The 144,179-nt window shown below is 34.4% G+C and overlaps 7 protein-coding genes, 1 long non-coding RNA gene and 1 other non-coding gene across 21 annotated transcripts; 3 read left to right on the top strand and 6 right to left on the bottom strand.

Moving 5' to 3' along the window:
• Nucleotides 1-19,822: 19,822 nt before the first annotated feature.
• Nucleotides 19,823-19,926, bottom strand: LOC112804617 (small nucleolar RNA R71). Its single transcript, XR_003203232.1, has one exon. It is a non-coding gene; the product is annotated as a small nucleolar RNA R71 (small nucleolar RNA).
• Nucleotides 19,927-48,582: 28,656 nt separating this feature from the next.
• Nucleotides 48,583-50,439, bottom strand: LOC112801193 (upstream activation factor subunit UAF30). Its single transcript, XM_025843788.3, has 2 exons — nt 49,895-50,439; nt 48,583-48,983 (listed from the first exon to the last, which is right to left on the bottom strand). The coding sequence occupies exons 1-2, from the start codon at nt 50,198-50,200 to the stop codon at nt 48,864-48,866; spliced, it is 426 nt and encodes a 141-aa protein (XP_025699573.1). The 5' UTR covers nt 50,201-50,439; the 3' UTR covers nt 48,583-48,863.
• Nucleotides 50,440-68,310: 17,871 nt separating this feature from the next.
• On the top strand, nt 68,311-78,796 carry LOC112801191 (pathogenesis-related homeodomain protein). 2 transcript variants are annotated; one of them, XM_025843786.3, is made up of 6 exons: nt 68,311-68,850; nt 69,037-69,893; nt 77,390-77,555; nt 77,650-77,773; nt 77,887-77,999; nt 78,100-78,796. In XM_025843786.3, exons 2-6 carry the CDS (start codon nt 69,046-69,048, stop codon nt 78,463-78,465), a joined length of 1,617 nt encoding a protein of 538 aa, XP_025699571.1. In that variant the 5' UTR covers nt 68,311-68,850; nt 69,037-69,045; the 3' UTR covers nt 78,466-78,796. The 2 variants fall into 2 exon arrangements, with proteins under 2 accessions (XP_025699571.1, XP_025699570.1); XM_025843785.3 differs by having other exon boundaries at nt 68,314-68,850; nt 69,019-69,893.
• LOC112801192 (uncharacterized) lies at nt 78,098-79,656 on the bottom strand. The gene has a single exon (XM_025843787.3). The coding sequence runs from the start codon at nt 79,654-79,656 to the stop codon at nt 78,961-78,963; it is 696 nt and encodes a 231-aa protein (XP_025699572.1). The 3' UTR covers nt 78,098-78,960.
• A 4,006-nt stretch (nt 79,657-83,662) lies between these two features.
• On the top strand, nt 83,663-85,189 carry LOC112799649 (uncharacterized). The gene is made up of 2 exons (XM_025841717.3): nt 83,663-84,716; nt 84,926-85,189. Exons 1-2 carry the CDS (start codon nt 83,924-83,926, stop codon nt 85,075-85,077), a joined length of 945 nt encoding a protein of 314 aa, XP_025697502.1. The 5' UTR covers nt 83,663-83,923; the 3' UTR covers nt 85,078-85,189.
• A 333-nt stretch (nt 85,190-85,522) lies between these two features.
• Nucleotides 85,523-88,299, bottom strand: LOC112803437 (uncharacterized). Its single transcript, XM_025846931.1, has 3 exons — nt 87,711-88,299; nt 86,430-87,473; nt 85,523-86,343 (listed from the first exon to the last, which is right to left on the bottom strand). The coding sequence occupies exons 1-3, from the start codon at nt 88,297-88,299 to the stop codon at nt 85,523-85,525; spliced, it is 2,454 nt and encodes an 817-aa protein (XP_025702716.1).
• Nucleotides 88,300-99,463: 11,164 nt separating this feature from the next.
• Nucleotides 99,464-102,636, bottom strand: LOC112801190 (uncharacterized). The gene is made up of 3 exons (XR_003201786.3): nt 102,165-102,636; nt 99,853-99,939; nt 99,464-99,767 (listed from the first exon to the last, which is right to left on the bottom strand). It is a non-coding gene; the product is annotated as an uncharacterized lncRNA (long non-coding RNA).
• A 6,070-nt stretch (nt 102,637-108,706) lies between these two features.
• On the bottom strand, nt 108,707-121,275 carry LOC112801189 (DNA repair protein REV1). Of its 12 annotated transcripts, none has more exons than XM_025843778.2 (23): nt 120,944-121,275; nt 120,722-120,851; nt 120,359-120,474; nt 120,115-120,191; nt 119,474-119,988; nt 118,846-118,983; nt 118,481-118,613; nt 118,302-118,390; nt 118,116-118,166; nt 117,830-118,033; nt 116,811-116,930; nt 116,277-116,369; nt 113,379-113,438; nt 113,191-113,277; nt 112,930-113,013; nt 112,754-112,826; nt 111,790-111,858; nt 111,473-111,547; nt 111,012-111,308; nt 110,848-110,921; nt 109,638-110,209; nt 109,218-109,278; nt 108,707-109,080 (listed from the first exon to the last, which is right to left on the bottom strand). In XM_025843778.2, the coding sequence occupies exons 1-23, from the start codon at nt 121,120-121,122 to the stop codon at nt 109,036-109,038; spliced, it is 3,342 nt and encodes a 1,113-aa protein (XP_025699563.1). In that variant the 5' UTR covers nt 121,123-121,275; the 3' UTR covers nt 108,707-109,035. The 12 variants fall into 12 exon arrangements, with proteins under 12 accessions (XP_025699563.1, XP_025699564.1, XP_025699566.1 ...); XM_025843779.2 differs by having other exon boundaries at nt 110,848-110,918; XM_025843781.2 differs by having other exon boundaries at nt 111,473-111,541.
• A 1,667-nt stretch (nt 121,276-122,942) lies between these two features.
• Nucleotides 122,943-125,744, top strand: LOC140184883 (protein FAR1-RELATED SEQUENCE 5-like). The gene is made up of 7 exons (XM_072238078.1): nt 122,943-123,012; nt 123,781-123,994; nt 124,113-124,450; nt 124,657-124,791; nt 124,891-125,403; nt 125,480-125,586; nt 125,697-125,744. The coding sequence occupies exons 1-7, from the start codon at nt 122,943-122,945 to the stop codon at nt 125,742-125,744; spliced, it is 1,425 nt and encodes a 474-aa protein (XP_072094179.1).
• The last annotated feature ends 18,435 nt before the right edge of the window (nt 125,745-144,179 follow it).

The following is a 144,179-nucleotide window of genomic DNA, read 5'->3' as shown; positions in this document are numbered from 1 at the left end:
ATTAACCGATATTATTTAAAATTTAATAATTATCATTTTTCTTTTTGCAGGTTATGAGAAATTTGTTGTCTAGAAAACTGGATCCGCCAGATACCTTTAACGAGGTAGCTGCAGCGACACTGGCATTGATTGGGTTTCAACACGTTTCACGAGTAGGCGAAATGAGATGTTATTCTGCACTACTGAGTACTTTGGTGGAACGCTGGAGGCCGAGACTCACACATTTCATCTTCTGATCGGTGAAGTGACGGTGACATTAGAAGATGTGAGCTATATTCTTAGTCTCCCGATTAATGGGAAGGCCGTTACGGGTAGATCAGATAGCAGTCACCAGTTTTTGGTGGAGAACTGCATTGCGTGTTTTGGTCGGGAGTCCGATCCAGACGATCACGTGTTCAAGAAGCTTAATATTGCTTGGGTCCGGTGGTGCAGAGACACCGAGCCGTGTGATATTCAGGAGTCTCTTGAGCGGTATGTCCGGACTCTAGAGATAGTGTAACTTTTGATTGTAGATATCACTGACTCTCTCGAACCAAATTTCATTCCAACACTAAACTCGTCATCTTCCGCCGCAACGTTGCCTTCACTTACGACATGCGCACCACCGTCAGTCAGACAAGGCAAATAAAATAAACACTATAGGAAATTTGAGTTAATAATCATAACATACCCGTATTCGCATACTCAGGAAATTTCGGGTCATGCATGGCTTCGAGATCTAGAGTCCTCATAAAAGACGGAACACTAAACGGGTGCTGACTTACAATCGCATTCGCTTCATTTTGCACCTCCAGATTGCCTGCCAAGTCTCCGTCATCGTTTTCGTCATCGACTTCATAGTTAGCTTCGAACTCCTCTTCACTGTCATTATTATCTTCTTCTCAATCTATATCCCTGAGCTCATCAACATTGACCTCCTCGGCGACCGCGCCCGACCCTGACTGCTGTTCAAACTCAACGTACAGCTCTATCATCGGCACGTGAAATCGGGTTTGTTGATAAATACAGAACATCTGCTGCATACTGGCATTGTCAGTAATGGGCATTAATTGAAACTGTATTAGCCCACCAAATACTTGCACAGGAGTTCTGTATAAAAGGTTGCTCACCCTTTTCAAAATGTGGCTTTGAATGTTATTACAAAACCCATTTTGCAACTCGACAAAGCTCATGGTACATGGAATAGCAAATGACAACGGACATTCACAAACAAAAGTCACTCCTTCATGTGTGTTTGGTATAACTTCACCGTTATAATATACTCGCAAATTTGTAATATTTTCTATAACTTCAACCTCACCTACTCCGATTTTTTTGACACACCTAACTGCCAAAAAAACTAAGAACTACAACATATGTATACGAAAGAAGAGTATGATGAGTAAAATGGGAGTGAGGCCGTTTGGGCGAGGAGTCTTCGTATTTATAGGCAGGCCTCTTCATTAAAATATTTTTTTCACAAAACGCAACCTGCGTTTTTTATTTTTCAAAAAAATAATCTGACAACGCAAAAAATGCAGCCTGCGTTTTGCGTTTCCCAAAAAAAAGCTGACATTCAACACAAAATGCAAGCTGCGTTTTGTTATTACGAAAAAAAATTTAACCCATCACAAAACGCAGGCCGCGTTTGGGTTAAAACAAATAAAAAAATTTTTGAAAGGCCTGCAGAAAGCAAAACGCAGCCCACGTTTGTTCCCTTTCTTGAAAAAAAAAAAACAAAAGTAGGCCAAAAGTAAAACGTATCTTACGTTTTACACCTGACACCATAGCAGGAAAAAATTTATCCATGCGTCTATTACATTAAACAACATCAAGCTTTATTCCATAACAAAAAATATGAGCCTAATTTCAATACCAAATACTAAAGAAAATCACAATCATTCATAATACAAAGCACATTTAAAAGGCTAGTGAGGACAGATATTGACCAAAAAGCAGCACAGAATACATCGAAGCATCCGAAATAGAACAAAAAAATATGAGAAAACAAAATCACATGCAAAGAAACAACAACTAATAACATCACACCTATAAGCACAAATTTAATGACAAAGCAGATAAGCAATGTTTTTTCTAAGTAAAAATGTCTAATAAAAGATATACAAATTGAGATAATATCTTAAATGGTCTTTAAAATTTTTAATTCATTTTAATGAATTTTTTTACTTTTTAAAATGATCAAATGTATTTTTTATTCTTAAAAACGTGAATCTCTATTAGTTCAAATATCATTAGTTGTTTTAATGTTACTGAAGTTTGTAGTTAAGTGTCAATTTGACAGTTTGCTACAAGCTGACATGGACAAACAATGAATTTAACTTAAATTAGTATCCTAAATTTGTTTAAAATATTCAAATTGGTCATATATAATTATAAAGCTTTGACTTTTAAAATTTCATCTTCAGCATTTGTTCTTTCTCCCCTATTCTATGTTGTCCTTATCCTCATCTTCATCATTCGTCTTTTCTCCCACTCACTCACTCTCTCATTCTGATCATTTTCTTTCTTCCCCTTCTGCCTCCCTCCGCTTCTCCCCAACCCCTACCGAACCCATTTTCAAGTCTATTTTCAGGACCTCCGTTAGCACCAACAACTCTACTTCCAAAATCGTTCCTTGATTTGACGCTGGTGTCGTAGCTAATTTTCCTCCCAAGAACAGTATCGTAAATGGATTCGAAGCGAGTCATTGTTTAGCGCACTCCCGCTTTAGACAATCTCCTAGTGACAATGGTGAGCCTTTTGGAAGGGCTATCTTCCTCTTCGATCCAATCGAGAACGGAAGGGGGAGGACCTGCCGCTGCGCCAATGTTCCTTTCTTGGCGCCGCTGGATGGGTTGTACGTGAAGAAGAAGTGGAAGAAGGGGATCCTCAGGCTTAGGAAGTCATTCCACTGGAGAAGGCTCTCGAAGATGAAGTGGCCTCGGAAGATGCCCATGCTTAACTTCGTCGGGAGGGAGGAAGGAATATCTGTCGGAGACTAAAGAAGGGAGCAGGGCTACATCGACGGAGCTGGGGAAGGGTGAGAGGAATGTGCAATGGGCGCTGGGGAAGGCAGGAGAGGATCGTGTGCACGTGGTGGTGTTGGAGGAGCGAGGTTGGTTGTTCGTGAGGATCTACGACGGCTTCAACAGCCCCAACGCATCGGAGTTCTTGATGGGTTACCTCTACCGTTGCTGTTCACAATGAGCTTCAGGGGTTGTTTTAAAAAGTCAAATTTCTTGCCTTAAATTTTGTTTTTGATTATGTACACAAGAGTGTTGCCTTTCAGAGTGATGATAGAACAACTATACAAATCAGCAACCATTTCAATATTGTTGAAATCAGCTCTTTGCTACTAACTTCTACATGCAACCCTTCTTTTGAACAAGGTTAATTCATTCCTTCTTGTTTCTTACTTCATCAAACGAAATTGAAGTAAAGTGAATGAATGTTCCTTCTTAGTTGATTATATGTGATCATGAATTTGTATTATATATTGTTTATTATTCTCTATCAGATTACTTATTTAGTTTGAACTATGTAATGTCATTGGAAGAAGAGAAGTCTCTGGAATTAGTCCACAACTATGGACCATGTTTCTCAAAGAATCATGAAAAAGTGAATGCACCATCTATGCTTGAAATCCTTGAAAGAGACAAAAAAAAAACAAGTTTGATGGCATTGAGACAATGCTATGGCAAGAACAAGGTTCAATTCAGATGATGAAGATGAGGAGAAGAACAGCATAAAACAAAGAAGGAAGAACAAATGATAAAAATGAAGATTTGAGAGTTAGGGCTTTATAATTGTATATGGACCAATTTGAGTATTTTAAACAAATTTGAGACACTAATTTGAGTTAAATTCATTATTTGTCTATGTTAACTTGCAGCAAACTGTCAAGTTGGCACTTAATTGAACCCATCAACAACGTCAAAATGACTAATGATATTTAGACTAATGGAGACTCACATTTTTTAGAGCGAGAGATACATTTGGTCATTTGAAAAAGTAAAGGATTTAACTGAAGCGGGTTGAAAATTTCATAGACCATTTAGAGCATTACCTCTATACAAATTAAAGAATAGGTACTACTTACTATGTAAAACAGTATAAGCAACCTATGTATAAATTCAAATTAAATGCCATATGTGATTGAAATATCAATAGTAGTTAAGGATGCAATAGATATCCGTGGAGGTGGATATCCTTCTTTTGTCCCTAATTTCCATTCAAAAAAATGCTCCCATTTTCGTTCCAATTATATTTAAGAAAAGAGTAAAGGACAAATAGGTCCTTGACCCTTTTTTTTTTCACGGACATTTTCATCTCCAAAAATTGGAAAATACATTCATGTCCCTGACCCTTCCGTTGAAGTGACTCCGTTGGACTCAACGGAAAACGCTGACGTGGCTCCCGTGGCGCTGACCTAGCCGTTACGGCAGCACACGTGGTATGTAACATTTTAAAACAGGACATATTAGTCCTCCCACCCCAAAACGACGTCATTTCACCCAAATCCCCAATCTTTCACATTTATGAGCCCTACACTGTCCTCAACCACCTCCAACCCCAACCACCTCGTGCCCTCTAACTCCCTCTTCCACCACCACCTACGATGCCTCTCCTCTCCTTGCCCCATCCCCCTCCCTCTCCACTCCCTCGCTTACCCTAACACACTCTACTCCCCTCCCTCTCCACTCCCTTGCTTACCCCAAGAACGAAGAAAACGGTGGTGTAGAATCTCTGCTATAGGGGTTTTGAGTTTTAATGGCGTAAAAATGATTACTTGATTGCACCGCCATTATGTATCTCTAATTACTGTTCGGTTCCGATGCCAGTGATTGAAGAATCTCACATTTCTCCATTCCCTCTTTGCCGCCAATGGCTGACGTCGGAATTTTTGCTAGTAAAGAATTTGTAAAAATATAGTCGCATTGTGAGTATAGATTCTAGACCAATAGAAAATCCCTTCATACAAACGTTTTGTTGTCACACGTAACAAACCCCTAAATAAATTGATAACCGAAGTATTTAAACCTCGGGTCGTCTTCTCAAGGAATTGCAGGGAGGTATGTTCTTATTATTGGTTATGAAGATTGTAAATCGGGGTTTTAAATATGAGGAACAAGTAATTTAATTGGCACGTAAAATAAATAAATGAATGTAAAATAAACTTTTGGCAAGGTATGAGAAATTGGAAGTCCTATCCTAGTTATCCTTATCAATGATGATGAAAATTGAATCTTAATTCCACTTAGTTAACCTTTGGTAGTGCAAGGGAAGGTCAAGTGACTAATTAGTTTGATCTTCAAATCCTAGTTAATTCCTGAAAAAAGATTGGGATTATAGAAGTTCAAGCTAATTGGCAAAGATAGCGATTATCGATCACGTTGAGTCTAATAACTCCTGAGTTACTGATTTCTTAACCAAGACCAAAAGGAGAAAAAACTAAATTATTTATATAAATAAAAGACAGCAGTCATAAATCTGAAATACCTCAACTGCATTAATAAAAGTAGTCAAATCTAACATAGAAAAGTTCATAAGCCAAATAGGCAACATAAGTGATACAAGCATCAAAATATCTGAAAGTAAAAGAGAAATAAAAAGTAAAAGGAATATTGAACCTGTTGAAGAGTTGAAATCCTAAATCCTTAAAGAGGAATCCTAATCCTAAATCCCTAAGAGAGAGGAGAGAACCTCTCTCTCTAAAACTACATCTAAACTAAAAATTATGAAATATGAAAAGCCTGTTGAGTCTCTACATGTTCCCTGACTTTAATTTATGTTTCTGGACCGAAAACTGGGTTGAAATGCGGCCCAGAATCTCTGCCAGCGACTTTTGTAATTCTGCAGATCGCGCACGTCACGCGTCTGCGTCGTTCACGCGATCACGTCACTTAGCTTTTTCGTATCACGCGTGCGCGTCATCCACACGATCGCGTCGTTCGTGCAGCTTCCAATCCGCGCGGTTGCGTCAGGTACGCGAATGTGTCACTCTGATTTCTTCCATTTCGCGCGGTCGCGTGAGCTATGCGACCGCGTGACTTCTCGCTAGTCATATCCTCAATTCCTTGTGTTCCTTCCATTTTTGCACGCTTCCTCTTTATTCTCTAAGCCATTCATGCCCTATGAAGCCTGAAACACTTAGCACAGAGATCAAGGCATCGAATGGTAATAGGAGAGGATTAAGATTAGCTATATTAAGATCAAAGAAGCATGTTTTCAATCATAGAACTAAACTAGGAAGGAATTGTAAAATCATGCAAATCATATGAATAAGTGGGTGAAAAGCTTGATAAAACCACTCAATTAAATACAATATAAACCATAAAATATTGGTTTATCAACCTCCCCACACTTAAACATTAGCATGTCCTCATGCTAAACTCAAGGAGACCAAATAAATGAGTAGGAAAAGGCAAGACTCATGCAATGGAACCTATGAATGTGAATGCAACTACATGCTAAAATGATTCTACCTACTTGATGAAAAAGTAAATAAATCTTTCAAGAATAAATATGAACTGGATTTCACTAATTCAAATCATAAAATACAATACAAATAACTTACAAGAAGAAGATAGCTCATGAAAGCAGGGAACATAGAATTAAGCGCTGAACCCTCACTGGTAGTGTATATCACTCTAGTCTCTCTAGTGTATAGGGTAATCACTCTACTCTTTCCTAGTCATGCTTTCTAAACTTTGTTCTTCATCTAACCAATCAACAAGTATTTAATGTACCAATGCAAACATCATGAGGTCTTTTCAAGGTTGTAATGGGACCAAGGCAAGGGTGAGGATATATGTATGGCTAAGTAAGCTATAAATTGAATCCTTGACTAACATAAGCTCTCACATAAACACACACACACTCTATATAACTTCTTAAATCACGCCTAGCTACCCATAATTTCCACTTTTGTATCACATACTCATATACCAAACTTTTGATATTTCTTTACTTTTATCACATGTGCATTGATCTTTCTATTAAAGCTTAACATTGGGGTAATTTTGTCCCCTTATTATTAAATTTTTTTTGAATCATAAAAAATAAACATAACATTGTCAATGCACATGGATTTTTTTTATTTTTCTATTTTGGTTTTTCATGAGTAGGTTCCCAAATTCCCAATATTAGAAACATGATACATTCCCTTATTAACCCATGTTCCCACAGTTTTCCCACACTTAGTTGATACACAATCTTTATCTTAAGCTAACCAAAGATTCAATTGGGATATTTAATTTATTTTTCTGCTTAAGGCTAGTGATGTGGTTATAGAACACAAGGGGATTAAAAAGTTCAAAGTGGCTAACAAAGGTAATTTAAAGGGTAGGCTTATTTGGAATAAGTGAGCTAAAACAAATAATGGCCTCAATCATATGCAAGCATGTAAATATACTAAATAATGGACATATAGAATGAAACAAAGTAAAGATTGCAATCATAGAGAAGAAAACACACAAGAATAAAATATTTATGGCTAAACAATGTAACCATGTAAATAAGCTCAAAGTTTCACAGGTCGTGTGCTCTAGCTTTTAACTATGTTCCAAATACAACTTCCAAACAAGTTTAACACAAATTTTTCAATTTAAATTAGTGAAATACTATAAAAATTTCTTGAAAAAGAAAATATTACTTCAACCAAGTAGTAACTAAATGCATAAAATCAAATAAACATGCAATCAAATATGCAAATGCAGCAATGAACAAACAAAGAAAATAGAATATTGGTGTTGAGAAGAGAATAACTAACCCGTCGAGATCGGTATCGACCTCCCCACACTTAAAGATTGCACCGTCCTCGGTGCATGCTAAGATATACAAGTGGACGGGGGTTGTTGTTCCTCAGCTGGTGCTCTCTTTGTTCCTTTCCTTGCAGGTGGTTTAGGAGTAGCTTTCTCTGTACCCTTCTTGGTGGCCATCCTGAAAAGGGAAAAAGAAAGTAAGAAGTAAAGCTAGGGGATCCAGCAAGGAAGAGAGTGGGAAAGGTGGTAATCAATGCACAGTAAAAAAGAATGACTTTAACACATGGTCATGACTACATGTGAGAAGTTCATCAATGGAAATATAGCAAGTGCATGTAATGACAGTTAAATGCAAGGTAGTTATTGGCATGCTGGCAAAGGCATGAGTATCATAGATCAAGCATTCAATGTCCAAGTTAGATTACCAAATTTTTTAAACTAAAAGTCTGTTTGTAATAAAAATTATATTAAATTAATAAAATATAAAATGGGTGTTGTGAAAAACAGGCATTAAAGTATGATAACATAAACGTAGTGCATAATGTCATATGGGTGTTTTCACAAATACATAGCATGCATGGTGAAAATATGATGAAAAGTAGTAACTTGAACATGCAAGCAATCCCATGAAAAAGTGATATAATTGTCCCAACAGATCCTCAATAATCCACAAACAAAAGATAGAGAATAATGACCCAAATAAATTTCCAACACCAATTAAAAGAAAAAGAAAGAAAAAAAAGATAAAGAAGGGAAAGAAAAGATTTAGATTTGGGGAAGAGAAGATAAGATATTTGGCTACTCTAGATAAGCTGTGCGCTGCTTGTGACGCGGACGCGTGAGTGACGCATTCGCACGGATAGCGCTTCTATGAAATGATGCGGACGCGTCATCCACGTGGTCGCGTGAAATGATTTGTGCCATTAGCGCGAGTGCAGCCTCGCGGCCGCGCAACTCTCTGTTTGAAACTCATAGTGCCAAATTTTAGGGTGACGCGGTCACGTGTGCTATGCAATCCGTGGATGGCCTATTTTGAAAAACGACGCGGATGCGTGGGGCACGCGTTCATGTGGGGCACGAGTTCGCGTGGTAGGGCTTGTACTTCTAGCACGAGCCCAGCCCAATTCCAACTCAACTTTTGGCCATACACCCTTTTTACGTCGATTTATAGGGCACGCGTTTGCGTGGGTGACGCGGACGCGTGGGAGGCATTTTTCCCACATGACGCGGACGCGTCAGTGACGCGGTCGCGTGGGTCAAATTTGTGCCAAAGGAACGCCTCCAGCCATGCTCTCGCGTGACTCTCTGTTCACTTTTCGTTTCTCCCTAAAGCACCTGTGACGCGGACGCGTCAGCGACGCTGTCGCGTCGCGTGCGAATTTTTTTTTTGATGCAGTATGCAGAATGCAAAATGATATGGATGTTATGAGTAATTCCAGGTTCAATGAAAATAATATAAAATAAAAATAAACAACACGAAATAAAATTGAGAAAGAAACGATCATACCATGGTGGGTTGTCTCCCAACTAGCACTTTTAGTTTAAGTCCTTAAGTTGGACATTCGGTGAGCTCCCTGTTATGGTGGCTTATTCTTGTACTAATCCAAGAATCCCCACCAATGTTTGTACTTCCAATAGCCTCCGGGGTCCCAAATCTTGTTTCTACACCCGTCTTCAAGTTGATCATCAGTAGTCCAACCGGGTGGCAGGCAATCTGAATTCTCACTAAAGCGGTCAAATAACCTTCTAGACCCATTCAGTTGAGCTTTACACCAACCTTTGCGTTTAAACTTAAAGCTTCCAACCATAATGAACCTTGCAGGACAATTCTTACCACTGACCATATTCCGCTTACTCTTAATGCCAAAAAGAGCTCTAAGCTGACCATCCGTCTCTAGTAGCCCATATTCAAGTGGAATTAGAAAGCTAAGGATATGAATTTTACCCACTTGAATATTGTGAAGGATGATGGCAACGTAGGGGGAGGGGTTTCTAATGAATTTGCAAGCTCCACTCCCTTGTGCTCTTCTCTGACAACTTCTACCTCTTTGTAAGCTTCTTCAATTTCAACCTCTTTCTCTTGGTGGCTTTCTTCCAATTCAATCTCTTCTTCATTGTTTACCAAGTACATGGGAGGTTGTGCTTCATCTTCTTTAAACTCCATATCAAGTCCAATGGAAGAGGATTCAAATGTAGATAAGAATTCATCAATGATTGAATCCATCTCTTGATCATCCCCTTCAAAGTCTTCAACCATGAGATGCCTTGGAGGTTGTACACCCTCCTCAACATCAGTTTCAAATGTCTTTGAAGGAGGCTCTATAACTTGACTTTCCCATGGAGGTTCAGCATCTCCTAAGTCTTCAACCACTTCTTCCTCTTCAATGGTGGGCGTAGCTTCTTCCAATTGTTCCAGTACAAAATCGTGCTGCTCACTGTCCACTGGAGTTTCTAACTTCTCCTTCATGCTACGTTCTTCATTAGATTGTCCATATGAAGCCATTGGGGTCCCTTGAGTGTCCGAATGTTGGGAAGCTAATTGATTTATCGCTTGGTTCAATTGATGAAGGGTTGCATGAAATTGATCCACTGATTCCTTGAAATGATCCCTTGATTCTTCTTGCGCTCGGCTATCATAAGTAGGATCATAGTGCTTTTAGATTGATGGATATGGAGATGGTGTATATTGAGGTGGTGGTTCTTGGGAGTAATTGGGGTGGTTCGATATATGGTTCATACGGTTCATAGGGTGGTTGGTATGGTGGATATGGGTTAGGGTCAGATGGAGGAGAATGGCGGAAAGGGGCTTGTGAGTATGGTGGTCCGAAGCTATGTTGAGGATATCTATTATTTTGGTATGCATTGTAGAGTGGTCTTCATCCATGATATCTTGGAAGGTGTTGTTGCCTAAAAGGTTGATCAAATCCTCTTGGCTCCGTCCACCTTTGATTGTTTTGACCTTGATGCATATTCCTGTTCTCATTATAGTGTCCATTCCGAACAACAACATTGGAATCAAACTTGAAGCCAGAAAGGTGAGAATTCATAGTAGTAGGAGAAAATAAAAAAACTAACAAAAAGAAAATATTTTGAAAAAGATAAGAAAAAGAGAAAGATAAGAAAAATATTTTGAAAAAGATATGATTTTTGAAATAAGATAAGATAGGATTTTGAAAAAGATATGATTTTTTTGAAAAAGATTTGAATTTTGAAATTTGATTTTAAAATAAGATAAGATAAGATAAAAATTTTAAAATAAAAATATGAATTTTTTTTTGAAAAATATTTACAATAACCAATAATAAGGCACATGTTTGCAATTCTCCGGCAACGGTGCCATTTTGACGTCGGGATTTTTGCTAGTAAAGAATTTGTAAAAATATAGTCGCGTTGTGAGTATAGATTATAAACCAACAGAAAATCCCTTCGTACAAACGTTTTGGTTGTCACAAGTAACAAACCCCTAAATAAATTGATAACCGAAGTATTTAAACCTCGGGTCGTCTTCTCAAGGAATTGCAGGGAGGTATGTTCTTATTATTGGTTATGAAGATTGTAAATCGGGGTTTTAAATATGAGGAACAAGTAATTTAATTGGCAAATAAATAAATGAATGTAAAATAAACTTTTGGCAAGGTACGAGAAATTGGAAGTCCTATCCTAGTTATCCTTATCAATGATGATAAAAATTGAATCTTAATTCCACGTAGTTAACCTTTGCTAGTGCAAGGGAAGGTCAAGTGACTAATTAGTTTGATCTTCAAATCCTAGTTAATTCCTGAAAAAAGATAGGGATTATAGAAGTTCAAGCTAATTAGCAAAGATAGCGATTATCGATCATATTGAGTCTAATAACTCCTGAGTTACTGATTTCTTAACCAAGACCAAAAGGAGAAAAATCTAAATTATTTATATAAATAAAAGACAGCAGTCATAAATCTGAAATACCTCAATTGCATTAATAAAAGCAGTCAAATCTAACATGAAAAAGTTCATAAGCCAAATAGGCAACATAAGTGATACAAGCATCAAAATATCTGAAAGTAAAAGAAAAATAAAAAGTAAAAGGAATATTAAACCTGTTGAAGAGTTGAAATCCTAAATCCTTTAAGAGGAATCCTAATCCTAAATCCCTAAGAGAGAGGAGAGAACCTCTCTCTCTAAAACTACATCTAAACTAAAAATTATGAAATATTAAAAGCCTGTTGAGTCTCTGCATGTTCTCTGACTTTAATCTGTGTTTATGGGCTGAAAAATGGGTTGAAATGCGGCCCAGAATCTCTGCCAGTGACTTTTGTAATTCTGCAGATCGCTCACGTCACGCGTCCGCGTCGTCCACGCGATCGTGTCACTTAGCTTTTTCGTATCACGCGTGCGCGTTGTCCACACGATCGCGTCGTTCGTGCAGCTTCCAATCCGCGCGGTCGCGTCAGGCACGCGAACGCGTCACTCTGATTTCTTCCATTTTGCGCGGTCGCATGAGCTATGCGACCGCGTGACTTCTCGCTGGTCATCTCCTCAATTCCTTGTGTTCCTTCCATTTTTGCACGCTTCCTCTTTATTCTCTAAGCCATTCCTGCCCTATGAAGCCTGAAACACTTAACACACAGTTCAAGGCATCGAATGGTAATAGGAGAGGATTAAGATTAGCTAAATTAAGACCAAAGAAGCATGTTTTCAATCATAGAACTAAACTAGGAAGGAATTGTAAAATCATGCAAATCATATGAATAAGTGGGTGAAAAGCTTGATAAAACCACTCAATTAAATACAAGATAAACCATAAAATATTGGTTTATCAATGGCTCTCTCTGCAGATCACCTATTCGAACCTGTTTCCGCCACTGCTTGCTCCCACTATGAAGCGGTAAAACCCTCTCTTTTTCTCTTTTTCGCTTTATTTATCATTCAAAGTCGAGTTCTTTATTTATTTACTTATTTTCCTTATCTGTGGCAGTGGAAGAAGAAGTGTTCGAAGCTTCAAGAATCACAAAATGCTCTTCGCCAAGTTGTGAAGCTTCTAGAAACCAAAATCAATGAAGTTCAGGCTCAAAATGTGAAGCTCAACCAAGGTTATTTATTTATTTATTTTCAATTTTTCATTTTTATGTCGTTTTCTTTGGGATGTGAGTAGTGAATCTGAATAAGAGTTTTATGCATATTAAGTAGAATTTCTGCGAGTGAATTTACTGAACAGATTGGATTAAGTTGTAATTAGTGAACATTGCAATGTTGTATTTTTTGCAAAATGTGAAGAAGAACAGGCGCGAGGCAAAGCAGACGCTGAGGAGAAGCTTAAAGAATGTAATGTTAGAGTATCGTTAGAGAATGAAGTATGTAGTTTGAGGTCTGAAATTGATGCGATTCGGCAGAAACCTGGTGGTGATGCTAAGAATGGAAATGAGAGCATAGAGGGTTTTCAAGCTTGTATAGCTGATAAGGAAAAGGAAATCAGTAGGTTGAAGGAGCTCCTGGACGCAGAGAAGAAAATGGCGGATAAGGAGAAGAAAAACTCGGAGAAGGAGAGAAAGAAAGCAGCTGAAGCTTTCAAGGCGGTAGAAGCAAAGAAGAGCAAAACTGTAGAAAAAGAGATGCAAATTGCCAAAGTTGAAGCAGAGAAGGCTGAGGAGTATAAGACTCGGCTTGTTCAATTGGAGAAAGAAGCAAAAGAGGCAAAAACAAAGTTGTCTCATAAATGTGAAAGATTGGGGCTTTGAGTGAAACGACGTCGTTTTGGGGTGAGAGGACTAGTATGTCCTGTTTTGAAAAGCTACACATTTTCGTGTGAAAGGACAATATATCCTGTTTTAAAAAGTTACATGCCACGTGAGCTCCCGCAACGGCCAGGTCAGCGCCACGGGAGCCACGTCAGCGTTTTCCGTTGAGTCCAACGGAGTCACTTTAACGGAGGGGTAAATTTGTCTGCGTTTTGGAAAAGTCAGGAACATGAATGTATTTTCCAATCTTTGAGGACAAAAATGTCTGTGAAAAAAAAGGTCAGGGACCTATTTGTCCTTTACTCTTAAGAAAATGCTCTACGTCTCTGTCCCATGTTTTCATCCCATTATGAGTCCCCATTTAGCTCTCTCTTAGTGAAAAAGTTGATATACGCAGAAAGAACATAATTTACCTCAATAAATATGAATATTTTGAAATTTTATCTTATGGGACAGGTAACTTTACCCTGGTTTCTATCTTCATTTATTTGCGAGACAAGTCATTTGTTTTTATAGAAATTTCACAGGCTCCATTTACCTTTTTGTCGCGGGTAATTTTTGTGGGTATTCTGTTTTTGTAAGATTTTTGTCATCTTTCATAGTAGTATGTATAAAGATAAAATATATTTTTTGTCTCTAACATTTTCGATTTTTTTAAAAAATATCCCTAACGTTTAATTTTATTCAGTTTTGTCCTTAACATTTTTAATTTATTTAATTTTATTTCCTAAAATTTTAGATGGAATTAATATCTAAAAATAATTTTGACACAAATTAAAAATATTAAAAATAAAAGTGAATGAGATTAAATATTAGAAATATTTAAAAAAAATTATAAACATTAAAGACAAAAAAACATAATTTACGTTATATATAATAATGTGAAATAAGCTAAATGTATTTGTAATGATAAAAAGAATTAAATACCATATAAGGATTAGTGATGATGTGTCATTACTCTTGTTGTAGCGAGCATACTTCCACCTTCCCTCTGAGCTAGTTGCAAACTTATTCCTGTTCGAGCAAACCAGCACCCCACCTGAAGGAATTCTCGCAGCGTCCATTAGACCATTTTTAGTAGAAAATTTATCTAAGTTTTTATTTATGATCTATTTGTCATAAAAAATAATTCTATATTAGCTTTTACGTCATAAACAATAAATAAGAATTCAAAATATCTCTCTTCTCTATTAAGAAGAACTAACTTTAGTTTCTATTGTGGTCCTACTTAATTAATTAATTAAAATACTTAAAATTAATGTAACTAATTTTTTTCAATTATATAAATTAAATTTAAAAATTTAAAAATAATTCACTATTAAAAGATATTAATATTAAATAAATTCATATATAACAATAATACACAATATATAATTCGGGATTATACTAATTTGTAAAATTACTTAATACAAAAAAAACCATAATTAAATTCTATAGTTGACGACAAGCATTGTGAAATTGTCATATGTGTTCAATCAAGTCCTCTTTCAATTGTTTATGCTGCTACCTATTTCGAAGTTTGGCATTTCTTTAGAAAAATTGATGGTATGGTGAAAAATCTTCTTCTCCCAGCTGAGGTTGTGATAAGCCATTTTCGACATCATCATACTCTAAGCCTTGAGCAAAATTTCCTGCATAAATGTCTCTTTCATCCTCAACAATCATATTATGCAATATAATACAAGCTATCATTATATTGGCAAGCTTCTTCTTTTCCCAAAAGCGAGCTGGACCACGTATAATTGCAAAGCGTGCTCGCAACACTCTGAATGCTCGCTCCACATCTTTTCTTTGCCATTCTTGGTATTGTGCAAATAACTTGCGTTTCTCCCCTTGTGGCTTTGAGATTGATTTGACAAATATGGCCCATTCAGGATAAATACCATATGTTAAATAGTATCCCATAGTATAATTATTACCATTAATAGTATAATTTACCTTCGGAGCACGGTCATTTAGAATATCATCGAACACTGGAGAACGATCTAACACGTTGATATCGTTATTTGAACCAGAAACTCCAAAGAACGCATGCCATATCCAAAGGTCTGAAGATGCTACAACCTCAAGTATTATAGTTGCAACCCCACGATAACCACTTATGTACATACCTTTCCACACCTTTGGACAATTTTTTCATTGCCAATGCATGAAGTTAATACTACCCAACATGCCAGGAAAGCCACGACCCTCCGCCATTTGTAGCAGGCGTCGTACGTCATTTGGATTTGGTTTTTGCAAGTATTCATCCTCGAACACCGAAATGACACCTTCAACAATTTTTTCCAAGCATTCAATTGTAGTGCTCTTGCCTATGCACACATAATCATCAACAGCATCAGCTGCTACGCCATATGCTAACATCCGTATCGCAGCGGTACATTTTTGGAGTGGTGACAAGCCTCTTCTTCCAGTGGCATCAACCCTCTATTGGAAATACGGATAGACGTTTGAGAGAGCATCTACTATCCGAAGGAACATGATGAGCGGATAATTTATACGCTTTTTGGCATTGTTTTCATATAGTTTTTAGTAAGTTTGAGCTACTTTTAGGGATGTTTTCATTAGTTTTTATGCTAAATTCACATTTCTGGACTTTACTATGAGTTTGTGTGTTTTTCTGTGATTTCAGGTAAATTCTGACTGAAATTGAGGGATTTGAGCAAAACTCTGAAGAAGGCTGACAAAAGGACTGCTGATGCTGTTGGATTCTGACCTCCCTGCACTCGAAATGGATTTTCTGGAGCTACAGAACTCCAATTGGCGCGCTCTCAACGGCGTTGGAAAGTAGACATCCAGAGCTTTCCAGCAATATATAATAGTTCATACTTTATTCGAAGAATGACGACGTAACTTGGCGTTGAACGCCAAGTACACGCTGCTGTCTGGAGTAAAACGCCAGAAAAACGTCATGATCCGGAGTTGAACACCCAAAACACGTCATAACTCAGAGTTCAACGCCAAGATATGCCTTAGCACGTGAATTCATCAAGCTCAGCCCAAGCACACACCAAGTGGGCCCCGGAAGTGGATTTATGCATCAATTACTTACTCATGTAAGCCCTAGTAGCTAGTCTAGTATATATAGGACATTTATCTATTGTGTTAGACATCTTTGATCTCAGTTTTGTTTTATTCTTCATCTTAGGGGATCATTGATCACGTTAGAGAGGGCTGGCCATTCGGCCATGCCTGAACTCTTTGCTTATGTATTTTCAACGGTGGAGTTTCTGCACACCATAGATTAAGGGTGTGGAGCTCTGCTGTACCTCAAGTATTAATGAAATTCTATCTTCTTTTATTCAAATCTCTCTTATTCTTATTCCAAGATATTCATTCGTACCCAAGAACATGATGAATGTGATGAGTCAGATTACCCTCATTATCATTCTCAATTATGAACGCGAGTGATTGACAACCATGTCCGTTCTACATGCAACAGAGCTTGAATGCGTATCTCTTAGATTCCCCAACAGAATCTTCGTGGTATAAGTTAGATAGTTGGCGGCATTCATCTGGATCCGGAAAGTCCAACCTTGTCTGTGGTGTTCCGAGTAGGATCCTGGGAGTCCGGAAAGTCCAACCTTGTCTGTGGTGTTCCGAGTAGGATTCCGATCATGAATGACCGTGACGTGCTTCAAACTTTAACCTGCTGGGCGTTGGTGACAGACGCAAAAGAGGGATTCTATTCCAGTAGGAGCGGGAACCAACCGGTGATTAGCCGTACTGTGACAGAGTGCGTTGCATAGTTTTCACTGCGAGGATGGGATGTAGCCATCAGCCATGGGTGATGCCTCCAGACTGGTTAGCTGTGCGAGTGACAGCCGCACAGGTTATTTCCCCGTGAGGAATGAAAGTAGCCACAGTTGATGGTGAACCCCTATACAAAGCTTGCCATGGAAAGGAGTAAGAAGGATTGAGTAGAAGGAGTAGGAGAGCAGGCGTCCAAGAGCTCTACAGCATCTTCATCCGCTTATCTGAAATTCCCACCAATGAATCTGCATAAGTGTTCTATCCCTTTATTATTTATTTCTTTTTATTATTCCTATCCTCAAACCCATAAATAATGTTTAATTTGCCTGACTGAGATTTGCAAGGTGACCATAGCTTGCTTCATACCAACAATCTCTGTGGATTCGACCCTTACTCACGTAAGGTTATTACTTGGACGACCCAGTACACTTGCTGGTTAGTTGAACGAGATTGTGAAGACAATAAACAATGCCTTCAGAGTATACATCCTTTATAAATACATAACAAGTGATCACAATTTCGTCCACCAAGTTTTTGGCGCCGTTGCCGGGGATTGTTCGAGTATGGACAACTGACGGTTCATCTTGTTGCTCAGATTAGGTAATTTTCTTTTCAAAAATCTTTTTCAAAAATCTTTCTTTTATTTTTCGTTTTTCCAAACATGTTTTTCGAAAAAATCAATAAAAATACAAAAAAAATTAGAAAATCATAAAAATCAAAAATATTTTGTGTTTCTTGTTTGAGTCTTGTGTTAATTTTTAAGTTTGGTGTCAATTGCATGCTTTTAAAATTTTTCTTGCATTTTTTCGAAAATCCCATGCATTCATAGTGTTCTTCATGATCTTCAAGTTGTTCTTGATAAGTCCTCTTGTTTGATCTTGATGATTTCTTGTTTTGTGTCTTTTGTTGTTTTTCATGTGCATTTTTGCATTCATAATTTTCATGCATTAAAGATTTCTAAGTTTGGTGTCTTGCATGTTTTCTTTGCATTAAAAATTTTTCAAAATTATGTTCTTGATGTTCATCATGATCTTCAAAGTGTTCTTGGTGTTCATCTTGACATTCATAACATTCTTGCATGCATTCATTGTTTTGATCTAAAAATTTCATGCATTGAGTATTTTTGTTGTTTTTCTCTTTCATAATTCAAAATTCAAAAATCAAAAAAAATATCTTTCCCTTATTTTCCTCCAAAATTTCGAAATTTTGGGTTGACTTGGTCAAAAATTTTTAAAATTAGTTGTTTCTTACAAGTCAAGTCAAAATTTCAATTTTTAAAAATCTTATCTTTTCAAAATCTTTTTCAAAAATCATATCTTTTTCATTTTTTTAATTTTCGAAAATTTCAAAAATATTTTTCAAAATATTTTCAAAATCTTTTTCTTATCTTTTTATCCAATTTTCGAAAAATTAGCTAACAATTAATGTGATTGGTTCAAAAATTTGAAGTTTGTTACTTTCTTGTTAAGAAAGGTTCAATCTTTAAATTCTAGAATCTTATCTTGTAGTTTCTTGTTAGTTAAGTAACTTTTAAAATTAAATCTTTTTTTTCAAATATCTTTTTCAAATATATCTTTTTATCTTTTATCTTATCTTTTTCAAAAATTTTATCTTTTTCAAAATTTGATTTCAAAATATCTTATCTAACCTCCTATCTTCTTATCTTTTTCAAAATTTGATTTCAAATCTTTTTCAATCAACTAACTAACTCCTTGTTTGTTTCTTATCTTTTTCAAAACCACCTAACTACTTTTCCCTCTCTAAATTTTCGAAAATTCTCCCCCTCTTTTTCAAAAATTCTTTTTAATTGTTTTAAATTCTAATTTTAATCTCATCTCATCTTTAATTTTCGAAAATCACTAACCATTTTTTCAAAATTATTTTCGAAAATTTCTCTTCTCTTTTCTTATTCTATTTAATTAATTAATTACTAACACTTCTCTTCACCTCTCTTCATCTACAAATCCATCCTTCTTCATTCTTCTACCCCCTTCTTCTTCTACTAACAGAAGGGAATCTCTATACTGTGACATAGAAGATTCCTTTTTCTTTTCTTGTTTTCTTCTCTTTCTTATGAGCAGGAACAAGGATAAAGGCACTCTTGTTGAAGCTGATCCAGAACCTGAAAGGACTCTGAAGAGAAAATTAAGAGAAGCTAAATTACAACAATCCAGAAATAACCTTTCAGAAATTTTCGAACAAGAGAAGGAGATGGCCGAAAATAATAATAATAATAATGCAAGGAGAATGCTTGGTGACTTCACAAAGCCAACATCCAAGTTTGATGGAAGAAGCATCTCCATTCCTGCCTTTGGAGCCAATAACTTTGAGCTTAAGCCTCAATTAGTTGCATTAATGCAACAAAACTGCAAGTTTTATGGACTTCCATCTGAAGATCCTTATCAGTTTTTAACTGAATTTTTGCAAGTCTGTGATACTGTAAAGACGAATGGAGTTAATCCTGAAGTCTACAGACTCATGCTTTTCCCTTTTGCTGTAAGAGACAGAGCTAGAATATGGTTGGATTCACAACCTAAGGATAGCCTGGACTCCTGGGATAAGCTGGTCACTGCCTTCTTAGATAAATTCTTTCCTCCTCAAAAGCTGAGCAAGCTGAGAGTGGATGTTCAAACTTTCAAACAAAAAGATGGTGAATCCCTCTATGAAGCTTGGGAAAGATACAAGCAGCTGACCAAGAGATGTCCATCTGACATGTTTTCAGAATGGACCCTATTAGATATATTCTATTATGGTCTCTCTGAATTTTCGAAAATGTCACTGGACCATTCTGCAGGTGGATCTATTCACCTGAAGAAAACGCCTGAAGAGGCTCAAGAACTCATTGACATGATTGCAAACAACCAGTTCATGTATACCTCTGAGAGGAATTCCGTGAATAATGGGGTCCCTCAGAAGAAGGGAGTTCTTGAAATTGATGCTCTGAATGCCATACTGGCTCAAAACAAAGTGTTGACTCAACAGGTCAACATGATCTCTCAAAATCTGAATGGATTGCAACATGCATCCAACAGTACTAGAGAGGTAGCTTCTGAAGAAGCTTATGATCCTGAGAACCCTGCCATGGCAGAGGTTAATTATCTGGGTGAACCATATGGAAATACCTATAACCCATCATGGAGAAATCATCCAAATTTCTCCTGGAGGATCAACAAAAACCTCAACAAGGTTTTAACAATGGTGGACGCAATAGGCTGAATAATAGTAAGCCATATCCATCATCTTCTCAGCAACAGACAGAGAATGCTGAACAAAATAATTCTAATTTAGCTAATATAGTCTCTGATCTGTCAAAGGCCACTTTCAGTTTCATGAATGAAACCAGATCCTCCATTAGAAATTTGGAGGCACAAGTAGGCCAGCTGAGTAAGAAAGTTATTGAAACTCCTCCCAGTATTCTCCCAAGTAATACAGAAGAGAATCCAAAGGGAGAATGCAAGGCCATTGACTTAGTCAACATGGCCGAATGTACTAGGGAGGAGGAGGACGAAAGTCCCAGTGAGGAAGACCTCCTGGGACGTCCTCCAAGCAAGAAGGAGCTTCCTATTAAGGATCCTGAGGAATCTGAGACCATAGAGATTCCATTAAATCTCCTTCTGCCATTCATGAGCTCTGACTATTATTCATCCTCTGAGGAGGATGAAGATGTGACTAGTGAGCAAGTTGCTCAATATCTAGGAGCTATCATGAAACTGAATGCCAAGCTGTTTGGTAATGAGACTTTGGAAAGTAAACCTCCCTTGCTCATTAATGAATTAGAAACTTGGATTCAGGAAACTCTACCTCAAAAGAAACAAGATCCTGGCAAGTTCTTAATACCTTGCACCATTGGCACCATGAGCTTTGAAAAAGCTCTGTGTGATCTTGGGTCAGGGATAAACCTTATGCCACTCTCTGTAGTGGAGAAGCTAAGAATCATTGAGGTACAACCTGCCTTGTTCTCATTACAATTGGCAGATAAATCCATAAGACAAGCTCATGGGATAGTAGAGGACGTGCTTATAAAAGTTGAAGACTTTTACATCCCTGCTGATTTCCTAATCCTAGATACTAGGAAGGAAAATGATGAATGCATCATCCTAGGAAGACCTTTCCTAGCCACAGCAGAAGCTGTGATAGATGTCAACAGAGGAGAGTTAGTCCTTCAATTGAATGGAGAATACCTTGTGTTTCAAGCACATGGCCATCCCTCTGTGACAAAAGAGAGTAAGCATGAAGAGCTTCTCTCAGTTCAAAGTCAAGAAGAGCCCACACAGTCAAACTCTAAGTTTGGTGTTGTGAGGCCACAACCAAACTCTAAGTTTGGTGTCCAAACCCCATATCCAAACTCTAAGTTTGGTGTTGGGACTAGACAACATTGACATGATTGCTCTGTGGCTCCATGAGAGCCACTGTCAAGCTATTGACATTAAAGAAGCGCTTGTTGGGAGGCAACCCAATTTTATTTATCTAATTTTATTTTATTTTGTTTCTTTGTTATTTTTATGTTTAATTAGGTACATGATCATGAGGAGTCACGAAAAAATAAAAAAAAATTAAAAACAGAGTCAAAAACAGAAGAAAAAAATTTTTCACCCTGGAGAACGCACGGGCCGGCGTTCAGCGCCCAAAAGATGCATCTGGCGGGCGTTCAACGCCAGAACAGAGCATCTTCCTGGCGCTGAACGCCCAAAACAAGCAACATCCTGGCGTTTAACGCCAGGATGCGCACGCAGAGGACAATCTGGCGCTGAACGCCAGAAACAAGCTTGAAACTGGCGTTCAACGCCAGAATCAAGCATCACATGGGCGTTTAACGCCCAGAACATGCACCAATGGGCGTTTGAACGCCAGAATGGTGCACGAAGGCAATTTACACGCCTATAGGGTGAAGGAATGGTATTTCTTTTCACCTCAGGACCTGTGGACCCCACAGGATCCCCACCTCAGGACCTGTGGACCCCACAGGATCCCCACCTACCTTTTCTTTTAATCCTATTCACACTCTCCTAATCCAAATCTCATTCTCAATGTCACCCTTCCCAAAAACCTTCACCAATCACATCAATTTCTCTTCCCAATTACCCCATGCACCATTCACATCAACCTCCTCTTCCCCATAAACCCCACCTACCCCCATTACATTCAAATTCAATTTCCCACCCATTCCCACCCAAAATGGCCGAAACCTAACCCTCCCCCCCTCCCTATAAATACCTCCCTTTTCTTCTTCATTTTCACACAACATAACCCCTTCTTCTCTACATAGCCGAACCCCCCTTCTCCCTCTCTACTCAAATTTTCTTCTTCTTCTTCTTCTACTCTTCTTTTCTTTTTGCTCGAGGACGAGCAAATTTTAAGTTTGGTGTGGTAAAAAGCCTAGCTTTTTATTTTTCATTCACCATCAATGGCACCCAAGACCGGAGTTTCCTCAAGAAAAGGAAAAGGGAAGGCAAAAGCTTCCACTTCCGAATCATGGGAAAAGGAGAGATTCATCTCCAAGAGCCACCAAGACCACTTCTATGATGTTGTGGCAAAGAAGAGGGTGATCCCTGAGGTCCCCTTCAAGCTCAAAAAGAATGAGTATCCGGAAATCCGACATGAGATCCAAAGAAGAGGGTGGGAAGTCATAACCAACCCCATGCAACAAGTCGGATTACTGATGGTTCAAGAGTTCTATGCTAATGCATGGATCACAAGGAACCATGATCAAAGTATGAACCCGAATCCAAAGAACTATCTCACAATGGTTCGGGGGAAATACTTAGATTTCAGTCCGGAAAATGTGAGGTTGGCGTTTCATCTACCCATGATGCAAGGTGATGAACGCCCCTACACAAGGAGGGTCAACTTCAATCAAAGGTTGGACCAAGTCCTAATGGACATTTGTGTGGAAGGCGCCCAATGGAGAGTAGACTCCAAAGGCAAACCAGTCCAACTAAGAAGACTGGACCTCAAGCCTGTAGCTAGAGGATGGCTGGAGTTCATCCAAAGATCCATCATCCCTACAAGCAACCGATCTGAAGTTACTGTGGATCGGGCAATCATGATTCATAGCATCATGATTGGAGAGGAAGTAGAGGTTCATGAAGTCATAGCCAATGAACTCTACAAAATAGCTGACAAGCCTTCATACATGGCACGGCTAGCCTTCCCCCACCTCATATGCCATCTATGTTATTCAGCCGGAGTTATCATAGATGGAGATGTCTCCATTGAAGAAGACAAGCCCATCACCAAGAAAAGGATGGAGCAAACAAGGGAAGTCCCTCACGGCCCCCAAGGAGAACATGAGGAAGTTCATCAACAAATACCTCATGGAATACACTTTCCTCCCAACAACTATTGGGAGCAACTCAGTACCTCCTTAGAAGACTTGAGCCAAAACGTGGAACAACTAAGGGTGGAACACCATGAACACACCCTCACTCTCCAAGAAATAAGAGAAGATCAAAGAGCTATGAGAGAGGAGCAACAAAGGCAAGGAAGGGACATAGAAGAGTTAAAGAACATCATTGGTCCTTCAAGAAGAAGACGCCACTAGAGGTGGATTCATTCCTTGTTCTTTATTTTCTTTCTGTTTTCGGTTTTTTTAAGTGTTATGTTTATCTATGTTTTTGTGTTTCTACTTCATGATCATTAGTGTGTAAACCATGCCTTAAAGCTATGAATAAAATCCATTAGTCTTTCACCTCTCTTAAAAGAAAAATGTTTTAATTCAAAAGAACAAGAAGTACATAATTTTCGAAATTATTAGTGAATTTAATTTAATTATATTGATGTGGTGGCAATAATTTTTGTTTTCTGAATGAATGAATGAACAGTGCATATTTTTGATCTTGTTGTTTATGAGTGTTAAAATTGTTGGCTCTTGAAAGAATGATGAACAAAGAGAAATGTTATTGATGAACTGAAAAATTCATGAATTGATTCTTGAAGCAAGAAAAAGCAGTGAAAAAAAAAAAAGTGGCGAAAAAAAATAAAATAGAAAGAAAAAGCAAGCAGAAAAAGCCAATAGCCCTTAAAACCAAAAGGCAAGGGTAGCAAGGATCCAAGGCTTTGAGCATCAATGGATAGGAGGGCCCAAGGAAATAAAATCCAGGCCTAAGCGGCTAAACCAAGCTGTCCCTAACCATGTGCTTGTGTCATGAAGGTCCAAGTGAAAAGCTTGAGACTGAATGGTTAAAGTCGTGATCCAAAGCTAAAGAGTGTGCTTAAGAGCTCTGGACACCACTAACTGGGGACTCTAGCAAAGCTGAGTCATAATCTGAAAAGGTTCACCCAGTTATGTGTCTGTGGCATTTGTGTATCCGGTGGTAATACTGGAAGACAAAGTGCTTAGGGCCACAGCCAAGACTCATAAAGTAGCTGTGTTCAAGAATCAACATGCCTAACTAGGAAAGTCAATAACACTATCTGAAATTCTAAGTTCCTAGAGAAGCCAATCACTCTAAACTTCAAAGGAAAAAGTGAGATGCCAAAACTGTTCAGAAGCAAAAAGCTACAAGTCCCGCTCATCTAATTAAATCAATATTCATTGATATTTTGGACTTTATAGTATATTCTCTTCTTTTTATCCTATTTGATTTTCAGTTGCTTGGGGACAAGCAACAATTTAAGTTTGGTGTTGTGATGAGCGGATAATTTATACGCTTTTTGGCATTGTTTTCATATAGTTTTTAGTAAGTTTGAGCTACTTTTAGGGATGTTTTCATTAGTTTTTATGCTAAATTCACATTTCTGGACTTTACTATGAGTTTGTGTGTTTTTCTGTGATTTCAGGTAAATTCTGACTGAAATTGAGGGATTTGAGCAAAACTCTGGAGAAGGCTGACAAAAGGACTGCTGATGCTGTTGGATTCTGACCTCCCTGCACTCGAAATGGATTTTCTGGAGCTACAGAACTCCAATTGGCGCGCTCTCAACGGCGTTGGAAAGTAGACATCCAGAGCTTTCCAGCAATATATAATAGTCCATACTTTATTCGAAGAATGACGACGTAACTTGGCGTTGAACGCCAAGTACACGCTGCTGTCTGGAGTAAAACGCCAGAAAAACGTCATGATCCGGAGTTGAACGCCCAAAACACGTCATAACTCAGAGTTCAACGCCAAGATATGCCTTAGCACGTGAATTCATCAAGCTCAGCCCAAGCACACACCAAGTGGGCCCCGGAAGTGGATTTATGCATCAATTACTTACTCATGTAAGCCCTAGTAGCTAGTCTAGTATATATAGGACATTTATCTATTGTGTTAGACATCTTTGATCTCAGTTTTGTTTTATTCTTCATCTTAGGGGATCATTGATCACGTTAGAGAGGGCTGGCCATTCGGCCATGCCTGAACTCTTTGCTTATGTATTTTCAACAGTGGAGTTTCTGCACACCATAGATTAAGGGTGTGGAGCTCTGCTGTACCTCAAGTATTAATGAAATTCTATCTTCTTTTATTCAAATCTCTCTTATTCTTATTCCAAGATATTCATTCGTACCCAAGAACATGATGAATGTGATGAGTCAGATTACCCTCATTATCATTCTCAATTATGAACGCGAGTGATTGACAACCATGTCCGTTCTACATGCAACAGAGCTTGAATGCGTATCTCTTAGATTCCCCAACAGAATCTTCGTGGTATAAGTTAGATAGTTGGCGGCATTCATCTGGATCCGGAAAGTCCAACCTTGTCTGTGGTGTTCCGAGTAGGATCCTGGGAGTCCGGAAAGTCCAACCTTGTCTGTGGTGTTCCGAGTAGGATTCCGATCATGAATGACCGTGACGTGCTTCAAACTTTAACCTGCTGGGCGTTGGTGACAGACGCAAAAGAGGGATTCTATTCCAGTAGGAGCGGGAACCAACCGGTGATTAGCCGTACTGTGACAGAGTGCGTTGCATAGTTTTCACTGCGAGGATGGGATGTAGCCATCAGCCATGGGTGATGCCTCCAGACTGGTTAGCTGTGCGAGTGACAGCCGCACAGGTTATTTCCCCGTGAGGAATGAAAGTAGCCACAGTTGATGGTGAACCCCTATACAAAGCTTGCCATGGAAAGGAGTAAGAAGGATTGAGTAGAAGGAGTAGGAGAGCAGGCGTCCAAGAGCTCTACAGCATCTTCATCCGCTTATCTGAAATTCCCACCAATGAATCTGCATAAGTGTTCTATCCCTTTATTATTTATTTCTTTTTATTATTCCTATCCTCAAACCCATAAATAATGTTTAATTTGCCTGACTGAGATTTGCAAGGTGACCATAGCTTGCTTCATACCAACAATCTCTGTGGATTCGACCCTTACTCACGTAAGGTTATTACTTGGACGACCCAGTACACTTGCTGGTTAGTTGAACGAGATTGTGAAGACAATAAACAATGCCTTCAGAGTATACATCCTTTATAAATACATAACAAGTGATCACAATTTCGTCCACCAGAACACATGTCTTCTCATTCGAAATCTCCGTAAAAAAATATCAGCATTATACACCGGTTCATCTGCAAAATAATTTTGGAAAAGGCGATCATGTCCTGCTTCTCGATATCTGTTGATCCATCTACGAGGAGTTGGGATAGAGCTTCTATCGATATCTTCTTTTGAATCTTCGAGTAAACACTCATCGATCCAATTATCTATGAGTGTGTTATCTTGTCGTCTTCTTTTGCCATACAAAGCCTCATTAAACATATCATCAGAATTTCTAGCCATATCTAGAAATGTAATTTTTAGTTCTCTTTCGAGGTGAGAAACAAGAGTTGAAGTGGAGTTGCAGAGTCATTGATAGTTGATATTTATAAGTGTGTCTGCAATAAGTACCTACTCCTCAACGGCTAGTTTAACAACGGCTACTTAACGGCTAGTTTTGCAACGGTCACTATCATGAATAATAACGGCACAATAATATTGACTAATTTAAAAAATTACATCAGAAATAAATAAAACAAACTACATCACATACCAGTAATACGCAATAAAAATAAGAACATACTACATAACTCTACAAATACAAGGAACCATTAAGTAAACCACTTGGCGATTATTTTCTCACATGCAATCTCATGAAGAGCTCGTCGTTTTATACTCATTGTAGACGTGTCAGCATTAAGTATTTGCATATCTATTTCCCTTTCCCTTTCCTTGGCCACCCTTTCCATTTCCCGTTCTTTTGCATTTATCTCTATTTGTTTAAAATACCTCTGAGTTTGTAATTCTTGTTCTTTCATTGCCGCTTGAGCTTATAATTCTTGTTCTTTCATTGCCGCTTGAATTTGTAACTCCTTTTTTTATTGCCATAATCTTTGCTCTATGTTCCCTCTCCTCTTCTCTTTCTTTTTTCCTATCCATTAGTTTCTTTTCTCTAACATTCTTAATATCTTCCATGAGGGATAATTTTTTAACAATCGATGATTTCTTTTCGCTAAAATCTTCAGACATTTGTACTTTTTCCTTACCTTTTTGCTTGCTCTTCTTTGATCCTTGTGGGCGAATGGGAGAGTTCACACCGAGTTCGTCAGCCAACGGTGTTTCTAGGTTTGATGAGAATGAGTATGCTCTAGTTGCATTAACCTTGGTTCTCTTTGAGCTGCCACTCTGTGTAGGTAGTTGACTTCTCCATTTTTTCTCTAACCGAGGCATGTTCCAATGCCTCTCAAAAGTAATTTTTTTTACCATAATTTTTGGAATAAAGTTTATAGGCTAACTCCTTTATATCATCAGCGTTCGAACCACTCCTAATGTTTTGACTAGTTTGATCGTAGCAACCAGCAAATTGTGCAACAGCCTTGTTTATCTTATACCATCGTTTCTTATGTGCAACTACTCCCCTTGTCATGTCAGAGCAAAATTCTACATAGTAGCTATGAATTCGACTCCAAAATGCACTGATCAGCATCTCATCCTCTTTCCAATTCCAGTGTTGAATACTATCTTGCCTTCGATCTTCAATATCATCATCACTGAGGTCGATAGCATCTAATCCACGAGGGTTGGCAAAATCTGAACATTACGAATTTGGACTAGAATGTATAGGAGTCTGAGAGGATGGGTTAGAAGAGCCACCAACACCAGATAAGTTATGTCTTGATGCACTGAATTGAGTTGGAAACGGCAAGGAAGTTGGAGTAACATTTTTGATAGAGGGGTTAAATATGGATGAAAATGAAAAATGTGGTGTTTGTGAATTTTGATTTTGCGGTTGGAATATAGGAAATTGATTATTATAAGGAGCTTGAAAATTAAAATTAGAAAGATTTTGTGAATTTAGATTTTGAAATGTATTCGGTAGTGTGGAGTTTTGATTTGGAACTTGAGAGTTTAAGGTTTGAGATTGTTAGGTATTTGGAATTTGAGAAAAGTTTTGTAAGTAATTGAAGAAAGAGTTGAGTTGGTTTGGATCCATTTTTTCGAACAAAAAAAAAATATTAGCAGAACTTTGATTTCGTAAACTTGGAAGAAGATGAAGAAGAGTAGTAGAAAGTGTGAGAATAAAAATGTATCTAAGTGGTATATATAGAGTAACAAAATATTAATTTATTAATAATAACGGTAACATAATAACGGCTAGTTTCTAACAGCTAATTTTACAACGGCTAATTTTACAACGGCTAGTTTTGCAACGGCTAATTTAATATAATAATATAAATAATGTTCAATATTAATTAAGACATAAATGATTAATATAAATTATTAATTAAATAAAAATTTAATTACTTAATCTAATTAATTATTATAATTATTAATAAATTAATTAAATAAAAATATAATTATTTAATATAATTAATTATGATAATTATTACTAAACTAATTATTATTTAAAATAACCAATTCAACAAAAAATTATTTTTAAAATGTAAAAATTAAATTTATTTTTTTATGCAAGTAATATAAATAATATAAATAATTAATATTAATAATATAAATAATATTTAATATTAATTATGATATAAATAATTAATATATATTATTAATTAAATAAAAATTTAATTATTTAATCTAATTAATTATTATAATTATTAATAAATTAATTATAATTTAATTACTTAATTAATTATTATTTAAATAATTAATATAAATTATTAATTAAATAAAAATATAATTATTTAATATAATTTATTATTATAATTATTATTAAATTAATTATTATTTAATTAATTAACATTTTATATAATTATTTATTTTTTAAATAACTTGCCAAATGGCAAGTGTTGATTGGATAACAGGAGCCTCTATTTAGAGGGACTCCTCCTTCTCGAAATTAATGTTAAAATTCACTTTATTCTCACTCTAATACATAAATTCTTTTTTTTCTCTGACACAACAGTAACTGGGCTCCAATTTTTCTCCCGTTGGAGACGTTCTTAAGCTCCACCAAGAGCTACTTCAATTACCAAGGTCCTCCAATCTAAGTATTGAAGAAATTAGCCTTTCCTAATCCTTCCTTTTGAGTAATTTCTCAAATTAATTTAAGTTTTAAAATTGAATAATTTAATCTTTCAAATTTTAAAATACACAAAATAAACTCTAAAATATAATTATACTCAAATCAATCCATATCTAAATTATTCAGTTGGACTACCTTTTAACCTTTGTTCACAAACGCAAACACAAACACAACATTATGTTTGGTAAATGAGTTATGAATAGTTGAATACTGAATTGGTATATTTTATGATCTTGAGTAGAAAAAACATAAAAACACTAGCGGGCCAACCCGCCAAATAATCTCCTTTTTTTCTTTTTTTTTAACTTTTAACTATTAAATAATATATATAAAAACATAAAAAATATCTCCTATTTTTACTTTTAACTATTATAATTTCTAAAAGTATAAACAAATTATAATTTTTTTATTCACAAATATTAAAGTCTTTGTAATTATAAATATTTAATAAATATAATTATAAACTAAGTTTTCATCCAAAACATAATTATAAATATTGTCTCTAAAACAAAATAAATATAATCCAAAATACTCAATTTTCATCTTCATTCTCTTGTAAGTTAGGTTGGAGAAAGTTGGGTTTTGGTAAAAAAAATTGTAAAAATACCCCTTGTTAAAAAAATTCTAAGCCTGGCGGGGAAGCCCGCCTGCCCCGCCAAAGCCCGCGGTTTAAGCAGTGCGGGTTAGGCGGGCTTTTACTATTTGGCGGTCCTAATTTTCCAGTCCAACCTGCCTTTTTTGGCGGCTTACGCGAGCCGACCCGACGGGTTTAAGCCCGTTTGCCACGCTAGTGTGGCCCAGCCAGCTGATCGTCAAAATCTATGGTCAAAGTAGTGGTAGCAAGATCAGCAAGATCATGCAATACCTGGGAGCTAGATACGTGAGTAAAAGGTGTATCACCCATAGTAGCCTCCGCAGTGCCACCAGGCTGAGTGTCAGTAGGGTGAGCACGGGACGATCCAGCCTCGTTATCATGGTGGACGGAAGGTGCTCGTCAAGCACGAGCAGCCTGTCATTTAGCACTAGATTGATGCAGGCGATGATCTGCCTAGCCTCCGTCATCCCCACCACCAAGCTGCTCCTCCTGCATCATGTCGTCAAGCCAGTGCCACTTCTGATCAGTGGCACATGACTAATGCATCGTCTCCGCTCCATGCATCTGTTATCAGGTATATCCGATGCTGGAACTCTAACAGTCGCCTACGATGACCCTCTGAGTACGGCATCCTCCGAAATCTCCACTGGCTTGGGATCTGCAAATGCAATCTCCAGTGACAGAATCCTATGTGCAACCCAGTACCACTAGTCTAGGAACTCAGCAGATGGACCAGGATCAGCCAATCTCTGGATACTCAACACAGAGCAAACTCACTCGTCCCAATGCTCATGCCATGTCCAATAGTAAGAGGGGAACCATCTATCTCCACCCGTGCCATCCTTACTATGAAGATAGTCTATGTTCAGAGTTGACTCAGGTAGATGTTGATGCCACTCAATCACTACAAAGTATATCAGACTAGTGACCACCCGCTATAACTGACTATGTTCCTCAGTCAGTATCTCCAGATGAATGATGGCAAGTACGTCCAGCGAATCATAAGGCTCCCACACAATCTGATAATGAGGAGACTAGTCAGCATTGTAACAATGTATACAAATAAGTGGGGGAAGAACTAATAAAATATTGAAAACAAAAATAAATGACTTATATCTCGATCACTCAGTTGATATAATGCAAGGCGATACTGGATAATTCTTTGTTCCTTCCCATCAGACGTGGGTAAATAAGTGGCCCATCTGAATGATAGAAATATCACATGAATTTGTACTTTCATATGTAGAACATTAATAACTTATAACGGAAAATGAAAGACTACGTGTATTAACGAATACCTGGATGCCAACGGAAATGAAAAAGCGTCAAACCCCTGCGGCCTCAGTGTGGGAAACCGCCAAAAGATCCATGTCTGTAGCAACTGTAGGAGCCGGCCAAGTTGGTAACGTTTCTGTTAGCCACCCTACACATGCATCGGTACAACCATGCCAACGCAACTGAGCCCTAGCTATACCTGCCGATGTCGTCAAGTCTCGCCACAAATGGCAACCACCAAAGGTGGACCCAATTACCACTCTTGTCCATAAACAGCTGTGTCGACAGAAGCATCATAATATACGCACGTGCATATATGCGCACGGTCTCCTCAGAAGCATCAACTGGTAACACCCTGAACCTCTCATGAAACCATGTGAAGTGGATCGTGTATAACTTTCTCTTATCCGGTGGTGGAAGCTCACCAAATAGCTCATGGAACCACTCTTACACCGATCTGGCACCCTCGATATGCAGGTGGAAGTCAGTCATGCACCCAGAAACAGGCTGTCCATCCACGGGCAGCCCCAACTAATATGCCACATCCTGGAGCATGATAGTACACTCTTCGAACGGCATATGGAAAGTGTGGATCTTAGGCCGCCACCTCTCAATAAATACGTTGACCAGAGGCTCATCCAACCAGAACTAATGCACGTTCAGCCTAGCTAGATGCTACAACCCAGCCCTCTCCAAATAAGGTATGATCTTATCATGTAACGGCATATTCAGAAATAAAGAACGCCTAATTAATTTCTAACACTAACATCACCAAACCATAATTTATGTTTCAAGACATAAACTACCTAGGTTTTAAATCAACTTCAGGACAACAAACATTACAAAATTAAATCAACTTGTAAATCTTAAATTTCTATTAGTAAACCCTACACCTCCAAAAAAATCAAGTTTCAAATTTCCAACTTTAGATAATTATTGCAAAAGCTATCAACAAGCCATAAATCCTACATTTCAAATTCCAATCTTAATTTCTAAATATCTAACTTCAAATTCTCTACATTTAAATTTAAATTTTAAATTTTAAATTTTAATTTTCAAACCCTAAACTAAACTAAGGTTCTATTTTCCTAATTAATAAGTAACTTCCTTAAGATTAAATAAAATATACAGATATTATCCACCTCAAAGAGAATAAAGAGACTGATGTGTGAGCATCCTTTCTATCTTTTCCTAGTGAATTTGCATTCAAATTATTGAGTTTAATCAAGATTTAATTACCTTTAGCTACTATGAATGCTACTTTGAGTTGTTTGCAATTTCTGTTTATTTCAGGTAGCATTCGAATGGATTTGACGGAATTTTGTGGCAGAAAAGGAAGAAAGCGAATGATGCTGTCAACCCTGACCTCCTTGCACTCAAACAGAAATAACTTGAGCTATAGAGGTCTAATTGACTTTATTCTAGTGGCATTGAAACGCTAACTTCCAGAGCTTTCCAACGATATATAATAGTATACCCTTTTTTTCCATTTCATATGGACCACTTCACGCCAGACTTGAGTTCACTCAAGTTTGGCGCCAGCTCAAAGCCTCTAAAGAGAAATCGCACTGCCATCTCCACGCCGAACTTGGGTTTTCTCAAGTTCGGCGTCAACTCAAGGAAAGCAAGAGAAATCAACGCGGCCTCCTGATAAACGAAATTTTAGCATGTCGATTTAGAATTCAATGATGAATATGATCGTGAGTATAGTCTAACCGACACTTAAACTTCGCATCAAACAATCCTACAATCTATAACCGAGAGTACTAGTCTCCCGAGTCGTTCTCCCTTGAAATTGCTAGAGAATGCATCTTATTGATTAGGAAGCCTTGTTATGATTCTTTGAAGGTTTAGCAAAATAGATGACAAACAATCAATCTTTGGAAAGCTTGGCCTAGGGTTGGCATTAGAAATTCTATCCCTATAGTTCCTTCAATGATGACAACAATTAGGCCTTGCTTCATTTAGTTAACCTCTAGGTATAGAGGAAAGTCAAATGAGAATAACTAACTTGAGTCACAAGTCCTAGTTTTACCTTAGGGAAATCTAGTTTTAGTGCACTCCAAGTCAATTAGCAATTTCTAATTCCAAATCAACAATTAACATAAACTATTCAACTCTTTCTAATGGTCCAAACCCTATGCCAAGTAAGAAACTTTTACTCCATAACTAGTGTTGGCATTTTATCAAACAATTGATGAGCAAGGATGAAAGGCATAGTAAAAATGAGAAGAAAGTAGAATTGAAAGTGCTTCAACACAAGGAACTAACAACAATTAACCAAGAACAACAATGGAAATAAACTTCTCAAGAAATTGATAGAATCCAAAACTACAAAGTTGAATCTAGGATCTATGAGAATTGAGCAATTACAAGCACTAATTGAGATTAGAGAAGAAGATCTATAACATGAACAAAGTAAATTGAGAATTGCAATAGATCTCACCAAAGAGTGATTGAGAATTCAGAAATGGAAGAAGATGAACCCTAATGAAAGCTTGGAATCTCTCTCTACCCCCAAGAGTGTAACTACCAATAGCAAAAAAATCTAGAACCATCTAAAAAATGAGCAAAAAGTCCCTCAACCCTTCAACCCCTGGTCTTCTTAAGCTCTTCCCGCCAAGGCACTCCCCCAAGATGAGGTCTCCAACTGTCTCCACGCCCAGATCACGTGACTTTTAAAAAAAATCCTATTCGAGCATCGGCGCGCACGCGCAAAGCACGCGTGCGCGCCACTGGGGCATCTTGCAATGCGAGCAGAGGCGCAACGTACGCGTGCGCGCCCATGGAGATTAGGGCCTAGCCGCTACACATGCTGGCTCGTGGCTTGGCTTCTAGCGGCGCAATCCACGCGGGCGCGCCAAGTGCGCGCACGCGCCCTTGCTGAAGTTCCCAAAACTCAATTTCTCATGCTCCTTTCCTTTGCGCCCATTCTCCTTCTCTCTTTCGGTTCATCCCTGCCCTATATCCTGAAACCACTTAACACACATATCACGGCATCAAATGGTACCAAGAGAAGATTAGAAATGTATCTAATTTAGTGCAAAATAAGCATGTTTTCATTCAGGAGGCAAAAATTAGGAAAGGAACACAAAGTCTTGTATTTTCATGTGAAAAGTGTGTGGAATCATTAATAAAACCCCTGAAATCGACACATGATAAACCCTCAAAATGGGGTTTATCAACCTCCCCACACTTAGATTCTAGCATGTCCTCATGCTTAGAGAAATGCAAAAGAAATGCAAAAGACCGAAGGATCATAAAGGTATAAGACTCATGAAGTGCAACCTACTTACATGAATGCAACTATGACTAGTGCTACTATCTACTTGGTTAGGAACAAATCAACCTTCCTAAGATACATGCAAGCATATAGGGTACGATAGTGGCCAACATATGGAACTTACCAATTTTTCAGGCATCAAGTGCAATATACGCAACTTTGCATGAAGAATGCTCGTGAGAGCCGGGAATCATGAATTAGAGCCTTCGAACCCTCACCGGAAGTTTTTACACTCTATTCGCTCAAGTGTCTAAGGTTGATTCTCTCAATTTTCTCCTAATCATGCTCTCCAAGATTTGTTCTCCATCTAACAATCAACATTTATTCCATGCATGTATACAAATATCATGAGGTCTTGTCTTTAGGTTGTAATGGGGTTAGGGTCAGGGTAGGATGCATATTTGGCTAAGTGAGCTTGAAATTTGGATCTTTTGATAAGCTTAAACTTTCCACCTAACCTATGACATTCTATACAATTTCAAAGCTACCCTAACTACCCATTTCTCATTTTTTCACATACTCATGTATTTTCTTTTGATCATCACACATATGCATTGATTTTATTTGAACTTTCCTTTGGGGCATTTTGTCCCCTTTTTTTTCGTTTTCTTTCTTTTTTTCTATATTTTTTTCTTTTTTTTTCTTTTCCATATTATTTTGCTCTCTCTTTTTTTTTTCTTTTTTTCTTTCTATATACAAGAACCTCAATGCCTAAGGTTTTACATTTGATCAATACATGAGTATGTACCAAATTCCCGATATTTTCAATAACAATACAAAACTACCCCTTTTATTCACTCAATGTCCCAAGATTTTCACTCTTGAATGATGCTCACACACACTAGCCTAAGCTAATCAAAGATCCAAATAAGGAACAATTATTGTTTTTCACTTAAAGGCTTGTAATGTGCTAAAATAAGAACAAGTGGGTTAAGCGTAGGCTCAAATTGGCTAACAATGGAAGATAAAAGGTAAGGCTATTTGGGCAAGTAAGCTCAATGAAATGATGGCCTCAATCATATAAATGCATGGATACAAGGAATAATGGACATATAGACTCAAACAAAGCAAGGATCACACTCGTAGAGAGAAAACAATTGCACACAAGAAGGAAAATAAGTGGCTATAAGATGTAGCCACAAAACAAGGCTCAAAGCTCACTAACTTGTGTTCTTAGCTCAAAAACATGTTCCAAAATACAATTCTTCAAGCAAGTTTGACATCAAAATATTCAAAATTGGCAATGCCACGGTTGCCCCAAAGTATTGGTTTCTTAAGAGAAAGTTTCATTGTTCCAACCAAGTAAACTTATCATGCAAATGGTATCAAAGAAAACTTAATCATGCAACCTATCCTAACTACAAAAAAGTTCAAAAGAAGAAAAAAAAAGATTCTTTTTTTAGGTATCAAAGAAAACTTAATCATGCAACCTATCCTAACTACAAAGGAGTTCAAAAGAAAAAAAAAGAATTTTATTTGGGTGTTTACCTACGGGGATCGGTCGGCCGACCTCCCCACACTTAAAACTTGGCACGGTCCTCCGTGCTATAGGTGATGCGTAATGGGTGGCCGAGTTCCGAGTGTCCTTCATCTCCGTTGTCATCGCTGTTTCCGCTTGAAGTTGCGGTAGATGTGGAGATATCAGGTTCCTCTATAGGTGGGGTGACAATGCTTAGAAGCTTCTTCACGTGAGCATATCGGTGCTGATTACGCCTCTCATAGCGGTCCAGCTTCCTGTGAAGGGCTTCAAGGCGTTGGGTGGCGGATTTATGTGGGGCGGATGAGGTAGTGGTGTTGCGAGTTGAGTTGCGCAGTCCAAGGTCCTTGGCGACTTCCGGAGGCTTGAGGCATCTCTTGGTTGGAATAACATCTCCCTCGACCGGGATCGAGGTCCTCCGATCCTTAGCCTCGCAGTGGACACCGGCTGCCGCTACTAATTCAGTCACCATAGCGGGGAAGGGTAAGTTTCCCTTAACATGAATACGCCCCATGGATTGGTGAATGGCATGCGAAATGTCGACCGGTTTCTCGGTTAGGATGCACCATACTAATAAGGCAAGCTCGGCGGTAATGGATGACCCATGTGTGCTCGGAAGCACGTAGTGAGCTAGGATTTGGGCCCATGCCGCGGCTCCTTGAGTGAGAAAACGTGCATCTAAACCCTTTGGTCTTTGCTTTATGGTTCCCCGAATCTAAAATGCTTCAGGTAAAGCGATTATGCGGAGGACTGCGCTCCAATCAAACTCACGTTCGTTGCATGCTAACAAGACTCCTTGATAGGTGTCATATCCATCCACTAATGGCTCAATATTAAGTACTCCTTGGATGGCTTCCACTGTGACTGACACTTGCTTTCGGCGCACAAAGACTGATGTGAGAAGGGGTGAGTGGTAGTTGGAGTAGAACTCCACCACCCATGATAAATTGATCTCCATTGGTTGCCTCAAGAGGAACCTCCATTGCCTCCGGTCAATGTGTGGCATCACTATCGGAGTGAGGTGGGCCGGTAGGAGTAGAAGGGGCTCCGGGTGATAATTCTTCTCAATCATCCTTGAGTAAACAAGTTCACAGTAGCGGTTAGGGAACTTGTTTGAGTCCTTTGGAGGGTTGTCCTTCTCTATAGCATCAACGGGGCCCGTAGCCTTCTTGAGGAGGGGCTTGACTGTTGGTTCTTGGCGCGCTCTGTTGACGGTCGGCTTCTTCGGGGCTTTCCCTTTACTCTTTTTTATGACCATCCTGTGATAGTAAAGAAAGGAGATAACATTAAACCCAAAGAAGCGTAATTGAATGTGATTATGCAAGTGAGAGGTTGTGCCGTAAGAATATGGGTATCCTTATTACATGACAGGTGTAACATTTAACTAAGATAACATGTGAGAAGCACGGCAAATCATTGGCATGTGGTATAGGGGTAGTGTAAGCATGCAAGGGAAAGGCATGAGAAGTATACACCCTCAAATACCAAAAGTGGAGAGCAATTTATGAAAAGGTGATTGGGTGGATTGTGGAATGTGGGGGTGCACCCAAAAGTGACTAGTTAAGAAATAATGAGTCATAATGAGCATAAAAATCATGTATGCATTTCCTCAAACACTTGGCGTGCATCCTTGTTGTAGTATGCAAATGTATGAGGGGGAAGCAATGTAATATTCCACAAACCAATATTAAGCTCTACAATGCACAGTGGTTGTAAGAAAATCATGCAACACATCTCATCTATCAATGCAAGAGAAGTTATGACCCAAGTGCCTATGAAGGGTTAATCGGAAAAGGAGCAAGAATACCCCAAAAAGTGAGGGGCTCAAAAGGGGGAGGAAAAAAAAGAAAGAGACTACCTAAAAGAGAATGAGATTAACTAACTAAGAAGTAAAAGAGAGAAGTAGAGTAGGGGGGAAGCCTAGTATAGTACCTTGAGAGAGATGGAAAAGGGTATGGGAGAGGAAGTTTGTAGAGTGGAATGATAGAGAATGAAGGGAGCAATATAGGGACCACCGGAGGTGGGTGGTCGCCGGATGTGATGGTAGGAGGTGAGATGGTAATGGGTGGTAGAGGAGGTAAGAGGAAGAAGGGAGGAGAAGAATGAAGGGAGCAAGTGTGCTCCCTATTATTTTTACGTCGGTCGCCCACGCGTGCGCGCACGGTGCGCGCACGCGCAGGGGAGCGGGATGGGGTGATGGCGCGCGCGCGCACGTTGCGCGTGGGCGCCCATGTGCTTGTGCTAGTAGCACAAGGGTGGCTCAGAGGTGGCACAACTTGCTAGAAGAGGTACCAGAAGTTAGCTGCAGGGTGTTGGCGCGTGCGCGGCAGGTGCGCGCGCGCGACAGTGCGGTTATGCCCCAGGCATGAGTTGGGCCTCGGGTTGGCTCAACTCTCTGGAGGGTGGCCTAGAGGTTGCTGCAGGTCGAGGGGCGCGTGCGCGGCATGGGTGCGGGCACGCCCCTTGCGTTGTGAGCATATGGACGCGTTGGCGCCTAGTGCGCGCACGCGGCAGTGGTGGTGGGCTGGTGGCTTAGTGCAGGCGCGAGAGTTGTCCAACTCTCTGGAATATGTACCAGGAGTGCACAGGGGCGATCGGCGCGTGCGCGCAAGGGGCGCTAGCGCATCGATCTGCAGACTTGTCTAAGAGTGCATACGCGCCATGTGCGCGCACGCGTGATTGGCCTGTGCCTCAGGCATGGTGCTAGCGTAGTGTGGGCACAACTTTCTGAAAAATGTATGTAGGGGTAATTTTGCGATCCACGCGTCCGCGCACGTCGCGCGTCCGCGTGGATGGTTGAAAATGCTTCATAGGCGCGTACGCGCCAGGTGCGCGCACGCGCGGGAGGGTGCCTTTTTCAAAGTTTGCATGTTTTTGCACCACTTACAGCATTCCAACCCTCCAAACAGCCACTTAAGCACTTTAGAATGATGTTTTAATATGATAAAATACCAAATGAACTTAACGAATGAAACAAAATTTGAAATCAAATCTAGCTGCAACTACATCAATCACCTAGCTACCAAACATGAAGTCAAGTGTTAAGCAAGTATCAATCAAAGAAGAATTCAATGGCTATGTACAAATGGTAGATCTTACCATGGTGGGGTGTCTCCCTCCTAGCACTTTTGTTTACCGTCCTTAAGTTGGACTTCCACTAGCTCAAAGTTCTTGTTCAAGAGATGCATCCCTCAAGAGGAACACTTCAAATTCCTTGGAGTTCTTTCTTTGCTCACCATGGTATAATTTGAGACGGTGTCCATTTACCTTGAAAATGTCCGGACTTGATGGGTGGCGCAAGTGGTAGACCCCATAAGGTTCTACTTTTTCTACTTGGTAGGGTCCATCCCATCTTGATCTAAGCTTTCCGGGTAGTAATCTCAACCTTGAGTTGTAAAGGAGGACTTGTTCACCGGGTCTAAATTCCCTTCTCCTAATGTTCTTGTCATGAATGGCTTTCATCTTTTCCTTGTAGAGTCTAGAATTGTCATAGGCTTCTAATCTCAAGCATTCCAATTCCGCCAATTGAAGCTTTCTCTCTACGCCGGCTCCACCCAAACTTAGATTGCATTCCTTTATGGCCCAATAAGCTTTGTGTTCGATTTCTATCGGTAAGTGGCATGCTTTACCATATACAAGCCTAAAAGGGCTCATGCCGATGGGTGTTTTGTAAGCCGTTCGATATGCCCAAAGTGCATCGGAGAGCTTAGCGCTCCAATCCTTCCTATTCGGCTTCACAATTCTTTCCAACACATGTTTAATTTCCCGGTTAGAAACCTCAGCTTGGCCGTTTGTTTGAGGGTGGTAGGCCGTAGCAACTTTGTGTGTGATGCCGTACTTCTTCATGAGGCCGTCCATTTTTTTGTTGCAAAAGTGGGATCCTTGGTCACTTATGATTGCTCTTGGGGAGCCAAAACGACAAATGATATTGTTCATCACAAAAGAATAAACAACATGAGCCTCATCCGTTCGGGTGGGGATTTCCTCCACCCATTTTGACACATAATCGACGGCTAACAGAATGTAGAGAAAGCCATTGGAATTTGGAAATGGTCCCATGAAGTCGATTCCCCACACATCAAAGATTTCACAAAAAAGCATATTTTGTTGGGGGATTTCGTCCTTCTTAGAAATATTTCCAAACCGAATGCATTGGGGACAAGATTTGCAATAGAGGGAGAATCTTTGAGAAGGGTTGGCCACCAAAATCCGCAATCAAGGACCTTTCTTGCCGTTCTTTGGGGGCCGTAGTGGCCACCTCCTTCGGAAGAATGGCAAGCATCCAAGATTGCTTGGAATTCGGTTTGAGGTATGCATCGTCGCACTATTTGGTCCACTCCACACCTCCACAAATGGGGATCGTCCCAAACATAGTATTTGGATTCGCTTTTCAGCTTATCCTTTTGATGTTTGTTGAGATTGGGAGGGAAGGTGCGTGAAACCAAGTAGTTTGCCATTGGGGCATACCAAGGAACTACTTTCGAGATTGCATGCAAACCATCTAGAGGAAAGGAGTCATTGATAGGAGTGGTGTCGCCTTTTGTGTGTTCGAGGCGACTTAGATGGTCCGCCACTAAGTTTTGGAAACCACTCCTATCCTTGATCTCCAAATCAAATTCTTGTAACAAAAACACCCATCGAATTAATCTCGGTTTTGATTCCTTTTTGGCCAACAAGTACATTAATGCCGCGTGATCCGAGTACACTACTACCTTAGAACCAAGAAGATAGGCTCGGAATTTGTCCAAAGCAAAAACGATAGCTAAGAGTTCCTTTTCGGTAGTAGTGTAGTTGGATTGGGCTCCATCTAGTGTTTTGAAAGCATAGGCTATGACATAGGGAATCTTACCTTCGCGTTGTGCTAACGCGGCTCCTATCGCATAATTCGAGGCATCGCACATGATTTCAAATGGTTTAGTCCAATTCGGTCCTCGCACAATAGGAGCTTGTGCCAATGCCACTTTAAGTTTGTCATATGCTTCCACACATTCCTTGCTCAGCTCAAATTCAGTGTCCTTTTGTAATAGTCGAGAGAGAGGTAAGGCCACCTTGCTAAAGTCTTTGATGAATCTCCGGTAGAATCCTGCATGTCCAAGAAAAGAGCGGACTTCCCTCTTGGAGGAGGGGTAAGGTAGACTAGATATGACATTTATTTTTGCCGGATCTACAGAGATGCCTTCTTTTGAAACTATGTGTCCCAAAACAATGCCTTGTTTGACCATGAAATGACATTTTTCAAAATTTAAGACAAGGTTTGTTTTGGTGCATCTCTCTAAGACTTTTTCAAGGTTACCTAAGCAATGATCAAATGAATCACCGAACACACTAAAGTCGTCCATGAAAACTTTCATACATTGTTCTAGAAAATCCGCAAATACGCTCATCATGCATCTTTGAAACGTTGCTGGTGCGTTGCATAGACCAAATGGCATACGCTTGTAAGCATACGTTCTAAAGGGGCAAGTAAATGTGGTTTTTTCTTGGTCCTCTAGAGCAATGTGTATTTGGAAGTATCCGGAGTAACCATCAAGAAAGCAATAATAAGATTTACCGGCTAGTCGATCAAGCATTTGATCAATAAATGGTAGTGAAAAGTGATCTTTTCTTGTGGCCGCATTCAATCTTCGGTAGTCTATGCATACTCTCCAAGAATTTTGCACTCTTGTTACTATGAGTTCACCACTTTCATTTTTGATTGTTGTCACCCCGGATTTCTTTGGCACCACTTGGACCGGGCTTACCCACTCGCTATCCGAGATAGGATAGATGATGTCCGCTTCAAGTAGCCGAGTGACCTCTTTTTTCACAACCTCAAGAATGGTCGGATTAAGTCTCCTTTGAGGTTGTCGAACCGGTCTTGCTCCTTCTTCAAGAAATATGCGGTGCTCGCATACTTGGGGGCTTATTCCCACTAGATCCGCCAAACTCCACCTGATTGCCCTTTTATTTTTCCTCAAGACATCTAGCAACTTTTCTTCTTGTTGAGGAGTTAGCTCTTTTGCGATTATCACGGGGAGCTTTTGGGCTTCATCAAGATATGAGTACTTTAGGTGGGGTGGTAGTGGCTTCAATTCCATCTTTTTGTCATTATTTGAGGTTTGAGTTTCCGGATGGTTTGTAGGGTGCGTGGTGTTTAATTTGCTTGGATCTTTATTTGCTTCTTCGATCATGTACTTCTCATCTAGCTTTGCAAGGTGCACTTCGGCAACAATGTTGTCAATTGGGTCACACCGGAATAGAGAGTGATTCTCCGGTGGATGCTTCATTGCTTCTTCTAGGCTAAAACTTACGACTCTCCCATTTATCTCAAATGAGTAGGTTCCCGAGTAGGTATTTAGCTTAAATCTAGAAGTTCTCAAAAATGGTCTTCCAAGTAGGATGGATGATGCTCTCTCGGTCTCGCTTGATGGCATTTCAAGGACATAGAAGTCAATCGGAAACACCAACCCTTTGATATTCACCAGTACATCTTCCACAACACCCGTCACGGTTATTATGCTTTTATCCGCTAGGACAAATCTTGCCGTCGACCTTTTTAGTGGTGGCAACTTCAATACCCGGTAGACGGAGAGAGGCATGATGCTAACACATGCTCCGAGGTCACACATACAATCTATGAATTGAACTCCATTGACGGTGCAAGTGACCATACAAGGGCCTGGATCATCACATTTCTCGGGCAATGCTCCCATTAAAGCGGAAATAGAACTCCCCAATGGGATGGTTTCCAATTCAAGAATTCTATCCTTGTTCATGCATAGATCTTTAAGGAATTTTGCATATCTAGGAACTTGATGGATAGCATCAAAGAGGGGGATGGTTACCTCGACTTTCTTGAACGTTTCTATCATTTTGGGGTGTCGAGTTCTACGTGCTTCTTAGCTTTCTTTGTAAGTGTTGGAAATGGGAGTGGTTGAGCAATTTCTTCTTCCAAGGTTCTCTTGGTCTTGGGGGTCTCTTTTGTTGGTTGAGCTTCTTCATTCTCAACTGTGACTTGTGGTGTCTCCTCTTCCACTACCTCTTCTACATCTATTTTCTCCTCCTCTTGAGCGATTGTGATGGAATTTGAATCCTTTGCTCCCTTCTCTTTTAATTGTGTTCCGGATCTTAGGGTGATGGCATTGATGCCTCCCTTAGGATTGGGTTGAGGTTGAGAGGGGATGACGCTTTGGATTGGGAGTTGAGGAGTGGGATTTGATGGTGTATCCATGCGTGCAAGAAGGGCTTGTAGTGTAGAGGTGAGGCCAGTGAGACCGGAAACAAGTGTGTTTTGTAGTTCCTTTTGGCCTTTGATGATGGTCCGGAGTGTATCATCTTGGTTAGAGGGGGCGGATGGATATGTGAGTTGAGGAGCTTGTGATTGGTTGGGTGGTGGTCTTTGATGTGGTGGTTGATATGTTTGGTAGTTTCTTTGTGGGTTTTGTTGGTTATATGGTTGATGTTGTTGGTTGAATGGTGGATTTTGTTGGTTGAATGGTGGCCGGTTTTGTGAGTTGTTATTCCATCTTTGACCTCCTCCATTGTTGTTGTTGTCCCTATTCCCTTGTTGATGATTATCTCTCCAATTTTGATTGTGATTCCCACTCCCTTGATTGTAGCTTCCTCCTTGATAAGGGTGCCCTTGGTTAGGATTGCCTTGGTAGTACCCTTGATTTGGGCGGTCATATAAATTATGGGTAGCCACCAAAGTGTTGTCTTCTTGAAGGCTTGGGCACTCATCCGTGTAGTGGGAATAGCAAGAACAAATGCCACACACTTTCTGAGGGACCAATTGTTGGTTGTATTGTTGAGGGGGTGGAGAGTGTTGTTGATATGGTTGAGGTTGTTGTGGTTGTTGTTGGTTCAATTGGAGTTGCCTTAAGATGGATGTCATTTCACTCAAGGATTTGGTTAGAGCGGTGGTTTCGCTACTAGTTGATACCTCATTCACGGTTTTTGGGCGGTTGACTCTTCGTCTCATATGTTGATTGGATTCGGCTAGGTCAATGATAAGTTGTCATGCCTCCTCCGCTGTTTTATATTTAGACAAAGAACCATTGCTAGAGGTGTCCAAAAGAGTTCTATCGTGTTCTCGCATCCCTTGACATATGTATCCAAGCAACACTTGAGTGTCAAGCATGTGTTAGGACATGCATCTAGTAGCTTACGAAACCGTTCCCAATACTCGTATAATGGTTCCGTTTCACCTTGTACAATACAAGATATTTCCTTCCTTAGCCTATCCATCTTCTCCGAGGGTAAGAATTTATCCAAGAATCATCTTCTAAGCAAGTCCCAATCGGAGGTGACTTCACTAGATAGAGTGTAGAACCATTCTTTAGCCTTGTCCTCAAGAGAGAAAGGGAAAGCAAACAACCATATAGCAACTTCATCGGATCCTTCCCGTCTAGTTGTTGAGCATATACGATGAAAGTCTTTGAGATGTCAAATAGGGTCTTGTGCGGGAAGCCCATGGAATTTAGGTAGGAGGTTGATCAAAGCGGTCTTAAGTTCAAAGTTTGCATTCAAGTTGGGGTGAGTTACATGAAGTGGTTGAAGGACATAATCTGGTGCACCCGCTTCCTTGATAGTAACTCTCCTCGGAGCATCCATGGCGTTAGTGCCTAAAACAAAAGAAGAGTTGTTAGTGATATTGATGGGAGAATGATTATTGCCTTCTTTGAGTGACGGTTCAATATCCACTTTTAGTAAGGTGGTTGGGGTGGTGAAAACTTTTTCACCTTTTTCAAACCTTAACCGCTTCCGAACTTGTCTAATATGAAGCAAAGTTCGTTCTATTTCCGGATCAAAGGGGACTAAGCTCGGGTTCGGTTGTGAACGCGTCATGCAATGAAGGAGAAGTAGAACTCATGGTAACGATGAGGGGTTTGTCACTTGAACAAAGAATTACAATGAAATGCAACTATGTACATATACACACATTTACTCTAAACAATAACATGGCACACTAAGCAAATTCCCCGGCAACAACGCCATTTTGATAAACGAAATTTTAGCATGTCGATTTAAAATTCAATGATGAATATGATCGTGAGTATAGTCTAACCGACACTTAAACCTGGCATCAAACAATCCTACAATCTATAACCGAGAGTACTAGTCTCCTGAGTCGTCCTCCCTTGGAATTGTTAGAGAATGCATCTTATTGATTAGGAAGCCTTGTTATGATTCTTTGAAGGTTTAGCAAAATAGATGACAAACAATCAATCTTTGGAAAGCTTGGCCTAGGGTTGGCATTAGGAATTCTATCCCTATAGTTCCTTCAATGATGACAACAATTAGGCCTTGCTTCATTTAGTTAACCTCTAGGTATAGAGGAAAGTCAAATGAGAGTAACTAACTTGAGTCACAAGTCCTAGTTTTACCTTAGGGAAATCTAGCTTTAGTGCACTCCAAGTCAATTAGCAATTTCTAATTCCAAATCAACAATTAACATAAACTATTCAACTCTTTCTAATGGTCCAAACCCTATGCCAAGTAAGAAACTTTTACTCCATAACTAGTGTTGGCATTTTATCAAACAATTGATGAGCAAGGATGAAAGGCATAGTAAAAATGAGAAGAAAGTAGAATTGAAAGTGCTTCAACACAAGGAACTAACAACAATTAACCAAGAACAACAATGGAAATAAACTTCTCAAGAAATTGATAGAATCCAAAACTACAAAGTTGAATCTAGGATCTATGAGAATTGAGCAATTGCAAGCACTAATTGAGATTAGAGAAGAAGATCTATAACATGAACAAAGTAAATTGAGAATTGCAATAGATCTCACCAAAGAGTGATTGAGAATTCAGAAATGGAAGAAGATGAACCCTAATGAAAGCTTGGAATCTCTCTCTACCCCCAAGAGTGTAACTACCAATAGCAAAAAAATCTAGAACCATCTAAAAAATGAGCAAAAAGTCCCTCAACCCTTCAACCCCTAGTCTTCTTAAGCTCTTCCCGCCAAGGCACTCCCCCAAGATGAGGTCTCCAACTGTCTCCACGCCCAGATCACGTGACTTCTAAAAAAAATCCTATTCGAGCATCAGCGCGCACGCGAGGCATATTGCAATGCGAGCGGAGGCGCAACGTACGCGTGCGCACCCATGGAGATTAGGGCCTAGCCACTACACATGCCGGCTCGTGGCTTGGCTTCTAGCGGCGCAATCCACGCGGGCGCGCCAAGTGCGCGCACGCGCCCTTGCTGAAGTTCCCAAAACTCAATTTCTCATGCTCCTTTCCTTTGCGCCATTCTCCTTCTCTCTTCCGGTTCATCCCTGCCCTATATCCTGAAACCACTTAACACACAGGTCACGGCATCAAATGGTACCAAGAGAAGATTAGAAATGTATCTAATTTAGTGCAAAATAAGCATGTTTTCATTCAGGAGGCAAAAATTAGGAAAGGAACACAAAGTCTTGTATTTTCATGTGAAAAGTGTGTGGAATCATTAATAAAACCTCTGAAATCGACACAAGATAAACCCTCAAAATGGGGTTTATCACCTCCTCCACGCCGAACTTGAAGTTCTTCAAGTTTGGCGCCAACCTTTAGTACAAAAGTGGTCCCCATTCACGTCCAAAGGCTACGGAAATCAATTAATAAATTTTAATTAAACTTTATTTCTTTTATGATTAGAAAAAGATATTATTTAGTTTTTAGGAAATATATTTTACATTAATTAGGATTAGATATAAAAGGAAAAAGAATCAGTCCTTCGGGCTCTTCTCTTCTCTTCTACCTCATTCCACACTTTACACTTTTCTGAATCCTAGTTTTCTCTCTGAACCATGAACAACTAAACCTCCAATGTTAAGGTTAGGAGCTTTGTCTAGTGTATGGATTGATACTATTATTTTTTATTTTAATTCATGTAATGATTTATATTTCAAGAATTGTTTTCGTTCTTTATCTTATGAATTTGGGTGGAACGGAAGTATGATCCTTGTTCTAATTGAGTTCTTGTATAACTTGAAAAAGCTCTATACTTGAACAACAGCTTGAAAATATATTCTCCTAAATTTCTAATTATCTGGACTTAACGGGATACGTGACATATAATCCTCTTATATTTGGGTAATTAGGGTTTGTGGCATATAAACTAGAATTGAACTTCACCCTCTAATTAAAATTAAGTGACCAAGGAATTGGCGATTGATGAAAGTTAGAGGAGACTAAAAAGGTCTAAGCCTAATTTAGTCACTTATAGTTTGCCATGAATTAAATCTTGCATAATTAATAGTTAGTAAGAAAAGTCAATCCAGAAAATAGATAACTCTGAAACCTTAACTGTTTCTTCATATATATATTTCATAACTTGTTTACTGCTTGTTTTCTGATTTTTTGATTTTACTGTTTTAATGCAATTGAGACCCAAACGCTATTTTCTGTCTGTCTAACTAAGTAAATCACTCAATCACTGTTGCTTGATCCAATAATCCTCGTGGGATCGACCCTCACTCACCTGAGATATTACTTGATACGACCCGGTGCACTTGTCGGTTAGTTTGTGGACTTTAAATTCCACATCAAAGACTTACCTCTTCATTGATGATTTCGGCTAAATGAACAACGCTGTTGAGCCGGTACAAACGCCTTTCATCTTCCATGGTTCCGCTTAATGGAACTACTCCAAGAAGCTCACCCTAAACCCAACCTTTTTCCTCTAACTTCTCTCTACTTTCTCTCTCTAAGTCACTATTAGCACTCATGAAATGAAATCCGCTACACCCTCACACGGTTTTTATAGTGAGTCACTCCCTTTATAATCCGCCACAGGATCTCGCAGAATACACTCCGCGATAGGGTCTAGCAAATTACATGTAATTAGAAATCGCATTTGGGTGTCGCCAATTACATATAATTAGATTTGTTACATTTGCGTCTGATTATTGTATTTGCGTAACACTTTTCCATTTATTTTATTTATGTAAATTGCCCTTTTTTATATCTTATTCTTAAATTTTTATGTCTTTATTCTTTATATCTTATTCTTAATGTTCTCTCGGTTCTCAAAACCAAACTTGACCTTAGTCACTAACAGTCTAACAGAGATTGCTCTCTCATGTTCTGTTTTCAAAGCCAAACTCAGCCTTAGTCACTCATGGAAATTGCTGACATACCGATAAATCACACACTTAAACGTTAGTTCACGTCCAAGTTGTTCCAATCCAAAAGCAGCAGCTCCCTGGACAGCAATGAACATTTCCCTCCTGCGAATGAGCGAACAGCTTAAAATTCTGATACTGTAATCAGCAATCACTCATTTAATCATCTTTACTCCTGCATTACTCTGCTACGAAACCAGTACCATGCGGACAATTATAATAACGATATCTGCAATATAGATAGCACCATAATATAAAAGATCCCAAAATGTCGAATAAAATCCTAACGGTAGCCCACTAACGCTCTTGAAGAGCCTACAACATTCAAAGTTTAACTCTTGGGGAATGCTAATTCTGTAATCCCAACTACTAAAAACACTATGACATCTTCTATGTTGCAGGACAAGGTAAACATAACTGTTTCACAAACCAAAACATGATGAGTGATTCGCATACATGGGACCTAATCTAGTCCAACTTCCTGCTATAGTGCTATCATTTAAGAAAGTGTGGGCTAATTAATCCAGCAATCTCAAGCATGCCAACTTGATCTCTCTCAGCAAATATCTTCTTCAGCTTTTCATCACAAATTATGATCTTCTTGTTTTCAGGATCCTGTCAGAAGTAGAAGCAACAAGTTAGTAAAAGAAATGTATTTTAATAAAGGAAATAGTTGCCAATAACACATTGATCGCAGAAACATCAGCTGGCCCAAGAAACCACCATGGAAATCTTCCTCATGAACTATTATTATAAAATCAGCTTAACAGAACTGCTGGATATTCATGGAGTTGTGCAGATCCATTTGTTAGAAATAGGAAAGGTAAAAGCATGAGTTAATGTCTCACGCAAAACTGATAATAATTATGGGTCATTTTTAGAACAAGCACATAGTGAGTGGAAATCATTGCAAAAAATTGTCCCCAAGTTTTTGAGGTCTTTCTACCAGTTACTCCTTCTGTCATTGTCTAGGCATCCTCTTCTTTCAGACTTGAAAAGAAGGAGCAGTCCCCTAGGGGTAAATTTGCTTGATGAACATATATACATGCATTAATCGCTCATATAATGAAAGATCTAGAAAGAGTACATAGGATTAGGAATGCGCACTCAACTCGTATGATATGAAAAAGCTGAATGTAGATGTTGTAAACTGTATGAGAAAATGGTGCAATTTAGTGCAAGTGGTAGTAGTGCTAAGAACAACAAGTTGGACCACGCAGCTTCCTAATTTGGATACTACTAGACTGCAAGGAGAAATAGGGAACAGGTAACAGGAATACGAAATCAATTCTAATAGACAACTTTATTAGAATCAATAAATATACAAGAAACACAAAAATCAGTAAATAATACACTAACAAAGAAGTCATACTCTCATACTCTCATAGATTGCTGAATAATAAAAAAATGGCATTAGGAATGCACAACAGAAGGACATTGAAAATAATGAGGAAAAAATACTGATAAAAAAAAAAACCTTATCCAGTTATCATGGTCCATGGAAGCCAAAAGAAGAAGAAAAGGACCTGAAGATTGTTTTCCTTGATGTAGGCCCAAATCTGCTTGAGAGCCTGGGTTCGAGAAATCTCGGAGACGCCGCAGATGGCTTGCATCTCCGGAGAGATTTTGCGGGGCTTCATTATGCCCCTTACCTTCGGGCTCGAAGGAGTCTCCGACACCGTCGCCGACGTCACCGCTCGCACAGCCCCCAGCACCCTTCCCCCCTTCGGCGGGACATGAACAGCCACAGCCACAGACCTGAAGAGGCTTCCTGAAGGCGCCTCAGCCGCCACGAAGCTCATTCCGGAAAACACTCCCAGAGACGCTGCCATCACTGCTGAATGACGATGATGATAGATTAACACAAATAAAGCGAGTGAGTGGGTCGCAGAGCCAGAGTCTTATCTCTCACGCACTACACAACACTACCAACACAAAAGCCCTTTCCTTTCTTGCTTCGTTCCCTCTCTCACAGTCTCACTCCCCTTTTATATGCATCTTCTACATTCTTAAGTATATCTAAAGGGTAAAAGGGATTTTTTCAAAGAACTAATAATTTCTTAAGACTAAAACTAAACCACCACAAATAATCTTAAAATATTTAAAATGTCGAACGAAAAATAACTTTCAAGGATTAAAACGAAAAAATATTTAAGATAGTTTAAAATTTGAAAAAGAAACTAAATATTATATATACATATTTAAAAGGATTTTAAAAGTTTGATTTTGATGTCACTTTTAAAAGTAAGATGATTAAAATAGGACATTTTTATCACTAAAATTTAGTAATTTTACATCATACATTTATTTGTATTTTTTTCACTAGCGGATGAAAGTTTCTAAAATTATAAAATAAAAATAGAGGTTTAAAAATTGAATTTTATTCTTTTTCTACATACTTTTTTAATTGTTATCAAAATAATTTTACAAAAATTCAAATTAAATAAATAAATTATTTATCAAAAATAAAATTTGTTTTGTACTTATAAAAAGTTAACCTTTTTATTTTTTTATAATTTTAAACTTTTTACAAACATATGAATATAACAACTTAAATATAAATATATTGAATGTCAAATAATTTAATTAAATATATTAAATTATTAAATAGTTATTATTATTTTATATAAAGAGTATTTTAATAATTTTATATAAATAACTACTATGTGAATAATCACCCTTAATAAAAAAAAAAAAAGGGAGCAGTTTTGCATGATTAGTGTAATTTGTTCACTTGATAATCATGTCATTTAGCTTTATCATTTGTGTTATACAAGAAGCAAGTAAATAAAAAAAATTTTTAAGTTATTTGGAATAATTTGTATTTAATTAATTATTTATGTATTGATTAATTATTTATATTTGTAAATTAAAGGCAATTATTTATACTATTTTTTTCTTATTTTTTACTTACAAGAATAAATCTTATCTAGTAAAAGAATATTATAATCAGTTAGATAAATTTTATCACCATTGTTATTCATATATAAAATACTAAGAATAATATTAATATGAACGTAACAAGGAAAAAAAGAGTTGTATTTATACTTGTAAATACTATAAATTCAAAAATAAAATAAAATCTATCAACTATTGTATGAAATAACTTAATTGTGAATTTAAATTAAATTTGCTATACATTTAAGTAATATTGTTATCCAAGTTCAACTAAGTATATCTAATACCAACAAAACTACTCTTATTAAAAAGAACATGATTGCATGCGCATTCTTCCAACCAAGTCATCGTCATTGTTATTGTCATCGTCGTCTTCTTCTTTTTCTTCGCGCTCCTCCTTTTCCTCGTGCTCTTTTTCTTTTTCCTTCTCTTTCTTCTTCTTCGCGTGTTTTCTCTTCATTGTCATTCTTTTGTTGTTGTCGTTATTACAATAGAAGTTGAGGAGAAAAAAATTTGAATTGTGGAGGACAACAGGTCTAAATATACCTTAATTCACTCAGAAATGAACCAAAATTATATATTGATTGCGATACAATTAACTCAAAATTGAACTGAAATTACATAACAATTGTGACACAATTAACTCAGAAAGAAAGAGAAGTAGAGAACAATGGTAAAGAATATGCACATTTGAGAAGTAATGGATGTTAATAATAAAAGATTTTCAACATGAACTTAGATATTTTGCATGTGAATTTCAAGCTCAACTGAGGAGAATTTAACTACAACAGAGAAAAAATTATCAATTTTGGATCAGATAACGTCATTAATATGTTTCTTCTCTTTTGTTTGACATTTTCTTCTTTTTTCTTGATTTTATTCCTCTTAAGAGAATAAATGAAGAAGAATTTGGAGAAAATGAAATAAGAAGGAGAAGATGAGGAAGAAAAAGATAAAAAAGAAGAAGAAGTAAAAGATGACGAGGAAGAGAAGAAAGAGTTTTGAATTATGCAGGATAACAAATCCAAATGCACCTTAATTCACTCAGAAATGAACCAAAATTATATAATTATTGTGACACAATTAACTCAGAAATGAACCAAAATTATAAAATTGATTGACACAATGAATTCAGAAATGAAGCAAAATTTACCATAATGATTGTGACACATAAACTCAGTTAAAAAATAAGCACATAAACAAAATTGAATCATGAACAAAAACACATCTAAAATCAATTTTGGATCAAACAACGTCATTAATATATTTCTTCTTTTTTGTTTAATATTTTCTTCTCTTTTTTTGGTTTTATTCCTCTTAAGAGAGTAAATAAAAAAGAATTTTGAAAAAATGAATAAGAAGATGAAGAAGAAAAAGAAAAAAAAAGAAGAAGCAGTAGAAGATGAGGAGAAAGAGTTGAATTGTGCAGGACAACGAGTCCAAATATACCTTAATTCACTTAGAAATGAACTGAAATTATATAATGATTGTAACATAATTAACTCAGAAATGAACCGAAATTACGTAATGGATTGCGACACAATTAACTTAGAAATAAACCGAAATTACATAACAATTGCGACACAATTAAGTCAGTTCGAAAAAAATCAGATAAACAAGACTGAATCATGAACAAAAAATACATCGAAAATTAATTTTGGATCAGACAACATCATCAACATGGTAAAAATTCAACAATAACAATAACAATAACAATAACGACGATAACGATAACGACGATATGTATAAGAAGATGATGATGATGATGATGATATAGAAGGAGAAGAAAAAAGAAGGAGGAGAAGAAATTCAAATGAGAAAAGAAGGAGGATGGGACGGTGGTGTTGTTGGTATGGCTGGAAGTGAGTCAAGCCAGTTCATGAGACAGTTCGAGCTAAACTCGTTAATAATTCGATCTTGAGCCTGGAATTAAACTTATAAATTAAATGAGTCAAGTTTGAGTTTGGATAAGTTTAGCTTATTAGCTCGTGAGCTGGCTCGATTATATATATATATAATTATTAATACACATATCCTATATGCATTTAATCTATATTTTAATATTATATATATACATATGAAATAGTTATATGTGTGTGTACATTAATGATGTTAATTATTTAAAATTTTATATTTATCTTTTATATATAATTTTGATGTAGGACATAAAAAATTTACAATTTATTGATAGATAAATAATATATAAAATTAATCTTTTCAAATATTTTTAAAATATATAAGTTATAATTTATTGATATAGAATTATAGATTATATTCTTATTATTTGGGCCAACTCGTAAGTTCGAGTCAGATCGTGAGCTTTTAGTGAGCCGATTTTGAGTTTGGTCTATCTCGACTCAACTCGGCTCACTTCCAATTCTAGTTGTTGGTGATAACGATAACGAAAGAGAAAGATAACGAAGAAAAAACACGTGACTTTAAATTACTTGGATGTTAAAATTGATTAGATGTGAAGAATAATTGAATTTTAATATGATTTTAACTAAATATGAATATGTTAACAATGATTATTTTCAATAATTATAAAAAAACACACACTTTTTGAATCAAAACTCTTAAAAATTTCTACTTTTTTTAAATATTTCTAAATTGATGTTTTCCTATTAAAATTTTATTAAAAGAACAAATTAACACATGGAAAATAAATTAACACATTGTAAAGATTTCGCTTGTTGAGAATTTCTAGAATCGCCAATATGTTAAATTGGTATGATCTTGTTTGAGCTTTTTCCCTACTTTTTACAATAAAATTAAATTTATAATTTAAAAAATTATTATTATTATTATTATTATTATTATTATTATTGGATAATTTACACATTTAGTATTAGAGAATGACAATAATTTGCTATTATCTTGTAATGGTAGAATTATGACATATTAGATACTGACGTGTTACTTAATTATTGAATTAGAATAAATAATTTTTTCATTAAAATTTTTAATTGGGACAAATTGTCTCTTATAAATACAATATCATTTCTTTTTCTTCTCTTTTTTTCTCTCTTTTACGTCTCTAAATGAAACTATTTAACAACCGATCATTGTTCCATTCTATTCTTCTTAACATACCATGTAATATAAGAATAAGATTAAAATCATTTTCTAATTTAGAATTAGGGTTTTAGTTTTAGATGATGTTGTCAGTTGTCACCCATCCTTCCTTATATGTATTATTCATTATTGATATTGTCGATATTACTACTTATTAAAATGCATACTGTATCAACATCTACTTAATATACTAAAATTGGGTTTTCTCCCAATTAATGAAGGTGAGGTGTCGATCTCTCGTAATTTTGTTTTCCCTCCAAAATGAACTTTTTTATTCTCTATTCTAAATTTTTTATAAAAAATATCTTTATTATAATTATATTATAATTAATATTTAATGAATAATACATAATTATAATAATTTAGGAATATATCTTTATTATAATTATATCAAATCAATATTTAATGCATTATTAAACTACTTAACAATTATCAATTGAAAATACTTTTAATCATTTTAATAATAATAATAATAATAATAATAATAATAATAATAATAATAATTGCACTGATCGTGGTAATCATGATAAGAATATTTGAATCTAATCATAAAATGATCAAATTTTATGATATTAATAACGCACATTAATTTTAAATATTTTTAGTCATTTTAATTATATTAATTTTAAAAATATTGATATAATTCTAATTCTTATTCATTATCCAATAATAATAATAATAATAATAATAATAATAATAATAATAATAATAATAATAATAATAACTTGAAAAATCTGTATATAAACTATTTCAATTACCCGTGTATTATTATTAAAATTTTATTTACTTAATATACTAAAACTCAATTTTTTCCCAACTAATGGAAGTGAGATATCGATTTCTCGTGAATCTATTTTTCTGCCAAAATGAATGCACTATTTTTGCTTCTAAGTTTATTTTATAAAAATATCTTTATTATCTACTTAATATACTAAAACTGGGTTTTTTCCCATCTACTAAAAGTGACGTGTCGATCTCTCATGCCTCCGTTTTCACTCCAAAACGAATAAATTTTTTTTCTATTCTAAATTATTTTATTGTAATTATATTATAATTAATACTAAATGAATAATATATAATTATACTAATTTAGCAACATGTCTTCATTATAATATTGAATCAATATTTAATGCACTATTAAACTACTTATCAATTATCAATTAAAAATACTTTTAATAATTTTAATGATAATAATAATATCAATAATAGTAATAATAATAATAATAAATCTTTGTTATCCGATTCACGTATATCAAATAATTTTTCTAAATTATTTTATAAAAAATATCTTTAATATAATTATATTGTAATTAATATTTAATGAATAATATATAATTATACTAATTTAGAAACATATCTTCATTATAATTGTATCAAATCAAAATTTAATGCATTATTAAAAAATTACCTTAATAATAGGTAATTTACATATTTATTTTTATTTTATTAAAGTCTATATATAGTGTTTTCCTGTGGTACATGAATCTAAATTTGAGAGTCAATTCATAATTTTATATTTAGTATTTTTTTTACTACTTCATAGAATAAGAACGTATTCTTCATTTTTTTATTGAAGTTGATCCTTTTAAGGTACAATTTATAATTTTTTATAATATTTTTTTATATATTCATTCTATTATATTATTCTTTTGATAATTTTTTATTTGTTGTTACTCTAAGTTATTCTTATCGTCTAATGTTCCAGTTCGATTATCTTTTGCCACAATCATTTACAATGCATCACATCCATAAAATACTTCATCAAGTTGTCTTCACTGATTCGGGTTCCAACTACATGGTTCTAAGCGTTCAGTTTTGCTAAATTCATGACAAATTCAGATATGCAATTTCAACGATTGGTAATATATTTAAATTTTCTTAGTTTAAGTTGTTCGTTATTAAAATAATTTTTTAACATATTTTGATTTTTTTTCAGAAATTACCAGCTTTCTTTTGCATGCATGCAATGCCATTGAGGGAAATAAGAGTTAGTTTGGTTTCTCGGTGTGGCAATTCTATACCTTGCCGCATTGCATGGATAGCGAAATGATGAAGCTTATCTAACAAGAGGATGGTCTGATTTTGCACGAATTCTAAATATTGAAACTTACGATGTTATTTCAGTTGGTTGTCGTTACAAGAATGATTCTATACTATACGTGACTAAGGACTAAAATAGGTTCAATATTGTTTAGGTAATTTGGTTTTACTATTAGTATTTGATTAAATTATAATTATATAATTTTAAATTATTGCCTCAATTTATATATTACGGTTATTTTTTGTGGATGTGTTATTTTTAAATAATTTAATAAAATAAAGTAGTGTCAGATATTATTAAGTTTATTTTTATCCTTTATTTCTTTATTTGTATTTTCATTATATTTGACAAAAAATAAACTTACACAGATATTAAATTGTTGACCTAAAGACAATTTATTTGCCAATAAAACAGATTTTATTTATAATTGGAATAAAACTTATTTGCCAATAATCGGTGGATAAAATTAAAATTACACATGTGTTATATAATTATAATTGATTAATTGGTATAAAATGAAATTATACCCGTGCCATGAGTAATAATCTAAATAATTATATCTTAACAAAATATAATTTGAAATAATTTATAAACAATTATCTTAACAAAAATAATTATTTAATAATTGATTTAAAAATCAATGCAAAAAATAATTATTAATAATAGTATTATTAACTGGGTAAATAATATAATTTCAAATTATTACTTGAAATATAAATAATATATGGAAATCTATTGAGTAAGTCAATGATTTTGCACCTTAATAATTTGACAATTATTACTCAATTAACCAGTGAATTAAATTAGTAATAACAATTTTCAATTTCAAATTTTGTATATTAAGTAGTTATTAGAAACTGGGTAATAACGATTTACACGGAAAAATCATTGATAAATTCAATTAACCATAAAGAAAATAATATACTAACAGTTTTAGTATATTATTTATGGCAAAGGAAATTATTTTCTCAAATTAAATTTTATATAATTATAGTAAGTCTCTATAATTAAAGCAATATAAAACTGTTTTATATATAACAATAATATTATACATATTTATATATCTCTTCTTTTATCTCTTTTTTTAAAATATTGCCATATAATTAATGTAAAAAATATATAATATTAAACTGTTTTGTTATGCATATATATGAATTTATATAATAACCCGTATAATTTATACGTATGGCATAATACATATGTTAAAAAAAGATTCCATAATTTTTGAAAACCACTGTTTTATTATATGAAATTGAAATTAAAATTAAATAATTTCTATTTATATAATTTTTTTCTAATTAGTATCAAGTATTTTCATTAAAAATTCATATCGTTTGTAATTAGTATATATATATATATATATATATATATATATATATATATATATATATATATATATATATATATATAAATAAGTCGTAATAGTCAATTGTTTCAATTATTTTGATGTTAATGCTCTTGCGAATGAACTAAGTGGGTATTAAGAAAGGCTAACTAATGAGCAGAAATTTGCATACGATCAAATAATTGGTGTTGTTAGCGGTAATATGGATGGACTTTTCTTCTTATACGGTCAAGGTGGTTGTGGAAAAACATTCTTATGGTCAACTATATCATGCTCAATTAGGTCTAAAGGAGGTATAATTTTAAATGTTGTTTCTTGTGGGATTGTTGTACTTTGTTGCCTAATGGAAGAACTGCACTTTCAAGGTTTAAAATTTCTTTGGCCATAAATAAGGATTCTTTGTGTAGCATTAAACAGGGAAGTCCTCTTGCAAAGTTAATATCCAAGGCTAAATTAATCATATGGGATGAAGCTCCAATAATAAGTAAGTATTGTTACGAAACTTTAGACAAATGTCTCAGAGACATCTTAAGGTGCTCAGATTCGTATAATGCTCATTTGCCATTTGGAGGTAAAGTTATTGTTCTTAGAGGAGATTTTAGACAAATTTTACCTATGATTCCCAGAGGCTCAAGGCAAGATATAATTCAGTCTTCTATTAATTCTTCATATTTGTGGCATAACTATAAGGTTTTGAAGCTTACAAAAAACATGAGATTGTCACTAGGTGAAAATAACAACATACAAGAACTCAGAAATTTTGCAGAATGGCTACTCAAAATTGGTGATGATTTGGCTGGTGATACAACAGATGGTGAATCGATCGTTCATATACCATCTGACATTTTGATTAAGAACTCTGAGACAGCTTTGGATGACCTCATTGATTTCGTGTATCCAGATATGTTATCCAATTTATCCGTTGAAAATTATTTCAAGGATAGAGCAATTCTTGCACCAACTTTGGATTATGTCACTGATGTCAACAACAAGATGACTACAGGATTACTTGGACAAGAAAGAGTCTACTTAAGTTCAGACTCTGTGTGTGCTGAAGAGGAAAATATGGAATTTGAGTTAGATGCTTTCTCGCCGGAGATTTTAAATGGAATAAATTGTTCAGGTCTACCACCACACAAGTTGGTTCTGAAGGTTGGCGCTCCTGTTATGTTGCTGCGGAATATAGACCAAACTAATGGTTTGTGCAATGGAACGAGGATGCAAGTTAGAAGAATGGGAAATCATGTGTTAGAATGCAAGACTTTAACTGGTAACAAACCTGGAAGTATTGTTCTTATCCCAAGACTGAATCTAATTCCAAATAATGAAACATTACCGGTCATGTTTCAGACAATTCCCAATTATCATGTTATTTGCAATGACATAGTCATAGGGACAAACTCTATCAAAAGTTGGAATATGCCTTCCAATGTCAGTTTTCACCCATGGTCAATTGTATGTTGCGTTATCAAGGGTAACAAGTAAAGATGGTCTGCGAGTGCTGTTGCAAGATCATAGACACTTGGAAGATAACTGCACGATGAATGTGGTATATAGAGAAGTTTTTGAGATCCTATAATAAAAAGGTAATAACAAAATGTCTTACTAAATCTATTTATTTATTAAAATTTATTACTATCACTTAAAAAAATTTAAAAATTCTAGGAACTAATAGACGAATTCTTATTGTACATTAATAGTTTGAGAATATTAAAATTATCATTAAAATTCGTATAATTTTATTCTCTTGACAAACAATTTTATAATTACGTTAATCATATAATTTTATATACAAACATGGATACAATGTTGTTTTATGTATATATTTTGCAGGTATCAAAGGATAGCATTGAATTGTTATTCAGTAGGTTTAAATTATTTATTGTTTATTACAAAACTTTCTGCATTAGGATTCTCTATTAATTTGTTCTTCATTTTGAGCTGATTTTGATATTTTCTTACTTCACAGTAAATCAACATATAAAACTTTGACGGTAGATTTAAGTATTACTAGATTATTTATGGTCATATTGAGTATATATGTCTGATTTATTGAAAAAAGTAGATTAAATAACTATTTTATAGTTAATACAATTAACACTATATTAAGAAAAGAAAAACAACGCATACAAGTTATGTTTTTATTAATTAAATTATTGTAATTAAAATAAAATTTAACATAACAACTTAAAATTATAATTTCAATCTTATCACGTGCATGGCACGGGTGATTAAACTTGTTATTGGTTAATGACAAAATTAATCCAAAATGTCATTATAGAAAAAGTTTAGGACACAAACAATTTTATTAAATTTTAGTTAGTATATAATTAATAAAAAAAATAAATAATCTTATACTATTAGATAAAATCTCACGCTATTAAAAATATTATTAATAACTACTTAATAGTTATAAATTACAAAAATTCCTAACACTCCTCGTCATTATATATGTTGATTAAGATTCACGAACTTTAATATTACTATTCTAATTATCCATCACAAAAAGATATATAAAAATAAACGAACGACACGAGAGTTATATATTTTTTTATTATCTTTTTTCTCCTATTTTTTTGAATGACATGGTTCATAGGTCTGCTCTCATTCTGCAGTAGCAGTTATTAATGCTAATTCAATAATTTGTTAAACATTTTGCTTAACTAGGAAGACTTTGAACTAACTTATTCATTAATTTTTTTATTAACATGTAACTTTAAAATTTAGATGAAAGATTGAAGGAAATAGTTAATCATAAAATTGAAAAATTGATCAAAATAAATCATGAGTATATATATTTAAATAGATTTTTAAGAAATTTTGGATCGGATGTTTTCATTTGGATTAAGTATGATTTTGGTTCTTAAAGTATAAGTCGAAAATTTTTTTCGTTTTCAACCTTTTTTTGCATATAAAATCCTCCCTAAGGCTTAACTTATTTTTAAAATCGTTCTTTTTACCAAAATTTTAATTTTTATTACCAAATTACTCCTAACTAAAAAAATTATAAAATAAAACAAAACACAAAAAGGCAGAGAGCAGTTAAAGTTGAGAGAGAAAGAGAACCCCAGGGAGGTTTGGCGTCGGGATGGGTGGGAGGAAAAGTGGGATTGGAGTAGGAAGTATTGTGATCGGAGGAGGGATGTTCGATGGGGAGGCCTTCGAATTCATCCTCATCCCAGGAATCGAAGGTGGTGGGCGGCAGTTTCGGGAGATCGGAGGGTGCAGGTTTGGGATCGGGTTGGGGATCGATGGGGGTAGGAGGAGTGAGGTCAGTTGTGAGAAGTTGGGAAGGTGGAGAGCGAAGAGTGATGGGATCGATAGAAGCGCCTTCGAGTTCGTTGTCTTCAGCTTCGAATCCCTCGACGTAGCGCATGGCAATGTGATGTCTTCTGTGAAGGGAGAGGTGTCGCTTTTGGTGGCTGCTGGCCTTCGACGCACGGCGAAGGGGAGGAAGAATCAGGGTAGAACCAGCCCACTGAGGGCAGCGGCGGCTAGAGGTTGATGGCTTTTGTTTCTTCTGCTTCTGATTTTCATTCTGTTTTTATTGTTGTTGTGCTTCTGATTTTATTTCTTTGAATTCATTGTTGTTGTACTTCTTATTTTATTATTCTTTGATTTCTTGTGTTTTTTTTATTTTTTCTTATTGTGCTATTGATGATGAAAAAGAAGAAAAAGAAGAAGAGATACTGTTGTGATGGAGAGGAAGAACTGGGTATTTTAGTGAAGGAGAAAGGTATTTTAGTCCGAAGGACGATTTTAAAATTATGTTGAATTTTAGGGATGATTTTGTATGTAAAAAAAGATTGGGGACGAAAAAAAATTTTCGACTTATATCTTAGGGACCAAAATCGTACTTAATCCTTTTTCGTTGTTAAGAAAATTAGATTACATTGAGGTCTTTAAACTTTACAAAAGTAAGACATATGACGTTTGTTTTAGTGTACATGTCCATCAAGATATAAACACGGTAGTACATATGTGGTGTTTGTTTACTGAAACATAAAATCTTGAAAGACACAGTCATACACAACGTAAAAACTTATATTTTGTGTCTCTCTTAAATGTATGAGACACAAATTTCTGACTTAAGGCACTGATTTTTGTTCAATTTTATCCCTCAGTATTTTAATAATTCCAACTGTATCCCTTTCATCTTCCACCTACTTTTCTCTCTAGTCTTTCTTCATCTTCTTCTCTCTCACAGTTTGGTGCCCAGAAATGACCACAACATCAAAAGGAAAGGGCAGACCAGACAAGCAGAGACAAAATTGGTGACAGAGAAAGACTGGTTCAGCAGCAAAGGTGGTGTCACTACAACCACGGACGACTCTGACGGTGGAAACTGATACCACGTTTGTGGCGATGGCTGAGAAGAACAAGTCTGCGCCATGGGAAAGAAGAGACTTGTCCGCAACAACTAGAGCCAGGCATCATAGGAAGCAGCAACGAATTGGAAGAGCGCAGAGCCGAAAAGACTACGAAGGAACCAAAACTAGTGATGGTGAGGAAGGAGGCCACAAATCAAATCTGCAGAGCCAACGGAGCAACCACAGGGATCCCGAATCAAATAGAAGAGGATGAGCATCCAAAAAAATTCAAAGAGATAAGAAAGTAGCAATTTGGACCAGCAAGAATTGACGTTAGAGGCAGGCATCCAAGCAATCAATCTTGAAGTGGTTGGTGGCAAAAGATAGCATCTCTCTACTGTTGCATACATGGAGATGGCTACTATGATGATTAAATTAAAAATTGAAGAGGAAAGGACAAATAGGTCCTTGACCTTTTTTCTGTGGATATTTTCATCCATGAGGATTGGAAAATACATTTACGTATCTGACTCCTCCAAAACCTGGAGAAATTTATCCCTCCGTTGAAGTGATTCCGTTGGGCCCGACAAAAAAGTTTGACGTGGCTTCCGTTGTGCTGACCTAGCCGTTAGGAGAGCACACGTGGCACAGACCTTTTCAAAATAGGACATACGCGTCTTTCCATTCTAAAACGACACCGTTTTACCAAGAGTCCTAATCTTTCAAATTTATCAGCCCTAATTTTTGAGTGCATAGAAAGGGTGAATTTTGGGGGCAGCATTTCATCCCATAACATCTGACAGAGTATCATCAAGCTCAAGAAGGAGTGGAGGTGGAGAAAGACAAGACCAATTCGCTGCAAGCTCGGATATTAACGCAAGAGATGAGAAAGATGGTGTCCACCAAAGTACTTTTGTGGAGTATATGCAATCATGTTTATGTCAAAGACGAGCAGTAGCCCTAACAGATTATTTCTGGGGTGTCCATTTTATAAGGTAAGTAAAGCAACTATGTGTGTTTGTATTAGGGTTTATCCTCAAATATCAGATTATTTCTGAGTTGTGTGGACTGATGTATAGGTAAGACAACCATATTACAAATTTTTTTTGGGGGCTTGATGAGCACATTGCAAGACTTGGGATCACTAATACAAGGTATCTGGGAGAGAAGGATACTGAAGATGTTGAAGAGCATCATGGAAAGCAAGACATAGAAAACAGGATCACAGAAGAGGATGGTTGCTTTAGATGTAAGACCCAGAACTTTTAAAAATATTATTATGAATTAATTTCAAAATATTTAATTATTAACAGCTTTAATTTCAAAAATTATTTTATTAAAGATTATTAATGCAAGCTTTGATGAATTGAATTTAAAATAAATTAAGGTTTTTATCCAAACTCTATAATTATTGAGTATTTTCCTATTTACAACTTAAAGTTTTAGAAATTCAAAAATAATGATGTTTGGCTATTTAAATTAGAATTTTATCTAATTTTATAATTATTGAATTATTTTTTATATTTTCTCTTGCCACCAATAACCTTTCCACTATTGTCAGTTTCAATACTATCGCTTTCAAATCTAGCTGGTGGAGGTTTATACAGTACATCTTCCATGCTCTCATATCCATCATCTGAGTAGGAAGATGTCTTAAGTTTCTCTAAAATATCATCTATGTCCACTGCGCCATTACTGTCCTTGCCAAGATTATCAACAACTACGGGATCATCGATAGGGTGGTCAAACTATATGTGGAACTCAGCTGTCTCTTGGTTCTTCATTTTGTTCTCTCGCATGGCATTGATTCCTACATCCTCAGTTAATATGTTCAACCCAGACTCAATATCAGCACTTGTTGGATCATACCAATATACTGCCTTGTATGACTGGTATTCCAAATTCTTAAATAATATTATCAGGTCTCCAAATTTCACAAAATTTAGGTCCATTTTAGAAACCTCTCTACCTTTCTATTTTGATAAACTAGGGAACCATCACTTGATATGATAAAATTACCTCCATGATGAAAAATCGACACCACAAAAATATCAACCATCTGAAATTAATCTATGAACAACTATGTGTAAGTTCAACCAACTATACACACAACAGATAATATAGTTATGTTTTAAACAGTAATGGTTCTTCAAAAATAGAAACAAAATTTATCAATCAAATACCTTTTAACAGAATCCCTTCTTCAAATTCGATACACGAGATTTTAAAAAAGATTTATATACATCAGTACACTATTTTTACCCACACTATCAACATGCACACAGAACGCCTTCAGAATTAGTTCACAGATGCATAACCAAAACTGTATCGCTAGGCAAAGTGATCATACCATCTGATGAAGACAGCAACCACGAGCACAATGTCAAGGTTCTGAAAACCGAACTGGTCATCGAACCGCTATAGTTACTGGTTTACTGGTTCATAGATTCAACCAGTTCAACCGTAGTTGAACCGAAAAAACCGTTTTATAATAAAATAATAAATAAAATATAAATAAACACATTAAAATATAATTATAGTCTAATATAAATCTTGAAATATCATCCAAATTAAAAGTATTACATAAACCAAAATATAACACCCTGGTATTTTTAGAAGACTCAAAACAAAAATATTAGTGTAACACCCCAAGAATGAACAAACACATAAGCATAAAACAACATGAAGTTAAATAGCAGAAAAAGCTGACTCTTACTCACTCAAACCAGAAAATTAGTTGCAGAATTTCAATTTCAATTCAAGAGAAATAAACAAACAAAACCTACCTATCAATTAGTTGCAGAATTTCAATTTCAATTTCAATTATTCAGTTGAAACAAGCAAACAATTATTCAATCAATTATTCAATCACTATATCAGTTCACACTTCACAGTTCACATAAAAACAATTATTCAATCACTATATCACTATATCAGTTCACAGTTGAATAACTTGAATCAGAGTTCACAAAACTTCACTATATTAGTAAACCACATATCAGATATCACTATAAAAGAGACAATGGTTGCAAAAGGGGACAGAGACACCGGCAGACAGAGACAAAGACACTGAGAGAAGCAAGTATGTATACCTCAAAAGACCCCTTATGTTAACAATGGAAACAATGTTTATTCACGATGAGTTGCTTGCAAGAAATTAAAATGTGCATATACACATATAGAGTAGGTAGAAAGAGATGTAGAGAGTAGACTAAAAGAGTTTAATTTGGTGAGTAAACTGCAGAATTCAACAAAGTAGCAAGACCTCTTCTGCAATTAAGCTCACAATCTAAACTCATATCTAACAAATAGCTCAAAACTTCAGGCCATCAACACACACCAATACAGGCAACAAAGATCAAACAAATCATCAAATTGCTGTGTGTAATAGTAACAATGCATGTTGCAATTGCTCAGATACATTCTTTTAACTTTGACAAAAACTTCATTCAATTCAAGAGAGGGATAATAAATCTTGAATCTTCCTCGAAAAATCCAAATTAGCCATAAATTTTTAGCAAAAAAAAGTTGTAAATATTTAAACTATGTACAGAAATACTGGCTTACAACACAGCATCAGAACAAAATGAAACAGGAATTCAACAAAAATCCTCACTGCATAAGCAAGCAACATGAATCCACACAAATGCTCCTAACTGAATCCAGTGATTAGGCTCAAATTAAAACAAGACTCAGCATCAACAGGCAGGACAAGGCAGCAATAAATCAGTATGCAGCAGCATCAATCAAGCCAAATTGGCACAGGAGCAAACCATACAGCACAAACAAAGCAAGAAAATCAATAGAACAGTAACACTTTCAGTCATCATCATTAATAAAAACAAACCTAAATCCACTATCCAGCTCAGATTCGCTAACCACCTAATCAACTAACATTCATTTCTAACTAACTAAGCTAATCAAAATTAACTAGCTATAGCAACAAAATGAATAGAACAGGGGAAGGGCAGAGACCTGGAAGACAGAGAAGAAGCAGAGATGGGGGAAGGGAGAGTGAGAGTGAGGCGGTAGGAGACAGCGAAGGCACCTTCTCAGTTCTCCACGGCTGCTGCGGTGGCTCGACGGCGGTGGCTCGACCCGTGTGAGAGTGAGGCGTTCTCACTTCTCAGTTCTCGATGGCTCTAGGTGGCGCGACGGCAGTGTCTCGACGGCGAGCCCTCGACCCGTGTGACGCGGTGACGCTAGTGACTTCAGTGAAGCAAGCTTGCTCGAAGAAGAATCAGCAACAATGGGAACCACTGAAGCAGAGAGAGCAGCGAAGCCAATTAGGGATCTTAGTCTCAGCCTTGGGAGTTTTCGTGATTTAGGATTCAGACTTCAGAGGGAAAAAAACTCAAAAACGGCAACGTTTTGTTGCTAACTTAAAAACCGGCCGGGTCACGGTTCGGTTCGACCGACCGGTTCGCCGGTTCAATTCCGATTTTTTAATTTTGCGGTTTTGATTATTGACCGATCCATTTTTCAGTCCGGTTCACGGTTTGACCGGTCCAACCGGCCGGTTCGAACCGATTTTCAGAACATTGCACATTGTAACCTTCTTCACCTTCTCCAACACCGACTTCACACTGCAACAATTGCTCTTCTACGTAGTGGTTTTTTTGGAGGGAGAAACAGAGAGAAGGGAGTTTGATCATTTGTTTTCTTAGGGTTTTCAGTAATTCTCTAAGTGTGATATTGGTGTTATAGGTATTACATAAAGGGATTAGAGTGTGTATAGAGGGCTCTTGGTAAAACGACATCGTTTTGGAGTAGGAGGACGCATATGTCCTGTTTTAAAAAGATCCATGCAATGTGCTCCCCTAAGGGCTAGGTCAACACAACGTGAGCCACGTCAGACTTTTTCGTCAGGTCCAATAGAGCCACTTCAATGGAGGGGTAAATTTGTCTAGATTTTCGAGAGGTCAAGGACGTAAATATATTTTTCAATTCTCGGGAACAAAAATGTCTGTGGAAAAAAAGGTTAGGGACTTATTTATCTTTTTTTTTTAAATTTAGAATAGCATCGGGAAGTGAGAATGGGTGTATTAGAGGGGAATAATGTTCCATGAATTGGGTTGGGTTTTAGCCCACATGAATCGGTCCGTGACAAAAAAAAAAGAGGTAGTAGTGCTCAAATGATGAGGATAAAATTGATATTTTAGTATAGTAATGAATTGTATGTGTTGTCTTATCTCAATTTACCAAACACAATCTATAAGTCTTTCTGTCACACTTTTAGGTAGTGTTTAAAACGGAGCTGGAGACTAAATTAATTCTCTGTATTGTATTTGATGTAAAATTTATTACACTGAATTATGTCTTAGTATTATATTTGGTTTAAGATAAATACGTAGATTGAGGGTTAAATTTGGAATTTGAAAATTAAATGAGAGTATTTTTTGAAAGAAATATTAAAAAGTTTCGATCTCTATCTCTAAAAATTTTAGTTTCATGTGTTTCCATTTTTTAGAGATATTATGTGTCTCCACTTATTGATTACAAGATTATCTCTAATCACAAATGATGAATGTTCGTGTCTACAATTAACCGGATGTTCAGTTGCGAACGGTACGCCGGAGTTGCTTCCAACAACTGGATATGCGCGGAGACTGAGCGCTGCAGCTCGGGTCGGAGGTAACGGCTGTTCCAGGTCGCGTGACAATGCACTGGTCGGATGTTCAGCGCCGACGGTGCGAATCTGCTGCTGCCAGCGACGGTGAACGTTAGCGAAGACGGGTGGGCGAAGCAGTTCTCGTCGGAGCTGATGCACATTGCGGGACAGGCGGCGGCGCGGCAGGGGATTCTTGAGCAGCGACAGTGGCGTATTTTGAGATTAGAGTAATCGACGGTCAATAAAAGTGAAAGGGGATAATTTGAATTAGGAGTTGGAATTAAAGTAAACGAGGGTTCATTGTATTTTTAATTTAATTTGAGCCAAACAAACAACTCATTCTATATATTGTATAAATATCTCATTGTCTCTCTAGCGTGAATCAAAATTTTTTTGTCTTAGAATTATGAAAGTCGATGTGACAATTGTAAAGGACACTTGATCAATATAGAGTTGTTAACTTTTTTTTTTCCCTTCCTTTGCTAACAGAAAGAAAAAGGAGAAAAAAAAAACAAGAATACTAAATAATTTTTTTTGTGAGATTATTTATTCCAACTAAAGATTTTAGTGATGTTCTAATCCAATTGTTGGAGAACACGTAAGCATCTAATCGTTCCACGTAAGATTCAGCCGTTAAAAGTTCACAGGAAACCTAACAGAAAAGCCTAGTTGTTTAACAAAAATGATTAAAGGTGGTATTGTTCTTATCATATAAAGGTGGATCTTCTTTTCATAAAATGAACAGAGTCGGGGCTCCTGTTAAAATGATTTTGGTGGTTTCAGTTTTTATATATTTATTATAAATATAAATATATAAATAGCTAGATAAATATTCAATGTTCAATTATTAATTTTAATATTATGGCAATGTGTTACTGGTGGGATGAAGAGGATGAAGATGGGATTGAAGATGGGTTGTAAAAGAATGAAGAATGCCGGGGTAAAGTTTGGAGTGAATGGGTTGAGTGTTTGAGGGGCTTATTGGTCATTCTGAAGTTGAATCAGCTTAGACAATACAAAATAGAAAGAGCTCGAAGTAGAAGGAGTATTTGATCATCGGACTTGGAATTTGGCAACTGGCAAGCAAAGACAGTAAAGACACGCAACCGAAGGAATTGCTTCCGAGCATCGAGTTCAACGCATCTCAACTCGGTTCACTTCTCCAGATCCAGATCCAAATCCAATCATCTCTTCTTTTTCACGTAAGGAAGTACAGCCACATGCTTTACTACTTGCAACTAATCTCGTTCAGCTTCACTTTGTAACTATTGCTACTTTTAGTTTACTGATCTAAGTTGTATCTTGAAGACTATGGCTATTTATGTTACAATTTATTGTGGTATTTAGTTCTTTTGGATTTATTTGATTAGGGTGTTCGGGTGGTGTAGGCACATCATATGTCAGAACAGATGCACAAATTTGATCCAGGAAGTCAGCAGTTTGAATTCTCAGAAAATACAAATCAGATTGGTTCTTCATGTTTAGAAAGTGAACAAAAGGTGCTAATCACTATGAAGAATAGGACTGTCTTTGATGAAAAGTTACATCAAGGTTCTGATAATATGAGAGGGAATTCTCTTATTCAACTATCTGCTCCTCCTCAATATGTTTTGGTAAAGAGTTCTCAGATTGGAGAAGGTTCTTGCGACAAAAAAGTTACCGTCGGGCCAGAACTGGCCTTTCGAGATTTATCCGATTATAACTTACAAAGGAAATCTCAACCAGCCTCCCAAAATGTTCAAAATGGATCCGTAGAATCAACTAACTCAATAAGTAGCCTTTTTGTTCAGGATCAAATGCAGCCGAGTCCTGCACAAGAGAACATGAGCTCAGTGATTGAACACTTGGACCTGCCTACTGGGGATGTTGCAGGAAATGATGGTCCTAACTGTTTACAAAGAAAGTCTAAAAGGCTGACTCAAATGAGGTTAAAGTCGGAGGACAGCAGAACTCCAAAATTACTGAAGGGAAAATATATACTTAGGTCTTCGAGAAGCAGTGACAGAGCTTTGCAGTCGCAGACTCGAGAAAAATGTAAAGTACCTGAACTAAGTAGCGACTTGATTGATGTTAAAAATGTTGGAGAGAAGAAGAGAAGAGGGAGGAAGAGAAAACAATGGGGAGGAGAGGGAATTATTGATGAATTTTCAAGAATAAGGAGTCACTTACGATATTTATTGAACCGAGTAAGCTATGAGCAAAGCTTGATTGATGCTTATTCTGGCGAGGGCTGGAAAGGATACAGGTATGTAAATTGTACCATTACCTTGTGCTCTAGTTAACTTGAAGTATTAATCTGCATTAGGATATGATTTTTGGAGGCTGATCTAGTTTGATCTCCTTTAATTCAGAATACTATATTATTTTGTGGTCATTTAGAATTCAATGGCACATTTTAAAGGTTTCAGGCTGAGTTATCCTGTATATGTAGAATGCTACTTTATGAGTTGAGTGACTGTAGAAGTCTATGCCTAGAACTTTATCTGTTGCACTTGGACAAATCAGTTCACTGAAGTCTTAGGTCCCTGGATTTGAAATCTGTATTCAAATTGCATCATTTTTTTTATTCATCAAATTCCTTAAGAAGAAAATATTTATATTTAAGTATTTTATCAATACCTCATTTTCCCCAATGCTTTGTGAAGGATTGGTCTTGTTGAGAGAAAAAAGAAAGGAGATAAAGATTTATATATATATATATATATATACCAACTATTGTTAATATCTTATTAATAATGTAAATATTTAAATTAACAAGATATAAATTGAACAAAAGCATTATTAATAATATAATAACATCTAATAAATTAATAATAAATTAAATATTAATACTCACAATATGATTGAGTAATATGAATTTATATTGTAATTCAGAAGCTTGACAAAAATACAAAGGATGATTATTTGAAATATAAAGATTGCAACAAAAGTTTTAAAAGTATTTTAGTGTATGAGAGATTGTGTGTAAATGCGGATGCCTTACAACTCCTTCTCCCTTCCTCTTTTATAGTGGACTATCTCCTTTATTCTCTTACAATTTAATTTCTGATTTTACAAATCTGTTTGCTCTTCTGTGGGCTGATTCAGGGGTTCTATCTTAAACTTGATGTGTTTTGTCCTAGTTGAGAAAACTAGTAGCGGGTTTTATAGTTTTGCTGTGATTCTGTTAGTATTTCGCTGATGACTTTTGTTATTTTCTACATGCGATGCTTTTGTTGATTTCTGAGCTGTCTTGACACTTCTTTTTCTGATGTTGGATAAGTGTCTATTTTTCTGATGATTCTAGGATTTTTTTTTTAATCAATCTCTAAATAGATTTTGGGTGTCTAGTATGTATAGTCCTAGATTGGATTGAACTTCTTCATCTTTATCTGTCTGCTTTTATTGTTTTTAGAGAATTATGAATTTCTTCTTCTGAAGTGGCCACTGCAAGGGCAACCATCATCTATTTTTTATGAGCTAAGAAACGAGTCACTTTTTTCTATGATATTTTTTCAAACCCTGAACTGTGGTTCGGAGGTTCTGCTCTTTTTTGGGATATAGTCATCCAATTATCAATAGTCTTTTTACTGATTAAGTTAAGGTCAAATTTATTCCACCATTTTACTTTTATGTTTCGAATTAAATATTGCATGCTTGAATTCATATCCTGCGGAGTTATATTCCCAAGTCATTATCTAGCATATTCCTATAGTGGGAATGAAGGAATCAGCTTATATCCATCTAAAAATGAGGTTTTGATTTTGAAATATTCATAAGCCATGCTAACCTCCTTCGAAAAAATAACTTCTATTGGTCTGAACTCTTAGAATCATACCTGAAACCATTTGGAAAATGGTAGAGAAATTCCCTTACGAAACCATATGAATAAGGAGTGTGAATGTAATCATAATAGGACTAATATTGAGGTTCGAATTTTCTACTAAAACTTTTATAGTGAAAGAGAGGTATTTCCCATTCCGATAGGGTTATTACTTTGCTAATCTTAATTTGGGAGTATATTATATCTTTTGTGGTTGGGTCTTTATTGTGAGTTAATTCAATGGATCCTGTGTCAGCTAAAATAAATTTATAAAAAATTTGGATTTTTTAAACACTCACGGGAGAATAATGAAAAGTATTTGAAAAAATTGTTTTGTAAATGGTTCTTCTATCCATCTTGAACCACTCTTTTTCTAAAGCCATTATTTTTATGGGTACAGATTTTTTATGATAAGGATGTTCTTCAGATAATGGTTTAGTTTTAAATTAGATCAGATAGTTATAATAATGTATATCGGTTAACTGTAAGAACTTCATGTAAACTCTTAGTTGATGCAGATAATTTTTCGCTCTTAACAACCTGTGACATTGTCAAAGGTTTAATGGTTAATTGTTTAACTTGTATTGAAGTTGCTAGTTGGTCAAGTGGTTGACCATAATATTCACAACTTATTTGTTTCTTGTTCATTTTTTACCTTGCAAAAATTTTCTTGTTAGAAAATTAGGCAATGCATTTGATTTACTTTTAATGTGTTCAATAGTAAAATCAAAGCATGATAATATAGCTTGCCATCTAGTAAATATTTGTTTAGAAACTAAATTTTTAACATCATTTTTTAATACGCTAGGAACAGCTTTACAATCATTCCTGATTAATAAAGTCTTATTGAATAGGTCTTCTTGAAAACATAAAACACACAAAACAATGGCTAATAATTTTTTTTAATAGTGGCATATTTTTTCTAGGTTGAATTTCATATACCAGAATGATATTTAACTATTTGCTCTTTTGATGAGTTTGGAAGAATTTGTTTAAATATTTCTCCGTATCTTAATTCTGAGGCGTCCGTCTTGATGATTAGACTTGCCTTAGGATCTAGTATACTCAAACAAGGAATTTCTTTTACTATAGCTTTAATTTTTTGAACTATTTTGAATATGTCTTCTGTTCAAGAAGGAGGTTGTTTTCTTAATCTTTTATATAAAAGATCACAATTTTATTCATGGTAAAAATTCGGCTACATAATTAAGACATCCTAAGAATCTTTGTAGTTATTTTTTGTCAATAATTTCATCCGAAAATTCTTCTACAAATTCAACAAATCTTTTAATCGGAGTAATCGTTTCTTAGAAAATTTCATACCCTAAAAACCTTATTCTTGTTATAAATATTTTTATTTTCTTTTCAAATAAGACAAGACCGTTTTCCTTTATAATATTAATGAATTTTTTTAGGTGTTGAATATGTTGGTTTATTCTTTTAAAGTATACAAGTACGTCGTCTAAATAAACTATGGTAAAATCTACATATGGGTAAAAAATATTAATAATAATTTCTTGAAATTCACTTGGTACATTTTTTAATCCTTGAGACATTACATTCCATTTATAATATTTAAAGAGTACTATAAAAACTGTTTTATATCTATATTCTTCTTTTACTGATATTTGATAATATTCAAATTTTAAATTAAATTTAGAAAAGATAGTAGCATTATTTAATCTTTTAATTAAGTCATTTTTGTTAGGTAAGAAATATTTTATCCATTTTAAGGATTTATTTAGACACTTGTAATTAATTACTAACTTTGAAAGCTTGTTTTTCGATTTATGAGACTTTCATTACATAAAATTCTGTACAATTTTAAGGAGACTTTGATGGCATGATTAATTGTTTGTCTAAGTATTCTTGGATTTCTTTCTTACAATACGTCAAGAATTCTTTGTTCATTTGAATTGATTTTGCTTTAGTGGGGATATTTTTTTATTAAAATCATCTTCATATGATAAGAATATTTCATGTAATTTTTTATAATAAAAAATTTTAGATTTAAATTGCACAAATCTTTTTTTATCCTATCTTCTAACATTTTTATTAGGGTTTGAATTTTTTCATTTTCTAATTGCTGTTCTATTCTTTTATATAAAATTTTTTTGGTTTAGAAAATTAATATGTATTTTTTTTATATTAAGTTGGGAGATAGCAATTTGTTGTAGTAAATTTAGTTCTCTCCTCTTGAGTTTTTGTATAAATTCAAATAGAATAGGTTGGTTTGGTATACAATAGGTGGTTATTCCATCTACATCTACCATAAGAGGATATAGTAAAAGAGTGAAGGTATTTCTTAATATAACTTGTTGGGATATTCTTTTTGTCAATAAAAAGTAGTTGAAAAGCATACTTTTCCTTTATAAATTTTTGCTTTAAAAATCTTATAGTTTATAGTCATTCTATTATTTTCTGCTTTGACAATAATTTCAGTTGTTTTTTTATAATACTTAGTAGGTATTAACCCTTCCTGTATACAGTTTACATCTACTCCTGGATCTACCATAGCTATAAATTCAAATTTCTCTTTTCCGATCATTATTATTATTATAGGAGTATACCATTTCTGGTTAAGTAGTAATAGAGTAAAGTATCATTTTTGTCCCCAACGTTTGGAATATGATTCAAAATTGTTCCTAACGTTTCAAAATTGACTCAATATTGTCCTGCCGTTAGAGATCTGTTAACGGAACTGACGGCGGGACAAAATTGAGACGGTTTTAAAACGTTGGAGACTTAAATAGGACAAAAATGTTGGGGACAAAAACGATACATAAAAATAAATTTACGGTACATAGTTATTCAATTATTTTTTAATCACATCTAAGTAAATTACACTTAATCACATTATTTTGATTCTAAATAAATTTATATTTTTATAATTTTACTCTTAAAGATTTTTACTCATCATGAAATATTTGTAAAATGACTAGAATCACATTACTTTATATGTATTATTTTTTTCTACAAGTTTATGTATTAGTCATTCTACAGACATTTTATGATGAGTAAAAATTTCTAAGAGTAAAATTATAAAAAATAAATTTATTTAGAACAAAAGCAATGTGATTAAGTATAATTTACTTAGATGTGATTAAAAAAATGAATAACTATGTACCGTAAAAAATTGATATTATTGAAAGATAAAATTAAAAATTTATTTTTATGTATCATTTTTGTCCTCAACATTTTTGTCCTATTTAAGTTCCTAACATTTTAAAATCATTTCAATTTTGTCCCGTCGTCAATTCTGTTAACAGATTCCTAACAGCAGGACAGTATTGAGTCAAGTTTGAAACGTTAGAATTTAAATAGAACGATTTAAACATTAGGGACAACTTTGAGACTTACCGCAAACGTTGGAAACAAAACTACACTTTACTCTTAATAATATTAGTTCATTAATGTAATTTTGTGGGGTTATGACTTCTTCTTCTTCCTCCATTAATTCTAATCGTTCTCTTCTTTTTTGTAACTTTACTATGTTTTCTCCTTCTAACTTCAGTATTCTATAGTCAAAGAGAGATATTTTGTTATTTTAATTCAAAAATTTCGAGTTTCAACATTTTTATTTCTTCTTATAAATGTTTTAAAGAAGTCTCTTTTTTAGAAGTTCTAAACATGTTATATATCTTTGGGAATGGATCCTCTCAATTGTTAAAAAAAATTAAGAGTGTAAGGTGTGATTTCTAACCCTTCATTGCTCTATCTTTTATATTTATTTTTGGTCTCACTTATAAAATTAATGATGGAAGATCACATTTTACTACCTCAATTGTTAAAAAAAATTTGAGAGGATCAATTTCCAATATCTCTTTAATTTCTATTGGCCTTATTTCTTCTTTGACTTTTTTTTTTCTAATCAGATCATTTAATTGGAATATGAGCTCATCTTTTAAGAGAAAATCTTTTAATTTATCTATTATAGATATTAAAGTGCTTGTTTGTTCTCTGATTAATGTATTGATTGACTTTTCCTGAGTTCTCGTAATTATATTTAAAAATTTTATACAACTATCACAACTACATATTCCTGATCCCAAACTCGAGTCTTCTTCTTCTAATTCAGAAGAATCCGAGAAAAATAGTATATCTAACTATTATATAAAACTACCTGAATCATCAGAAGAATATTCTTTTTCTGTTTCGATTTTTGATTCACTATCAATTAGTATACCAGTTAAAGTTTTTTTTACTTCTTCATTATTAATTTTGTTTATTTTTTCTTCTATTTTGCACTTATTAGTTAATGACATGACTTTTTACATTTTCAACAAACTATGTATTTTTGGTCACTTTTCTTTTTATCATTTCATTTTTTTTTGTAATTTTTCTTTGACTTATTTCTTGATAATAAGGTTCTCTAGATTGATACTTATGCTTGTTATCATAATTCTTTATATTTCTTTTTTAATGATTCTATTTTAGTTGTCAGGTGTCTTTTCAGTTGTAATGCCATACTATTGACAAAAAATTTTAAATTCTGGCTTACTACTCATATTTTTTTCTTATTTTTTCTTGTAATCTGATGTCAGTACATATTTTTACTCCAGTTTGTACTACTATATTATGTATTTGGCTAAACGTTAGACCTTCATATGGTATTTGAGTACCAAATAGAGATTGTAGCTTTTGTAAACTTTTTTTGAAAAGAGTTTGAGTAGAGCTGCTGCATCATCTCTCATCATAACTTTAGAGATGAAAGCATCTTTATATCACTTATGATATGGTGGGACATCGTAAGTTTATTAGTTGGGTTTCTATTCTGTTTTTAAAAATATTTGGATCTTTTAAAATATTTTTTATGATTGTAAAGATTAAGGTTGCTGTGGCATTTTGTATTTGGTCTTCTAGTTTTACACTACTTAAAATTAAATCTTTTTCAAGTAAGGTTAGAAAGTTATCCCACCATCTTTTTAATTGTCCCATGAACTCTTTGGTGATCATGACTGCTGCTTTTCTATCACTAACTTGTTTTGCCTTGTAAGTAGTTGCTGCCATGGTCATATTATACATTAGATCTAGAATAATTTGTTCACTTAATCCATCTAAATTCAATTCTACTAAATCAGATCCAATAAAACTATTTTGTACTAACTGTGTTCTTTTTTCAAAGCTTACGCCAGCTAGAGTTGGTCTTAGATAATAATTTCTGAGTTTCGAATAATATTAATTTTTATGTGTCATCTTGTTAATTTTTATTATATTAATAATTATTTTTTCTTGATTTATAGACTTAAGTTTTTTCTTTAGCTCATCAATGTCAGCTTCCACGTTTGTTAGTTTAATTATATGTATATACTATATATAACACTACTACTAGAGGTTTAATATGCTTTCTTCAGAAATTTTCTTTTCTTGGTAGAGGTTGACTATATGGATTGAGCAATGCCATTGCATGCTATTCTGAATCATTTCAGAAGTCAACCCATTTATAAATATCCAGGAAAAGGTTAAATTATTGAATTTTAATGTTTTTAATATAAATTAGTTCTATAAGGTTTAGTGGAGCTTGGTTAGTGGATACTGGAGAGTGTTAGCTTTATTACGTGTGTAGTAATGGTGGTTATAAGAACATTTTAGGAATTAGAAATTGGACACCAAATAGCAGTTATATATATTTGCCAGATTCTAACACCCCGATTTCCTGTGGGACATGTTGTATGTTTTACAGTATATTTACTTATATGACATAACTTTTTGGCTCTAAGGTGCTTTGTAGTTTGTAATATTATTTTAGTTTATAGCCCCTTTCTTTCCTTCTTATGTTTGTGAAGGGAGTGGGGGGATATCTAAATTGTTGGTGGAACTTATATAATACTGGTTGCTTATGAGATGCTTTGGTTTAACCTGAACCCGGCCTAGAAGCAGTAACTTGGTTTAAAACTGAAGACTTGTATGGCTGTTTGACTGCATTGTAATTTTTGCAGCATTGAAAAATTAAAGCCTGAGAAGGAGCTTCAACGAGCTAAGTCTGAAATTCTTAGGAGAAAATTGAAAATCAGGGATCTATTTTGGAATTTGGGTTTATTGTGTGCTGAAGGAAAGCTTCCAGAGTCTTTGTTTGATTCGGAAGGAGCAATACGCAGTGACGATGTAGGTTGATTCTTGACATGTCAATCTTAGAAGATCTATCCTATTATTCATTGTTCTTTGGAATTATTCACTAACTTTAAATGTTCTGTGGCAGATTTTCTGTGCAAAATGCGGGTCCAAAGAGCTGACCACTGATAATGATATAATTCTCTGTGATGGTGCTTGTGACCGTGGATTTCACCAATGCTGTTTAAATCCTCCATTGTTAACTAAAGACAGTAATATACTAACTTTTTACTCTTTTTTATTTGTTTTATTTTTATTTTTAATTTTGTGTTGATTTGTGCTTTTGAGTTATCGATCATTTAAATATATCCTTTTTGGGTTACAGTTCCGCCGGGCCATGATATTTGGCTATGCCCAGGATGTAACTGCAAACTTGAATGCATTAAACTTCTTAATGACTTCTTAGGAACAAGTCTTTCTATTAGGGACACCTGGGAGGTCAGTGAGCAAATTCAGGAATTTTTTTTTCTGTTACAGTTTAGTCTTCATGGTTTATTTATTGAGTTTTTCATTTCTCCTTTAATTTGTTACTGTGCAGCGGGTTTTTCCTGAAGCAACAGAGGCTGCTGGAACTAATGCGGGCCATAACCTGGGACTTCCTTCAGTTGATTCTGATGACAACGATTACAAGCCTAAAGCTCCGGAAGATGAAGAGGTTGAAGGTGGAGAATCAAGCTCTGATGGATCTGATTATGCTTCTGATTCTGAGAAATTGAAAGATTTGCATTCAGAGGATGATGATTATGATCCAAATGCTCCAGATACTGATAGGGGAGCCTCTGAAGAAAATTCAAGCTCTGGTTTCATATCTGATGACACTGTGGACGAAGCTCAAATGCTTGCACCACAGGATGATATTATGAAGTGTAAAAGCTCTCGCAGTAAAAAGTTCAAAGTTGGTTAGAAGCCTTCTGCAGCTGATGAATTGTCATCTTTACCAAAGCCAAATCTTGGCCAAGAGAGTTCCGCTACTGTTGTCAGGAAAAGACATGTTGGTAGTGGTTTTTTCCCTCATTAAAATTTACAGGTCTATGTAATTGTAAATTGTATAACAAAAAATAATCAATGATACAGGTGTCGCAATAAATAGGTCGATAATGCAGCTTGAAGGATGTAAATTAGTACATGTAACGTTCGTTGTGTGGTTCGATATGTCAAAGTATGGCATAACTGTACAAGTAGAAGAGCTAAGCTAGTTCAAGAAGCAATATGAAAATCAAATTTTATTGAAGAAAGTGGCCATAGCACATAACATGATGATTGTTGGGGAAGCAGTGAATGGCAGAATAGAAATCTAGTCAAATTTTCTCCACCACCAAACCCTGAATCAAAGTGTTAGGATACATGTGTTATTCTTAATTATTATTACTATTATGATTATAAATGTAATCTAGTTCTGCTAGTTGTTGGTAGTAAACTTGGCCTTGTAGTCAATCCAGAGCTGAGTAACGGGCTTGCCAAGAATCTGAGTGAAATAATCATCGCTATAGCTGGTCTTCATCCTGTCGTTTAAGTCGGCAACAAAACCATTCTTTATGGTATTGCAGTAGTCTAAGAAGCGAGCAGTGACGTCGTAGCCTTGGAACCAGTTATCTCCACGGCCCGGGGGAGCCCAGCCCGGTGCAGCATAGCCAGCCTTGAGCCTCACGAAATCCGCAATGCCTTCAATGAGACCGGACGGAGCCTGGCCGTTAGCATTCCACTGCAAGAGATGAGTCATCTCGTGATATAGCACTCCTGTCAGATCCTTCTTTATGTCTCCCTGGAACCTCTCTATGTAGCCTGCACTCACATGGATCGCGTTGTTGTCGGCATATGCCACGCCATCGATGTTTTCGACTACCATGGTCACTTTCTGGACATTCTTCACATCATAATCAGTGTTTTGCTGATGGAAGAGCTTGTGTATGAAGTCAGCAGCATCGCTCAGAGTTTGCTTGGCGTAATCCGAGCCTACGTCTTTTTCGAAGCGGCGGCTGCCAAAGCTGGATTCAGCATTGTTGGACACTGCATAATCCACTGCCTTAGTGCCATACACGCTAGCTGCCAGGGTCAGCAACAAGCATAGAACCTGCTTATTATGGTATCTAGCCATTGAATTATATTGAGGATGAGTTGCTTTAATAACTTCGTTGGGTTTTTAATTTGCGCAAGTTCGATGGTTTACAACTACTTCCTTTATAGGAGGAATTTGGCGTCAAAACAGCTAGTAATACGGAGGTGTTGGATACATGACATTTATTGGTTAGTCTTTTCTTTGGTAATGGTTCCTAAATATTACTGCATATTGTTGTTTGGATTTATGTATAAAAATACTAATGTTGGTTGATTGATAGTCTAAAGTATTAAAATTTGCTAGTTCTGTAGTAATATAGTGATATTATGTTATTCACAATATGCATGTGGCCTTATTTGATGCCTATACTTCATGATCAAAAACAACTAGACTAAAAAAAAGTGGTGAACATGTAATAACTCATTTAAAACTTGTAAGTGACCAAAGCATAAGGCAAACTTGAGGTATCTGATTCAAGTACTGTTCACACATTTTTTTTTTTTAAACTTCAGTGTGAAGAAAACGGAAAGGTATTTTCGATCTTACAGTTATGACTTAAGAGTGAAAAGTGAAAACTATACAGACAAAGGGAAAAAAAGAAATTGATTAATATAGAGTTGTGAATGTAATGCACGACTCCTGTGACACCATTTTCAATTTTCAATGACCGCGTCCTCTGTGGCTAGGCCCAGAATAAGCCCCGCTTATTGAACCCATGAAGGTGAGGTTAGGAGCTGATGATGATTCATCTTTGAGAGGTCTCATGGCCACGGCATTCAAGGAGCTGCTCCAGAGCAGCAACATCATGAAGACACAAATAATGGTATTGAATGCCACCGCAACAGAACAAGAATAACCCTTCTTCATTTTGATCTTTCTTGCTGCTAGAGAAACTGTTATATTTTAGAATTGTGTGTATGTAGCACCATTAGCATTGTCACCTTTGCAATATATTGCTGAAATTTGCAGAAATTTGTGTTCTTTGACTTTGACTTTCGCATGATCATGTAGTTGTAGGGTTAGTGGCACAATTTTTCTTTCAAGTTTCAATGCCGAACAAATGAAAATTTGTATTTAAAAAGCGTAAAGAGCACGGTTTATTGACTATGGAGGGATTTATGACTTGCACGAGATAAAATATTAAGAGTTAGTGGATTACCAGAAATGTGTGTGTATATAAGTAAGTGGATATTGGACGGAATTGAATAGCATGACTTTGGAACCTAGGCTATCAAGTTCTTTAATGTACCGGAATAGTGTAATTGATAGGGGTGGCAAAACGGGTCGAGTCCGCCGGACCGATCCGCAAAACCCGCTAAAAAAGGCGGGTCGGGTTAGGATTTCGAACCTGCCAAATTAAAAAAACTCGTCAAATCCGCACCGTCAAATTGACGTGTTTTGGCGGGGCGGGTGGGCCGGTCCGCCGGGTCGAAGCTTTATATTTTGAGTTTTTTAATTTTGATAGGAGGAAGGTGTTGGTGTTTTTCAACGTTATGGGGGTTTGGGGTGTTTGACGGAGATGTGACGGCGCTGTTAAGGAAATCGGTGGCACCGATGGGGGGAAGGAAATCGGTGGGACCGATTTCTGGGAACGGGAGGTGCTGAAATCGGTGGCACCGATTGGTGACCCCTTGCCACACGTCGCGCATGCAGCTGGCTCCCCTGGGTCGCCCGTGACCCTTATCTGTATTTCCCCTACCGTATACCCCTATCTCTTTCACTCTCCAACACTCTCTCTTTCACTCTCAACTTTCCCTTTCTACTTACTCTCAACCCCACTCCTTCACCATTGTTGGACCACCGCAGCTTTGGGAAAAAATAAAATAAAAATGCCAAAAGAAAGGAAAACTATGGAAGTAAATCAACCGGAGCTTCATATTGTTAATTATCTTGGAGATCCAAATCATGTAAGTTTTTTTTTAATAATTTTATTTAATGATAATGATAGTGATAATTTTAGATTTTATTAACAGTATATATTGTAATAACACTAAGTAGAAATTAGAAATTAAACATATATGTATGTATTTTATTATTAGGTGGTTAGAAATAGAAATAAAAATAGGAATAAACCTTATATGTATGTATGTATGGAGATGAGATGAGAGATGAATGTTTGTTTGTTTGTACCGGTGATGAAGATGAAGATGAAGCCCTGGATAATGTATATTATTTAAAAAAAAAGAAAAAAGAAATGTTTGAAAAAATAGTACATGAAAGAAAAAAAAAGGAAAATCTGTACATAATAAATTGGAATAGGGAGATATTGATATATTGTTGTTGTTATTATCAGTATTAGTAATCGAATTTAATTAATTATTACGATTAATAATGAAAATTTTATTAGTTATTTTATTTATGATCGTTAATTATTATGATTAATAATAAAATTAGTATATATACTGTTTGAATAATAATAATAATAAAAAATTAGTATGTTGTTTGGTTTATATAAATAATAATAATAATAATAATAATAATAATAATAATAATAATAATAAATAATAATAATAGAAAAATTAGTATGTATATTATTTGAATAATAATAATAATAATAATAATAATAAATTAGTATGCTTTTTTTATACGAATAATAATAATAATAACAATAATAATAATCATAATAATAGAGAAATTAGTATGTATGTATGCTGTTTGAATAATAATAATAATAATAATAATAATAATAATAATAATAATAATAAATTAGTATGCTTTTTTTATACGAATAATAATAATAACAATAATAATAATCATAATAATAGAGAAATTAGTATGTATGCTGTTTGAATAATAATAATAATAATAATAATAATAATAATAATAAGAAATTAGTATGCTATTTTTTTATTTGAATAATAATAATAATAACAATAATAATAATCATAATAATAGAAAAATTAGTATGCTGTTTTTTTATATGAATAGTAATAACGGACATGTTTGAATTGCTATTATGCTGGGAATTAGTTTTAATGGACATGTTAAGCATACTTGTGTTTTTGAATAATATAGTTATGTTATATTTGTTCTTATACTGGAAAATGTGGTATTGTAGGCTTTAAGGATGTTGATGTGCGATCATTTACACCCGCCGGATCCATATAACCAAATTGTTGAGGCACAGTTACGCGAGACTGGATTTTATTATGTATCCCAAATTGGAGTTATTAAAGGCCAGTCAGCAATGATTAATGCTCTGATTGAGAGATGGCGGCCCGAGACTCATACTTTCCATTTTCCGGTTGGTGAGTGTGCCGTGACCTTGGAGGATGTGGCGGTAATTCTCGGTCTGCCAACAAATGGTCTTCCGGTTACAGGTCCGACCATGAGTAGCTTTGAGGCATTGAAAGCCGAGTGCTTGCACCAATTTGGAATTGCACCCAGCAAAAATGAATGTAGAGGGAGCTTTATAAAATTAACGTGGTTTAGGGGTGTGAGAGATCGTATAGTGTTAAATGATGATGTGCACATGCAGATGTATGTAAAGTGTCACATAATGTTGTTATTTGGGAAAGTTCTGTTTGCAGATAAGTCGGGTGCAGGGGTGCACTGGAAATTTTTACCGTTGCTCCGCAACTTCGGCCAGATCATACAGTTTAGTTGGGGTTCGGCATGCCTGGCACACTTGTATAGATCATTGTGTAGGGCAACTTGTGTCGACTGCAAGGAGATGGACGGTCCACTGACACTGTTGGTCAGTTGGGCTTGGATCCGGCTACCATTTCTAGCGCCGATTCCTGGCAATCCCCGAGTGTTTCCAATTGCAAACAGGTAATTTTGATTAAAGTATGCATTGAAATAATTAATAGAAATTGTATTTTGTTTATGGTAAGATAAGTTAACAAATGGATTGTCCGTCTGCAGGTGGCATAACTGGGACCGTCAAAACTATGCCTACCGATATAAAACGCTTGCCCACTACAGGAGGTTGTTGGATGATCTAGAAGAAGGATAGGTATTGTGTAAAATACAAGTACCTTATGTAAATTCTTAAGTGAAGTAATTGTTGTGTAATCATCTTACTAGGAGAATTGTCCAGTTTGTTTGGCAGGCTTATGGCATTGGATACATCGACCCAGACGTAATTCCCTTAGCCATCCGTCATAATTCGGTGGTGTGGAGTGCCACAGTGCCACTTATATCTTTTGAATGCATCGAGTGGCATGCAACTGATAGAGTCAGGAGGCAATTTGGATTGACACAGGGTGTTCCTAGTGAAGTGCAGGATCTAGGTGCATCACATGGGGAAGTTCTAACTGGGCCTAAGAATCAAGATTGGGCCAATACCCACTCGCGTTGGGTGATGCAATGGACCAATCGATATAGTCACATTCTATCTGAAGACTTGGAGCATTTACATTATCCGTTAGAAATTTACATGCATTGGTACCGAGAGGCATATGGTGACCACTTGCAATTGTCGAACCTTGTTTTTGAAGAGAATCCAGAAGGTCCTCCACCACCACCACCACCACCGGCACCAGAACCGGAACCGGAACCGGTGGCCGTACCTCCACCACCACCGCCACCGGAACCGCCACATCAGGGGGTTGAGTATTTTGCACCATATGTTCCTTACACGCATCCGTCTGATTATTACTCAGCGTTAGTCCCGTCACACCAACAGTTTTGGGGTGGTCCACATTTTGAGTATGGAGAGCAACCTTCATTCAGTCAGCTACTTGGTTTCATGGCATCGGGGTCGCACCAGTCACATTCAGGTAATTATATTGACATTCCCACCGACCATCAAGCACATTTGGGTGGTATTACTCCAGCTAGGAGGTCATTGGATTTGGGATGTCGGGGTCGCACTTCATCTGATAATTCTGGTGCCAGAATGTTTGTTGACTCGAGCAGAAGTAATGAAGCGGCGGGAGGGATCATACAAAGTGGAAATCCTAGACGTATTCCGATGACTCTGATTCATGAGAGTCATAGAGAAGTTCATCAGGATGAGGTTGAGGATGAGTCTGAGGATGAGGGTGATGATGAGGATGAGTCTGAGGATGAGGGTGATGATGCTGATGAGTCTGAGGATGAGGGTGGTGATGAGGATGACGATCCTGCTGACGAGGATACAGCACCTAGTGCAGGTAAAACATAATGTTAGTAATGATTTGTATTTATATTTGTATTTGTATTTGTATTTATATTTGTATTTGTATTTGTATTCATATTTGTATTTGTATTTATATTTGTATTCATATTTATATTTGTAGTCATATTTGAACTTGTATTTATATTTATATTTATATTTGTAATCCACAATGAACTTGTATTTGTATATGTTGTGTTTTCATAGGTACGGCCACAAGTGAAAAAGGTAAAGGTTACAACCTTAGAGCTGATCCTCCACGTCGGAGTGCAAATCGGTATACACCATCCGCCTTTAACAGGATTGCAAAGAAGTGCAGAAAGTTATACAAAGATATGAAGTGGGCACCGAGGAAGTGAAGTTGTAACTAGTTAATTATTGAGAATGTTACCTAGGTTCTTACTACTATTTAAGAAATAATGTGTACTATTGACTTATTGAGTATGTTAACTAGGTTATTATTGTTAACTAGGTTGTTATTGTTGACTATGTTAATTTCGTTATTAGTATTTACTTATTGAGTATGTTAACTAGGTTGTTATTGTTGGCTATGTTAATTTCGTTATTAGTATTTGCTTATTGAGTATGTTAAATAGGTTGTTATTGTTGACTATGTTAACTAGTATTTACTTATTGAGTATTTACTTAATGAGTATGTTACGTAGATTGTTATTACTTCTTGCGTATCTTCTATCGTGTATGTTAATCAGGTTTGAAATGAATATAAGCACTGGTTGGTCAATTCAAATGTCAATGTCATACATAAATGAAATCCAAACGAAATGTAAAAAAAGGTAACTACTACTATTCGGTTGGACTTGCACTCGGTCCACCACTTTGACGACATCTACTGCGACTATGGCCCTCGGCACCGCATTGCTTGCATCGCCTCGGGTGACGCAACATATGAGTGTCCATCTCATTCAAGAAGCGGGTCATCTTCGGCCGGCCCTTGGCTACTCGTCTGAGGAACGGGTTTCCAACGAATCTAGGTCCATGATAAGCAGGCCACGTTGCCGGATTTCCCAGTGGTCGAAACCTAGCCCTGTATACTCTTCGAATTTGGTCCATCTTGTAAACGTCATTAACGTACACTTTCCAATCCAACCTCTGATTTGCACAACACGCAAACACGTGCCTACACGGAATTCGGTCAACCTGGAATTCACCACAGTCACACCGATAGTGGTGCAGGTCAACTGCATACTCAACCCCACTAGGCATCTCGCGTACTTCGAAGACTTCATTTTCTCTATCAAAACAGCTAACCTGTATGTTACCTGATGCTCGTTGATTTGCATTCAGCTTGGTTGTCACCATCTCAGAGAATACAAGTCCAGCACTGATTCGGGCTTCAGCCTCAGCTCTTTTCCTAGTGAACAACTCATTCAGCCTGTAAAATGTCGCCTTAACAAGTGCAGTTACTGGGAGATTGCGTGCACCCTTTAAGACGGAGTTGATACATTCCACAAGATTGGTGGTCATATGACCCCATCGGTAACCACCATCAAATGCCAAAGCATACTGCTCACGAGGGATCCGATCAAGCCAATTGGTGTAAGCCTCACCCCGTTCCTTTAATCGTTCATAGCGCATCTGGTACTCCCTGGTCGTCCTTGAGTATCCTATGAAAAACATTCAGTCAACTATGAACACCAGTCTATTTGATCGTGCTTACAATAAATTAAAAGTTCATTGTATACAAACTTACCAATGTTGACGATAAGCTTCTGCAGGTAAGGTGCTTTGAACTTCCTCAAGAAGTTGGACTCAATATGCCTGATACAAAACATATGGAAAGCTCTTGGAGGAGACCACGCCCCATTACTTCGTTCAATAGCTGACCTAATCGAATCGTGTCGATCGGAGATTAGTCCGACACCATCACGGGTCACCACATGTTGACGCAGGTTGCTCAGAAAAAAGTGCCATGCATCAGAAGTCTCTCCCTCCACTATGGCAAATGCAATAGGCACGATGTTGTTATTACCATCTTGTGACACTGCAACCAATAAACAACCCTTGTATTTTCCATACAAATGAGTCTCGTCCACCTGCACCACTGGCTTGCAGTGTCTGAAGGCCCTTATACAGGGGTAATAACTCCAGAAGACTCTATGTAGAACACGTATATCAGGAACCAAATCATCCCCCTGGTAAGCTGGCATTGTTTCAAAGTGAACCACTGCTGATGGCTCTTTGTGGCACATAGCCTCAAACCATATCGGCAAAGCTTCATACGATGCTTCCCAACTTCCAAAAATTGATTCGACCGCCTGCTGCTTTGCTAACCAAGCCTTGCGATAACTGATGGTGTAGTTAAACTTTGACTGGATATCAGCAATTACTGATTTCACCTTTATAGACGGGTCAACCTCTACCAACGGCTTTATTGCTTCTGCAACTGTCTTGGAATCCAGCTTCGAATGGTCTTGAGAAATAGTAGACCTGGTACAAGTATGACTTCCATTGTACCTCCTTATCTCCCAACAGTACTTCTTCTGCATTTTGGTTACCCTGATCAACCAGTCACAACCATTCCCATATTCTATACATTTGGCATAGAATGTCGTCGATTCCGACTCATATACCCGATAGTCCACACCTCTCCGGATGGTATAATCTTTCATTGCCTTGATTACTGCCTCCCTTGAGCTGAATTCCATCCCCACTGTGAACTCACCATCCACCACAACAGGAGGGGTTACATACATCAAAAGTAATAAATGCTTCATTATGTACTCAGTAAGAAGTCCTTCATTACAACTCAATTAATAAACATACTTTACTAGGTAAGATCGTTATAGTCTTATTTTTCGCTATTCCATCTACATAAACAACAATTAAATATCATTCACAACAAATAACTATTAATTAATAAAAAAATCAAACGCTATGCTCACAAATGCCTGGTCACATATCACATACATTACTCATCTGACTTATCGATCTTCTACTTCAGAGATTCACGTAGCTAGCTAGGTTTATGCACCTGGATTCATATATTGCGGAAACTCCGGTGCGTGCATAGCCCCCAAATCCAACGACCGCATGAAAGAAGGCTCTTGAAACGGATGCGGGTTTGCTAGTGCATTTGCAACTTCCGCCACATCTGCGTTCATGGCGCCAACAGCTGCTTCTTCGTCCTCACCTGGACCGACGATCTCATAGTTACTTTCAAATTCATCTTCACTTTCACTATTATAATCTTCCAACTCAATGTTACGGTCCGCTTCAGATTGCTCAAACTCAATATATAACTCGATGCACGATATTCGGTGGCGATTTTCCATGTACATTGAAAACATTTCCTGCATACTCGCTTCGTCCATCACATACTTGGTCTGAAATTGAACAAACCCGCCAAACACAGGTAAAGGGTACCTGTACAAAATACACGATATTCTCCTACATCTTTGCGTGCCTATGTTCTCACAAATCACACCTTTCAACTCCTCAAATGACAATGTGAACGGAATAACAACATCTAATGGATTTTCACACACAAATTGAACTCCCTCATATGTTTGTAATAAGATCTGTCCGTAGTAATAAATCTTCAATACAACTCTATCATCCATAACACTATCTATTCTCAGCCTCACAGAAATTTTTTTTATAAAAATGAAAGAGAAGAATCAGAGAAGAGAAGAGAAGAGAGGAGAAGAAGATGAACATTAGCGGACGAGGAAGAAATGTGGCTTCTGTGATACCACCATCCGCTTTTTGTGTTGACTAAGGGCAAATCGGAGGAACCGACCGCTGCACACCCAAATCGGTGGGTCCGATTGGTGAACCCCGGATTAAAATAAAATTAGACCACCCACAAATCGGTGGCACCGATTTCATACCCAACAGCCTCCCCTTCCACAAATCGGTCCCACCGATTTCCCCTCTCACTCACACAAATCGGTGGTACATTTCTCCTACTTCAAATCGGTGCCACCGATTTCTTCCCCCAAAATTCCAAAAACGCAACGCCGTCATAACAGTGTAAATCACCCATAATCATCATATTCCAGCATAACTCACACCCCAATATCATATCTAAAAAAATCTGCCTTATATTTTTCTTTTTTTTTATTAAATAAAATAGTGGTTACTATTATAAAATTAATAATTATAGAATTTTTAAACACTTTTTTTTCATTTTTTATTTTATTCTTCTTTTAGTTATTAACTTTATTTGTTTTATTTTACAATTTCGTATATATGCTCAAATTATGTGACTTATTTTTTAAAATAAAGATGATTTTATTGACAAATATTATTTTGAACAATTTTATTGAAGTTAAAAATAAAAAAATAGTAAACAAATTATATTAAAATTTGACTATTTTTTATTTATATTTTATTTTTTAATTATTATTTTTTTGTTAATTTTAATGAATTTTATTTATAAAAAAAAGAAAAAAGAGTCAAGCGGGCTAACTCGCCAACCCGCCAATCCGCCATAAAGCGGAACAGGCTAGCATTTTGAACCCATTTTAGTTGGCGGGACGGGCCGGTCCGCCCCGTTGATGAGGCAGGCCTAGGCGGGACGGGGCGGATTGGGGCGGGCCAGCCCGCTTTGCCACCCCTAGTAATTGAGTAGAAGAGAAGACTCGTTTCTCTTTAAAACGGTAGAAATTTTTATTTTCGGAAGCTGTTTTCCATACTCAAGAAAAATAAAAACCTGAGTTAGATGTTTTTAAGAGAAATACTCAAAAGCCAGCAGAATTTATTGTTTTGGCTAGCACTTTAGCTGTAATCTAACAATATACTTTTAATCCACACTTTAAACATTGATGACTGAGTGCGGGCTAAAAAAAATCTATTGGCTTTCTATCATTTCTCAAATCAAATTATAAAACTATTATAATAGCTATTATAATTTGATTTTTAGTGAGAAAGCACTATATCAACGCTCAATCATATACTGAGAAACTATTTGTAACTTTTGAGTTTTGATTCTTAATGTAACCTTAGAAACAATTCAGCAATCATATATGAAGTATGATAGACTAATTAAAATGAAACTTTTTACGTAGATATGTTGTGCTATTCGAAAACATATATTCAGGGACAGAAGGTGTCTCAGTTTACAGTTTTGGAGTCATCCAAATCGAATTGGAATTTAGTTTTTTAGGAATAATTTCTTTGCTTCTGTTGAATCTGTATTTAGAATGTATCATGCTCTAATTGCTATCCAGAGAGGTCAATAACCTCATGCAATAACTCCCATGAAGGATATTGTTTGGAGTGGCACAAACGTGGAAGTCAGAAACAAAACTAAATTGGCTGATTTTTTTGGTTATGGAAGACCTGAGTGTGTTGTGCCGGGTTATACGTGATGGAGGAGCTAGACCAGTATGTGAGACAGATTTTTTGCTCATAGTTGGTGATAAGAAATCGGACCAAACGATTTTTTTTTTAAATTTCTTTGAGCAAATTGGAGGGTCCGTTTTGCTTGGAGAGAAGATCTGATGATGACATAAAAGAGATCAGACCCTGCAAGTTGTCCATGAAAAAAATTATTTTTTATTTTCCCTAAAGGAAATCGCATGGTCTATTTTCATTGTTAATGAATATTTCGAATTAGGTGGAGCAACTCGCTGGGTCCGAGTTGTGGAGGAATACAAATTTTTTATTTTTCCATAAATAAAATCGGATGGTCCGTTTTCATTATTATATAGTTTTTTTAATTAGGTTACACTACTCGCTTAGTCCGATTTGTGTGTGCAAGGTGTGTAAATCTCAATCCGCCGACCAGATCTAACATTCTGCATCTTCTTCGAATTCTCTTCTTCTTCCTCATGGTCTGCTGTTGAGCTGGTTGGCTTGGATAAAAAAAAATTGATAGTGAAGTATTTGTGTCTATTTAACTGAGTGAGAAGAATGGATGATAGAGTCCTTTTGAAAGTGTATTATTTTGGACAGATTTTGTTGCAGACGCCTGAAGGAGTAAAATTTGTTTGTGAAAATCCGTTAGATGTTGTTATTCCCTTCACAATTTCATTTGAAGAGCTTAAAGGTGTGATTTGTGAGAAGATAGATTCGGAGATGTCAAGAAAAATATCATGTATTTTATACAGATATCCTATATCAGTATTTAGTGGATTCGTTCAATTTCAGACAAAATATATAACGGACGAAGCGAGCATGCAAGAGATGTTTTCAATGTATATTGAAAGTCGTGCTCAAATCTCGTTCATCGAGTTGTACATTGAATTCGAACAATTTGAGGCCGACCGAAATATTTTACGGGAAAACTACAATAGTGACAGTGAAAAAGAGTTCGAAAGCAATTACGAAGTTGTTGGTCCAGAAGGAGATAAAGATCAAGGCGACGGCAGTGTGGCTCCAAATCTTACAGACGTTGCAAATGCACTCGTGAACGAAGTGCCATTTGAGGAGCCATCTTTCATGCGAGTTTTAGATTTGGAAGCCATGCATGCTCCGGAGTTTCCAGACTATATGAGTGCAGGTACTCGTTTAGCATTTGTAAAAGAATTTATTTAGATAAGTTTAAGATAAAAATAATTTGAGTTAATTAGTATTTAGAGTCCAATATTCATTTAGTTATTTAGTTAATTAGGATTTATTAATAAGTATTTATTAGAGTATTTATGAAGTTATTTAGGCCATTGGTATTTATTTTTAGTTATTTAGTTAATTTGTATTTATTTAGTTACTTGGTTAATTAGAGTTTATTTATTAATGAGTATTTATATAGTATTTATGAAGTTATTTAAGCGATTAGTATTTATTTTCAGTTATTTAGTTAATTTGTATTTATTTAGCTGATTAGAGTTTATTAATGAGCATTTGTTATAGTATTTATTTTTAGTTGTTTAGGTGATTACTATTTATTTTTATTTTTAGTTATTTAGTTAATTTGTATTTATTTAGCATTTTAGTTAATTAGGGTTTATTACTGAGTGTTTATTATAGTATTTATGAAGTTATTTGGAAGATTAGTATTTATTTTTAGGTATTATTCAATTTGTATTAATAAACAGTATGTATTAATGTGTTTGATTTTTATTTAATTGAGATTTAGATAATAACGTAATGTAAATCTTATTTATATCATTATTAATGTTGTGAGTACTGATTTAATATTTAATTTTGGTCATTAAACAATCGTGTATTAAATATTTATGGTATGGCTGTCTTCCTGGCAGAAGTTCCTTTTGTCGCAGATGGTGAATTCGTCGTGGGGATGGAATTCAGTTCTAGGAAAACTGTTATTAAGGCAATGAAGGAGTATATCCTCCGAAGATCTGTAGACTACCGTGTGTATGAGTCGGAGCCGTTGACATTTTATGCAAAGTGTACACAGTACGGGTCAGGGTGTGATTGGCTTATCAGAGTTAGCATGATCAGCAGAAAGCACTGTTAGGTTATTAGGAGGTACAATGGCAGTCACACTTGTACCAGAGCAACTATTTCTCAGAATCATTCGAAACTGGATTCAAATACAATTACAGAAGCTATAAAGCCGTTGATTGAGGCTGACCCCTCTTTAAAGGTAAAATCAGTTATTGCAAAAGTGCAGTCGAAGTTCAACTACACCGTCAGCTATCGGAAAGTATGGTTGGCTAAGCAAAAGTCAGTTGAGAAGTGTTAACGACCCATCGATACGGTAGACGAATCTATGGCCAACACAGTAGAAGTGTTAGCGGCCCATTGATTTCCTTACAGTTAAACCGTGATGCCCTGCATAAACTCCTGTATAGGTGTGCTAGACATGCTGATCTCCAACTGTACTGTCCAATACTAGCAAAATCACTGAGTAGAGGTAGAAACTTCCAGTGGACAGATGCCCCAGACTTGTCTCCAAATAAGATGGTACCAATCAACAACATGATGTGGCACTTAACGTAGACCTATATACTGTTCTCATCTGTCAACTGTATCTGTTCTTTTAAATCCCGTAGCCACGTAAGTTTTATGCCGCTTCCTCGACAATCCGACTTTCTCGGTGCGACCCCAAATTGGTGCAGACACTCCGCCTCTAAGGTTTGAAAACTACTCAAAGTCATCCCTGTCACTGGAAGACCGTCGGTCGGAAGACCGAAGATCATAGCCACGTCTTCCAGTGTCACGGCACATTCATCAAGCGAAAGGTAAAAGGTATGTGTGTTCGAGTGCCACCGTTCCACTAAAGCATTTACCAGTGCTTTCTGACATTGAACAACTCCAATCTGGACGACATGGTAAAAACCAGTGGATCGTAAATGCTCCTCCACCCTCTCACTATACCGATCCGGAGGAATAGGGTGATCACATGTCAACATCTGTAAACCCTGCAAAAGCATAGCAAAATTACGACTCAAATTACACAACTATCATACATAATGTAAAAAAATCTACTTAAAACATAATTTTACTGATAATACTAAAACCTACCCTAAAATAACATATTTCTGTCAACATTATTCCAAAAAAATTAATCCAAAAGAATTATAGAACGAAATTATAACGGTTAACAAATTAATTATTATTATTAAAATTATTATACAAAATTATAAACAAGTCATTTTTATTACTAATCTATTATATTAAAAAAAATTTCCACAACAATTAATTACATTTAAACACACATATTCCTAACTAATATTTAAACATATAACCCTAAATTTTTAAAATTAATTATAACAGGTAACTACTACTTAACTCTAATTTATAATATTATTACAAAAATTTATAAACAAGTCATTTTTAATACTAATCTATTATATTGGAAAAGATTTGTAAGCAAGAATTAATTATACTTAAACATAAGATTTGTAAGAAAGAATTATTATACTTAAACATACTTATCTGAGTATCATTTAAATATGTATTCCTAAATTTTTAAAATTAATTACAATAGTTAACTAATTAACTATAATTTCTACTATTATTACAAAAAAATCTCAAAAATTATTTTTTATTTCTAATCTATTATATTTACAAAAAAAAAAAATCAGCCACAAGAATAACTATTTTTAAACATATATATTTTTAACTATTATTTAAACATATATTCCTAAATTTCTACAATTAACTATAACTACTTAATTATAACTTCTAATATTACTCCAAAAATTTTTTAAAACGTCTGTTTTATTTATAACATATTATATTATAAACCATTTTAAACAAGAATCAACTACATTTATACCTTTCTTAAATATTTATTTCTAAATTTATATCAATAAAATTATGAACTCAGTCATTCTCAGTTCAAGTTCTAACAACAATAAAGTTAACTAAATTTCAAAAATAATAATCAGAACTCTAAAATATAAAAAAATTTTAACACATAAACTTATATAATCAGAATAGTTGAGATATTTTACAATGTGAAGTTCCGGACGATCAACATTTCTGAATTTTGATTTCCTGAACATTTTCAAAATTTTCTCCTTAGCCCACAGATGAAGCAGCAAGCTTTCAGGTTTCAGGGAGGAAGAAGATGGCTACTAACTCGCTGGGTGGGGAAGGAAGGGGAAAGCGAGGATACGAAGTGTAGTTGTGGGGTTAAAGGGGACACCGTCGCTGGGAAGCCATAGGCGTGCAACACGTGGACTTGGATTCCACAACTCGAACGGTCCGTGTTGTGTACGGTACTCGCACGATCTGATTTTCTTTGACATCTCGCTCGGTCCGATTTCTAGATGCACTGACACTATATGCATGTAAAACTCTCCTCCTCTCTATAACGCCGTCCAACTCAAACTCCCTTTCCATAATAAAATTAATTTCGGAACTAAATTGGTAAGATCATTTTTCAAACACGATATGGAAGAACTCCTTTGTGGACATAGCCAAAATCATCTTGATCAAGAAAATTTGGGCCAAAGAACCCATTTGTTGCCATTGCTAACTCATCATATATAAAAGTATTCTAAGACAGATAACAAATGTTGATATAAATGTATTTTTACAAAATTAATTACGATTAAAATTAGATTGATGTTCATATGATTTGTGTTTGGATATTTTTTTATTGGACACTGAGAAAACAAATACTATACTTTTACTATACTTCTAACAAATCTAAGCCTACGCATATAAAGTGCTCAAATTTTACTATACTTTTAACGTTGAAGCTTTGTGTGTAGGTGACAACTTTGAAATTATATTTTGTTCATGTATAAGAATATCCCAAATTACAAAAATCGTTCGCCTTGGATCAAAGTTTACGATGATTAGTTATAAGTTATAACATATTAATGCATAACAATTAACAAGGTTGTCTAATTCATTCTTTTAAAACAAAATTTTCAAAAATATCATTGAAATGGATTTTAGCAGCCACACTTTTTCTTTTTTTGTCAATATTTCGTTTAGTCTAAACAACATTTAATCAAATGATTTCTTTCTTGTATACCCATTTTATTTAACATGGTACAAATTGTAAAGGTGTTCCTAGTGCAGTTTTGATCAATTTTAAAAGAAAAATTAATTTGATCAAAATTTATAATTTGTTGTTTTTGGCTTTTGATTAGATTGATTTTATTTTTAAATTGAATTTATCCTAAATCAAACTATTACGTTTTTTAATTGGATCGGTTTATTCGACTTTTAAAAAATAGAATTTAAGATTTTATTTTTAAAAGAAATAGAATGTACTTTAGGTTGGTAAAATCAATAAACATCATTTTATTCACAAAATACTCACTAAATAATAATAACTCATTAATAAAATAAAAATATATAACAAATTAAATATATTATAAGTAAAATTTTTAAATTTAATAATTAAAAAATAATAAAATCTTACAATATATAATCTTTTATAAGAAAATCACAATGAAAAAATAGGCTTAATGTATTAAGTTCATAAAAAGAAAGTTATGTATAAAATCATACGTGTGTGCTTATCTCTAGAGAAATATTATGAGCCAATATTTTGGATCGATGCTTTATTTTTATATTACTAAGATTTTAGAACGAGTACTTAGCATTTAGAGTGTTAGTCAAGTATTAAGAAAAAAAATGATAAATTTTATGGGTCATTATAGTGTAGAGATTTAAATTCATACAGATATACAGATATTTTTTTTCTGTTTATCTTATGTTGACACGTATAAAGAACTAAATTGGTACAAAAATAGAGGTGGGGCAAGCACATTACACGTGCTTTTGGTGTGTGACTTCAGGGAACAAGATCTGACACTGGTCAATTCTCCTGGTTTGGTTTAGCCGAGCCGTCTAATTCCAAAGGAGAAGGGTGGATGAAAGTGGGCTCCGTTATTATGTTGGTGTTAATATTGGATTGGTTTTTTTTTTTTGTAAATCTAATGCTAAAATTTTTTTTTATAGGAGAACAGAATTAAACTAAACAATGTGATAAATTTATTAATTATAGGGATCACAGTTTTAATTGCTTTTTAAATAATTTTTTAGATAACTCAGATAATAATAAATAAGTTTTATTTTATAATTAGGTCTAACATAACTTATATAATACTTCAAATAAAAAATTATATCATAAAATATTTTATACTATAGCATAATGATATAATATACACTCATCTCCTTTTTAACTTTTAAAAAATCTCATATTTAATCATTTAATTTTGTTGTGTTAACCAACATTAACTTTACCTATTTTTTAAGAAAAAATAAGTTATGTTTTACAAAAATATCTTTTAGTAAATTTTTTTTAATTAAATTTTGTCTACCAAAATATCTTTTAATAATTTATTTTTTTACTGATTAATTGTACTTTTACCAAAATATTTTTTAAAAAATTTTTTAATGATTAATTTTTTTTCTTAAGATACCCTTCAATAACTTTTTAAATTATTAAGGAACTTGCTTTGTAAATATGCGAAGGAATGAGATATTAATTTTTTAAATTTGAGATTTATCTATTTTGATTTGTTTTTAAATTTTGATAAAGTTATTAATAATTTTTAATAGTTTAATGAATTAAATTATTTATTAATATTAATTATTATACATATTAACAGTGGTAAGATTTTTTTAATTTAATATTAAATAATGCACATTAATATCAAAAAATTAATAGTAAAGGTTAAAAGTAATTGTTAATGAAAATTTTGGAAAAATCATAATTTAATAATTAAAAAATTATTAACTATTAAAAAATATTTTGGTAAAAATACAATTTAATGAACAAAAAAATAATTTGTTAAAAGGTATTTTGATAAACAAAATTTAATCAAAAAAATAAAATTTTTGCTAAAGATTTTTTTTGTAAAAAAATCATTTTTTTATTGAGAAAGTTAGTGAAGTTAAATATATTAAACACATTAAACACTAAACACATTAAAATTCAAACATGTTGAACACCAAACACATTAAAAACTAAATGAAAAAGTATGAGGAATCTATAATGCATACAATGGGGTTTAATTGAAATTAAAAATAAATCATGGGTTATTAATTAATTTTGTATTATTTTTAATTTGAAATCTGAAATTAATAGAATTACTCTTAATTATAGAAACAAATCAAATAATTAGGTTAGAACGAGAATCTCTCTCCCCGCGTCATCTCCTCCTTGATCAAGCGGCTGCCCCATATGTATCTTTCCAGCTCCCAGAGCAGTCCACTGCCCAGCACTGCGTCCCGTTGATCGGCTTCCTCCTTTGTCTACCATCGAACAGTCCACCGCTAATAACAACTAACCAACCAGCGCCGCCCTCTCCTCCGCACAGAACGCAGCCGATTTTGACTCCTTCAGAATGGCAAAATCGCAAGAAGAACGTGTTTCAAGCGAGGGTCCTCTTTTATGCACATCACCTTGCCGAAATTCATTAATGGAGGTCGATATAGTTGAACCGTTAGTTTGTGTAGCCTCTGACGTTTCAGAAAATTTACCAGACGAACTAGAAAATTTAGCCGGCGATGTCGCAGGCCACAATCACAAGTCGAACAAGGTGAGCAATTAGAATCTTCAAATTCTGCCATGGATGTTTATTTTGCGTGTAATTTTTATGTTTAGTCACAATGTAAATGAGTTCTTTAATTGTATGTTTATTGAAACATGCAAGTGTAATCGATGAGTTGAGATGCAAATAAATTTATATTTGTTTTATATTTAATGGTATCATTACATGTATTAAGGATTAGATGAAATTAATTAATTATTTCATGTTTATATGATTATATCCAGGAAGTATATTTTCGTATGTGTTTTTCTATATGAATGTATGTTGTCTTCATGTTAAATGGTATCTTTATTTGCTAATCATCCTATCTGGGACTTATGTGCTTATATGGATGATGGGATATCATAATTTAATTTTTGTATGCTTATATGAATTCATTTTTATCTATGGTGTGCGTATATTATCCCTACATGATGATCATGCAAGTATATAAAATAGATAACCATAGGGTGATACAGTGGCTGAATTTGTTTACTGAATTGAAGTGAATGCTACTTGTATTTGCAACATGCTAACCATGGAATGCTTATATGAGTGTTGTAATCATGTAATGGTATGGTTATATGCTCATTGTATATTTTTTAGTTATATGCTCATATGCTTCCTGCATGTTATTTTAATTTTTTTCATACTTATGGGATTATATGGTTATTTGTATCCTACATTTGCATAGATTAACCAATTATGAAGTTATTTGAGTGGTTTATAATGAATGATGTGCTTATGTTTTTCCTACATCCGAAGAAAAGAGTGTGTGTATGTAAATATACATGAAAATAATTTTGTTCATGGAGTGAAAAAAGAAGCCACTAATGGGTAATTAAAGTCCTTAAATAATAGCCAAAATGGAGTAAATAATTCTTCACGATTTTCATTGAATGAAAAAAAACAAATAAAGGGTGAAAATTAATTAAATAATACATGAAATGAAAAAATAATTCTCTTAGCTGTATTTGTAGCTGTTGATGTGTTTTCGGTGATTGTTTTAGAGATTTTATTGAAATGAGTTTTGATAAGGATCTTCCTCCTTTTGGTTATTCTGTTTGTTTTGAAATTTTAGGCCACGCAGTTGTCGGATGTTACAGATGTTGAAAGTGAAGAGAAGGAGCTTGGTGATGACGTATTGTAGTCTAGCTTACTTTTGTGTAGTCATAATGTTCATGTTTGATTTGATAACTAATGGTAATTAATTTTTCGTTCGGATTAATATAAAATACAGTTACCAGATCATGGACAAGGTTGTGATAGTGTATATTTTCTCATCTCTATGTTTAAAGGATTCATGTTAGTTTCAAGGTTCTAAGGCAGCTGTTGCAAAGGTCCACGTGTTATTAATTGCAAGAACAATTTTTTCATTTGTTAGAATGAACCATTTTACTATTATATTTCGTGCAGACTTAATGCATAACGTGTATATTTGATGGTTATTTTGTAATTTACGAGATAGTTTAATAAAGTTGTACCTGATTTATACATGCTTTACTATATAGTTTTTCTACATGCCATTGTGTTAGAAGCGAGAGAATTTTATTTTATTTCTTTTCCTTTAAGTTATTACGTATTTTTAATGAACTAAAGTGGATGTTCATTTCCATACGTTATCAGATGTTCATTTTTACTCTAAGTAAGGATGGTTAGCCATTATTATTCGTGTGTGTAGCACTTGGTTGTTATGTTTTGATTTAGACCTGTTTAAATGGGATGTTCATTATTGTATGGTATAGGATGTTCAGTTTAACTATATTGGTGGATGGTTAGTGGTCACCTATTTCAACATGCACAAATATGACAACTTTACTAGAAAACCTTGATAAATCCCGGATTCTAACATATAAAAAGACATAGATAGTTTTTAGGTAACATAACCAATAACTCATTGTACTGTAGAAAAACAAAATATGTCTTAGAATCAAGTCTTTCTAATGTGACAAAAACAAATCCTTAAGCATGTCAGCAGTAAGTAAACTCAGTATAATCTGATAGTTCAATTCATTGTAACTAATCCTAAGTAAGCAACTTCTTCATCCCTTTGCACATTGCCCCCTTCGGTAATTCCTCCACATGTTCAATCAATGACCGTGTGCTAGATGCAGTGTATGGTGAACTAACGTCCTTCTTCTTGTGCAAGGTGAGCAACGCGTCTCGACTAGTTTCTGTTGAGCAAAACAAATATGTATCAGCAGAAGGTGGTAAATAATACCCAGATATTTTCATTTACTCATGTAAACAATGGCGTACCTTTTTACCCATCTGGTATTATCTTTGACCGGTTTAGAGATAGGTTTGTCTTCTGCGTAGTTTGTTGTTGTTGCTGTTTTTAACTAGCTGCATTATTGCAAGTACTAATTACTTAAAAAAAAGAAATAAAATAAAATCCGCTCACTTCTAACACCCGGCTCTCATTCTACCCTCAATTCCATTAACAATCCAAGATGGTCTCAAAATCAATTCTAGGGCAGTTAACAATAAAAAATGGTCTGATAGCATATATAGTGACATAAAGAATTCAAAACAACCACTCAATTATTTTATGGACTAATTGATATTAAAAATTCAACATGTTTTATAAGAATAAAGGTCCACAATCGATAGAATTCCATCAGAAAAAATTCTACCAAAATCGCCATGTAATAAGATCACACATGAATGTTTATCCAAAGTGAGTATGAAAGTGAGCCATATTAATTTTATTTAATGTTAATAGTGTAAGAAAATTAAAATGTTGTAAATGACATTCAAATTGCTAAAAACAAGCCAACGAAAAAATTCTGAAATTCTATAATGTTAATTTTGTTATGAATATTTTTTAGCAGTATTAGTAGAATTTATGGATACAAATAATTGTTTCTTCTGAAAAAAAGAGAAACAGACACAAATCTTGAAAATAATGTGCAAGCCCTATACATATGTTCTAATAAACAGGACCAATAAAGATGAAAAACTAAATAAACTAAATAGATAAGAGCTCCAACAGACAAAATGATCATAGGAAAAAAATAGATAATATGAAGAAGCAACTATGCACTAAACATATACACCATAGAATTATTAATAGTCAATCACAGGATCAAATAATGACTCTCAAGAAGTGATAGTACTAGTATATAGTGCTGGTGATGAATCATGAACAACAAAAATCTATGAGCTGATATATGATTCCCTAACTCCGAATATATATATATATCCACACTAAATAATGATTCTCTATTGTTGGATTCTCTAGATATAAGACTAGTATATGGCACACCATTTTATTTATTTAGAAACTACAGATAAAATGATACAGATCAGCTAGATAAAAAACAAAGAGGGCAAAATAATCAAAGTGGGTTAAGTCTAATAAATTGGAATCAAATTTTTGAAAGCCTGGAGATGAAGCTAAAACATAACAGCTCCAAAATACTGCTCTAATTCAGATCACATGTTAAAAAGATTGGTATAACTAGAGATATAATTATTCTAATTGAAATGAACTGTAATGGTTTTTCAGTAATAAATTTATAACTAGGAAGAATGAGTGCATCAATTATTATACAAATCTCTGCGTTAACCACTACTGGTCATATCAGTGAGATACATGAAAATAGTTGCAAGATGGTGTCCACCTCGAACTATATTAACTTTGTCAGGGAAGTAGCATAATGTGGATCATATTTCTGCCCATGCTTATACCTCAATACTCGAATGTCTTTTCCATTTCCTAAAAATTAATAACAATATTACAAAAAACTAATCAATACTTAACTGTTGTAGTATAACAATGTCCTCTAATGAAATCATTTAAACAAAAATAAATGAAAAAATTAAAAATACTGCTTTAGTTAACTGCTCCAAAATACTACTCCTTGTAACAATAATAATCACTCCATCCGAAAAACAATAACACTCACTAATCTGCAAGGAAACACAAACTTAAAAATAAAAAAACACCCCAATTTAATCAATTAACACAAAACTAACTAATCTATGAACACCATTACCAAAAAAATATAGTAGATACAATTTGTATTCTTCATCGCAAATATCTTTTATCCTAAATGCAATTTTGCCGTCCGGATTTAAAAATCATTACGTTCCAGCCCTGATATGAAGTTAATTTTAAATTTATTACAAATCAATAGCAACTAGTTCATGTAACTATTTGGCTGCAGTGGCAAGAGCAACATAGCAGGAATTAGAAATTGTTCAAACTTGAGAAAATTCGCAAAACTAACTATCCAATATCCTACTAAAGTAATCATCCAAAAAATATCAACCAATTTTCAATGATGGTCAGTCATTATACGTCACGTTGCATGCACATGGTCCACACGGAAATAGACAAAAAAATTTTAAACTTAACTCATATATAAACACGATCCCAAACTTTTTCGATCTTTCCCGCGCTAAAATAAAATCATGAAGAACTTCAACAACCTAAACTAACTACAAAAATGGCTCCTGCTGCTATTTCACCATGGCTAATCGCGCATTTCATCAACAAAATCTATCTACAATCAAACATGCAAACGCGATTACCAATCAAAAACTGAACAACCTCACCCACTTACCTTGGATGGTTATGATTCTTCCAGTCAAGATGTTCGTTGTCTTCCCGGTAAACCGTTGACTAGCAGGCGGCTATTCCTTCAAGGTCGGCTGCTTCTATGCTCAGAGACAACGGGGCCCACTTGCAGAATACTCGGAAGATGTTCAGTTCGGCAGTGAGATCTCCCTGGCGGCAGTTCTGATCGGCGGCTTCTCGTCCGGTGGCTAGGTTGCAGCGAATGCCGGATGTTCAGCGACGGCGCCGTGCTTGAAGGCAATGAACAGGTCGCTTGCGTTCACCTATGACCTTCCTTGGTTGCAGGTTGCGGGGCTGAGGGTTCTAGCGCTCTCACGGGTCTCTGCAAGGAATTGGGAGGGTTTGAATAGGAGGAGGAGAAACGGAGAAACAAAAGGGATTGGGGATTTGGGGAAACAAACAGCGAAACAAAAGGGATTGGAGATTTGGGAAAAAATTGTAAATAGTAAAAATATGGTGATGTGTTCAAGTAAACAACCATAATAGGATTAGGGTTAATTTTCTGCTTTAATTTTAATTTGGGCCTAATAAAGAGCCCATTGTAGCTATTGTATACATATTTCATTGTTTCCCTAGCGGGATCCAAACTAAATACAAAAGTGCATTAGAGAGAAACTCAAAATCATTAAGGTCCAGTTTGGAAAAACAGCTTAATTAAGTTGTTTTTGAAAAAATAACTTAAACAATAAATGACTATATTAAAAGTAGCTTATAAATAAGTTATTTTGTGCTTGAAGTTTTAGTTCTAAAAATACTTATTTTATAGAAATGTGGTAAAAAGTAATAGGATTATGAGAGAAGTCATTTTTTTTAACTTCTCTATAAATTCCTAAATAGCTTCTTAGAAAGCTGCAATTTGGTTTTGAAAATTTTACCAGACATTAATGCCACTACTTTTGATAAGTCAAAAGTTCAAAAAAGTTACTTTTGACACTTCCTAAACGGGCTCTAAAAGTCATATATATATATATATATATATATATATATATATATATATATATATATTAATTTTTTATTTAATTAATATATGGTCGGGTCCACGGGTTGGTTCGGGTTCCCCGTTCCCAAAATCGTTACCCGAGCCAATGACTAGAAAGAGTAATTGGATTGGTTCGGATCGAACCCGATTACCCGTTTCCCGTTGGTTTCTAAATCAATTTAATTGGTTCGGTTCGGGTTTGAACGAGTAATTGGATATCCGCTGCCTGTACTCACCTCTACCACTACTGCCCTCAACACTAATTTTCACCACTATCACTGTCTTTATTACGAATTTTTCATCCTCAATGACTCAAATTATCAAAATTAACAACTCTAATTCAAACATCAGTTAAATAATTCAAATTAAAAAATAAAATAATTTTTTCTAATTCTTTAAAAAAATAGAAACAAAAGTGAGAAGGAGGATGAAATTAAAGTTGTAGTCATGGATACAAAGACAGACAACAGGCAGGTGAAATTGATATAGACTCATAGATCTAGAAAGGTGAAGCTGAAGAATGACAGAGACAAGGTAAAACTGAGATGATGACGATGATGTTGACGCGAAAGGCGACACAAAGGAGAGAAGACAAAGGTAGAGGGCAACATGAAGAGAATGAGGAGATGCACACGAAGGAAGAGGGAGATGTAGAAGAAGGAAGGAAGAGCGGGAGAAGAGAAGAAGGAAGAAAGGAGGGTGGAGAGAAACGATAGTGGCAAAGGAAGAGGGAAAAAGGAAGAGAAAAGGAAGAGGAGGATGGAAGCTCTGAATAGAGAATGAAAAAAGAGGAGAAAAAGAAAATTAGGGTTAAGGATAAAAGTGATATTCTAAAAAATAAGGGTTAAGTACGATTTTAGTTCCTAACGTAGAGGCTGAAAATTTTTTTCATTTTCGGCCTTTTTTTGCCTACAAAATGGTCTCGAAGGTTTAACTCAATTTTAAAATCGTCCTTCAGACGAAAATACCCTTCCTCCTTCTTCTCCAAAACCAACCAGAAGCAGAGGCACAGAGACACAAACAAAAGCAGAAACAGAAGCAGGCAGAAGCAGAAAGTAGAAGCAGAATCAACAACAATGAAACAACAAAAACCAAAAGAACAATAACAATGGAATAAACATTAAAAAAATGGATAATGGATCAACAAATCTGTATAATAAAACAATGAAACAATATAATCAAGCAGGAGTAGAAGCAAGAGCAGGAGCAGGAGTAGAACAACAACAACAACAATGAAACAATGTAATCAACCATAAGCAGAAGCAACTAGAAGCAACAATAATAAAAAATCAACAACATAATAGAAGTCGAAGCAGAAGAAAAATGGAAACAGAAGCAGAAGAAGAATGGAAGTAGAAGTAGAAGCCAACGAGCCATCCGAACCATCCTCCTTTCTCTTTTCTTCTTCCTCTCCTCTTTTCTCTTCTCCTCTGTTCACTATCCCCTGGACGATCAGTCATCACAGCACTGCCACCCTTTTCTTCTTTTCTCTTTGCGCTACCCTAGCGCCACCGTCACAGTGCGAAGCTCTCTTTTCCTCCCTCGACTCACCTCTGGTTCGCACCATCTTCTTTGAGCTCCACCGCCACCGTCGGCCTCTCCTCCACCCACCATCATAAAACCTCCGAAACCTTTCCCTGCTCTTGCCTCGAACCAGCGGAGCAGCGGCGAGATCAAGCAGAAGCAGAGGAGCAATGGCGAGATCCAGCGATCGAACGACGACGAGCAGCGATAGTGTATTCGCTTTCCCTTTCCTTCTCCACCTTTCCTTTCCTCTCTTTTTTCCTGAACCCCCTGTGTGAAGAGCTTCCCCTATTCCTCAGCCCTTTAACCCATTTGTTTTCTTTTATATTTTTTAATTTGAGATAATTAGGTAATAAACATAAAAATTTTGGTCAAAAGGACGATTTTAAAATTAAGTTAAATCTTCGAGACCATTTTGTAGACAAAAAAAAGACCGGAGACAAAAAAAAATTTGCCTCTACGTTAGGGACCAAAATCGTACTTAACCCAAAAAATAACTATAAATAAAAATATAAAAATTGTGTCTTATTAAATTAAATGTGTATTAATATCTCGTCTTTTTTAAAAGACACTAAATATACGAATTCTATGTATACTTGTGTATAATTACATCCTTCAAAAATTAATATCTCATTAACTAAACAATATACATGTGTAATTGTGTCTATGTCTCCTATGAATATAGACATGAAACAATATTAGTATAACTAATTTATAGATTTTTATCTTCATTTTATCACACACAACAATAACATATTGATATTTTTTCTTTTTTGAGCAATAACAATGTGTTGATTTTTAATTATACTTAATTTAAGGGTTTATCCCTAAATCGATTTATGAAGAACTAACAAAAACAGGATATTGCTCCACCTTGCAAACAATTTAAGGCCCATTATTGTTTTTTTGCCGCAACCATTGTTACATACCCAATAAAATGCTAACCCAAGCAGAACAAGGCTCATGATCCAGGTCCACCCTTCAAACTAACATGGAAGCTTCACGGCTCACAACCACCAAGCCGCCCACTGCCGACAAATTACTGCTCTATCTCACGTCAATAGCAGTTCCACAGCCATAGTGTCAGTTCCTCAGTGCATCAATCTCTCCCTATATCAACTTGATTCGTACCATATAATTTACCAAATTTTATTAGTAACATTACTTTTTACACTTGGAACAATAAAAAATAGTTAATTCCACTTTTATATAAAAACAAATTCATATACTTTAATGGTGCACATGCGTGGGTAAAGTCGGATTTGCTTTGACTCAGATTTGGTCCTAAATAATAATCAGATCTATTTTTGAGATTTTTACCTGATTCTAAATTCAACGAAATTATACTACTTTCAAGTCACACTAAAATCGAGTCTAGAGTGGGTGAAGTCCAGATTTTGATAAATTTTATATTAAAAAAATTATGATACACTTATTTATAAAAAAGAAAAAAAATATACTTGTTACCAAGAAGTTGATATCTATACTTGAACTTGAATTTATCCATAAAATTTAATTTATACTTTTTTGATCTATTTTTTAATTCAACAAATGTAATTAAAAACAAAATAATAAATTTATAATTAATATAACATAATATTTAAATTAATTTAAAACATATATACCCTTTTAGTCTCTCTAAAATGCATATAGACCGAGTAAAATTGGGTTTATCTTGATCTAGACCCGATCCTAAATAATGATTGGTATATTTTTAATATTCTTATCCAATCTTAAATCCGATAAAATCACACCAAATTAATCCTAAAGTATTCGTGTCCAAGCTGGGTCTTTAGGCCCGTCCAAATCATATACATCCCTAATATACTTATTTATTTTTATAAATTTAATTAAAATATTCTCTAAAATTACTAATTAAAAGATATTAAAAAAATACAAATAAAATATTAATTATTACTAAAGGATATTAACTATTTTAAATTTTATATATTAATTTTTTATAACTAAATTAAACATCAACATAACAAAAGATTAATTACCCAATTAATGTATATAATAATTAAATTAATTCTTTTAACAGATATACAAAGATCTTTTTGTAAATAAATGATACCTGAATATCAGAGTAGATTAATCACATGACCTACACATATGCGGGAGTGTCACTTTAGTCAAATTTTTATTTTGGAATACGATCTTCTAAAATAAAAAAATTAGTTAAATAATAAAATAAAAAATTAATCATTCTTAAATTAGAATAGCGAGACACATATTTTATAGAAGTTATAAAATTAATAATAATTATCTTTTTATTTTACTATTTTACCAATTCTCTCATTTTATAGAATAGATATTTTTTACATCCAAACAATTTTAGGTCACAAGCTTTTCTTGTTTTCTTCTTTCGTTACATTCTTCTTCTCGTCTTCTTCTCTTCGCATTCTTCTTCACGTTCCTCTTCCTCCTCATTCTCCTCTTTCTATTTCGTGTTCTTTCTTCTTCACATGTTTTCTTTTTATCGTCATTCTTTTGGTAAAGAAGCAGTAGAAAGCGAGGAGGAAGAGTTTTGAATTGTGCATAACAGAAATAAACCGAACATATTATTATGGTGAAACAATTGTATAGTATTGAGTGAACGAAATATAATCCATTATATAAAATCAAATTCAAACAGCATTCTGCATAATGAACCGAGTCAAACAACTTTCTTTATAATGAACTAAACACATACTCATGGTGAAACAATTGTATACTGAGTGAACGAAACATAATCTATTATATAAAATGAAATTCAAACAGCTTTCTGCATAATGAACCGAACACGTATTCATGGTGAAACAATTGTATAATACTGAGTGAACGAAACATAATCCATTATATAAAATCAAATTCAAACAGCTTTCTGCATAATGAACCGAACACGTATTCATGGTGAAACAATTGTATAATACTGAGTGAACGAAACATAATCCATTATATAAAATCAAATTCAAACAGCTTTCTGCATAATGAACCGAACACGTACTCATGGTGAAACAATTGTATAGTACTGAATAAATGAAACATAATCTATTATATAAAATCAAATTCGAAACACCTCTTTCTACAATTTAGAGATCATCAACTCAATTCAAATTCAGAACCCTTACATCCATTTAATTCAATTCGATTAAAAAAATAATCCATTAGCAAAATGTTGGTGTTGTTGGTGATGATGATAACGAAAAAGGAGAAGAAGAGGAGAAAGAAGAAAAGCAGAAGAAGAATTTGCGTGCGCGAAGAAGGAGGAAGTATATACGTGAATTTGAAAGAAGATGACGTATGCATATATTTGAAAGAAGAGGAAGAAGCAGGGAAGAAAAAGAACGGGGAGAAGAAGATAAAGCACGTGTAATGACACTTTTTTAATGAAAGTAATTTTTGTTAGTGTTGGACCTACTTGAATAAAATTTGGATGAAAAAATACTTAGATGTGTAGCATAACCCTTTATAGAATCTATATTCATTAAAGTAATTTATTAAAACTAGTTTTTAAAATATACTTTTTTAAAAATTATAACACCCATATTTGATAAATCAAACTAAAAATAATTTTTAATAAATAAAAACAATTGTTAGGTAAAACTTTGTAAAATAAAAAAAACTATAATGGACGTTAATATAAAAATAAATTAAAATAATTATTAATATAAAATTATATTAAACTTTTTAATTTTAATAAATACAAACTAACTTAAACGTTTTTTTAAAAACTACAAATACCAACACATAATTTTTAAATTTACCAAACTAAAACCCAATTCTAACAGTGACACTAAATTACTAAATACTAATAATTTGTAAACCGATAAAAAGGACAAACACAGCATGGCAAGAAACATCCATCTATTTTACCAGAGAAAAAATACTCTTAAGTAAACAGTGCAAATGCAAATACCAAATACCTGTCAATTATAACATACAAAGAATGAAGTGGCAGGCTGTTTTCCTACAAATAAAAAGGCTAATATGACAGGTTTAATATCAAAGCAAAAGTCTAGGGAATGACACAGAAGGATTCACACTTTTTGAGCAAAAAAATATATACAACTGTTCACTGCTGATGGGAACAAAGCAACGTGAAATTACAAATTTGTTAATAAGAATGTTTAATTAACTAACTAGAACTTAAATAGTTAAATGCAACATCCAATAAAATAAGTACATAGCACCACAGACCATGTTTAGCGATCACATCGCATACATCAAAAGTACTCCACACATCAGCTGCAGATAGCAACTGTTGGTTTGTGATCTGACCTCTTACTCTTAAGCTCATAAAGCTAAACCAGTGAATTGCTGGGAAGTTTCTGAGAGTAATAAGAGGTGATAGACCATTTGGGTGTTGCTACTATTATGGCATAAACAAGCTTCCTCCGTAATTGTCATCTACGGCTGCCTACAAAATTAGAGCATGACATATGAAATATACGTTTTGATATGCACGAAACAGACTATCACTGAACTTCTATTAGATGGCCATCCATCATCTCAACACCCCCAATTTATATGCACAAGTTGCCTTGTAAACTATACCTGAAGGAATGGAAATATATCATTATATACACGGGAGAAAAATTGGGATTTCACTGCAAACCTGAAACCAAATTGTAAGTTACTGCAAATATTCTCAACAAAATAATAATCCAAAAAATATGAAGAGTAAAATGACTTTGGCTGCACAACCATTGCCTTTACATTATGCTTTTTACCAAATACTAATTTACCCACACAAATACCAAGCTGACATGGATATGATCCTGAAGATGGTTTCCACAGACAAGAAATTATATCAACAACAAACTCTACTCCTTTTTAGTCCAAAAATCAACAGAATTGATACTCAATAAATTTGTATAATGTATATGGAGAATGTGAGAGAAGGCATAAATAAATATGAAAAGATAAGAATCTTTTTCAATACAGTATTGCTACCAAATTGCAAAATTAACATACCTTTTCAGAAGCCGAAAACAAATATAAATCTCTTCAATATCTCTCTCTATCTTCACTTTGACATATTGCTTCAGTAGCTCACACATGATGTTAACAGTTTCATCGTAAATCTCTTGGGTAAGATCTAGGTGGTGAAACTCAGATAAAAATTGGGGTAAAACTGAAGATAACTGGCTATTAAACCCAGATCTATGATAGATTTCTCTGAGCTTCCTTAAGCAACTGCTGTCTTTAAACTTGTCCATCCAACTTGGAAGATTACCGGCCCGAAGACTGTCATTCAGAGCATGATTAACTGTTCCAGGACAATTCTTTGAAGTATCAACACCTACTGAATCCTGATTGATTCTACCAGGGCAAATGGCAGGAGTAGAGCAGAAAGCTTGCGCCCTGTGTGCAGGAAGATGCTCAAGAATAACAGCTTTCAAATCCTCAGGAATTTGCTGTAACACTGAAGCATCAATTTGGCTTAAAGAAGAAGGCAATAAATCATCTCTTTCAATGTTCGAATTATGAGTAACTTGGGAACAGGATCCATGTCCTGAGCCAAGTACTCTTTCATGCTGCATTGCCTGTCAATAGATGATAATATATGTAACTAAATACATTACTTCTAGAAAAATCTTAAAATACTGCAAACAAAAATAACCAAGACTAAGATTGCTTCCCTTTCTAATAACTGTAATTGGTATTTAATTGCAATAAGCCACAATATGGATTCAACTCAATCACATGTAAGTCTCCCCTTTTCAAAAAGGAATTAATACGAACTGCTGAATTAATTAGCAACTGAAGAAAACAGCTAAAAACCTAATAAAATTTTCAAACTGATCATCTTGGTTCCAAAAAGCTAGAGAAAAAACCATGTGGACTAAATAGCTAACCTACAAGTTCTGTAAAATTGATATGTTAGAGCAAGTTTTATTTATTTTTTCCTTAAAAGAATCTAATACATACGAAATTAAATAGAAGTTAATTGGCTAATGAACATGTGTCGGTAAAATGAACAGGTAAACAAATCTATCGAAAAAACTTGGATCCATCAAACCAAAATAATAAGAATAATAAAAATCAATAAGCCTTGGGAACATGAAAGATGGGTAGAAGCATATGAAAGATAGGTAGAAGCGAGCTTAATGAAGTAATTTTTAAAGCAAACCAGACACTCATCCAGTCTAGTATCAAACAGGTTGAAAAGAGAAAACCATACCTTATTTTCTGAAAAGATTTGATTTAGAGGAATAGGATCAGAATATGGAAGGTCCTCTTCTTTACATATAGCTGCTAACAGAAACAATTTGAATGCATGTATGACAAGTTTAACATTTGACCAACTTTAAAAGAGAAACGCTAACAAAATACAGAAAAGTTTACCATCGTCCTCCAATGAGTTTCCTAGAGAGCTAGAACTCTCACATTTGCCTTTTCCTTTAGCAATAAAATCAATTAACTTCCCTCCATAAATTTCATTTAGTTCTGAAAATACTTCAGAGGGAAGATTTCTAATAACTTCCACATCAAGCTGACATAAAGGAGGTGGTGTTGAAATCGGATCACCACTAACATGGATATTTAGTATTTTATTGTCAATTTGAAATGAAGAGCCTTGTGAATGAATGCATCCATGACTTGAAGCACAATTCGCACAATCTGAATTGTGTTTGTTATGACCTGAAGAAAGAGAAACAAACAGAAGCTGTCTTCACAAATTCCACCACTAGTAAAATTCATAATGAAAATAAGAAATAAGAAATATATTATAATATGAATCAATAATCATGTTCTAAAGATTAGTATGCAATAAGTTAACTCTGTTTGGCAGCAATTTCAATTACCCATATGATATTTCTGTTTTTTCACACTTGCAGATCCTGAAGTAAGCCATGATTTCAAAGTATACTTCTCTGTACCTTCATGAAATAAGTAATGTTATACAACCCAAAAAGAGGAAAACAAAAACAAAGTTCAAAGCCCAGGAAAAGGACAAAATTCCCTATGCGCAGGGAAATGGAGAAAGATGGACATGCCAAGGTTAGAGATCTCATAAAAACATGAGTTTTCATTCAGTTCAGCAACTGGCATACCCTGCAACTGTGTTATATACAACCAAATCATGCATTTTTACAGCAAAGTTAAGTTACACTGCAGGTACCTTGCTTAGACGTATCTGCATTTTCAAGTCTGGAAACATGCAATCCAATACCGCGAATCTCTTTAACATCTATGTGAAATCAACGAAAGAAGAAAATGAATATGTTTGGATATCTAATTAGATCTTTATTGAACAGACCCTGATCCCCTACTAAAAGTATTCAACTGACACCAATTAACGTTTTGAGGAAGATAAACCAACATAACTTAGCACGTGAAGATCTTTAAACATAAGCAACATTATAATGCCAGCATCAGATTTGTTATTTGATGCCAGCATCTGCACTTAAAATTCAGATTACAAGTTTACAACCATTTAAAAGTAATAGCTCAAACTAAAAGATAAGAGCTTATATGAACTTAAGTGCTTGCATGCAAGCATTTAGTTTAGAATATGATAAAAAGATGAAGGTCAGTGTCAAGGAGCTTTGAGTATAAAACCAAGACCAAGGGCTGTCATCAGCAATGCAAGTAAAACTGCATAACTTCTTGGTTAACATCCTTACTACATAGCTATGTTAAGCACCACAGGTGTGCTTTAGTTCTTGACTCTCATTTACCAAAATTAAGGAGTGAAAGAATGAGTGTAAGTGAAAGAATGATTTTATATCTCTGATACAGCCACTCATGCTGAAACACTTTGGACTTGAACCACGGACAAAGCAGTGATATAAATGTGACTGTAAAGTTGAACTTAAGTAGAGTACATTATTCTGAATCTCTCCATCTCCATAATATTTTATCCTCAATATCTATCTCCACTACATTAACTTTCACTGCCTTCACTAAAAGCCGGTTTCGACCCCTAAAAAGAATGGTGCCAATTGATCCATGTAGCTACTGAACCAAAGAGGATTGTTTTTAAAGATAAAGGAACAAGTCCCTGACTTGCTAGTTATATATTTCAAAAAATAAAATGGTGGAAAACAATGCCAACGAAAGATTAAGCAGGCCAGAGTCCTTACCTATGTAAAAGCATCCAAGAAGTTGCTTTACTATTCGTTGAAGTATTTCCACATTTTCAGTTGCAAGAGGAATCTATCATGGGAAAATCACACAAAATCAGATATTAGAATAATTGAAAACCCTTAAAGAAAACAATAATATAGAGTATAGACATAAAATATGATTCAAGATTTACCGTTACAGAGTGACTCAAGTTTTCACAGTCCCCACAGCCCATAAACTTTGCAGGTTCATCAGCATCTTTTCTTCTCTTTTTTATCTAAATCATAGATCCAAAAATATTTATAAAGTTCAATTAGAATTAAAGAAGGTATAAATAAATATCATGCATGATAGTTTAAGAAATTAACCTGGACATTCAAAGCAGTTTACCAGTTGAAACAGATTATAACAGAATAATCCAAAAATTAAATCTCACAAGTTAATTGTATAGTACCTTTAGAGTGAAAGTGCGCCCCTGTACTCCACAACATTGCAAACGCAACGAAACTTCCTTGCATAGGTTTATTAGGAAGTGTTCACACTGGAATATATTTTACGTTAATGTTGGGACAGATTCAGTTTTCCAAGGTTGTAAGATAAAAAGAAACTTAAGACTACAATACACGGTATAAGAGTACTAACATCTTTCATATCTCTGAACCTCACACCCCAATTAACATCCGCACCGATAGACTTACATTCCTACAGAATGGCAGATGATATCATTAAGAACCTTTAAACTGATATTAGACATCAGCTTATTAGAAAGACAGATAAACTTCCATAGGATAAAATGAGTAAGATGCCAAACATGAGTTGCCAAGTTAAAAGTGCTGCAGGCCCCTGATAAATCCATAATTTATGATCATTTTTTGGCATTGGAAGGAGTGGAATTTATCAACTTAACCTACACTTAGTCTATAAAAATGCATACTTTTTGTGAGTTTTCTCCTAATTGTGCTTAATTGATTGAAACATGCTTTTTAGGCCTTTAAAATTATTAAATTAATTTCACTTTTATACCATTCGATACCTTGATATGTTTGTTAAGTTGTTTAAGGGTTTAGGAGGCAATGATGGCTTAGAAAGATGGAAGAAAAGCATGCAAAAGTGGAGATTTTGTGAAGAAATGGAGGTTTGGAAAACCTGCAGTGGTGCATACACACCAAACCCATCTCGTGCCTCACTAATAAAGGCACGTGACTCGTGATTTCAAGGCCATTTTTGGCCCAATTCAGTCCATTTCTGATGCCTTTTGAGGGGAGAATGAAGGGGGATACACACAACAACATACACTCTTCAATTTTTCTTTTTTTTTTTTTAGGTTTATAGACCTTGAATTCTAGAGAGAAAAGCTCCAACTTCTCTCTAGAATTTAAAAGGGTTTCTTATGAATTTTCTTTCTATTTTTAGGTTTTAGTTTTGTTAATTGTAGTTTTTAGTTTACAGTTTCTTGTTTTGCTACTCTACTTTGCTTAGAATCTTTTGTTTGTTTTTTTTAGATTGCTATTTTAGTTTATATATCTTTGTTGAATTCTCATTTTCCTTTAATGCAAGTTTATGTTTTTATGTTTAATTCATGCTTAATTGAGTTGTTATTATTGCTTTCTTGAATTGGATAGTTGTAGATTTTACTAATTCTTGCAATTTTTGAAGTTCTATGTTTATGCACTCTAGGTGTTTGATAAAATGCTTAAGTTAGTTATAGAGTAGATTTTTACATTCTTGGCTTGGGATTGAGAAATTGGGTGACCTGGACTCACTAATATCCAAGTTGATTGATAATTTAAAGATATTAATTAATCTTGTTTCCACTAATGCTAATCTTTTACAAATTCAATTAGTAAGTTGGTTAGTACCTAAGGATTAGGATTAATTAAGCCTAATTGACTTTCCTCGATTTGTAGATGTTGACGAATTGGGTTTGCTCTTTATAATTATCATGTTGTGGTTAGTGACAAGGATAGTGATCCTTAACCCTCAACCCTTGCCAAACCCTTTATAGCATTTGATATTCGCTTTCCTATTCTTAGTTAATTTCTTTAATTGCTCCTAATTTAATTCATTTTGATATTTACTTATTGCTTGCTCTTTTAATTTCTTTCTTTTTAAATTTCCGTTAATTGTGATCCAAATCCCAAGTTCCCCCATAGCCAATTATATGAACTCGATTGTGATTCCTAGGGAGAACGACCCGGAATTAAACTCCCGGTTATTGATTTGAATTTGTGACATTTTTAGTAAACTTTGAAGAGTGATAAATTCCGGTTTAGAGCTACGATGAATCTTGAGCTTTAAACTTGAGAATTTTCTAAACCGGTGTTTAGTGCTCGTCAACCCACACTAGGGCCGGAAGTGAATCAAGTCTATTCCTGAGCTGCTTTGCGTTCAACTTGTTAACAACTTGATAAGGTAAGTTCATGAGCTTGTGAGCCGAATTTGAGCCTAAGATTCGTGCTCATATATTAAATTTGTGTGTGTGGGAATATGAAACAGGTTAGTGCACAACTTTCTTTTTTAAAATAAGTGCACAACTTACTTTTTTAAAATACTCTGATATATAATTCGTAAAAATAAAAAAAAAATTAAAACAAAAACATTTTTTGCTGTTTCCAAGACAACCAAGGCCTTTTAGTTAAGTTATAAGTCCTTTGTCATCTTAACTAATTCCAATTTTATTATTTTTACACACATTTAATAAATAAATGAGTGAATCATATCGATACACTAGTATATATAATATTCATGCTACCTGGTATGTGATGTTATTATATAAACTATACTTCAAATAAATTGTATTCTTATATAAAAGAAACTCAACCTACAGCTTCAACTAGCTTGTTAGTCTTTGGCGAGCAGCTTCAAGTTTAAAATTAGGTTCGATTGTCAATTAATCAAGCTCAATTTTCGTGAGTCGAGCTTAAATTTGGGCAAACTCAACTTAGCTCTCCCCGCTTCCTCTTCTACCCCCCCCCCCCCCCAAAAAAAAAAAAACAAATAATAATAATAATAGAACCGTGATTTCACGCCATATGTGCATATCACATCTTGTTAACTAGACAGTTATATCCTTTTAGTCATAGTCCAAGACCATTCTTACAGTTGTTAATCAAACCTAGACTACCATTAAAGAAAAGTTTGCACAGTAGGTCCTAAAATGAAAGAAAATAAAAGTTTTATGACTTATAACACTTTGATCATAACTCGTGAACCATCTATCCCAGAAACTTAAACTTTTAGCTAAAGCATAGGAATGATTTTATATCCAATACGTCAAGCCTCTTTTGGGCTTGAAGTATGAACAAGGCACATGCTTATCATCCTTGTACTAAAATTCAATTTTTATTTAGAAGAGAGAGGCAAACAAGGATCGATTCTAAGGCTCTGAAACCATGTTTACCATCTACCCCAAAAGCTTAAGCTTTTATGTTGAGGCACAAATGGTTTTATGTCTAATAAGAAGTTAAGGAGATCTAACCTACTTCAAATCTGATGACAAATCAAGTTTGGATTTTAAAGCAAAGTATTAAGGAAAAATACCTGAATGATCCCTACTGATCGATAATCAATTCCTCTGCTATATTTCCACAGCATTTCCCCTGTTTTCATTCCATATTCCTTCTGCAGTGAGTTCTGTAAAAAAAAGAAAGCAGGGATACAATCTTGAATTTACAGATGTCGATGCCTTTAAATTATATAAACCAAAAGGAATGTTGAACATAGCTATGGAGTATAGAGGTACATGAACTAAGCTGCAAGAATACACAAGTTTGTGCAATGACTATATTCTTGAATAAAGAAGGGCTGCAACTTCTTTTTTTTATTTTCTTTGCTCGAAAGAACTTATCGCATCATATTATTATTATCTTCAATATAATTTCCAAAGTTTCTGACGAAATTAGTTATTTCAACAGAGCATATATATTCACTTATGATAAGCCTTATAAATTCATGTGCCTTCCTAAACTCGAGGAATGAGAAAAATAGCTAAGACCACGGGGAATTGATTGATGACAGACAGAAAGCAGTACAAATTGACGTTATTAGGGAAGAATCAACAGAAATCTGTAGAACCTTGGAAATCATTCGCAACTGTCCACAAGTATGAACACACTGCTTCTTTAATTTCTCTTGTAAAACATACCCTATACCAGGAAGAGCATCAACTGGAAGTTGATTTAAATGATCATCAACCTGAAAATGTAAAACTAAATAAGAGATAAGGTAATATTGATAATTTGATATATACCACACCTCAACTATAATATCAAAATACTTAAGCTGAATGTAAGAAGTAGATTCTCTTGTTCAAAGTGAACTACAACAGCTAGAAATCACAAATGATAATATGATGTTAGTTAATGTCACAAATAAAGAGTATAGAAGGGATGTAGCCTGTTATATTCTGTTATAGGAGATGATAACTGCCTAGTTGAAATGTTACTTGTTAGTGACAACTATAACTGCTTTAGTGATCGATAGGACTAATCTACCCCTATGCAACCCACTATATATTCTGTTGTATCAATGATTCTCACACAGAATGATAATATCACAGATTAACACATATTCTCTAATTCTCCAGATTCTCTCCTCCCTTTAAAAAATGCACAACATCAGCAGTATATAGAGAAACAAGGGAATAAGTTGATCTTTAAAATTTTCTGAAAGCCAGATAAGATATATTGAAAACATTGAACATAAACTATCATAAGCTCTTCCTAGTGAACCATAAAGAGTCACTTCCAATAATACACAATATAAGTGAAACTTAGAATTATCACTTTTGAGCAAAATCTAAATACGTAATGGAACTTAATAGGAAGATAATCTCTACAACTACCAATTGCCATCAAGAGAGCTATTTGTCATTTAAATGTTATAAATAAAGAATAATAGACAACAATAAAAAAAGAGAATAACAAGAGCACCAAGTACATCGATACTATGATCTGTAAATATACAAGGATACGAGATTCAGCATAAAATTCATGGCACAAACACTATTATCGCTAAATGAGATAAGTAAAATTTGCTTACGAACAAGAAAGAAAGATATAAGGTTGTGAATCACATAATACTCCAAAACATACTCTCTCTGGAGTTATGTAACATTGACCATTTGGTTTTGCAGTCCTAGTAGCAATACGAGCCATAAGCATATTCCCCCCTATACCAGCACTTGCTGTACACCTAGTGGTTTCATAGATCTCTTTTCTAATTGATGAAGCCAAAAGTTCAGGATCTTCAACCATAGCATCTGTGAAGTCCAAAAATGCTTCATCACAGCTTACAGCCTACATCAAGTAGCAGTTAAAGGACTAAAGAGATATCAACAAACTACTTTATGCTATGCACTTTGAGAACACCCAACAAGACCTGCACTTTGTTGCAATGCCGATGCAATATACTATAAAATTGATCAGCTACCTGCAAGTTATCCAAATAAGAGAGATGGTGGTAAAAATCAACTGTAAAGGGGGAAAGGGAGCACAGAATGATACGCCATAAAGCATAATATTCTGCTCTGTGAGTTATTCAACTATGCAACCTGTAACTGCTTACTTCCTCATAAGCTTCAAAGTTGTATGGAAAGGTAACAAGATGGGGACAAAGAGCCTTGGCATCTCGAACAAACATACCAGCTCTGATACCTAGCAGCAACATAGAGCATAGTTTGATACCAAAAAACTGAGCAAACAATATGGCTGATTGAGTTATATATAAATTGGTATATATCCAACCATAACTACGAGCTGGGTAATTTGCAGAGGAAATCTCAGATGTTCCCTTCGAATTATTTGAGTGACATACAGCTACAGGCTTGTCCAACAACGCAGGTTTGTCTCTGATAACCACAGAAACGAAAAAGCAGTCCTGGGCCAGCACACACAGTATTCAAACACAACATTATTAAAGTTTAAGCCCATAATGCAGGTATTGGTAAAAAAAAAAGGCAAAAAAATAAAACTGGGATGGGAGTGCTAATTTTTAAAAGTCAAACTTACATATCTTCGTATGATACAGTTGACATATTTATTCAAAATCCAAATCAAAAGTAAAATGACAACAATAATTTATATTCAACAACCTCAAATGTAAAGCTTACCATGTCAACATGAAGAATAACCGAATTAATATCGGATTTATTACTGTTAGAAATTCCATTATTCAGACCAGTAGACAACGTTGGGAACCGTTTTCGATAGCGTTGTCTCCAGGTTCCTATAAAGTGAAGTCGTGAATTCTACATATACCAAACTTCAATCAGGATGTTACAACATAAAATCACCAATAATAATAATAATAATAATAATAATAATAATGGCAACGGAAAGATTATGACGATGTAAGACAAGAAAATCAAGGAAATAAAGTGAGAAGCAAGTCAATATCATATCAGTACATCACATGTGCATCCTTCCTTATATATGAGAGAAAGGGGCCATTGATTCATTGTCCACCCTCAACCCAAACCGAAAAACAAACATCAGCTTTTCATTCACCTTATCTATTGAAATTGAAGACATTATATTTTGATGTAATAAACAACTTTATCATTGGAGCTTATGTTCGAGTTTCCTGATAAATTTTGCATAATATTATATATCCAAATGGTTAACATATGGTATATCGAGCATATAAGATAACAAATGAATGGGCCCGGAAATTTGCCAACAAAGTCATCATTTTTCCAAGCAATATACAAAGATCCAAACTTCTTCCAAAATCAATACCTTGAAATAATTTTCTACAAAATTAGGGTCTGTAAGAGTTGAATGACATTGTTTAGAGGATCCAGTGGCTTCAGAACTTGGAAATTGATGTACATTCTGGTTATCTGAGCAGGGAATACTAACTGATGTAGAAGGTTCTTGATAAGTAGGATCAAGCTCCCCTTCAGTGTTTCTTTCATTATTAGTTTCTGAACTGTTTGCTTCTGCAAGCTTTTCTTCATCACATATAACTCTTTCACTGATAGGCTCTTCCATCATAAATACATCAGTTTTCTTGGAGGAAATATCATTTGATTCATTACTGATTTGCCTGCAAACTTCAACCATCTCCCCAGCTTCAGATGGGTGTCTCTCCTTCAGTTGGCCAACCCTTGGGAATGAATCTTCAACGTCTGGTTCCACTTGACAAAGGGCATTTGTAGAAGTGTCCTCTGACATCTTGCTACTTTTCAATGTGAAGAATGCTGACAGTTTTGGTTGGTTACTAGCAACCTGCTCAAGTTGATAAGGCACCCCTGGAAAAGCAAAATGAAGGTTTAGTCACTCTCAGTCCATTTTCGCTCCCGTAAAAATATATGGCAGAATTTATTTGCTGATGAAGATGAAATCAATATAGGTGCATGAAAAATGCAAGAACATACAGCTTAAGAGTCTGTTAGCAGCAATTGAATCTAAAATCCAAGTGGGTTTTACTACTGGCAGTCCTGCACTGAAGGCTCTGCATTGGACCAGCCAATAATTATCAGGTTAGGCTGCGTACATTACAACCTTGGTTGCGGCCCTTTCCCGGACCCTGCGTTAAACGCGGGACGCTTGTGCACCGGGTTGCCCTTTTTATAAGAAAGAGCAGGATTAAACCTCAAAATTGAAATGACTTGATCAAACCTGATGTTCTTAACTTTACTGTCAGGAAGATTGCTGCAGATGATATGTGTGACACAATGTCTTGAGAAATAATTCTCGAACCTTCCACCATACTTTAACATGTAGCCCCGCAGCTCCTATAACATGTTGGTTATTAACGTCAAGTCATCCCTTTGTTTTACCGAACCAAAACAAACTATAACTGAACCAAACTTAGAATTTCATTCTGCACTAAGCCCAAAAGAAGGAAAGCTAATCTCAACCATATTGTTATTTGATATTTAAATTTAACAGAGACCCCCACCCCCAAAATTGAAATTTCAAGAATCAGGTACATGGATAAACAGAATAAAAAACACAAAAGGAAAAAAAAAAGGCACTAACCTGGCTGGAAGGGACCGTGAAACCATCAACAAATATAGAAACTCCACTGAAAATTGTATTCCGAGCAGCAGATGCGGAAGCTTCGGAGTCGAACTGGTTCTGAAGTTTGCAACTCTTGTGTGCCATGTAACTGCATATATATATATATATAGCGGGAGATAGCAAAAGGCCGAAGAGCATGGAAGGATGTTGGGAATGATAAATGAATGAGTCCGGAAATACCTGCTGAAATCAGAGAACGGGGATTTTCGAGAGGAGCAGGAGGAGGCAGAGAGGGACTTTGAGCTCCAAGCGACGCCTAGGGTTTTCTGGTTGGCGTTGTTGGCGGTGGCATTCTTCTTCCTTTTCTTAGAATTAGAGTGATGAGTGGAAGAAGAGGAATTGGAGAGACGCGAGTCCATATTCACTGTGGTCTGCAATGGGAAATGAGCTGCGGAAGGAAGAGCGCTTCGTTTGCTTCTTCTACAAACCAACAACAACAACGCCGCCTCCTTTTCAAATCAAACTTAGCGCCAGGCAGCGCGACAACCACTTTACCATTGTTTACTGGTGGTGGATGATACAATACTCCTAAATTGTTATTGTATGCATAGTTGTCAGAACCGAACCGGTGATCGAACCGGTCAAGTTACTGGTTTACTGGTTTACTGGTTCAACCGGTGGGTTACTGGTTGAACCGATAGAACCGGTCGTACGTAAATAAAAAATATAAAATAGTAAAAAATTGAATAAAGTGACAATTATGTTCATCCTTAAAATTTTTTACTTCAAATTAATTAGCCTTTGAAAAAAAATAAAATATCAATTTGGCCCTTCAAGATAGTAAACGATGAACACATTACGTCACTCCATTAATTTTTCATGTGAAATTTAGTGGTGATACTTAGATGTCCCTACTAATTAGTCTTAAGTCGAAATTTTCGAAGATCTACTAACTCAATACTCTAAAAAAATTTAAAATAAATATCTTTACTAGCATTTTAATATGTAAATGTTAATATTAAAATATTTGATACTTATTTTAATAATTCTATAAATTCTAAAGAATTAAAAAAATTGAGTATAAAACTAAAATTAAATTAAATAAATATAAAATAATTCAGTTGCGTATATATATAATATATAGAATAATTAACACATAAATTTGCAGATGAGCACACTAGCTTGGTGGCATTCCTTATCCTTGCATAGCAAGGGGACAAGGGTTCAAAACCCATTGCATGCATTTTTGAATATTGGATCCAATATTCAAATGCTGCTGGAGCACCCAAGACTTGCATTTGTTGGGAGCACCATAGGACCGGCCGGTTCATGAATTACATCGAACCGGCCGGTTTCGTCCGGTTTGTGACGAACCGGCCGGTTTTAGGCGGTTTTCTTCCTTTTTCGGTCCAAAACTAAAACCGAACCGGCTGGATCACCGGTTCACCGGTTTTCCGGTCGAACCGGCCGGTCCGGTCCGGTTCTTACAACTATGATTGTATAGATTATTAATATTATAATTAATAATTATTTTATTTTAATCAGTTTTTCTTTTTTGATATGGGCAAAGTCCAAGAAAAAAGTTTAAACCCACTGGACTTAGATATAATAAAAAATCTAGACGGTGAATCAACTTCTTTTTCAGTTATTATGATGAAATCGAAAATAGAGCTGTCTCTCCAATAACTTCAAGGTTTAAAATGTTGCCACTCTATCAGGAGTTTTAAGTTGCCGCCTGTCACTCCACGCAACTCTTCGAGGACATCGTCAGTTCCTGACCACTGTTGTGCCGCTACAATACCTGGCGCGCTATCCTCTCCAATCGTAATACTTCCATGGTCATTCAGAAACACTGTTGATCGTCTTTTCGCCGTCATAGGTACAAAATTAGGATCCATATCCGCCGTTTTGAATCTCGAAGACCTGGTGAACTAGCATATATTCCTCTTCTGACCTTCGTTGTTGTCCCCATCACAGATGACTTCTTCTGTATGCTATTACTACCACAGGTAAACACTAGCCTCCATAGCTTTCCCTTGCTTTTGATTCACTGAAAAAATTTGAATTTTACCTTCTTTTATTTAAAAAAAATGTAATAATTTTTTAACGGTTTATCTGCTTTTTTATTTTTAAATATCATTAAATCATTGCAATACCCATTTACTCGTTTTATACTTATTTTAGTTTGGGATTTAACAATTTATCTTAGTTAATACTAGTTCATAGTATTTTACTAGTAATGCATGTTAAGATTTCTTCTTACTTGCAAATTGATGCTACTTTAAATGTGATATTCCTATTGATTTGTGGTTATTATATGTTCATATCTGTGCTATTGAATTTTGTTCTCTTAGTATGTAAATAAAAGTTAAAACTTAAAATAATTTTTAATTGGCATATAATGGATTGTTGTTGTAAGCTATTGTGATGATATGATATTTATTCATGATCGCTAAATTTGTAAGTTTGTTAATTAAATAGACACAAAATTGTTTAAAATCTGCATTCTTTTTGTATTAAATTTTTTTTCTTTTGATTGTTTTTCTTTGAGTTTGAGATATGTAATTTTTTCTATAGTAATTTTTAGCGATTTGATAAATAATGTTTGTCTGTAAAGATAATGTTATGTAGACTGATGAAAGTTATTATTAAGTTTTGTTAATAATTTACGTCTAATTATCATTGTGTAGTGTTTAATTTAGGTTTAATTATTTGTTGGTCTTTATAGTTTCGCGAAATTTTCAATTAGGTCCCTATACTTTTTTTTCTTTTAATTGGATCCCTGCACCAATTTTTTTTCAATTGAGTCTCTATACTTTTTTTCTTTTTATTTGAGTTCCTGTACCAATTTTTTTTTTAGTTTGGTCCCTATATAATTAAGCCAATTACTACCAAGAGGGACCTAATTGAAAAAAAATTTGGTGCACGGACCCAATTAAAAGGAAAAAAAGTATAGGGGCCTAATTGAAAATTTCGCGAAACTATAAGAACTAATAGAGTAATTAAACCGTTAATTTATTAGGCAAAAAATAAATAACATATATATTTTGGTATTGTTTGATTTCTTCATTTGCAAGAGCAAGAAGAAGAGTTGGGTGATGAGTTAGACGGTGAGGAGATATTTGAAGAATTGACAGATTATGATTATGATGATGCATATGGATTGGATTCAATTGATGATTTATTGAAACTTGACTTTTTAAGCATTGGCGAGGTTGAAGTTGACAAGTTTCACTTTGGAACCCTACCCATTGCTTTTGAATTTTACAACAGATTTGTAAAAGAGTCAAGGTTTCAGTGCAAGAAAAGACAAAAACTGGAAGAACTCAAATGACGAGATCTACATGCAGAGATTTGTGTGTTTTCGGCAAGGATATCGATTAGAGAAGTGATACACTTTGCCAAACAGAAAAAGGGAACCAAAGACTGAGACAAGAACTGGGTGTGGAGCACAATTCCAAGTCAAGTTTGTAGGGGTAACTGGAAGATGGCATGTGACCCGATTTTCAAATGTTCATAATCACGAACTATTGGAAGGACGGTTGAGCAGGTTATTGCCAGGTCATCGGAGTATGTCCAAAGCCGAAATTGCACTCATGAACAATATGCGCAAGTCGGAAATTAGCACATCCCAGGTTTATGCTTTGCTAGCAAGTCAAAGTGGTGGTTTTGACAAGTTGAACTATGGTGTTAGAGACATGTCCAATCAAATAGCTAAGGTGAGGCGTGAGATTCCAGAGAATGTAGGTAGAGCATTAAATTTTTGGAGGAGATGGCTGCAAAGGATAAATCTTTATACTATCAAGAGTTTCGGGGGATGGATAGAAGGTTACTAAATCTCTTTTAGTGTGACGGTTTATGTAGAGAGGACTATTAATTGTTTGGAGATGTTGTTGCGTTTGATGCTACATACAACAAGAATAAATACAAGTGTCCTTTTGTTGTGTTCACAGGTGTCAACCATCACAACCAAACTGTTGTCTTTGCTGCATGCATTGTAATAGATGAGACTGATGAGACTTATATATGGGTGTTACAACAGTTTTTGGAGACAATGAATGGTAGAGCCCCATCTTCTGTATTCCCTGGTACTCACCAAAGATTGTGTGCTTGGCATCTCCTGCGTAATGCAACGACAAATATGTGTAGTCTTCGTTTTACATCTAAGTTTAAAGATTGTATGTTAGGAGATTACGAAATTCCATTGTTCCGTAGCAAGTGGCAAACATTGGTAGAGGAATTTGGGGTTGAGAAAAAGGAATGGCTAAATGAAATTTATGAGAAATGTCGATCATGGACAACATGTTACATCCGAGAAAAGTTCTTTGCTGAATTTAGGATTACATCGCGCTGTGAGGGTTTGCATTCGTTGATTGGAAAGTATACTAAGCCTCATTATAACTTGTCCGAGTTCATTGAGCACTTCCAACGAATGTTGGGCCATATGCGATTTAGAGAATTTTATGCTGAATATGAATCTGCGCGTGGAGTTCCAGTTATGCAAACTTGTATTGAACTCCTTGAAATGTGTGCTACTGATACTTACACAAGGGAGGTATTCTTTTTATTTAGGCATATTCTTGTTCAGTCGGGTGCAATGAGAGTCGTGGATTACCAAACAAGAGACAATAGTATAACTTATTATGTTTGTAGGTATGCCAAACCAACAAATGTGTGGGAGGTTAAGTGGGTGGATAATGGTAACGTAGTCACTTGTTCATCCATGCGTATGGAATCATTCGACATTCTTTGTGAAACGCATTATCTCTGTATTAGTTCGTAGGGATGTGCGCGAAATCCCTCCTGGTCATAATAAAACTTCTTTTTCAAAGTACAATGAAAATGCTTTCAATACACAAGATAGCTCTGCCCCTCAAACTAATGTAAGTGGACAAAAATGATATATAATTTTTTATTCACTCACTGGATATTGGAACTGCTCCACAATGCTAATTTAAAGTGTCATTGACGTACAAAATTTTGGTGGTTGTAGGCAATTTATGATGGTGAAGGCATGGATAATGTGAAATATGAAAATTAGAGTGGTGGTAAACCTTGAGATTAGATGTAGTTTTGTTCGTGATTAATTTTGAGAGTTGATTAGGAGAATATGCTGTTACTATCTAAATTCTAAATTATTACTGTTTCTTTTGTTTATTCTTAATGGTAAATTTTAATTTAGTGCAATCAATTAAATTGTTATGGGAAGACTTATTATTATTATTATTATTATTATTATTATTATTATTATTATTATTATTATTATTATTATGAGAATTATATATGGAGAGTAGGTTATGAATTTCTTTTTTTGGCTTTGCTTTGCTATTCGAGATCGGTGCGTTCTAATATTATAGTCCACTCGAATATGACTTGGCTTAGGAGTATGATATTTACAATTATGAAAAGGGTTGGCATATACAAAACTATTTGTTACTATCATGTATGATGTGCCAAATTTGGCTAAATATGTATATAGATAGATAAATGATAATTTATTATAAATCCTGATATAATGTTGCATAAACTTGTTGCAGAAAACTAATTTAACCGCATGAAATCAGCTGCAAACTAAAATAAATAAACATATACAGAATCCATGATAGATAATACCTACGAGAACCAAAGAAGCATAAAATAAGAGCTATATGATTTTATTCATATAATCATAGTTGGTAGACTGTAACTATAAGTTATGTTCTTCTATACGCATGACAAGAAAAATTGAATTTGGAGTTTCAATCTGCTAGTCCTAATCGGCAGCTAAGTTACGATATCCATCCTAAATGTCCTTAACGTTGACCATATGTGAGCAAAGACCTGCAGCATTTTGGAGAGCCTTCTCAAATTTTGCATTAATGTTCATCTTAAATTTCAAAACAAGGTTTAAATAAAAAATACAAAACAAAAATTCAAACATTACTCAACGGAAAGAAGAAGAAGAGAGATGCGCACTGATGTTGTAGAGAGAAGAATCGGAAGCTATGGCTGTTTTTCTTTTTTTCTTTTTCCCTTGCTTCCTGACCTATTTTCTTTGTCGTTTCATCTGACATCTGGGCACTCGGGTTTTCTAGTTTGTTAACAAACCATAAATAAAAAAGAAAGGCTGAGCCGGAAATAAAAAAATCAACATTTAAAATTTACATAGATATCCAAATCTATTAAAACATATTTTCTGAGAGGACTGCAGAAACAAAAAAATTAACATTTAAAAAAATTTTACTTTAAAAAAAATTCCATGTAATAATTTTTTAGTGTATAAGATCTATTTTAGCTAAAAAATAATGCTTACTAATATTCCATATGAATAAAAAAATAATTAAATACTCATATTATATGACCTAATATCAGAGAATACTGCCAAAATATGTTAAATTGTTATATTATCTATAAAACATGAATAAAACTATATAAGTAGTCAACGGAAAAAAATATTTCATTTATACTCACCAATTATATATATGTGTGTGTATTGATGAAATTAGAATTTTAATATTAGAGAGTCCACAATTACTCTTTATAATTATTCTTAATTCATTACTCACCAAGGATCACCCATTACTGGAAGGCTTGAATTCAGTACAAAGGAAAGACTACATGTGACCAAAGAGGAGCTGAGATAACTACGAAACTAGAGCGTTGGAGAATAAACTATATCAAAACTTTTTCTGCCGATCCCAATCTTGCTTCAAGGGTGCACGAACTGCAGTGACGAAGGAGATGGTATTAGGCTTTGGATGATTGGCCTTGACAAAAAAAAGTTTAACATTTTAATTTTTATTAAATAACATTAATACTAAAAAATTTTTTTGATCTTTTTAAAATTAATCTTAAACATGATATTTTAATTTTTTTTAATATTAAATTTAAATTTTTAAATTTAAATATATTTAAACAACATTAATATTAAAAAAATATTTTTGTCTTTTTAATTAAATTTTAAATGGATATGATAACAGTTTAAACTAAAAATTCAAAAGGGATAATTTTATCTTTTTACATTCAAACAATTTTTTTTTATTTTTTAAAAATCAAACAACTCTAATCCTAAAAAAATATTTTTATCTTTTTGAAATTAATTAAAACATATTATATTTTTTAAAGTTTCTAATTTTTTTTTTGGGTTAAGAAGTTTTTAATTTTTGTTTTTATCATAATTTTGTAATGATCCAATAGCAATTTAAAAATAAATGAAGCCTAAAACACGCCCAAGTAAAAATTTTCTATAAAAAAGTATTTTGTCTTTTTAATTTTTTTTATTTTCCCTTGGGGTAAGAAATTTTTTATTTTTGTTTTTATTATAATTTTGTAATGATTAATTTAAAAATAAACAAAGCCTAAAACAGGCTCAAGCTCATAAAAACAAAAAAAATTAATGCTAGCCCAAATATCATGTAAATTAGGGTGTGCATGACCGGGTGAAACCGGGTTTGATGTGACTTAGATTCGACCCGAAATATATATCGAGTCTATTTATTAGACCCGAACCCGACCCTAAACTCGATGAAACTTATACACTTTTGGGCCATAATTATATCGGACGAAAATCGGGCCATTAACATTACATTACTTTGATACCTTATTATAAGCTAGCATGTGAAAATATCCAAATTTTCAAGACTCCAACCATTATTTGACATGGTAAAACTCACTTAGAAAAATATAACAAGAACCAACTTTTCTCTAAAATTAAAGCATAACCATAATCAATACTAATATTGTCTAATAATACCAAATATTTAAATTAATACAAATAATGCAATATTATGCATTAATTAGTTTAAAATCTTATGTATTTTAAACATAAAACATTAACTTATAGTCTTATAATAACTAATAATACAAAATATTAAAGTTTACAATACTTAAATTTCACATAAGAATAGCCATCATCCATCACTAATACACAATATATTAATTGTGTATGATGACCGGGCCGATTTCGGGTGACCCAAACCATGACCCGGACCTGACTCGAAATAATGATCGGATCTATTTTTGAGATCCTTCTCCAACCCTAAATCCGATAAAATTACACCAAATTAACCTCTAAAGTGTTCAAAACCGAATCGAATCTTTGAGACGGGTCAGACCATATACACCCCTAATGTAAACTACAAAACTTTAACTTATTTCTAACTTTTAAAAGGAGTTTTAATACTCCAAACAATTTGAGACCATCAAATCGCGTCCCTGATGTCATGAGACTAAAAACCAGAAATTTAAAGCATCACATGGACATGAATTTGTCTTATTTATAGGGGTTGGATAGGGGTGATTTAAAGGACCTTGTTGGTAGCTGAAAGAAAGTAGCTTCAAGTACTAATGTACTATTGAAATATTTTTTTCATATTTTATTTATACTTAATATTATTAGTATCTTTATTCAATTTTTTGAAATATTTTATTTTAAAATATTTTAATGATATTTTATCTATATTTCAATAAGATATATTAAATTTATATTCTTCAAATAATAAAAAACTTGGTATATCGCTATTTTGATCCTTTAAAGCAAATGATACATGTGAAAGTTTTTCTACAGTTTATTTAGATATGTGTTGCTTAGCTTTTACATCTCTTTACGAGGCAATATTATAATATAAACATATAAATAAAATTGATTATAATATTATAACAATTATTTAAACAACGTATAATATATAAAAGATGTAAAATACCAACGCAAACCTAACATTATTGTTATCTCCACCAAAAAATAAAATATTTAATAATATTTCACCAATGCAAGGAATACTTGTCTTTATATATAACGAAGCAAGGCTACTCAATGATTTGGGATATTTGGATGGATTTGGGTTGTTAATGGTTATATAGTTGAATAAATATATAGATGGACTAATATTTTTTTTAAAGAATTGTTTTATAAAGGTGTTATTTTAATAAAGTATGCTTTATAAAGGTGTTATTTTTTAACAGCACAATAAGAAATTGCTTTAATTGATTTGTGATGAGATTAATTAGTTTTGGTGGAGTTAAAATTGTCTTAGTTTATTTATGTTATAGTTGTCTTTTTATATTTTTTTAAATAAATTATTTACCTCTTGGAATCAAGGCAATCCAAAAGAGCCATATCTTTATAAATTATAAAGAAGACCCAACTCTTCAAAATAAAGACATTGTTGTGGAGAAAGAAAAGGGAAAGTCTCTTTCAGAAAACAAACAAAAGAAAATTTTAGGATGTTTAGTTTGCATTTTTATTTTTAGTATTTTTTATTAAAAAAATAAAAAATAAAATAATAATAAAAAATATTTTATCTTTTTACTGTTTTTATTTTTTTTATAAAATTTAAAAAATAAAAAAATGAAAAATAAAAATAAAAACTAAATATATTCGCATTATTCCATCTAACGAACTATTATCATACAAACCTTTAATTATTTTTGTAATAAATTTTCATTAACGTTTCCTCCATCATTGACTTCTATTTTTAGGTTCCACAATAAAAACGGATTTAACAAACACTGTTGTTAACCACGAATTGGACCCTGCATAATACAGTTTCACATTTTAGACCGTAATTTTTGTAGAGAATAATCCAATTATTTATTACAATCTATGTGTCACTTTGTAAAAATATAAAACTTTTATTACGCTAATGTATAATTATAGGGTATAATCCAAAAGCATTACTACATATACATATAATTATTGTGGTTTATAACTGTGCCTTTGCTTTTTACTCTATAAAAAAGGGTTCTGCATAGTATATCCAAATTTAAGATATCTTATTCGCTATTTTTATACACGAGTTGGACCCATTCAAACCTAAGTTCCATATTTTAGGTCGTAATTTCTGCGGGGTAGAACCCAATAATTTATTACAATATATGGTCACTTTTTGAAAATGTAAAACTTTCATGGTGCCAACGTATAATTATAGGGTACAACCCAAAAACATTACTATATATGCATATAGTTATTGTAGTTTATAGTTGTGCCTTTGCTTTTTGCTTCATAAAAAGGGGTTCTACATAGTATATACAAATTCAGAATATCTTGTTCGATATTTTTAATCACGAATTGGATCCCTCCAAAGTTCAGTTCCATATTTTGGACCGCAATTTCTGCGGGTTACAACTCAATAATTTATTACAACCTATGTGTCACTTTTCGAAAATGTAAAACTTTTATGGTGCCAACGTATAATTATGGGGTACAACCCAATAGCATTACAATATATACATATAATTATTATGGTTTATAGCTGTGCCTTTACTTTTTACTTCATAAAAAGGGTTCTGCATAGTACATATAAATTTAGGATATCTTCTTCAGTATTTTAACCACGAATTGGACCCTCCAAAATTCAGTTCCACATTTTAGGCCACAATTTCTGCGGGGAGCAACCCAATTATTTATTACAATCTATGTGTCACTTTTTTAAAATGTAAAACTTTCATGGCGCCAACGTATAATGATAGGGTACAGCCCAAAAGCAATACTATATATGCATATAGTTATTGTGGTTTATAGTTGCGTCTTTGCTTTTTGCTTCATAAAAAGGAGTTCTGCATAGTACATACAAATTCAGGATATCATATTCGCTATTTTTAAACACGAATTGGACTCCTCCAAAGCTCAATTTCACATTTTGAGCCGCAATATATGTGTGGTACAACCCAATAATTTATTACAACCTATGGGTCACCTTTCGAAAATATAAAACTTTCATGACGCCAACATAAAATTATAGGGTACAACCCAATGAAAAGTCTATAATACATATAATTATTGTGGTTTATAATTGTGCCTTTACTTTTTACTTCATAAAATGGGTTCTGCATAGTATATACAAATTCAGGAAATCTTATTTGCTATTTTTAACCACGAATTGGACCCTTCAAAACTCAGTTCCACATTTTGGATCGCAATTTCTGCGGATTACAACACAATAATTTATTACAACCAATAGGTCACTTTTCGAAAATGTAAAACTTTCATGATGTCAACGTATAGTTATGGGGTACAGCCCAATAGCATACTATATATACATATAATTATTGTGGTTTATAACTGTGCCTTTACTTTTTGCTTCATAAAAAGGGGTTCTGCACAGTACATATAAATTTAGGATATCTTTTTACGTATTTTAACCACGAATTGGACCCCTCCAAAACTCATCTCCACATTTAGGCCGCAATTTACGCATGAACAACCCAATTATTTATTACAATCTATGTGTCACTTTTCAAAAATATAAAACTTTTATGGCGCCAACGTATAATTATAGGGTACAACCCAATAACATTACTATATATGCATATAGTTATTGTAGTTTATAGCTGTGCATTTACTTTTTGCTTCATAAAAAGAAATTCTACATAGTACATACAAATTTAGGATATCTTATTCGCTATTTTTAATCACGAATTGGACCCTTCCAACGCTCAGTTCCACATTTTGGACTGCAATATCTGTGGGGTACAACCCGATAATTTATTACAGCCTATGGGTCACTTTTCGAAAATATAAAATTTTCATGGCGCCAACAGATTATTATAGAGTAAAACTCAATAGAATTACTATATATACATATAATTATTGTGGTTTATAACTGTACATTTACTTTTTACTTCATAAAAGGGGTTCTGCATAGTATATACAAATCCAAAAAATCTTGTTCGTTATTTTTAAACACGAATTTGACCCCTCCAAAGCTCAGTTCCACATTTTGGACCGCAATTTTTGCAAGTTACAACCCAATAATTATTACAACCAATGGGTCACTTTTTGAAAATATAAAACTTTCATGGTGCCAACGTATAATTATGGGATACAGCCTAATAGCATTACTATATATACATATAATTATTGTGGTTTACAGCTGTGCTTTTGCTTTTTCCTTCATAAAAAGGGGTTTGGTATAGTATATATAAATTTAGGATATCTTCTTCGGTATTTTAACCACGAATTGGACCCCTCTAAAACTCAATTCCAGATTTTAGGCCACAATTTTTGCGGTGAACAACCCAATTATTTATTACATTCTATGTGTCACTTTTCGAAAATATAAAATTTTCATAGCGCCAACGTATAATTATAGGGTACAGTCCAATAGCATTACTATATATGCATATAGTTATCGTGGTTTATAACTGTGCCTTTACTTTTTGCTTCATGAAAAGGGGTTCTACATAGTACATACAAATTCAAGATATCTTGTTTGCTATTTTTAATCACGAATTGGACCCCTCTAAAACTCAGTTCCAAATTTTGTGTCGCAATTTCTGCGGGGTATAACCCAATAATTTATTACAATCTTTGGGTCACTTTTTTAAAATGTAAAACTTTCATGACGCACGTGTAATTATAGGATACAACCTAATAGCATTACTATATATGCATATAGTTATTGTGGTTTAAAGATGTGCCTTTACTTTTTGCTTCATAAAAAGGAGTTCTGCATAGTACATATAAATTCTGGATATTTTATTCGCTATTTTTAATCACAAATTGGATCCCTCCAAAGCTGTTCCACATTTTGGGTCTGTGGGGTACATCCCAATAATTTATTACAATCTATGTGTCACTTTACGAAAATATAAATGTTCAATGGCGCCAACATATAATTATAGGGTACAACTCAATAGCATTACTATATATACATATTATTATTGTAGTTTATAACGGTGCCTTTGCTTTTTGCTTCATAAAAATGGGTTCTATATAGTACATACAAATTCAGGATATCTTTTTCGCTATTTTTAACTATGAATTGGACCCCTCCAAAGCTCAGTTCCATATTTTAGGTTGCAATTTCTGTTGAGAATAACCCAATTATTTATTACAATCTATGTGTCACTTTTCGAAAATATAAAACTTTTATGGCGCCAACATATAATTATAGGATAGAATCCCATAGCATTACTATATATGCATATAGTTATTGTGGTTTATAGTTGTGTCTTTGCTTTATGCTTAAAAAAAGGGTTCTGCACAGTACATTCAAATTCAGGATATCTTGTTCACTATTTTTAACCATGAATTGGACCCCTCCAAAACTTAGTTTCACATTTCGGGTCGCAATTTCTGCAGGGTATAACCCAATAATTTTATTACAACTATGGGTCATTTTTCGAAAATGTGAAACTTTCAATGTGGCAACATATAATTATAAGGTACAATCCAATAGCATTACTAAATATGCATATAGTTATTGTGGTTTATAGTTATGCCTTAACTTTTTGCTTCATAAAAAGAGGTTTTGCATGGTATATTCAAATTCAGGATATATTGTTTGTCATTTCAAACCACGAATTAGAGACCTCCAAAACTCACTTCCACATTTTGGGCCATAACTTAGGCAGCGTATAACTCAATAATTTAGTACAACTATGTGTCACTTTTCGAAAATATAAAACTTTTATGGCGTCAACGTATATTTATAGGGTATAACCTAATAGCATTACTATATATTCATATAGTTATTGTGGTTTATAGCTGTGACTTTACTCTTTGCTTCATAAAAAAGGGTTCTATATAGTACATATAAATTTAGGATACCTTATTTGGTATTTTAACCATGAATTGGACCCCTCCAAAACTCAGTTCCACATTTTAGGCCGTAATTTCTACGGGAAACAACCCAATTATTTATTAAAATCTATGTGTCACTTTACGAAAATATAAAATTTTCATGGCGCCAACGTATAATTATAGGGTACAGCCCAATAGCAATACTATATATGCATGGGAATGTCTAAGGTGGGGAAAGTATCTTCTGGACCTTGATGAACCAAGTAAAAATATTCCAAACATGTGGCTCAAATTAATTCTAGATATAAGTTTTCTATAATATTACATGTGCCCAATACTTACTCTAATTATGAACCGGTATATTGTGGTCTGGTTAGACCAATGGCATAATGACTGGGTTCCGTATGAGAGAGAGTGGTGGCTTTGTAGGGAAGATGAAGATGGAGATGAAAATGAAGGTGAGGCCTCACTTTGTTGGGGACTGGTGTTTCCCTTTGTTGTTATTTCTTTTTACGCCGTTTTCGCCGAATGGAATGGGGACGGCTGCACATAACCTGTTCGATGGAATGCTTATGAACGGGAGGTATTGGGCTGCCGAAAGAGAGGTGGAGGATCTTTCAGGATTTGAATGTCGGGATTTATCACACTCTGCAGACTATCATGGCCTGCTGCATGCTGCATAACCTGTGCCAGATTGCGAGGGAGCCAGAACCAGAGCTGTGGAAGGAGCCGGATGAGAATGGAGGGATCACAGCAGCCGAGGGTGATGGACAGTGAGAAGTCATTGTACTTCTTTGGGGAGAGCTTGAGGCAAGCTCTTGCTGATGACATGCACCAAAAGCTTTCATCAAGATAATTTTCATTGAATTGATAAGATGATCATTATTACCACTCACTGAAGCAAAGCTAATTTAAACTCTACAATGCATATCTTAACTTATTGATCTGGTAAACTGTACTATTTTACAATTTCAACACCTTCAAAAGAATCATTAACTGTAGTGGGGTTGTTTTCTTAAGAGCATGTGCTACAGATTTAAATATGATTTGATTGATTGAGCCATCCCAGGAATTACAAATTTGTATATTTTTTTCAGCACACTTTGATACAAGTTCAAATATAATTTGTTTGATTTGATTGAACCGTCCCACAAATCAGCATATAGGAAATTCAATATATTCAAATGGCTTTGATTTCAATCTTTTTTACTGAACCTTTGCAAGACTGCTACTAGATACACCATGTAATGTATCCAGTCATGAAGAACCACATGAACAGGGATAGAAGGACCGAGCTCAAGTTTGTAAAACAGCATTTTGAAGAAATATTATTGTGGTGATTAGCAGGTAACCTAATATGAGAAATTCTACAATTGTTGGATTGCAAGTTAACCTAATAGAATTGAAGTTTTTCTTTTTAACTTACCGATGCAAGTTCTTCAATAAGGATAGCCCTGTTTCCATCTTTCTCAAAGAGCTCGTAAGCACATCGGGCATGTTGTTCCCAGCGATCCAGAGCTTCGAGCTAATGTACGCTTAATGCAGCAGCACAGAATTCAAATCGTTGGTGATGGAATTCACCAGAAGTGACCGTTTGTTGTCGGAGATCTTCTTGGTCGACGATTTTTTGGGGAGGCCATTGAAACCCTACATTTAAATTTGGCCCACATATTAATGAAAATTTATTTGTAAATTTTTATTATTTGTAAACCATCCCTATATTTTTTGTTAATTGCATTTATTACTTGGTCCTTCAAGGACCAAAAAATACTTTTCCCACGGAAGAAAGCTCCTATATGCATATAGTTATTGTGGTTTATAGTTGTGCCTTTGTTTCTTGCTTCAAAAAAAGAGTTCTGCATAGTACATACAAATTCAGAATATCATATTTGCTATTTCTAATCACGAATTGGACCCCTCCAAAGCTCAGTTTCACATTTTGGGATGCAATATCTGCGGAATACAACCCAATAATTTATTACTACCTATGGGTGACTTTTCGAAAATATAAAACTTTAATGGCGCCAACATCAAATTATAGAGTACAACACAATAGAAATTCTATAATACATATAATTATTGTGGTTTATAACTGTGCCTTTATTTTTTACTTCATAAAAATGGGTTATGCATAGTATATACAAATTCAAAAAATCCTGTTTGCTATTTTTAACCACGAATTGGACCCTCCAAAGCTCAGTTCCACATTTTGGACCGCAATTTCTGCGGGTTACGACCTAATAATTTATTACAACCAATGGGTCACTATTCGAAAATGTAAAACTTTCATGGTACCATCGTATAGTTATAGAGTACAGTCCAATAGCATTACTTTATCTGCATATAATTATTGTGATTTATAGCTGTGCCTTTACTTTTTGCTTCATAAAAAGGGGTTTTGCATAGTACATATAAATTTAGGATATCTTCTATGGTATTTTAACCACGAATTGGACCCTTTCAAAGTTCAGTTTCATATTTTAGATCGCAATATCTGTGGGAAACAACCCAATTATTTATTACAACCTATGAGTCACTTTTAAAAAATATAAAACTTTCATGGCGCTAACATAAAATTATAGGGTATAACCCAATAAAAATTCTATAATACATATAATTAAAATGGTTTATAAATGTGCCTTTACTTTTTGCTTCATAAAAAGAGGTTCTGCATAGTATATACAAAGTTAGGAAATCTTATTTGCTAGTTTTAACCACGAATTGGACCCTCCAAAGCTCAGTTCCACATTTTGGACCGTAATTTCTGCGGGTTACAACCCAATCATTTATTACAACCAATGGCTCACTCTTCGAAAATGAAAAATTTTTATGGTGCCAATGTATAATTATTGGGTACACTCTAATAGCATTACTATATATACATATAATTATTGTGGTTTATAGCGGTGCCTTTATTTTTTCCTTCATAAAAAAGGGGTTTGGTATAGTACATATAAATTTAGGATATTTTTTTCGATATTCTAACCACGAATTGGACCACTTCAAAACTCAGTTCCAGATTTTAAGGCGCAATTTGTGCGGAGAACAACCCAATTATTTATTACAATCTATGTGTCACTTTTCGAAAATATAAAACTTTCATGGCGCCAACGTATAATGATACGATACAGTCCAATAGCATTACTATATATGTATATAGTTATTGTGGTTTATAGCTGTGCCTTTATTTTTTGCTTCATGAAAAGGGGTTCTGCATAGTACATATAAATTCAATATATCTTATTCGCTATTTTTAATCACGAATTGGACCCCTCCAAAGCTTAGTTTCAAATTTTGTGTCAATTTCTGCGGGGTATAATTCAATAATTTATTACAATCTATGGGTCACTTTTCAAAAATGTAAAACTTTCATGACGCCAACGTGTAATTATAGAGTACAACCTAATAGCATTACTATATATGCATATAGTTATTGTGGTTTAAAGATGTGTCTTTACTTTTTGCTTCATAAAAAGGAGTTCTGCATAGTACATACAAATTTCGGATATTTTGTTCGCTATTTTTAATCACGAATTGGATCCCTCAAAAGCTCAGTTTCACATTTTGGATCGCAATATCTGTGGGGTACATCCCAATAATTTATTACAACCTATGTGCTCTTTATGAAAATATAAAAGTTCAATGGCGCCAACATATAATTATAGGGTACACCCCAATAGAATTATTATATATATATATATATATATATATATATATAATTATTGTGATTTATAACTGTGTCTTTGCTTTTTGTTTCATAAAAAGAGTTATATATAGTATATACAAATTTAGGATATCTTCTTTGCTAATTTTAACCACGAATTGGACTCCTCCAAAACTCAGTTCTATATTTTAGGTTGTAATTTCTGCTGAAAATAACCTAATTATTTATTACAATGTATGTGTCATTTTTCGAAAATCTAAAACTTTCATGGCGCCAACGTTTAATTATAGAATACAACCCAATAGCAATACTATATATGCATATAGTTATTGTGGTTTATAGTTGTGCCTTTACTTTTTGCTTCATAAAAAGGAGTTCTGTATAGTACATACAAATTCAGGATGTTATATTCGCTAATTTTGACTCCTCCAAAGTTCAGATTCACATTTTGGGCCGCAATATCTGCAAGGTACAACTCAATAATTTTTTACAACCTATGACTTACTTTTCAAAAATATAAAACTCTCATGGCGCTAACATAAAATTATAGGGTATAACCCAATAGAAATTCTATAATACATATAATTATTGTGGTTTATAGTTGTGCGTTTGCTTTTTGCTTCATAAAAAGGGGTTCTGCATAGTATATACAAATTTAGAAAATCTTATTTGCTAGTTTTAACCATGAATTGGATCCTCCAAAGCTCAGTTCCACATTTTGGATCGCAATTTCTGCGAGTTACAACCCAATAATTTATTACAACCAATGGGTCACTCTTCGAAAACGTAAAATTTTCATGGTGCCAACTTATAATTATTGGGTACACCCTAATAGCATTATTATATAGACATATAATTATTGTGGTTTATAACTGTGCCTTTACTTTTTCCTTCATAAAAATGGGTTTAGTAAAGTACATATAAATTTAGGATATCTTCTTCGATATTCTAACAACGAATTGGTCTCCTCCAAAACTCAATTCTAGATTTTAGGCCGCAATTTCTGCAGGGAACAACCCAATTATTTATTACAATCTATGTGTCACTTTTCGAAAATATAAAACTTTCATGGCGCCAATGTATAATGATAGGGTACAGCCCAATAGCATTATTATATATGCATATAGTTATTGTGGTTTATAACTGTGCCATTCATTTTTGATTCATTAAAAGAGGTTCTGCATAGTACATACAAATTTAAGATATCTTGTTCGCTATTTTTAATCACGAATTGGACCCCTCCAAAGCTCAGTTTCACATTTTGGGTCGCAATTTTTGCGGGGTATAACCCAATTATTTATTACACTCTATGAGTCACTTTTTAAAAATGTAAAACTTTCATGACGCCAACGTTTAATTATAGGGTACAACCTAATAGCATTACTATATATGCATATAGGTATTGTGGTTTATAGATGTGCCTTTACTTTTTGCTTCATAAATAGGGGTTTTGCATAGTACATACGAATTCCGGATATTTTGTTCGATATTTTTAATCACAAATTGGATCTCTCTAAAGCTCAGTTCCATATTTTGGATCGCAATATCTGTGGGGTACATCCCAATAATTTATTACAACCTATGTGCTCTTTACGAAAATATAAAAGTTCAATGGCGCCAACATATAATTATAGGGTACACCCCAATAGAATTATTATATATATATATATATAATTATTGTGATTTATAACTGTGTCTTTGCTTTTTGTTTCATAAAAAGAGGTTCTACATAGTACATACAAATTCAGGATATTTTCTTCGTTATTTTTAACCACAAATTGGACCCCTTCAAAGCTCAGTTCCATATTTTAGGTTGCAATTTCTGCTGGGAACAATCCAATTATTCATTACAATCTATGTCACTTTTCGAAAATATAAAACTTTCATGGCGCTAACGTATAATTATAAGGTACAACCCCAAAGCATTACTATATATGTGGTTTATAGTGGTGCCTTTGCTTTATGTTTCAAAAAAAGTAGTTCTACACAGTACATACAAATTTAGGATATATTGTTCGCTATTTTAATCACGAAATAGACCTCTCCAAAGCTTAGTTTCATATTTTGGATCGCAATATTTGCAGCGTATAACCCAATAATTTATTACAACTATGGGTCACTTTTCGAAAATATAGAACTTTCAATGCGGCAACATGTAATTATAGTGTACAACCCTATAGTATTACTTTATATGCATATAGTTATTAGGTTTATAGTTGTGCCTTTGCTTTTTGCTTCATAAAAAGAGGTTCTGCATAGTACATTCAAATTCAGGATATCTTGTTTGCCATTTTAAACCACGAATTGGAGCCCTCCAAAACTCAGTTCCATATTTTGGACCGTAACTTCTGTGGCATATAACCCAATAATTTAGTACAGCTATGGGTCACTTTTCGAAAATGTAAAACTTTCATAACGTCAATGTATATTTATACGGAATAACCTAATAGTGTTACTATATATGCATAAAGTTATTGTGGTTTATAACTGTGCCTTTTCTTTTTGCTTCATAAAAAGGAATTCTGTATAGTACATATAAAGTTAGGATATTTTGTTTGTCATTTTTAACCACGAATTGGACCCCTCCAAACCTTAGTTCTATATTTTGGGCCGCAATTTCTGCGTAGTACAACCCAAAAATTTATTACCACCTATAGGTCACTTTTCGAAAATGTAAAACTTTCATGGCGCATATATATATTGGGTACAGCACAATATCATTACTATATATATATATATATATACACACTGTGGTTTATAGCTGTGTCTTTATTTTTTGCTTCAAAAAAAGGTTCTGCATAGTATATTTAAATTTAGGATGTCTTGTTTGCTATTTTTACCAAGAATAGAACCCCTCCAAAGCTCATTTTCACATTTTGAACTGCAATTTTTGCGAGTTACAACCCAATAATTTATTACAATCTATGGGTCACTTTATGAAAATGTAAAACTTTCGTGGTGCCAATGTATAATTATAGTGTACAGTCCAATAACATTACTATATATATATATATATATATATATATATATATATATAATTATTGTAGTTTATAGCTATGTCTTTGATTTTGGCTTCATCAAGAAAGATTCTGCATAGTACATATACATTTAGGATATCTTATTAGTTATTTTAAACCACGAATTGAACTCCTCCAAAGCTTAGTTTCACATTTTGGACCACAATTTTTGTTGGGTATAACCCAATAATTTATTACAACTTATGGGTCACTTTTCGAAAATATAAAACTTTCATAGCGCCAACGTATAATTATAGGGTACAGTCCTTTTGCTTTTTACTTCATAAAAAGAGGTTCTGCATAGTATATACAAATTTATAATATCTTGTTCACTTTTTTAACCACAAATTGGACTCCTCCAAAACTCAATTCCACATTTTGGACCGCAATTTTTACGAGTTACAACTCAATAATTTATTACAACCTTTGAGTCACTTTTCGAAAATGTAAAACTTTCATGGTGCCCACGTGTTATTATAGGGTACAACCCAATAGCATTATGCATATAGTTATTGTAGTTTATAGCTATGCCTTTGCTTTTTGCTTCATAAAAAGGAGTTCTGCATAATATATACAAATTCAGGATATCTTATTCGCTATTTTTAATCACGAAATGGACCCTCCAAAGTTCAGTTCCACATTTTGAGCCGCAATATCTGCGGGGTGCAACCCAATAGTTTATTACAATTTATGAGTCACTTTTCGAAAATATAAAACTTTCATGGCGCCAACTTATAATTATAGATTACAACCCAATAGAATTACTATATATACATACAATTATTGTGATTTGTAGATGTGCCTTTGCTTTTTGCTTCCTAGATAGGGGGTTTTGCATAATTCATATAAATTCAAGATATCTTGTTCGCTATTTTTAACCACGAATTGGACCTTTCCAGAGCTCAGTTTCACATTTTAGGCTGTAATTTTTGCGAAGAACAACCCAATTATTTATTACAATCTATATGTCACTTTTCAAAAATATAAAACTTTCATTGCGCCAACATATAATTATAGGGTATAACCCAATAGAATTACTATATATACATATAATTATTGTGGTTTATAGTTGTGCCTTTGCTTTTTACTTCATAAAAAGTGGTTCTATGTAGTACATAAAAATTTAGAATATCTTATTCGCTATTTTTAACCACGAATTGGATCTCTTGAAATTTCAGTTTCACATTTTAGGCTGCAATTTTTACTGAGAACAACCCAATTATTTATTACATCAATGTATCACTTTTTGAAAATAAAAAACTTTCATAGCGCCAACGAATAACTATAGGGTACAGTCTAATAGCATTATTAAATATACATATAATTATCATGGTATAACTGTGCCTTTACTTTTTGCTACATAAAAAGGGATTCTGCATAGTACATACAAATTCAAGATATCTTGTTCGCTATTTTTAAACCCGAATTAGACCCTCCAAAGCTCAGTTCCACACTTTGAGTCGCAATTTTCGTGGCGTATAACCTAATATATTACATTCTATGGGGCACTTTTCGAAAATATAAAATTTTCATGGCGCCAACATATAATTATAGGGTACAACCCAAGAGCATTACTATATATGCATATAGTTATTGTTGTTTATAACTGTGCCTTTGTTTTTTGCTTCATAAAAAGGAGTTCTGCATATTACATATAAATTTAGGATATCTTACTCGCTATTTTTAACCACGAACTCGGTCCCTCCAAAGCTCAGTTCCACATTTTGGGTCACAATTTTGCGCGTATAACCCAATAATTTATTACAACTTTAGGTCACTTTTCGAAAATGTAAAACTTTCAGGTGACAACATATAATTATAGGGTACAACCCAATAGCATTACTATATATGTATATAGTTATTGTGGTTTATAGTTATGTCTTTGCTTTTTGCTTCATAAAAAGAGGTTATGAATAGTACATTCAAATTCAGGATATCTTGTTTGACATTTTAAACCACAAATGGGAGCCTTCCAAAGTTCAGTCCCACAATTTAGGCCGTAACTTCTACGCCGTATAACCCAATAATTTAGTACAACTATAGGTCACTTTTTGAAAATGTAAAATTTTCATGCCGTCACGTATATTTATAGGGTATAACCTAATAACATTACTATATATGTATATAGTTATTGTGATTTATAGCTGTACCTTTACTTTTTGCTTCATAAAAAAGGGTTCTGCATAGTACATATAAATTTAGAAAACCTTCTTTGGTATTTTAACCACGAAATGGACCTCTCCAAAACTCAGTTTTACATTTTGGGCCGCAATTTTTGCGGAAAACAACCCAATTATTTATTACAATTTATGTGTCACTTTTTGAAAATATAAAATTTTCATGGCACCAACGTATAATTATAGGGTTCAGCCCAATAGTAATACTATATATGCATATAGTTATTCTTCATAAAAAGGAGTTCTACATAGTACATACAAATTCAGGATATCATATTCGATATTTTTAATCACGAATTGGACTCCTCCAAAGCTCAGTCACATTTTGGGCCGTAATATTTGCAAGGTATAACCCAATAATTTATTATAACTTATGGGTCACTTTTCAAAAATATAAAACTTTTATGGCACCAACATAAAATTATAGGGTACAACCTAATAGAAATTCTATAATACATATAACTATTATGGTTTATAGTTGTGCCTTTGCTTTTTGCTTCATAAAGAGGGTTTTGCATAATATATATAAATTCAGGAAATCTTGTTTGCTATTTTTTGTCACGAATTAGACCCTCCAAAACTCAGCTTCACATTTTGGACCGTAATTTCTGCGGGTTACAATCCAATAATTTATTACAACTAATGGGTCACTTTTCGAAAATGTAAAACTTTCATGGTACCAACGTATAGTTATGGGGTACAACCCAATAGCATTACTATATATGGATATAATTATTGTGGTTTATAGCTGTGCCTTTACTTTTTGCTTCATAAAAAGGGATTTTGCATAGTACAAATAAATTTAGGATCTCTTCTTCGGTATTTTAACCACGAATTAGACCCCTCCAAAACTCAGCTCTACATTGTAGGCTGCATTTTATGTGGAAACAACCTAATTATTTATTACAATCTGTGTCACTTTTCAAAAATATAAATTTTTTATGGCGCCAACGTATAATTATAGAGTACAACCCAATAGTATTACTATATATGCATATAGTTATTGTGGTTTATAGCTGTGCCTTTGCTTTTTGCATCATAAAAAGGAGTTCTGCATATTAAATACAAATTCAGGATGACTTATTCGCTATTTTTAATTACGAATTGGACCCTTCCA

This window comes from Arachis hypogaea, chromosome 5 (assembly GCF_003086295.3).
Source record: "Arachis hypogaea cultivar Tifrunner chromosome 5, arahy.Tifrunner.gnm2.J5K5, whole genome shotgun sequence".
NCBI lineage: Eukaryota > Viridiplantae > Streptophyta > Magnoliopsida > Fabales > Fabaceae > Arachis > Arachis hypogaea.
Note: the sequence above shows the minus strand (reverse complement) of the source record. Positions and strands in the feature narration are given on the sequence as shown.

What these genes read in the sequence shown, in the direction of transcription:
- LOC112801193 (XM_025843788.3), bottom strand. Translation starts at nt 50,200, where the DNA reads ATGGCAGCGTCTCTGGGAGTGTTTTCCGGAATGAGCTTCGTGGCGGCT. An exon ending in TCAAGGAAAACAATCTTCAG is followed by an intron (nt 48,984 to 49,894) that starts GTCCTTTTCTTC and finishes TACTTCTGACAG; the next exon opens with GATCCTGAAAACAAGAAGAT.
- LOC112801191 (XM_025843786.3), top strand. Translation starts at nt 69,046, where the DNA reads ATGTCAGAACAGATGCACAAATTTGATCCAGGAAGTCAGCAGTTTGAA. An exon ending in GAGGGCTGGAAAGGATACAG is followed by an intron (nt 69,894 to 77,389) that starts GTATGTAAATTG and finishes TAATTTTTGCAG; the next exon opens with CATTGAAAAATTAAAGCCTG. An exon ending in TCCATTGTTAACTAAAGACA is followed by an intron (nt 77,774 to 77,886) that starts GTAATATACTAA and finishes TTTGGGTTACAG; the next exon opens with TTCCGCCGGGCCATGATATT.
- LOC112801192 (XM_025843787.3), bottom strand. Translation starts at nt 79,656, where the DNA reads ATGGCTAGATACCATAATAAGCAGGTTCTATGCTTGTTGCTGACCCTG.
- LOC112799649 (XM_025841717.3), top strand. Translation starts at nt 83,924, where the DNA reads ATGCAATGGACCAATCGATATAGTCACATTCTATCTGAAGACTTGGAG. An exon ending in GGATACAGCACCTAGTGCAG is followed by an intron (nt 84,717 to 84,925) that starts GTAAAACATAAT and finishes GTGTTTTCATAG; the next exon opens with GTACGGCCACAAGTGAAAAA.
- LOC112803437 (XM_025846931.1), bottom strand. Translation starts at nt 88,299, where the DNA reads ATGGATGATAGAGTTGTATTGAAGATTTATTACTACGGACAGATCTTA. An exon ending in TCCGCAATATATGAATCCAG is followed by an intron (nt 87,474 to 87,710) that starts GTGCATAAACCT and finishes GTTGTAATGAAG; the next exon opens with GACTTCTTACTGAGTACATA. An exon ending in GAAGCTTATCGTCAACATTG is followed by an intron (nt 86,344 to 86,429) that starts GTAAGTTTGTAT and finishes TGTTTTTCATAG; the next exon opens with GATACTCAAGGACGACCAGG.
- LOC112801189 (XM_025843778.2), bottom strand. Translation starts at nt 121,122, where the DNA reads ATGGACTCGCGTCTCTCCAATTCCTCTTCTTCCACTCATCACTCTAAT. An exon ending in AGTAAAGTTAAGAACATCAG is followed by an intron (nt 120,192 to 120,358) that starts GTTTGATCAAGT and finishes GGTCCAATGCAG; the next exon opens with AGCCTTCAGTGCAGGACTGC. An exon ending in AAAACAGAAATATCATATGG is followed by an intron (nt 111,309 to 111,472) that starts GTAATTGAAATT and finishes CTCTTTCTTCAG; the next exon opens with GTCATAACAAACACAATTCA.
- LOC140184883 (XM_072238078.1), top strand. Translation starts at nt 122,943, where the DNA reads ATGCATGTTAAGATTTCTTCTTACTTGCAAATTGATGCTACTTTAAAT. An exon ending in GGTTAAGTGGGTGGATAATG is followed by an intron (nt 125,404 to 125,479) that starts GTAACGTAGTCA and finishes TCTCTGTATTAG; the next exon opens with TTCGTAGGGATGTGCGCGAA. An exon ending in GCTCTGCCCCTCAAACTAAT is followed by an intron (nt 125,587 to 125,696) that starts GTAAGTGGACAA and finishes TGGTGGTTGTAG; the next exon opens with GCAATTTATGATGGTGAAGG.